This window comes from Dipteris shenzhenensis, chromosome 25, assembly GCF_047967505.1.
Source record: "Dipteris shenzhenensis isolate YYH24624 ecotype China chromosome 25, Dip_SZ_1.0, whole genome shotgun sequence".
NCBI lineage: Eukaryota > Viridiplantae > Streptophyta > Polypodiopsida > Gleicheniales > Dipteridaceae > Dipteris > Dipteris shenzhenensis.
In genome coordinates, this window is record NC_141620.1 from 11,610,645 (window position 1) to 11,754,823 (window position 144,179).

The following is a 144,179-nucleotide window of genomic DNA, read 5'->3' on the forward strand; positions in this document are numbered from 1 at the left end:
CACCAAATTTTTCGTTTAATTCTAGGTTTTCAAGATGTTATTCAAAGTTAGAAAATCAAAGTTTGAGAACAAAAAAGGTCAATTGTCTCAATTACAATGAGCTTTGATACCAACGGAAAAGATAACTATAGCACGCTTCTTACTTGCACTTTCTCTTAGATTAATAAATTATGATGATGCAATTTGTAATTGCGTCAACATATTTGTTATCATAAACTATTCCAAGGGTAAACAAATAACATATCACATACATAACTATACAAAACAATTTGATGTACACATTGTTAATGAATCCTTCATACCAATGGTTGGATGAAAATATCTAGCTATGTAGGAATGAGAGAAATCCAAATTTTATATAAAAAGTAAATATTAAATACTCTTTCAATATCCCAAAAATATAAAATTTTAGAAATATAAATTTAACTATTTAATAGATATAAACAAAAATGTTTCAAGTTTAGAATAATTTTATTAATGATCTTTTATGTATTCAGTGACACAAATATATGGTGCAAATTCTAACTTGCATAAGGTGAATTGATTAGCAATTTAAGAATGCATGTGCCAAAAGGAGCCTCTCTCTCTCTCTCTCTCTCTCTCTCTCTCTCTCTCTCTCTCTCTCTCTCTCTCTCTCTCTCTCTCTCTCTCTCTCTTTGTGTATGTGTGTGTGTGTGTGTGGTGTTCGCGAGGGGGGGGGGACTTGCTATATGCATATGAATATCTTTAACCTAATAACCGTGGATACTAGAAAAAAAAAAGAGGACATCTTTAACCTATTAACCATGGACACTAGAAAAGAAAAGAGAGGACATGTGGCAACTTGGAGGAGAAGATCTTGCCCTCAGCTTGCCATGTATCACAAAGAAGAAGCTCTTGGATGGAGGCTTGGAGAGGAAGGGAGATGGAAAGACAAGCGGCATGCTTTGAGTAACTTTGGGAGGAAGAAGGAGACAGAAGGTCAATGGAATGGAGGAGATAAAAGTGGAGGAAGGAGGAGATGGAAGGTCAATAGAATGAAAAGAGGAGACGGAAGGTCTCAGAGCCATGGGTTAAAATTAAGCCAACATTTCAAAAGCCAATCCAAGTATGCAAGGTGAATTGATAAGCAATTTAAGAATGCATGTGCCGAAGGAGCCTCTCTCTCTCTCTCTCTCTCTCTCTCTCTCTCTCTCTCTCTCTATGTGTGTATGTGTGTGTGTTCGTGAGGGGGGTGAAATCACCAGCAACTATGATCTCTTTCTCTTTTCATTATTGGAAAAATTTGCATGTTCTTCATAGTATAATGAATGATGTGTTGATTGTAATGTGCATCCAGGAAAAACTTATTGAATAACACTAGCTCAATTGAATATTCTCAGCATGATCGAACACACAACATTACCAGGTAAGCTTCTTTGAATAATAGTATGCATCATATGATCAAGTCTAAATTTTTTGCACCATATGGAAAAAATAACATTGATTTTTCATGCGTAATGATTATAATCAACTCTACATCTTATGCACAATATGGAAGAAGAAATTGTAAAATCTACATATGAAGAAGACATTAAGCCCATTGAAGTAGAAAATCTCTTGTCTAAAGATCTACCAAAAAATGAAGTTGAACCTAAAAACAACAAAAGAGAAAGTGGAGCTGGGATTGTTAAGGCTTTTCTCCAATGTAGAAGGAAAGCAAGAAGCCTAGTTAGTCACAAATTGGCTTCTTTGGGACAAACAAAAAAAAACCCAATCTTTTTTTAAAAATCTTAAAACGTTGAATGCAACAAACTCTCATATCATGCAAGTTCAAACTATTGTAAGCGATTTAGCATGTCATCAGACTAAGGACACTGGGAATGTCATTCAATGTAACAACATTGAAGTCAAAAGCAACCAAGGGCAAGAGAAAGTAAATTGGAAGAGTTGGAGTTGTGAGAATACAATGACTGCCCTTTAAATAAATTTAATGCACTCCTTTTAGAATGGGGAAAGCTCTATGAGAGGACAAAACAAGAAAAGATGTTATCACAATGTTTGTACCTTTTGATATTTTGCATTCTAAAGAGTATTCATCATTCTCTTTAAGTTTTCTCACATGTTGATACCTTGAGCAATAAATTACAATCATGCTCTCTTTTAAATTATCTTGATTCGTATTCCTAAATATAGGTGACAGAAATAAAAAATGTATTCAATGCATCCTTCAAGGAGGATTCCATCTCAGATAGTTGATCTTGAAACTCGAAAGAGAAGAAGACGAGTTCAACATTTGCTATCATGGCTAGATAACACCCGATCCTTACGTTGTGATCATGCTAGAAGAAGAACAAGTTTGAAAAGACAAAAAGCTATGCTTGCTTTGGAAATGTGTAATTCAATGCAAGGAGAAATTGAACCTCAATATATAATCCATTCATTTATGACATTGGGTGATAAGTTGAGGGCCAGTAGAAGATATCGACGTTTCCATGCTAGGAAAAGAGTCATGGCTAGAGCAAAGGTTCTTCAAACACAAAATACAACAGCAAGGAATGTCTGTTCCAATACATATGTTGATCAAACTTATGTACATGTTGAGGCTGATCATGCTGTGCATACAAAAATGCAAGATAATCAACATGGTCATCAAGTTGGTATGAGTATTGACATCAAAGATGTTCTACATTATGTTTTCGATCACAATAAAGAAGGATTATTATCAATTCTACACGAACTACCTCCTTTGGAAGGCATGCATCCTTCAATGTGTCCTCTCATATATTCCAATGTCTCCATACATTTTTTGGGTTCTATGTCTTATCAGTGTCACTTTTGCCATGCTTACATCTGGAAGTGTGAGAAAAAAGATAGAACTCATGCCCAAGATATTGACATTAGCAAAAAATTCCGTAGCCATATCCATGCCTATAACAATGCCTTGGCTTTTACATCATTGGGTGCAAAGATTGACCATTCCTTTGTTGAAAATAGTGGAGTTTACAATTTCAAAGTTCATGGCTCTATGTATCAAAGGATTGGATCCTTACTACCATATGCAACACACAATCACAGGCCTCAATTTGCTCAACTATATGTATTAGACTCTGAGCATGAGTTACAAAATCATTTGGCCGTAATGAATGACTTCGATCAAGCAATACTTGAATCTCTACAACATATGATGCACGAATTCAATCCCTTTGCACAAGGTTTAAAGTGTGTCAGGCAAATGCCTAATGAGAATCGAGGTGTCGAGTTGAAAATGACAATATATGAGAGAAAGATACCATCAAAGCAGTACTCAACTCCCTCAGCAACAATTGAGATTGTAGGAATCATGATTGGCCAGGGTGATAAACAAAACATTGGTTGTCGTGATATTTTACTATGTACTACACAAGGGAGTTACAAAAGAATATCCAATTTGCATAGATCTTACATGCCTTTGCTATATGTTTTTCTATTTCCAACAGGCTATGATGGATGGCATTTGAGGATTCCCTATACAAATGTTCAGAAGGACCAGCAGGGCAGAGGACCAGAGTTTACAAGTATAGCTCAGGCAGAGCAGTCTGACAGGAGGTAGGGACAACTGGAGAGACCCGTCCTTCCGCCGATGGCACGAGAGCTCGGACTTCTCATGGGGTTTCCGCAGGGAAGGGGGCAGACTCCTGGAGAGATTGGACAGATTCTATGTCAGTGATTGGGCCATCAGCAGAGGTGGTCAGGTGGGTGTAGTGCCAAGGACGACGCTCTCTGACCTCTCTGACCACACGCCACTGCTCTTGTCACTAGACTCGGCATCTCAGTCCCTTCCTACCTGTTCGTGCAGGATTCCTGATTCCATCTTCTCTAGGGAGGAGGTGCGCAATAGTATCAATAGCCTTTGGGACAGAGATTGGGTCGAGTGCGTGGATCTGGTAGAGTCGATGGCGTAGGCTCTACAGGAGTCCAGCCAAATTTGCCAGCTCGCAGCCCTTCAGGTTCGCCAGGAGTGGTGGGGCGGAGAGAGAGCTCTTCGTAGGGACCTCGCCTCCATTCAGCGGCTCCAGCAGGCAACTCCGGGTTCGGAGGAGCTTCGGATCCAGGCCCTTCGAGCCAGAGCCCTTCTTGAGGAGACTCTCCGGCGTCGCTCAGAGTTTTCTTATCACGCCTCCCTCTCCTACTGGGCTCGGAAGGGCGACCGGATGAGCAAAGAGTTCTTCAGGACGCATGGCCAGAGGGCAGTAGGTGACCAACTCCAGAGTCTTAGGACAGCGGAGGGTCACATCATTACCGATCAGGAGGAGGTCTTGGGGTTGGCTACCGACTTCTACAGGACTCTTTTCCAGCAGGAGCAGCTTGCCCCCCGCACTAGATGTTCCCGTGAGGTGTGGAGGCACATCCCGGCCCTTGTTCAGCCCAGCATGCAGACGACGCTGATGGCACCGTTCACCACTGTCGAGATGCAGGAGGCCTTGATGACCATCGATGGGTAGAAATGTCCTGGTGAGGATGGGCTTTCCAGAGCTTTCTTCACCACTTTCTGGGATCAGATTCATCAGCCCCTCCTAGCAGCCCTCCAGAGGATTTTTAGCAGCGGACATATGCTAGAGAGCCTCTCTTCGGGATTGATCTCCCGAAGGGGGGGGATCAACAGGAGATCCGTCAGTGGCGCCCGATCACTCTCCTCACCACTACCTATAAAATCCTTGGCAAGATGATCAGCGCCAGAGTTCGGCCACTACTCCCTAACCTCATTCATGACACTCAGACAGGCTGTCTTCACCTTCTTAGAGGCGACGGAGTGGGCTCAGCACAGCGGGTCGCATTTAGCCATCCTACTTCTCGACTTTGAGAAGGCCTACGATTGAGTGGACTGGTCCTTCCTGGAGGGTACTTTGGAGAGACTTGGATTCCCAGTGGGATGGATTCAGGGTATCTCAGTGTTATACAGGACAGCTTCCAGCAGGGTCATCATCGGCGGCAGGATGGGAGAGCAATTTCGATTGGAGAGATCAGTGCGTCAGGGTTGCCCACTCGCTCCCTACCTGTTTCTCTTTTTTGCCGAGGCGATGACACACTATCTTCGGGCGAGATCGACAGGGATCCGGGGTGTTCGCCTTCCCATCAGGGAGGACACGGAGCTCCTCGACTCGGAGTATGCAGATGACACAGCGCTGTATGTTCAGGATGATGAGATGATGTTGGAGAGGGTGAGGCTGGCCTTAGAGGTCTTCTGTTCGACAGCCGGTGCAAAAATCAACTGGAACAAATCAGTTGGTTTTCTCACAAACCCTGGGGCATGCTCACAGTGGGGGAGGTTTTTGGGTTTCAGATGGATCCCGCAGGGGCAGACTACTAGATATCTTGGCTTTCAGGTCGGCCTGGACATCACGCCAGCTCAGCAGTTTCTCCCGGTGCTAGATTCCATACGATGGAAGCTGGCTTTTTGGAGTACTACTAAGCTCTCTCTTGCAGGTCATGCTCTTGTAGTTAACCAGGTTCTCCTGGCCACGGCCTGGTATGTGGCCTCTTGTTGGTGCTTCTCAAGATCCTGCGTGGCACAGCTCAGGAGGATGGTCCGGAATTTCCTATGGTCTGGGGGGATGGTCTCAGAAATACCAGAGCCAGGGTAGCCTGGCAGACAATCATTCTTCCGCAGGCTGAGGGTGGCTTGGGGGTCATTGATCCTGAGCTTTAGAGTCAGGCCCTGCTGGGCAAGTTAGTTATACGCGGTTTGACCCCGGGGGGGCAAACGTGGAAGATGTTATTTCAGCAGGGGATCAGTTCTTGCACCCCGCGTCGAGGAGGAGAGTGGCTACCGTCCTTCAGATGGATCTTCACCTCTACACCGCTTACCCGCCCCTGATCCCCGCTCATTCATAGCCTACTCACGGTATGGAGGCGACTCTGTCTCAGTCTCCTCCAGTCGCCTCCCAGCAGTCAGGAGGAAATCGACCGCCAGCCGCTCATCTGGAACGATCAAGTCAGAGATGCCTTGGGCCTTCAGCTGGGGGAGAGGTCGCATATCTTGTGGGACGGCTGGACGCGGGGGCCGGCCCGATCCCTTCGAGTTTGGAGGGACACTTACAGACACTTGGAGACCGCTGCTCTAGCAGCTACAGCCGAAGGTGTCCGTGGAGCTCAGGCAAGGCGCACAGAGATAGATGGAGCGATTCCTACCGGTTGGTTGGTTGGTTCCACCCGAGATTCAGATCCTCATGCCTGGTGATGCCCGTTGGCTTGGACAGTTCACCCCTCGTGGCATCCACTGGTTCTTGCAGGCCGGCTGGATGACACCTCTGTTTCCTTCTTCGCCGTTTCGGGGGATGGCCGTCTCAGGAGAGAGGGTGCGCTCATCGACCCCCTTCTCTCGTGGTAGAGGGTTCGTGTCGTAGGCCTCATGGGGAAGGTTTGGTGGATCGATCCTAGTATAGAGCAGGATCAGCTGCAGTTATGGCGCCTCTGGCTTTGGGAGGGGCGGGCCCTGCCAGAGCTCGATTGGGACCCAGGAGAGTGGAGATGGCCAGAGGTTGTGGCAGACCAGGGGCTGACCCCTTTCTTCGCTTACAGCATGAAACTGGGCAAGAGCGTTTTTCGGAAGGATGCAGAGCAGACCACCCACCCAACGGCCCAGTTGGTATTCTCAAGGTATTTCCAGGCTATTTTTGTAGGCCTTCTGGAAGGCCTTGTGGGAGAGCTGGCAGCCGCGGAAGATTTCCTACTTCCTTTGGCTACTCGCCCACAAGGGTCTTCCAGTGGGGAGCTGGTTGCAGCAGATTGGTCAGGATGGTCTCTGTCAGATTTGTCATGAGGACGAGGAGTCACCAAAGCACTGCCTGTGGAGCTGCACTCGCGCCCAGGACGTGTGGAGGTGGGCCTTCGGGATCCTTACTCGCGCAGCACCAGAGTTAGGTTTGATCACCTGGGGTGCGTTCTGCTGGTGCAGCACCACACCTGGCTATCATCAGTTATTCGAGGCAGAGCCGCAGGACCCTATGTTCCTTATCACACACGGGACTTGGGGGCCGCTTGAGGGCATCCCGCAGCACTTGGCAGAGGTAGACACAAGATCTTAGGTGTGGCAGCCAGTCTGGGAGATTATTAGCAGCATCGTCGGATGGCACATTTGGACCTCGCGCTGCGCACAGATCCTCGGAGGTACCTCTCTCTCGACTGCCCAGGTCATGGCCGACATCTGGAGCGAGATTATCCACATGCTCAGAGGCCAGTGGGACCAGATCCAGGGGGATTCTCGGGCTGGCCGGGAGAAGCGGAGACGTTTCCTCCGAGATTGGGATACGCAGGGCCTCTTCTTCGAGCATACTTCTCAGGGCCTTCAGTGGCGCTACTCACCGCCTCTGTGGCTGTTTATTCACACCCGCCTGATCCCTCCGTGAGAGAGAGCTTTTGTTTCCTCTTAGGGCTGCGTCCAATTTGTGAATGCAGACCCGTCAGCTGCAAAACTGACCCCTTGTATCTTGTTTTTTCGAAGTAATATAATCAGCACTGTTTTTTCGGGGGGGGAAGGTGTTAACATTTTACGGTTAACATTGAAAATTATAAGCTTTTAGGTGTTCTCTCTCTGCATTCACAACAGGTTAACGCGTTCCCTCTTTTGGCCCAAAAGATGAGAATTTTGAAGTCTTGTACCTTCTGATTTACAAATCCAAATGGGGTCATGCTACATATCAAAACGAATGGCAAGGCATGATTTAGATGATTATCATGACCTTTTGCACCATTTAGTAAAACTTCATTCATCAAATGTGAATTTTGTAAACAAAACTTCATTTAGTAAAATTGCATGCATCAAATGTGAATTTAATAAACAATTAGCCAATTTCTTGCATCAGATCTAGACGAAAGTTTACCTAATAGGGACCATGTCAATATGTTGTCTATTTTGGCTTCTCGCATTGATTTCTATAAGCAAAGATTGATTTGTTTTGGAATTTAATTCATTTTAAAGAAAGGGGTGTACTTGGGATGTAAAAGTGATTCATTAGGGAGGGAAAAACATGGGTTTTAGCATTTGCACATGCATGCAATGTGGACTATTCCATTCAAGAAGTCCTATGAAACTTTTGACTTGTGTGGAAGATTTCATTGGTGATCTCACTTATGTTGGTGGAGAGAGAGAACTTGATTATGGAGGATTATAAAAAATTGAATGAGTAAAAGTGAGCAAAGATAGGGTGTGTCCTTACTAATGATGCCTTGGCAATGACATAGGTCCAACTCTCTCATGGACTTCTGAAGAACTTAAAAAGTTGCTAAAATAAGGATTTGTCAGTCTATTATTGTTTTGTTTTGATTGCTTTTTTTGGCTCGCTCACTTTTTCTTGCTCGCTTTTTTTGGTTCGCTCACTTTTCCTCGCTCACTTTTTGGTAATCCTCTCACAATAGCGATTGCCATGGGAGGAACCACGAAAAGAAAATGCAACCAAGTCTAGAGCGAAAAGTGGATTAGATGATGCTAGATCCAAAGTTCTTGGAACGAGCTAGGAGGATGGGACTTAGTTATCAGTGTAGAGAGCAGGGTCATAGGATGTTTGAGTATACTAACAAAACAATTCATCCCAAGGTTCAAGCGAAGGCTAAGATGATCGAAGAGTATGTGGAAGATACATCTCCATATTTTTCTATGTATATTTTTGCTACGATAGATTCAGGTAAAAGCCCATACTCAAGCTTCCATGATAAGGGTAAAAAGGGTAATCTTTGGGAAAGATTACAATTTTTTTAATTTATCGAGAAGTAGCCATTGTTTCCAGTTCCCTCGAGTAGTGAAAGTTTTGAATTTGACTTGTAGAGATAGTGTGGCAATAGAAAGTTCACAAGTGGCGTGATAGAAAATCTTGGTTTCCAATTGGGAGGAGTCATGAGTGAAAACACATTTTAAACTTTGGACATAGGTAAGTACGATGTCATTTTTGGCATGGATGGAATTACCAAAATTCGGGCCATAATTAATTGTGGAAACCACGTCATTAAAGTCAAGAATAGGAGGAGAGATGGAGAGACATATGCGGGAAAGAAATTACTTGCACTGTACAAGAGATTACAACCATCCAACTTAAGAAGGCAGATCACAATTGTATATGGTGATTTCCAAGAATTTAGAAGACATGTCCCTAGAAGTAGATGACAAACTTGATTATGTCAAGAAGCTTCTAGAGGAATATGCAGATGTCTTTCCAGATGCTCTTCCTGGCATGCCTCCCCCTCAACTCTTGATCATGCCATAGAGTTGGTTCCAGGGGTAGTTCCTTATGTCAGGGTTCCATGTAGATTCACACAACAAGAATATGCTGAGCTGAAGCTTCAACGGAATCTGGCTTGTCCTGTTGCTCTGAGTCCTCAACACTCTACAAGTCTGCTAACCTTAGAGTCAAGTACTGATGCATAAATCTTGGACATGACATGTCCAATCATAATGGTCCTGTAGTTCTCAGGCTCATGGGATCCCCAGCCTTGTGGATGGGTGAGATAGTGTTAATGGTCCAAGTGTGTGGAAATCCCAAACAAACCGCTTCATTAAAAAGCTTTGCTAAGATCGGGGCTAGGAGGTTAATCCCATATGCAATGAACTCAGTGCATAGTCCCTCATGCTCAAGAAAGATTTTATCAGATCTAGTTTATCTCCTTGGGGTGCTCCTATATTGTTTCAAAAGAAGAAAGATGAAACTAATCGTCTATGTGTCGGTCGTAGAGGCTTGAATAAGAAAACCATAAAGCACAAATATCTTCTTCCCCAGATAGATAAGCTCTTAGAGAAATTATATGAAGCTACGGTCTTTTCTAAAATAGATCTTAGGTCTGGTTATCACCAAATCCACATAAAAGAAGAGGATATATTTAAGATTGCTTTCAAGACTCATTATGGGCATTATGAGTGCACGGTCTTGCCTTTTGGTTTGACCAATTCTCCTGCCACAGTTATGTGCTTAATGAATAACATTTTTCATGAGTATTTAGATGATTTTGTTCTTGTCTTTCTTGATGATGTCTTGATCTACTCCAAGAATGAGGCAGAACATGAAATTTAGAAAAGTCTTAATGAAGCTTTGTTGAGAATTCACTATATGGAAAAATAAGTAAATGCTTCTTTGCAAGGGAGTCCGTCAATTATTTGGATCGTATTATCTCTAAGGATGGAGTGCATATTGATCCCAAGAAAGCAAAAGTGATTGTTGAGTGGCTAGTCCCAAAGAATGTAAAATAAGTTTGAAGCTTTCTTGGCTTAGCAAGTTATGAAAGATGCCATATTAGAACTTCGCCAAGATTGCTTCCCCTTTTATGAATTTAACCAAGAAGAAAACTACATTTCTTTGGGATGACACATGTCATCATGCTTTTGAATGCCTAAGAATTATATTTGAAAATTCCAAAAATTGGAAAACCTTTCACAGTCACTTATGATGCCAGTGGAGATCAGATAGGTTATGTTTTATGCCACGATGGGGGGGCCGTAGAGTATGAGTCACGTCAATTTAAGCCCTAAGAAAAAAAATATCATACCCATGATCTTGAGTTAGCAGTCGTGGTTCATGCATTGAAACATTGGCAACAATTTCCACTAGGTCTAAGTTTGAACTAAGGACTGATCATGCCACTTTGAAATATTTATTTACTTAACCACAATTGAATAATAGACCGCAAATGGATGGAGCTTCTTTTTGAATATGATTATGATATTACAATAATTGTGGGAAAGGAAAATAAAGTCATTGATGCTCTTAGAGTCCTAGGCCCTATTACAACTCCATATCTATGGTTGGCTTTGACTGGATTGATGATATCCGAGATGCTTTGCCTCATGACTCTTATTTCAACCAATTTTACAAAAACTTGAGGGTGTGCTTTGCTTGCTGAAAATTATGGGAACGTGAATGGGAATTTGTTTTATAAGAAACGACTTTGTGTCCCTGACCTCTTGCAAATTAAGAAGAGAATATTGCTTGACTATCATGATCTTATAGTGGGCATGGTTTCAATAAAACATATTGGAAACTAAGGAAATCATTCTTTTGGCTTAGTTTAAACAAATATGTGATTAACTACGTAAATTAATGCTTGTCCTATCAAAGAGTAAAAGCAAAGTAGAGAAGAACTCCAAATGAGATGGAGCCATTAGATATACTTGAGAAAAAAGGGAATCCATTTATATGGATTTCATTTGGCATCGAAGCATTGATATGACCATTTTTGTGAAAGAAATATGTATGGGAAGATGATTTATTTGGGAAAAGGTTGGGTGCGAGATTTGTAGACTTTCTGATAGGCTACAGTTTTTATACCTTGCATTTTTGGTGATTCAGTCATTTGGATGAGGAAATAGTGACCCAAAGATAAGGAAAAAGCAATTTCGACTGCGTTTTGTGCTCTGATGTACGTGCACGTTTTAAAATGTAGATTTGAGGCCCAAGATGCTGGAATTTGGCAAAAAGTGATGATGACCAAAGTGATAGGAAATCGAAAAATGGTTCAAAATCTTACCGTTGATTATTTCTAGATTCGGCGCCATTTGGGAGATATGAGCCTCCGAACAGGGCTAATTTTCTTGTTTGGAGAGAATAAAATTTGCCAAATCACACGTGGCCTATTTTGGAAGGAGGGGGGATCCATTTTCGAAAAAGTAGGTTTGCGGCTCAAAAAGATAGATTTTTATGAAGGCGGGGATCATTAAGAATGCACGGGATTTTGATATAGCTCCTTGTGCATGGATTTTGAGGCAAGTTTTGGAGGAGAACCAAATTCTTGAGGACGATGAATAGAGTTCGAGATCTAGGTTGAGATTGAGATTGAGATATCTACCTCCAATTGAGATTGAGATACCTACCTTCGACTGAGATTGAGATACTAGAGGTAGGGCACACGGGTGGTGGGGTGGTACATCCTTCTTCTTGCGGGCATGAAGATTTTCCTTGTAAACAAATTCTCTTGAATAAAGATATTATTCTTCTCCAATTCCTAATTGCTATTTTGTGTGAAATCTCAACTTCTGTGACCTTCCGCCTCACACCAATACTCAACGAAAAGTCGTTTTGGAGGTTTTCCAAGCACCATAACATTGTATAGCACATATGTCTAAGTACTTTTACATTGTGAATCAATTCTATTTATTGTGAGTCAAGCTTAAAGCACAATAGGATCTTAAAAAAAAAAGGATCTTTCATTTGCATGCATTGTGTAGCACTTATGTTTGAATACTTTTGCATTATGAATCGTTTCATTTTATTGTGAGGAAAGCTTATAGCACAATAGAAGCTTCCTTTCGCATGCATGTGACAAAGTCAATTTGGACTTTTGTTTTGGTGCTACTTGAAGGGCAAAAAATAAATGCATAATCGCCCTGTTATTGCATCGAATTCATGCATAGAGGTTGCACTGACATTACTTACAGCTCGAAGTCTTCCTCCTCCTACCCCACTACCCCTAGCCCTTTGTGTTGTAATAGTTGGTGTAGTAGCTCCACTGGGGTTTCCTATAGCCCATGGAACCAATAAATATTTGTATTGGCTTTCTAAAGGAAGAGTTTGTTGCCTCAACATGCTCTTGCGCTTCTTTGTTTAAAGATGCTTTGATACTGAATATGCTGCATATGATTTGTGGAGCATTGCGTAGGTCGCGTCCATGTGACATTGAAAGCGAATCCCCTTCTGTTGCCCTAGTAGGCCTTGCCTAGTTGAAACCCATTGTGAACCACAATATGTAGGTAGGGAATTGATAGAGGAGCCAACACATGACAAATATTTTGGTCCTTCTCTATAGTGTGCTTGTCCAACAACCAGATCTCGCTTGTCCTTAATCCAACCTTGATATTTTAATTAGTCCATATACTCCACAAGTTCTAGTACCTAATCCTTACAGTTGGTAAATTTACACCCGTTCTTTGCTTTGTTTATTATCATCTAGATTATTGTTTAAATAGGTCTTGAATGGTTTTTACATCAAGCAGTTGCAATTTGTGGTTCGTGCGAGATGGCGTAGCATCATGTGTTGAGCCCTTTCAAATGTAGCTAGAATTGAACGCAATGAATGTGTGAGTGAACCAAACCGAAGCACACGATGATGATTAGAGAACCTCACATCTAAACCATGGCGAGCATGGAGGCCGTGAGGGAGGTGGCGGGATGGTGATGATGGACATGAGGCCACACGCAAGGAGACAACTAAGGCAAAGGTTCGGCGAGTGAAGGACGGATGACAACGATGAGCAGAGGGTGAAAATCAAAAGGCAGAGTAGGAGAGGGGCAACCCCATTGGCTGGCAAAATGAGTCGATGGGTTTCTTTTTTTTTTTTTCGAAGAGATGTTAATTTTGGAAATAACACAACACACACCAACATATTGCCGGAAGGTTAGCTGGGGGATTGAACCCTTGACCTGGGTTTCATAACGATCCGCCTCAACCACTAGGACACTCTGTTGGATGGGTTTCTATTGGACTCAGCTGCTGGAAAGACGAGCGCACGTGCAATCATGGGAAGCTAGCACGTGCCAGAGGGGTTCTATAAAGTGATTAAACAAGGATTATGGATTAGAGGCTAAAAGCCAGCATTTGTGCTGCATCGTCTTCTTCACTGTCTTGTCCTTCGCGCAGCTTGCAATCTGTTTGGCGATGGAAGGTGTGGCAGAGGGTCTGTGGTCTTTGGCAGAGCAGTTCGAGGAGTCTGGTCTCATCGCTCAAGCTGTGAAATGCCTCGAGGCAATCTGCCAGAGTCATGTCTCCTTCTTGCCCATCTTGGAAATCAAAACTCGCCTTCGTATCGCCACCCTGCTTTTGGATCACACTGACAATGTCACCCACGCTAAAAGCCACTTGGAGCGTGCCGTAAGTTCTCGCTTGTGAGTTTTGGAAGTCTCGTGGATTACTCCAGGTTCGCAATTCGGTAACGTGCATTTGAAATCTTGTTTTCCCTGCTTCGTGCAGCAACTGTTATTGAAGCAAATCCCGTCCTGCTTCGAACTGAAATGTAGAGCCTACAGCTTGCTCAGTCGATGCTATCATCTCGTGGGAACTATCCCGCCCCAAAAGCAAACGCTGAAAAAAGGCCTCGAGCTTGCAACGGCAGCCGGAGAAGGGTACAAACTCTACATAAAATGCTCTTGTGAAGCTAACTTTGCTTGCGCTCGATGATTACAATGATCGTTCGTTTGATTTGCGAAACAAGCGATAAGGTTCCGTTCATGGAATTACTAGAGTTCTGCAGATCAGCGCGTCACAAATCTTATTCTGCACGAGTCATAGAATTCCTGCTCTTAAGTGCCCATGGGCTTCTCGACTATAGCCTCCTTGCTGTCGACCATCTACCACACTCTTCAAAACTTGTAAGACACCAACTTGAGATTCGTAAGGGTCGGCCAAGCAATGTCTCCAACTGCCCAGCGTGCGGGTGTGGTGTCTCCTCAGAATACAGAGGCGATCAACTAGGTTCATACCTCCAAACCAGCATACAGAGGAGAGCAACCAGCTTCTAGTTCTTTCTTGGCCATGGTTCCACCACCGACCGCCAAGGTACTTTAAAAACAAAAAAATAAAGCAAAGAAAGGAAACTTCTATTAATACTTGAAAAACCCATACAAATCAGCTGCCAAAAAGGGCTGATGATGGTAAATACAAGGGAAAGAAGTCTGGCAATCCCAGCTCACTGCCTAGGAAATATCAGCGAACAGGGGCTAACAGCCAGGACGGAGGCCTATACATCCAGTGGATATCTCCCGCCCCGAAAATGTGTAAAATATGCCTGCAGGCCAAGCCCAAGGCACTTTTTCTAGAAGAGGATAGATCTCCGTTTGGCACCTACTCATTCACTGGCCTTACTACACATTGCTGGCAGCAGATGTAGGTTTTCTTGAGTCATGCATGCTTTCTTCGACTGGACAGGCTACCCCCCACCTTTGTTTCAATACGACCTAGATGCATCTCACCAGCTTGAGAGGAACAATATCTTTTGTCAAAACTCCAGTAAAGCTTCCCACGAAGCTTCATTCTATAGATGTTCTTTCCACAGTTTTGATGAGGGATTATATATCGACCTAGATATATGCGAATACACCTGCTGCATGCACTTGCAAGAGCTACAATGCAGTTTAAAGGCCCATCCCATTGCTTCCAGGTAGAGATAAGCCATGCAGCCCACACTCCTTGAGCGGAGGATTGGTCAGCATTGTTATACGCTTTGAGGTGGTGAAGGAGGGATGCCTTGCCTATTTCGACATTCAAGGATGGTTCCACTGCCTGTTCAGAGAGTGTGGATCCCTTTCTAGCATCATCTGACACCAGGTTGTAGCTTGAATGAAGAGATTTGGACTACTTTTTGATTAGCCTTCTCCTTTAGTGCTAGCCTTTGTCATGGCTGAGTTTGCCCTTCACCTTCGGAGTGCCAATAGAAACTCAGTACGAAGACTTTGTATAAATGGATGCTCAAGTATGTGTGGGTGTGTGGATTCGTATGTGTGAGAGCATACTTTTATACTATGGTCTACACCCACTGTTGGGCGCTGATGACGTCAGTGGGGATGTCAGTAGCTAGTCCCTGCTATGCGTGATGGAGTTTATGGTTTTCAATCTTATGAGTGACTATCGTGAAATTGAAACTGCACTATGTTGTGTTTTTAGAGGATGAGTTTGGGAATGTTCTTGGATTCATCTAGGTATATGCTTCTGCCGTATTAGCGGACATGCAAAATTGACCTTGTGAAGTTTTCGTCCAAGTTGCGGCTTGCTGGTATTGCGATAATTCTTTCTATCTTAAATGGTGCGTTGCCCTATCAGCTAGATTTAGATTAAGATGCTCGCTTGGGAGAGACTAAAATGAAATCGTTTAGACTTCACAAGCAGTTGTAGCTTGAATGAAGAGATTTGGACTACTTTTTGATTAGCCTTCTCCTTTAGTGCTAGCCTTCGTCATGGCTGAGTTTGCCCTTCACCTCCGGAGTGCCTACAGAAACTCAGTACGAAGACTTTGTATAAATGGATGCTCAAGTATGTGTGGGTGTGTGGATTTGTATGTGTTAGAGCATACTTTTATACTATGTTCTACACCCATTGTTGGGCGCTGATGACGTCAACGGGGATGTCATAGTAGCTAGTCCCTGCTATGCGTGATGGAGTTTATGGTTTTCAATCTTATGAGTGACTATCGTGAGATTGAAACTGCACTATGTTGTGTTTTTAGAGGATGAGTTTGGGAATGTTCCTGGATTCATCTAGGTATATCATTTGACACTAGGAGTGACATCAAAGAGGCTCCCTGATCAGAGCTCATGATCCAGAAGGCCTCAACTAAAAGTAGGGACCCTTCTCACACATGAGGAGGGTCTCAGCTGAGGTCAAGAGGGGGAGGAGAGGGGATCGAGATAACACCATCAAACTAACCTTGCAGATTTCTTGGAGTTGGACCTGCATGAACAGCTAGAGATGACGTGTTACTCTAGTGCTCACATTGGCTCTTATGAACTGATATGCAAGCCTTTTTTCTCCCTTTTTTTGGGGGGCGGTGCGGAGATTTGGCCCTTTTGACAATTCACAACTGCAACAGGAGCCTCCTCAACTTAAATTCTGCTGCTGCTACCCCACAGGTGTGAAAAATGGGCTGCATGCCTGTGTGGTATCACATTTTTCGGCTGTCTTGTAAAAAGTGATTCCTCACATGATTAACTTGGTCTAAAAAGTTGAGGAATGCTGCAGCTAGGGCCTCTAGGTTTTCTATGGATTCCTTCTCACAAAACTTTGTTGCAATGCTTCTACCCGTCTTGTTGCAGGACAGCCTGTTGAGGGCTCAGCCTTGTTAGGCTTTAAAACAGGAAACTTTGAAAACGTGGACATAGGCGTTACACTTTTTGAAGCAAAACCTGAATCTAGGATGCATCACATGATGACATGTGGTACTAGATGCCATGTCAGACCTAATTAGAAAAACACTTGGATATGAGGTCATAGCTTCCTTCATTATCCGTTGATAGCTAGGCATGACAACTGAATGAATGAGGAGTCACATGGTCAATGCAGGCTATCCTAGAATGACAATGCAATAAATGTTATCATTATCCTTAAAATACTAATAATAGACGTCTACAGGTGTGTATAAGGTCTGCATGGATTAGTTAATGCACTATCATGAGATTAGATTGCTTGCATGGGCCGCCTCCACAATTATGATAAGTCCAAACAATTTGATAAAAATACCCCACCACGGCAATCCAAAGCCCAAGGGTAAGGGCAATTTTAGCATTGAGCCCTTCCATTTTCCTTTTTGCTCAACTCTTTATGGACAGCACCTTTTAACCATCATCAAAATTCTCAAACAATTGACTGCCTTCATGGTAGCTGCCATGTTGCACCTGAGGGTTGGGGAGCTTGCTAGCCTGTGTCTCTGGAAAGATAGTTGTGTACCCTTGTGAATGGTTTGGGTCAGTTTCTGCATATTTTCTCAAGTGATGAGAGATGCTGCAAGCTCCAGAGGCTGACTGTTACAACGGTTACCTAGGTCATTGTGAAAATGGATATGGAGGTTTTTTTGGGTGGTGTGTCTTCCATGGTGAAGAGTTTCATGTGAAGTTAAGTAAACGTGGTAAATGACTAAAGTCCTTAATTTCTGAGCCCCAGGGCATTCCATCTATCCTCTTATTTGGTTGTGACAAATCTTTCATTTAAGTAGATATGGATGAAGCTAGATGCTTTTCGACTGTTCCTTTGAAATTAAATGAAATAATATTTGATGTTTACAGGGAATCTGCTCTGCTATGGGCTTGCAATTTCAACTTGCAGCTGGCTAATGCATTGACAACAGAGGGTGATTTTCCAAGCTCTATACGGGTTTTGGAGTCTGGTTTGAATTCTGCCTCAAAAACTGGAGGACATGATCTTGAGGTTCATTTCTTTCAGGAAATGCAATTTTAAAAATTTCAGAAACGGTCTTAAAAATATTGATGGCCTTGATAGGTATTTATGTTAATATATCATGCAGATGGTATTTGCAACATCTATACTTCATGTACGTCTCATGCAATGGGAGGATCCAGTTGCTGTAAAGCAAGCAGTAGCCAAATGTGATGAAGTTTGGGATTCACTTCTGCCAGGGCAGGTACTTATTCTGTTGTATAAGTGAGTGGGTTTTACGCCAGCAAAGCTTTACATTTTCTGCCTTGTAGTTTGGCTTTTAGGGGCAGATTACAGTTTAAGAAAATATATTTGAGGCAGAAATATGCAGAATAATGATTCTAAAGAGAGAGATCCTCACAACATGGATGGTCTCCTAGCCTGTTCAGTACATTCCAATAGTTGCCTTTGTTGTGATTGGGATTATAGTGCTCGTATCTTCTCTGTCTGTGCCAAGAATTGATTTTGGGACTCCCCTTTTTAACACAGGCAGATTCATCTTCTGACAAGATCCCGTTTTCTTAGATTTTTGTACTGTAAAGAATCGCTGTGAGAGATTCCTAATCTTTGTCAATCCATTTTGAGAAATCTCATTTCCTTGTGCCATTTAAGTAAGGAATTACCTTGGATAACCACTTGAGTGAATCTGAATCGCTGTAAGCATGTAAGTGAAAGTCACCTCCCTTGGGAAAGATTAAACCAAGAGTTTGGGTGGCCCGTAGATGACGGAACACACGCTTCACAGCTTGCCAATGTGAAGTCTTTGGCTGTGCATAAACCTGTTCAACTGTGACAGTGCATAATGAATGTCAGGACGTGCGTTGCGTAAATAAATAAGGCATCCCACAGCCTGGCTGTAAATAGAGACATCAAAAGGTTTACTGGCATCGTGAACGGACAGCTTATGCCCCAGCTCCATAGGAGTAGAGATGGGCTTGCAATTCTGAAATCTGAACTGTTCCAGGAGCTTACCGATATACTTGGACTGTAACAGTCCGATATCATCCTGTATAAACTGGATGCCCAAATGGTAGTGAAGCAACCCCAAATCTGACATCTCAAACATCTGCTGTAATTCAGCCTTAAAATCTGCAAATTTTGCAGCATTAGTACCAGTGTCATCGACATAGAGAACAACGATGAGCAAATCCCCCCCTTCCTGACATAGAGGGTGCTCTCATGTGGACTAATCTGCATTCCTTGGCTGGTAAAAGAGGCATCTATCTTTGCATATCAAGCTCGAGGAGCTTGCTTCAAGCCATACAAGGCCTTTCTTAGCTTGCATACTTTGTCTTCTTTGCTTGGTTCCACAAATCCAATGGGCTGAAAAACATAGAACTCCTCCTGAAGGTCTCCATTCAAGAATGCAGTTTTGATGTCCAGCTGATGGATCTTCCATCCATGAAATGCGGCCAATGCAACCACATCCCTAACGGTGGTCATACGAGAATTGGGAGCAAAGGTTTCATCATAATCTATACCTTTCTGTTGTGCATAGCCCTTTGCTACAAGGTGAGCCTTGTACCTGTCATTGGACCCATTTGAATTTCTTTTGAGCTTGTACACCCACTTTGTGCCAATTGCCTTCTTGGTGGCAGGCAAGTCCACCAACTCCCAAGTGTGGTTTTTCTTAATGGACTCAATCTCTGCTTGCATTGCCTACATCCAATGCACATTGTCTCGTGCATCATCAAAAAAATATCAGGCTCATCTGCCTCAAGTATGCTGCTGACCCACGCAGACTCATGGTAATGGGCCACTCCGTTTATGGCTAGGAAGTGGTGCTGAAAGTTTGCTGTCCTCAAGAGTGCGGAGCAGCCAATGAGGTACTGATTCTACATCCTGCACTGCTGTACTTTCAGGCGCTACGGCAGAATCAATCTCTTCTAGAGAAACAGGCTCAGCCATAGGCTGAACTGAGGCATCACCCACTGGAGTATCGTACTGCAAATTCTGATTTTCCACTGGCATGTCTCAAAGGAAATGGGCAGCAGCCCATCAGAGTGTTCAAAGGGACCCCGATTTCTGTCAAAACCAGCAAAGGGCAGATCTGCATTTTCAGCAAAGGTATAACATCCCGACTTGTGATTATAAAGTCTATACCCCTTGCTTTAACTGCTGTAGCCAATAACGATGCACTTCTCTGCCTTCTCATCAATTTTGCCACGCAACTATCGAGGCACATGTGCATATGCTACACAACCAAATGTACGGAAATAGCGCACATCGGGCTTACGACCAAACCATGCTTGATAAGGTGTCATGACCTTAAGAGCCGTCGTGGGACACCTGTTTAGAATATGATTCGAGAACATGATGACTTCCATCCAAAATTTTTGTGGCAACCCTTTAGCTTTGCATCTCCCCATCTCCCCATCTGCGTAAGTGACTGGTTTTTCCTTTCACCCTTCCCATTTTGTTGAGGAGAATACCTTGCCGTAAACTGATGTGTAATGCCGTTCTCAACAAAAAAATGTTGCAATGCCTTGGATAGATATCCCCCCCTCAATTTGAACAGAGGGTCTATAGTTGGCATTTAGATCGATTTTCAACCAAGGTGACAAAGTGTTTATCCGCATTGCAACCTTCGGACTTTTTGCTTAAGAGGAAAGACCCAAGCGAAACATGTGAATTCATCTATGAAGGTAACATAATAAAGATGACCTCCAAGAGACGGAGTGCGCATGGGTCCACAAACATCAGTATGGACGAGCTGTAATTTACATGTAGCCCGAACTGCACCGTCCTTGGGAAAGGAAAAACATTGCATTAGGTTCTTTGCCCCCATCGTACTTCTCGCCACTCTGTATTTGCCACACCATTTTGTTGGGGATTGAGAGCAACTGTCATCTATCTCTCGACCCCCCCTGCTTGCAGAAAACTATGAACTCCACTTCTGTTAGTTTGAAGAGTCTTCGATGTGTGCCTGCTCTCATGCTCCACCTTAGCTAACCACTCTTTCAACTTTCCAAAAGCATAAGACTTATATTTTAGAAAGTACAACCACACCTTCTGGCTATAGTCGTATATACATCCACACCTTCGAGAAGATGTGGGTGTACTTTCTATTTTACAAAGTACACCCGCACCTTCCAGTATAGCCGTCTATAACCCCACCAAAGATCTTCTGGACATGTGCAAGGGTGTGGTGCTCCTCTTTTGGCTATGTGGAAAGGGCTACTGACCTTGCTTACACAAAGGAAGCTGTGCAAATAGATTATAGAACAATGTGGGTGAAGCTTTTGGAAGTCCTATCGCCACATTCGTCTCATATATCTCCGCCAGTGTGGTGAGTGGTACATTTCCAAAGCATTTTCATCTACAAACACTAGAGTCCTAAAAGCTCTTCATATCCCTACCAATCCTACCTCATGGGTTGTAAGAAAGTAACCCAAGGCCTTAGCAAGAAAGAGGGGTCATTGTCTTCCCGTGTGCAAGGTTGTTCCTGAGAATCAGTGAAGCAAAATCGTCCAGGGCTCCAAACCTGGGGTGAGGCCAGACACTACAAGCTTGCCCATCAAGGCTCCGCTTAACATCTATGGATCTATGATGCTAAGTTCTCCCTTTGCGTGGGGCAAGATCACCGTCTGCCCAATGACCTTGGCTCTAGTGTTCCGGGTACCATCTAGTGTGGCAGGTACAATAAAGGACATGCAAGACACATCCCAAATGAGACAAAGATAGTAGAAGGAGTTACTTACAAAGCTAACCCATGAGCTATGTTGACCAAGTACTATTGTCAACATCCTATTTAGGCTATTAGTGCCATTCATGTACTTGTAGAACCAAAGATTGTGACTCTTGAATATTGAATCTCTCACCCAACCGTACCTCTTATAGAGCACATCATCATTACGTTAGCATGCTTGCTTTGCAAACTTGCAACGTAATTCCTTTGCAAAAATAGTTGGGTGTGCAAACACAATTTAGGAGAGAGAGTGTATCAACCCAACCAGATTTAAACACCACTCTACTGCAATATCCATAATTTAAGTCATAAGATCCTTACTCTGGTACCTCATATTTATGGCCTGGGTATTTGTGTGAATCAGGTGAAAGAAAGTCTATTAACGTCCACTAGAGACCGAAAGGTCTATGGGACCGCAAGAAACTCTCTAGTACATCTGCTTTAGGGAGGGCACATGGCAGCTCCCAAGGAGTGCGAAAAGAAACCCTAATTATTTAGAGTACCTACAGGATATTCTGGAAGAGTAAACAGCCATACATCAGTTTAAGACTGAGAGTCTTTTGGTTTTGATTTAAACTCTCTGATTAGTGCTACGCCTTCACGATAAACTGCCCATTTTCCATCTTTTCTGGCAGCCCTGACTTTAGCTAATTCAGTTGCCTTAATCTTGAGTTGAGTTTGTGTAAGCTCTTCTGCTATCCATACTTTGGTGCCCTTCAGCTTGTAAGATTGTGGAAGAAGCTTGATCCGCATATCTTTTGACTTCAGCGTAAGGATTGCATGACCTCTATAGTGCAAAATAGAAGCTGGCCTGGAGTCGTCATCATCCTGCTCATCATCATTCACCCATTCAATGTTGGGCAAGCTTGATTTGATCTTTGTCAATATTTCACTATATGTGTCCTCCTCTTTGTATTAATCTTCTGGGAGCCCCCCTATTCTAATCTTCAGCGCATTATCACATCTAGCTTCGTGTTCTTTAATCTCTGCTTGGATATCAGACTTACTTGCTTTGTTGTCCACTTCCACAATCACTTCCTTCTTAGCAGTTTGTACTTCAGTGTGAACAAGATCTTTGACTTTAGAGACTAGCTACGGGGTAGGGGGGGAATCCTTACAAGATTTTACAGCCTCATCAATTACTGCCTGCTTACTAGGCCTTCCAGGATGTGAAGTCGGGCCTTTACTTCTGCTAGCTCCAATCGTAACCCTCTCACTGCCTGCTGCAGATAAAAATATGATCTTACTGCCCGAGGATGGGTTGTTTTGAGCCTTCTTGTTGGTAATTCTGTGCATATGGAGAGGGTGTCATGGCTGCAACTGTAGAGTACCGAGTCTTGATGGCTGTTGAAGGAGTTGAGGGAGTTGAGGGGGACTTGGAGGAGCAGGTAGGCCAGTCCATAGTTGGCTGTATGATGAACCCCCCTAGCTTAACCTAACCCCCGGGTTGGGTTGGGGGTTTAGCCCAACTCAAGGTTAGGGAGGATTAGAACTAGACTAGGTACGGACGGGAGGTATGGACAGGTATGGAGGTATGGACGGGAGGGGCTGTACGGACGGAGAGGCTGTACGGATGTGGTACGAACGGGAGAGGTTGTACAGACGGAGAAGCTGTATGGACGCTGTGGTGCGGGAGAAGCTGTATGGAGGTACGGCTGTGGTACGGGAGACTGTACGGAGGCTAGCGGGAGGGAGAGGGGGGAGAGAGAAAGAGAGAGTAGCGGGAGAAGCTGTACGGCTGGACGGATGTTGCGGTACGGGAGAAGATGTACGGAGGCTAGCTAGCTAGCTAGCTAGAGAGAGAGAGAGAGAGAGAGAGAGAGAGAGAGAGAGAGAGAGAGAGAGAGAGAGAGAGAGGAGGGGCTTGAGGCGGAGAGGCTGAGCGACGGAGGTGGAGAGGCTAAGCGACGGGAGAGGGAGGCTGAGTGACGGAGGGAGGGTTGTCATGTGCACGGATTGGTATCTGACGTGTACTAGGTACACAGAACTAGCTCAGGTTAGCCTGGGGAGGCTTGGAGCTAGGTAGGCTTGATTCTCGGGTTGAGTGGCAAGGGTACGAACTATTTATAGGTCTTCGCTATTTTTGGCGCTCGGGGTCCGAGTCTATAAAAGAGGCCCAGGGGGTTCAGTTCTTAGTGTGCAATTGGGAGCAAGTCTCGTTCCCAGGTGCCAGGTCTGATCCTGGATTGAGTCACGGACGCGCGCCTGCATCTTAGCGTAGCCCAAGACCCAGTGGCAGATCCAGGGCTTCACAGCGCCACCTGGTGGTATGGGACACTAGGCTGGTTTGGATCTGATTGGGAGTTCGTGCCAGTAGCTCAGCTCGTGGCTCGGAGGGGACATCTTCTGATTCGGGATCACATCCCGTAGATGTCATGGTTGGGTGGTGAGCAGCCTGCTCAGATCTGACGATGTGTGTGGTTTGCTTGCAGATCAGGGGTTTCAGGAGTGCTGGGACGTGTCAGTTGGTATCAGAGCCAACTCCTGAGGTAGGAACTTCTGATGCGGGAATTTTTGACGAATTTTTCCTCCAGGTATGCCCAAAATTCGAAATCTGTTGCTGCGTTTTCTGCTGGGTACCTGGGTTAGCAAGAGTGGACAGATGTGAGGGAAAAGGTAGAAGAAAGGAGGGAGAGATTTCGAGATTCCTGAAGGAGCCTGTGAGAGAAGGCTGTAGGAAGCTGGAGAGAGAGCAGAGAAGTAGGAGAGAGAGGCGAAAAGGCTGCTAGGGAGGCGGAGAGGTGACGCCTAGGCTGTACGGAATCAGGCGGGTGCAGGAAGAGGCGCTGTAGGGCAGCGAACAGGCTGTGAACAGCCTGCGTAGAGGGTGCTTTTTTCGAAAAAAGCACCCCCTTCAAAGCTGGGGGAGGTTGGCCTTTTTTGGAAGCAGGGCTTCCTAATAAGGCTGCCCTGCTCCCTATATAGATGGGGCAGGGTACCAGCCCACCCACAGCCTCGCCTAGTGCCTTATAGCTGCCCCTCGAGTCGCGTGCCTGCCTGCACCAGCCTGCTTCAGCCTGTCCGTACCTGCGCCAGCCCTGCAACAGCACCGTACAGTTGCGCCAGCCTGCGTCAGCCATCGCCATCCGTACAGTACCTGCTGCTGCGAACTCTGCCTGCGTCAGCACCTCCTGCATCGCGCCTGTACCTGCAGACTGTACGGACGCCGTACAGCCACGTCAGCACCTGTACGGCCTCCATCAGCACCTGTACGGCCTGCGTCAGCAGACCGTACAGCCACGTCAGCAGCTGTTCACCGCAGGATTTCGCACGTGTATCGGGTGGCGGGATCAATGAAATTCGGGGATTCGTGGGCTTCCGGTTCGCGTTTCCAGCATCTCTTTCCGTCGGCATCTCTTGGGACGGTTTCCCTCTGCTCCATTCTCCTTTTGCGCTTCGGTTCAGTCAGTTATTTCTCTCAGTTTATATTCAAATCAGATTTCAGTTATGTCTGATTCTGCAAATCCCGAGTTCACCATGGGAGAGCAGGATTTGGATTACACTCCTGTGGGAGAGGAGGATCAGGGTCTTTATGATGACCTGATTACGAAAAAGGCCTTCAGTGAATTTACGACTGCTCTAGATGGAAAATTTGAGCAGGTCAATGCAAATCAAACGGGGTTGACACAGCAACTCCAGGGGATTCAAGCAACTCTCACCCTTCTGGCTAGCACTGTGCAGGCACTCACGCATGTGGATGCCATGGCTTCAGTGCTAGGCCCGAATATAACTCCAGACCCTTTTCCGGGCGACCAAAAGTCTAGAACGAAGGAAGTAGTTGACACTTGGTTACACAAGTGGCAGGTACACTTCCAGTTCCACCCATACCCAGATGAGAAGAAGATCCAGCTTGCAGCGGGGTTCATGTCAGGTAAAGCATTGCTATGGTGGAAGGAACTCCAGCCTAAGCCCGATACCTGGACAGATTTTGAAGGGGTCTTCAGGAAGGAGTTCCTGAAGAAGGAGGATGATTACGATATCGTTGGCAAGCTCAAAGCCCTCGATATGTCAAAATTAAACTTGACCTTTGAAGTTTATCTTCAAAGATTTCGGGATCTGCAAACCAGGGCCACTAAGATGGATCCAGTGACCTTGTTAGATTTCTTCGTGGATGGTTTGCCAGACTCCTACAAGTTGCAGATAAAGAACAACAAATGCACAACGTTGCAGGAGGCCATGACTTATGCGCGCATATACGATGATACCATGGCCGGTACCAAAGCAACCGCAGTTTCCGATACGAGTGGAAAGAACAAACGCAAGTTCTTTCAGCATACGACTGGTATTGGGGAGACGAAGTCTACGGACAACGCCTCCAAGAAAAACTTGACTCCAGCCAAGAATGGTAAAGCCCGTTTCCTTCGCACTCTGAGGCTCAAGAAAGAAGGACGATGCTTCTATTGCGAGGAGCGGGGCCACACAAAGAATGAGTGTCCCAAGCGTAAGAACCAAAAGTTGGTGCTTGGACCGAAGCTCCAGGCGGGTCCACGTACCGCAGCCAAGGGAGCGAACCAAGTCGCGATGACAGGTATTTCAGTAAATGTCATTACCTGCCCACTCTCTTGTAATTGTACTTTCAATACTTCGTTGTTTGGTTCCCATGATCTTTTCCGAGTTTATGGAGAAGTTATGGACCAACAGGTTAACATTCTCTTTGATCCGGGCAGCTCTCACAATTTTGTTAATTACAAATTTGTGCAGAAGATGGGGCTGTCCACAGTACCTAGCGACCACACCTATGAGGTGCAGCTTCTAGCTGGGAAGCAGTTTTGGGATCGCAAGGTTGAAGCGCTTCCTATCCGGATTCAGGCCTACACGGGAGCTCTTACATGTTATGTTATGCATCTGGAGCATGTAGACTTGTTGATCGGGATAGAGTGGTTTAAAACCCACAATATTTAGATCGGATGGACGGAGCATACGCTTTCTTTTGTAGATAAGGACACCCAATTTTGTATTCAGTGTGATAAAATTCCCTCTTCTCAGGGGCCTATTGTATCTGCGATGCAGCTTCGGAATATATTAAACAATTCTCATTATGATGTCTATCAGTGTGTTTTGATTCCACTTTCTTCATTTGTTATTTCTGTAATTAACAAAAATGAATTAAGTGTGTTTGAACACCGTGAATTGAGAATGTTGTTAGATAATTTTAAGGACGTATTCCCAGCTCAACTGCCGGAAGGTTTACCTCCAGAACGGGCAGTAGATCATCGCATAGACTTAGTCCCAGGGGCTCAACCTATCAGTGTACCACCTTATAGGATGAGCCAGGTAGAGGAGGATGAGTTAGCTAGCTAGCTGCAGGATTACCTGAATATGGGCTATATCCGCCCAAGTAAATCACCTTGGGGTGCACCTGTCCTCTTAAGAAAGAAGAAAGATTCTTCCTGGAGAATGTGTATAGATTATAAACGATTAAATAAAGTCACAATTAAGAACCGCTATCCTTTACCTCGTTCCGATGATTTGATAGACCGTTTGGCCGGAGCGAAGTATTTCACTAAGATTGATTTGCGGACGGGTTATCATCAAATCCGTATCTATGCTAAACACATAGATAGGACCGCATTCCGGACTAGGTATGGTCATTACGAGTTCCTCGTATTACCTTTTGGTTTGACCAATGCTCCTGCTACTTTTCAGCAGATGATGAACGATTTGTTCAGGGATTTTCTGGGCAAATTTGTTGTAGTGTTCTTAGGTGACATCTTGGTATATAGTAAAACGCTTGAGGATCACATAGGACACCTCCGGGTTGTCTTAGTTGTTCTAAGACAGCATAAGCTTTATGCCAAGATGAGTAAATGTGACTTCTTTATGAAGGAGATCATTTACTTAGGACACAAGATTTCTTCTGAAGGTATTAGCATTGATCTGGATCGTATCCAGAAGGTTTTAGAATGGCCTATCCCTCAGACTGTGAAACAACTTCGTTCTTTCCTAGGATTTACGATATTTCTTCGGAAGTCTGTGCGTGATTATTCACGTATCACGGCACCCTTGACCAACATATTGAAAGGTCGTGGACGCAGGTCTATCCAGCCGATCTCTTGGAATGATGCAATGAACAAGGCTTTTGAAACCTTGAAGTTTTCTATCAAGGAAGCATCCGTTCTTGCATTACCCGATCCTACCCGGCCTTATGTTTTAGAGGCCGATGCGAGTGATTATGCGATTGGGGCAGCTCTATTCCAAGAGGGCCGACCTGTAGCTTTCGAGAGTAAGAAGCTAGACGACACTCAATATCGTTGGCCCACACTTGAGAAGGAACTTTATGCTGTAGTGTATGCTCTTAAGGTTTGGAGACACTACTTGTATGGTTCAAAGTTCCTTGTATTGACTGATCATCAGTCAATTAAGTATGTGTGTGATGGATCAGAATTGAGGGGAAGGAAAGCTAGATGGGCAGAATTAATGCAGGATTTTGATTTCGAAATACGTTATCGTAAGGGTTCCCTGAATAGTGTGGCCGATGCCTTAAGTCGAGTTAAGTTTGTAAATGCTTTGTCATTTACGGAAATATCCTCAGACCTATTTCAATCCTTGAGAGGGCTATACGCAACTGATAGTCATTTCAGTTCTTATTGGCAGAGAGTCCAGTATGGGAGCTCCATGGTTGACCAGGACTCAGGGATTGTGCCACCTATGGTACAGGCGGCGGGAGGTCAGTGGATGATTAGGAACGGCTTGCTGTTCCGGAATGAAAAGATTTGTGTGCCTGATGTTCTGGACCTTAAATCCAAGATTCTCTGGGAGTGTCATGATGCTCCTAGTGCTGGACATCCGGGTATACATAGGACTCTGTCTCTTGTGAAGCATACCTTTTATTGGCCTAAGATGCGTGTATTTATAGAGAACTATGTAGTAGGTTGCCGGGTTTGTCAGGTTACTAAGGCAGAACGCCTTAGAAGCGCGGGCTTATTACAGCCATTACAGATTCCAGGTAGTAAATGGGAAAGTATTTCCATGGATTTTATTACTGGTTTGCCTCGAACGCGCAAGGGTCATGACTCCATTTGGGTCATAGTCGACCGTTTGACAAAAATGGCTAGGTTCTTACCTACTAGAACAACTATTTCAGCTGTTCAGCTGGCTCACGAGTTTGTGGACCACTTGTTTAAGCTGTATGGTTTGCCATCTGACATAGTCAATGACAGGGACTCAAAGTTTACAAGTAACTTTTGGACACTTGTATTTGAGAAGTTGGAAACTACTCTAAGTATGAGTTCCTCGGATCATGCACAATCCGATGGCAGTATAGAGAAGGTCAATTAGTTGGTTGAAGACATGCTTCGGGCATATGTATCCAAGAGACAGTCTTCATGGGAAGATTATTTACCTATGATTGAATTTGCTTACAACAGTGCAAAGCATTCTAGTACGGGTTACAGTCCTTTTATGCTTATGTACGGGTTTCAACCTAAGTCACCAGTTATGGTTGGATTAAAAGGGATTCAAAATGATGCTGCTAAGAACTTCTTGCTAGATATGCAGGAAATGTTGCAGTTTGCCAAGGAGTCTATTAGAAGTGCCCAAGATCGGGACAGATTTTATGCTAATAGACATCGTTCACCTAGAGAGTTCTCTGAAGGAACGATGGTATATTTGCGAATTTCGAAGGAATCCAAGAGCCTAAGTACTGGTTTGGTTCCGAAATTATCCCCCAGATACTGTGGTCCTTTCAAGGTCATTAAAAGAATTGGACCAGTTGCATATCGACTAGAATTGCCTCCTACATCCAGTCTTTCATGTCAGTAGACTGAAAGAAGTCTTGGGTGCAGATGATCAACTTGTTTCTCCTCATGAGATTATAGAAGTTACAGATTTGACTTTTATTCCTCACGAACCTGAGTGTATTCTTGAATTTCGTGAAAGACAGACTCGTAATCGTACTATCACGGAATACAAGATTAAGTGGAAGGATCGTGTTGAGGAGGATGCAACATGGGAGACATTACAAAACCTCCAAAGAACATTTCCAGGTTTCTTAGCGAACTCAAGAGTGAGTTCTTAGAGGAGGGGGAGTATGTCATGTGCACGGATTGGTATCTGACGTGTACTAGGTACACAGAACTAGCTCAGGTTAGCCTGGGGAGGCTTAGAGCTAGGCAGGCTTGATTCTCGGGTTGAGTGGCAAGGGTACGAACTATTTATAGGTCTTCGCTATTTTTGGCGCTCGGGGCCCGAGTCTATAAAAGAGGCCAAGGGGGTTCAGTTCTCAGTGTGCAGTTGGGAGCAAGTCTCGTTCCCAGGTGCCAGGTCTGATCCTGGATTGAGTCGCGGACGTGCGCCTGCATCTTAGCGTAGCCCAAGGCCCAGTGGTAGATCCAGGGCTTCACAGCGCCACCTGGTGGTATGGGACACCAGGCTGGTTTGGATCTGATTGGGAGTTCGTGCCAGTGGCTCAGCTCGTGGCTCGGAGGGGACATCTTCTGATTCGGGATCACATCCCGTAGATGTCATGGTTGGGTGGTGAGCAGCCTACTCAGATCTGACGATGTGTGTGGTTTGCTTGCAGATCAGGGGTTTCAGGAGTGCTGGGACGTGTCAAGGGGCTAGCGATGGGGGAAGGGCTAGCGATGGGAGGGGCTAGCGACAGGAGAGGGAGGCTGAGCGACGGAGGGAGGGGCTAGCGATAGGCGGAGAGACTGAGCGACAGAGGTGGAGAGGCTGAGCGATGGGAGAGGGAGGCTGAGCGACGGAGGGAGGGGCTAGCGACGGGGGAGGTATGGAGAGAGAGAGAGAGAGAGAGAGAGAGAGAGAGAGAGAGAGAACAGAGCTAAGTAGAGAAGGAGAGAACAACACAACAAAGAGAAGCAGTATGAGAGAGGGAACAGAGCTAAGTAGAGAAGGAGAGAACAACACAACAAAGAGAAGCAGTATTGTATGTATGAAAATGTAAACTACTCGGTGCTTTCTATCAATTCAGACAACGGATTTTGCAGAGGCGTTTGAATGAGATGATTGCGAGTTGCCAAACACATATACTTGAACTTAAGAGTTTGCAATTAAGCTGGAATTAAGACTTATACAGCTTAAACACAAAGTGACATCATTGGAAAATGCAATATGATTGAGGGGCCAAGATGGGCCCCCCTCCCCTTATCGAGGCTCACTTTATTCTTAAAAATGGAGATACAAGACCAAGGTGGAATGCACCTTCCAAACTAATGAACTCAGTGAAAACCTAGGACCTAGATACAAGACTCAAGAGCAGATGTGCAAGGTAGACAACAAAAAGGTGGACTTCAAGCTCAGGTTTCAACTCTTGGCTTGCCCAATCCACAAGGAAGCCTGCAACAATCACCACTTACATCCAACATTAGAGACAAGCACTAGTTTCTAGAAAGATAGTAGAAACAACATGAAATAGTGCTGTAAATGAGATAAACTTGACAATACAGGCTCCCTTCGTGACTTGACCCTTTTGTAGATGAAGTCCTTAATGCCTCTGAAGCTACCTTGGGTGAGGAGAGTGTGGAAATGGGGCTGGAATGAGAACAGCTTAGAAAAACAGCTTGTAGGCTAGAGAGATAAAGCTTTTATGGAGTGATAGCTGTAGAGAGAGAGTGCCAATGCTGATCCCAAGGGAGGGGATGTAAGAGAGGAGCTGCTGCTGTTCCAGAGGTGCACAGAAAGGTAGATTTCTGCAAGGGAAATGGGCTGGAACAGTAGAGAGAGAAATTCTGCAGTAGAGAGAGAAAGACTGCAGCAGGAGAGAGAAAGGGGCTGTGGCTGCTCCAGGCTAGGAGAAGGAGAGAGGATGCTGCTGCTGTTCCAGAAGATCTGAGAGGTGGCAGATTTCTGGAGAGGAGGGGTTGGAACTGTAGAGAGAGAATGTGCTGCTGTAGAGAGAGAAAGTGCTGCTGAGGTGAGAGAATGGCCTAGGGAGAAGCTGGCTGCACCCAAGGAGCTGGAGAGGTTCTGCTGCATCAACCAAAAGGAGAGAGAAGAAAAGTGACAAATTTTTCATGTGAGGGGCTCAGCCCTCCCTCCAGGCCTAGAGTGGAAGGTGGACACTTGTCCCAGATTTTTGGTGGGCTGCAGTCCCAAAGAGGACAGCCCCACAACCTGCCCCAAATCTACCAGATTTGGGGCCAAACACTTGGTCTGCATGCCCTGCCACTTGCCATGCATGTTGCCACATGTGTGGGACAGGTGGACTGACCTGCCAGCTCAGATTCCATGTGGCAGTCTGCCACGTGTCAGCTGCCACGTGTCACTCCCAAAAACCCTAAAATTTCAAAGTTGTCAGAATTCAATTCTGATCGCACCCACGGGTTCCTAAGAGCTTAGACTATCTATTGACGTACTCTAAGGTCATAATTGAGCCATACTGAGCTCATTTGTTTGTCGTCTTATCTTGTATCTCCATTACTCTTGGCATGCTGCCAGGCCCACACCCAAAGCTCATGGAACATTCTCTTGAATGGTTCCTAGGTCGGTATGCAATCTGTGCATTTGATTGGTCCCATGTTTGGGTACTCAGGTGGGGTGTGGTTTCCAGATGTCCCTCTCAAAGAGAGGCCATCACTCTTGTGGGTCACTAATGCCCATAACCCCAAGCAAGGGGGTCCACCCTCAAATGCTAGACCTAGTCCCCATTGTCCGTAACTAAACAGTAGGAAAACATTTCATTTCTTAATAAGCATACTATTGAAAAACAAAAAGAAATAGTACCAAGCAAGTGGATACATGTTGAAGCAGGATGACATTCCCTCTGTCTCATTCGGTTGTCCACAACTGAAATGCTTCCTCATAAGCATCCAGGATTTCAGGACACTCCTGAAATGTAGCTGTGTTCATCCATTGGGCATCGGTGGATGGGAGCCCTCTGAACTTCAAAAGGTACATTTTGCAAGTCGTGCCTCGACGTGCCGTAGTGAAGTTATGCAAAATAATTTGCTCTGGGATCAACAAGATCTCAGTGTCCTCTACTTCAGGTGCATCGTCCAGTGTGGGCTCTTGAAGTGGTTCCCCAATGAAGGGTTTCACCAAGCTTACGTGGAAGACATTGTGGATCTTCCAATGCTCTGGAAGTCTCAATCGGACTGAGACATCATTAATTACCTGCAACACCTGAAAAGGACCATAATATCGAAAGGATAGCTTGAAGTAGATGCACTTTTTGCCCACTTTGGTTTTTAACCGGGCTTTCTCAAATTTCAAGAAGACCCATTGGCCTTCTTTCAGTGCAAACGCCCTTCGTCTTTTATTTGCAGCTGCTCTTTGTTTCGCCTGTGCCTTTTGAATGGCTGCTCGAACCGTGGCATAAGCAGAGTCATAATCCTCCCAAAAACGATCAACATACTCACTGACTTTCTCTTCTTGGCGTTGGCGGAGGATGTCCCACTGGACCATTGTATCTCTCTTAAACTCCTTAGGCAGGAAGTGCCTCATCAAGTTCTTTTTGAAGTGCTTCCAGGTGTGGGCTTGCTGTCCAGTGTTGACCATAGCTGCCCACCAGAGTGAAGCACGGTCTTGCATGTGCAGGACGGCAAACCGGATCTTCGCCTTGTCTTCGTACTCGTCCCCCTCAAAGACATACTCGAGGTCTCGGATCCAGGCGAGCAAGACCTCGGGCTTGTCCTGACTCCTCTCCCTTGTACTTGGTAAACTTGAAGAGCTTATCTCCAAGAGGTACCTTATGCTTTGCATACCTTCATCTCCGTGTACGTCTCAAAGGAGATGGACTCCGATGACGCTGTCTACCTCGAGGAGGGGAAGAAGAGGATGATCTTCCCTCCTTGTTGGAGTTGGTGTTGTCCGCACGGCCTCTTCCTTGGGATTGGGGCCCTATGTCATGAGTTTCTGCTTGGCTGCTTTCCAGCACTTGAACCTGTTGAGCAATGTTTGCCAAGAGAGCACTCAACTCATGCAGGTTAGGAGGAGGGTCAGGTCCATTGGCTGCCATGATGACAAGATGACTCAATGAAGGAGAGACTCAACAAGAGAAAGCACAGAGTACAGGACCACTGCCTAAGCTCTGATACCAATGTAAACTACTCGGTGCTTTCTATCAATTCAGACAACGGATTTTGCAGAGGCGTTTGAATGAGGTGATTGCGAGTTGCCAAACACATATACTTGAACTTAAGAGTTTGCAATTAAGCTGGAATTAAGACTTATACAGCTTAAACACAAAGTGACATCATTGGAAAATGCAATATGATTGAGGGGCCAGGACGGGCCTCCCCCCTTATCCAGGCTCACTTTATTCTTGAAAATGGAGATACAAGACCAAGGTGCAATGCACCTTCCAAACTAATGAACTCAGTGAAAACCTAGGACCTAGATACAAGACTAAAGAGCATATGTGCAAGGTAGACAACAAAAAGGTGGACTTCAAGCTCAGGTTTCAACTCTTGGCTTGCCCAATCCACAAGGAAGAAGCCTGCAACAATCACCACTTACATCCAACATTAGAGACAAGCACTAGTTTCTAGAAAGATAGTAGAAACAACATGAAATAGTGCTGTAAATGAGATAAACTTGACAATACAGGCTCCCTTCGTGACTTGACCCTTTTGTAGATGAAGTCCTTAATGCCTCTGAAGCTACCTTGGGTGAGGAGAGTGTGGAAATGGGACTGGAATGAGAATAGCTTAGAAAAACAGCCTGTAGGCTAGAGAGATAAAGCTTTTATGGAGTGATAGCTGTAGAGAGAGAGTGCCAATGCTGATCCCAAGGGAGGGGATGTAAGAGAGGAGCTGCTGCTGTTCCAGAGGTGCACAGAAAGGTAGATTTCTGCAAGGGAAATGGGCTGGAACAGTAGAGAGAGAAATTCTGCAGTAGAGAGAGAAAGACTGCAGCAGGAGAGAGAAAGGGGCTGTGGCTGCTCCAGGCTAGGAGAAGGAGAGAGGATGATGCTGCTGCTGTTCCAGAAGATCTGAGAGGTGGCAGATTTCTGGAGAGGAGGGGCTGGAACTGTAGAGAGAGAATGTGCTGCTGTAGAGAGAGAAAGTGCTGCTGAGGTGAGAGAATGGCCTAGGGAGAAGCTGGCTGCACCCAAGGAGCTGGAGAGGTTCTGCTGCATCAACCAAAAGGAGAGAGAAGAAAAGTGACGAATTTTTCATGTGAGGAATGAAGGGGAGAGGCCTTCTTTTATAGGCTCAGCCCCCCCCCCAGGCCTAGAGTGGAAGGTGGACACTTGTCCCAGATTTTTGGTGGGCTGCAGTCCCAAAGAGGACAGCCCCACAACCTGCCCCAAATCTACCAGATTTGGGGCCAAACACTTGGCCTGCATGCCCTGCCACTTGCCATGCATGTTGCCACATGTGTGGGACAGGTGGACTGACCTGCCAGCTCAGATTCCATGTGGCAGTCTGCCACGTGTCACTCCCAAAAACCCTAAAATTTCAAAGTTGTCAGAATTCAATTCTGATCGCATCCATGGGTTCCTAATAGCTTAGACTATCTATTGACGTACTCTAAGGTCATAATTGAGCCATACTAAGCTCATTTGTTTGTCGTCTTATCTTGTATCTCCATTACTCTTGGCATGCTGCCAGGCCCACCCCCAAAGCTCAGGGAACATTCTCTTGTATGGTTCCTAGGTCGGTATGCAATCTGTGCATTTGATTGGTCCCATGTTTGGGTACTCAGGTGGGGTGTGGTTTCCAGATGTCCCTCTCAAAGAGAGGCCATCACTCTTGTGGGTCACTAATGCCCATAACCCCAAGCAAGGGGGTCCACCCTCAAATGCTAGACCTAGTCTCCATTGTCCGTAACTGAACAGTACGAAAACATTTCATTTCTTAATAAGCATACTATTGAAAAACAAAAAGAAATAGTACCAAGCAAGTGGATACATGTTGAAGCAGGATGACAGAAAAAGCTATTTGTGTATTTGAGGATTCACTGCAAACCATAAGTAGAGAGCATTTTTGTTCAATGGAATACTAGTACGCTTGTGGAATAGGATGACAATACAATTTATACCTATTATTGTCATCCATTTGAGCATACCTTTACTTTTTTTGCCGTGCTCTCATATACCTATTTCCGCTATGCGTCGGTCCCGTTTCTGTTATTTTGTATGTTAATATGCGTCGATGGCGTAGGAGAAACAAAGATGTATTTGTTTTAATCTTTGCAAGGTTGACTTTGTTCTTAAAACTGTCCTTTATACATGACATGTGTCAAAATCCAAAGCATACGTTTTTTCTTCTGTGAAGTTGGATAACCTATAGTCTTGTATGCTAACAGTTGTACCCTTGAGAAAAACAAATTAGGTCTTGAATGATGGTGAACTTGTTTTTTCTTGTGCAGAAGAAGTCATGCCTTGGACTGCATTTATACAATGAGCTACTCCATACCTTTTACCTGCTTCGAACATGTGACTATAAGGAAGCCTTAGGCCATATTGATATCTTGGATGCGGCTTTGAAAGAAGAAACACAGCAAAAAATCACTGATGGTGTAGATGGTGACTCTGTGCTTCCTGAGCATAAGGAACAGCTTAAGAGAAGAGGAAATGAAACAACGTTAGGTGAGAATGAAGGCTACTCAGATACCATGAATAAGAAGTCAACCGCAAGCTTGATGGGGAAGCTAGAGCTAGGACCAGCACCGCTTGATGGAGAGTGGCTGCCTAAAAGTGCAGTGGCTGTTCTGATTGATCTGATGGCTGTTGTGTGTGCTCGTCCAAAAGGCATGTTCAAAGAATGTGACAAGCGACTTCTTTCTGGAATGAGTTGTGCACAAGGTATTTAGTGGATTAATCCATTGTTTTTTTTTTCATGAAGGATTAATTCATTGTGATTAAGGGCTATGTATGAAATCCGTTGCGCATAGCCTTTGAAATATATAATTGTTTACATGTGGTCTGGCATAAGATTTGTAAATTGATACTTTTTTGGGGAATTGCTTCCTATATGTTTGTTTATGTACTAAAAGGTTTTTTCTTTGCAGAGGAGCTGCAAAAACTTGGGATCACAAAAGATGTCACTGGTTAGTTATATGTTTGAAGTGTTCCTCTTATTTGTTCTTCAGAGAAGATAGTGGCTGGAGTAATTATATTTATACATATGTCTGGTAATGGGAACATTTTAAATATTTACACTTCCCATGTAAATTGGCGATAAAAGCTTATCATTAAATCCAAATTAAGTATAGTCTGGTTCCTAGTCTGGAAGTCTTAATTCAGATCATGCATACCGAAGACCTTGGTAGGTGTGTATCTTTTGCTATTGTCCAAGCTGCGATAATGCTTGAATGGCCTTGGATGTGGTGACAATGCACTCGTCTAAATTGCCTGGAAAATAAAACCCTCTTGCTTGGTTGTCCCCTTGTTCTTTTGTGGGATGAATCCTCTGGCGGGGAAGATCTTGTGGAGCTTTGAGGCTGGGATATGTGACCAGTCGGAGCACTTCAGATAACAAGACGAGAATTGAGAGCGTTCCCAAGGGGGTGGTGGTATGGAAGAGTAATACTTTTGCTGGACTTGAGGGTAGTAAGGAGAGGAGCCAAAGAAGAGGCCAATTACACTCGGATGGATGTATTAACTATGTATACTCTTCCTGTTTGGGCACTGATGACGACATAAGTGTTGCTTTGCTTGCTAAGTATGTCTTCCTTTTGTTTTTCATAAAGTTTTTGTTTACCTCTTTTTTTTCTCTTTCATTTTCTCTTTTATTTTCTGTGTAGATTTTTGATCTTTAGAACAACAAAAAATCTAAATTTGTATGATTGGACTTATTCTAGTCTTACAAAGGTATATGGTAATGCCCTCTGCTAGATTTTAGTTGTGTCTTCCAGATGCATGTGGTGTGTTCTGTTGGTAATTGTTTCGGTCCATGAAGCCCTTCAACTTCAATCTTGTTTTCACAATTAAGAGTTCTTGTATGTCCTGGAAAGGTGGTGGATTTCTGTATAGGTGTGCTGTGAACTGTTATAATGATTAATGTTCAACATCCAGTATTGTTTTCAAAACAGATGTAACATTTTTGTGTAGTTTGCAATTCTTGCAGCCAAGAGCTTGTGTCTTTTGTTATTTTGGGAATGCAGGAGACATGGGAACAAACCTCATGAATCTTGGTCCAATTAGCACTGCACGGATATATTTTGTGAAAGTGAGACTTCCTGAACTGCTATCTTTGTTTCCAGTAACATGAATGCTAAGTGCACAAGGATGAAATCTCAAGGCTGGAAATAAAAATTGCAGATGGTACAGCCAAAATCTCTCATATAAGACCTCCAGGAACTGGGAAAGGATGGCTACAGTCTTCCAGCCAAGTCCTGGGAAAAATACAGCCAAAGAAGAGGTTGAAAAGTGGAGAGAAACTGAAGGCTAGATCTTGCTCTCCTCTGCACTTACGTGATGGGGTGACCTTTATATAGGCAAGGGAAGCTGGGCTATCCCCTGCTCGAACTGATTGGATTCGAGTCCGAAACTGAGCCAGCAAAAGGACGACCTGCCTGCCAGCGTTCTACTAATGTCGGCGGTCTAGGATCAGCCGACCCCAGATCTGGCCTGCAAGGCCCTGCTTAAAACTGCTACAGAATTTCATCACTACCCAGTGCCTCCTGCCCCTATGTCTTCCTCATATCAGGGCTTACAGGCGGGGCAATGACCTTCAAAATAAGAGATAATTTTGAACCACCCTATAGACACGCAATTTGTTGCGGATTTCATTTATTCGTCTAAAACACAAAAGGAACGCCTGGAAAAAATGGTTGAGGACCAAGCTTCAAGCCGCAAAGTCCTTCTGCTTGAAGGACAGATTACATGCACGCCACGAATGGATAGCATGGAGGAGAATATGGAAGCAATTAGAACAGAAAATGAGGATATTTGAGGGCCAAGCTTCAAGTCTAAAGGCCCTTCAGCTTGAAGGACAGGATTTATGGGCAGATCCAATTACACTGAACCACGAAACAGTGGAGTTGCTTAAAGATGAGAATACAGCGCGTAAAGTTTGCTTGGAAGAGCTCAGACCCAACCATGAAGCCCTGGAGGAATCCAAGAAAATGGAGGCCAAAATGACAGCAAAGCTAGAGGATCATACCAAGACGACCCAATCATGGGGTCCCAAGTGTTTAAAGGGAAACAGTCCATGAAAGTGATTCAAGAAACACTGGAGGAGGATACAAGGAGACAAAGCACTAAATCTCAAAATAGTTGGGAAGGTGAGGACACGGTCAGCCCACTGGAAATAGCCAGGAACTTCATGCACATCACTTTGGGGTGTAGAACATCCAATCAGGAATGCATGGAGAGTGGGGAAGGATGAGATGAGACAAACATGTCAAGGATGCATCTCCTGGACAGCAAGTTTTGCTTGGTACTAAGGTCGTGTGCGATGGCGAGCAAGGCTAATGGGAACCTTAAGCATATGCAGGTAGAGAGTGCAAATGACTGTTAGAAAATGAAATCCCACTAGAGTATATCCCGCAGCGGAAGACTGATAGATGGGCCCAGGAATTACATGCGGAAGTGTTTCACTATGGAATCAAGCTTCATTAACATGTGTATACTTCACAACCATCGCACCTCTGCCAGTCACTCTGTGGTGGACTGAACTGCTCCACAAGATGCACAACAGGGCTGGCTCTGCTCCTCGGCCAGGCCCTCCAATGTGATGAAATGTTGAGTGGAGGGGGACCTAAAAATAGCCTCCAGCTCCCTAGTTGACCAGCAAGGGGCCCGACCGACCAGCAGCCTACAGGGCCGACCCAACAGCCTCATATATAGGGCTGTACAAGGCCCTAAAGTGTGGACCTGCCAGACGACAAGCAGGGCCCTAGGGCCGCTGCCCCTGGCCCTCCATGTGGAGCTGCACCAGCCAAACGCCCTCTACCCTCCTGCTCATAAGGGACCTGCACCAGCCGACTCCCTAGGCGCCTCAATAGGGGCTGCCACGCGGCAACAAAGCAGGCCTCATGAAGGCCCTGAACGGCCTCCACATGGCCGGCACGCTCTCTCGCATTGAGCATCCTGCCAAACCTACTGTACATGTGCCTCACAAGGGGGGCGGGCACACCCACAACACTGGCCCTCACTCCTCTACCCTAACCTCACACTTCCATCACCTTTTTAATGCCATCTTTGTTGGAATAGGATTGATCACCTCCCCACCTGTGAGCTCCCATATGAGGAGTGCACCGGGGTGGGGTGGACCATAGAGTAGTAAAAGGCATGGGGCTGCCACATGGGCAGCACATGGGCATTCTTGTGGGCAGCAGAGAGAGTGTGGAAGTACCTGGCAGAGAGATCCTCCATGGAGGGAAGATCTGGATCCAGATGCTGTCCATACATGAAGAGGACAGAAATACACAAGAAAACCAGGTTAGGAAGCTTTGGAGGACCCTAGGGGCTTGGAAATGAGGCTGATTATGGGCAGGCCTGCCTGGGCCAGTGGCAACCAGCCACGTGGCCAGGCAGGGCCAGCAAAAGGTCTGCAAGTGAGCCCCCAGAGGGGAGGTTTACAGGCTGAGTCGGCTGGTTGAGTCAGCTACAAGGCCTGTTCCTGTCGGTTTTTTGGTAGGGGCAAACAGCCCTATAAAAGGGGCCATTTGGAACCCCATTTCTCATCAATTGGAGCGGCCCTCAGGACAGCAGATAGGAGCAGCAGTCAGGGCCCAGGCAACCTTGGGCCTATACTCAGGAGGTGAAGGAGACCCAGAAGAAGCTGCAGCCTAAGCTAGAGTGGCAGCCCACCTAGACTGGTTTACCAGACAGCAAGGTGGAAGGGATCATTTGGACAGAGAGTCTACATAAGCTCAGTGGCACGCGGGCTCAGAGATCTAGAGGTGCCAAGCATATAGTAGGAGAACATTTTGGTATTGTATTATGTCCAGTTTGTGGACGCGCGGAAATATATAAGTTTTGCTTCTATATTTGTCTTGGTGCACAGTCTATTTGCTGGCTTGCACTCACATCATACATGAAGCCAGCCCACAGCATCACTTGAGGAGCAGGGTAGTGGAGCAGGTCATCCACTCCCTCGTGCTCCCATTCTTCTGGTTGTTGAGCTGTGTGTTATGAGCTCTCGAGCAGCCCGTTGTTTCCGTGGTTTTCCCCCAGTTGTAGCGGGGTTTTCTGCAGTTCTCTTGTGCCTCTCTCTCCTCTCTCTTCTTCTCAATGTGTGTGTGTGAGGCGTGCTCTCTCTCTCTCTCTCTCTCTCCCTCTCTCTCTCCCGGTTATTTCCACTGCACTTCTCACTGATCCTACTCATTGGGGACTTCAATGCTAGGACCAGATAGACATAGCCAAAGATCTTGGATTTTCAAGGAGGTGCCATAGCACTACGAGACCTCTAGCTTGGAAAGTTCAGGCACACATTAGAGGACAACCATTGGATTCTCCATCATGCATTAAGGGAGACACTTGTGAGATATGTTGTACTAGTAATGAGCTTTTCTATTAAATGGGCTATAGAGGTGGCCAGGTTCAGAGATATTTTCATGTTGCCTACACGGAGATGGTCACAATTTGTTGACGTCTACATCATGGGATCTCTTGCTTTCACATCAGAGATATCAGAGTTCAGAGTACACCCCCTTTATGCTAGGAGCTGATACATCCCCACTAGTATCTAACCCCAAACATAGTCGAAACACAATCATCAACCATAAATAAAGATAAGTGGGTGGCTCACCTCCAAGGCACCCTCAAGGATGTGGGCCAGAGATTAGACTTTCACAAGGCTATGCCCATAGCTTTGGCGTCCCATACCAGTGGAACCATCGTCCACAAGAAACCTTGAGCATAGTATCTCGTGATTTGCCGTGTAGAAGGCAGGAGTCTAGGCTCATGATCCAGACCAAACCATCCAGTGGTATCACTGAATACCAACACAATAGCCTTCGCAAGTCTTATATAGAAGAGCATCCCGCTTTCCAAAAACTGTCCTAGCTAAATATAGGTATTTGAGCCTTTTCTAATGATCTAAGTTCTCTAGCCCCATGCTAGCCTACTTCTCTTAATCCTAGGGTCTCCTAACTTTGCTGGTTAAGTCCACAATCCAAGTGTCTTTTCTCAGTAAAAGATTTTGAAAAATATAATGTCAAAGTTCTTTTCAAACTTCAATACATCTTGGAAAACTTCTCTTTTGAGGATTTGAATCTAAATAAGCTCCATTATATACAACTCAAAACTTCGTTCAATCGCTTCTTAAAATTAAAAGCTTCCTTTCAAAGCAAAGAACTCTATCTAAATAAGGAACTCTTGATTTCTATTTTTATTTCTCCTTCTCTTGACAAGGTAGGCTTGAACTTAATTTTGAAGTGTCCTAAAGTAATGGATTCTCTCTCTCATTATGTGAGAAGAATTTGGAAGCATCCAGTAGTAGCTTAGAAGTATGTAATACTTTAGGACAAAAGGCTTTCAACTATGGAGAGGTAGGTAAAAGGCTTTCAGAGCATTCAAAATCTTCTCTCCTTAGAGAACCTTGTTGTTGTAAAAGTAAGAGATTCCAAAGCTTTATTGGTGCTGATTTGGGATATGTAGTCACAGTTGATACTTCAATTTTGCTTTCTAGTAACTTAAGATCTTTTCATGAAAGGCATAAAATTTTGATTGTACTATTTTAAAGAGTCTTTCCTTTTAAAAGCTTAAGAGACTCCGCAGGTCTTTAGAAACCCAGTATAGTTGCTTATGCTTGTGTTGCTTTGCTTGCTAATTATGTCTTCCTTTTGTTTTTCATTAAAGTTTTTGTTTACCTCTTTTTTCTTCTCTTTCATTTTCTCTTTTATTTTTTGTGTAGATTTTTGGTCTTTAGAAAAACAACAAAATCTAAATTTGTATGATTGGACATATTCTAGTCTTACAAAGGTATATAGTCTTGCCTTTTAAAAGCTATTGATAAGGGAATCTTAAAGTTTGCTTTGCAAGTTTAGGAGTTCAAAATATCTTATCAGAATGGAAAGGGAAGATTTTGAAGAAAGTTGCTTTGAAACTAGAAGAAGTCCCTTCAATTAATTGCTCAAAGCAAAGTAACCATCTTTCTAAAGAAGATGAAACGCTTCTTCGAAAACCCATAGGAAATTTGTCGTTTCTTACATGGGCAAATGTTCCAATAACTTTGTTTTTATTTGCAGAAAGTTTTACTTAGAATGTCTTTAGCGAGAAGTAAACTTGTTTGGATTTTAAATGACTCTGTAGGAGTGATTCCTTTTGTAAAATTTTTTAATTCCTCTTAAAGCATTCAAGAAAAAGAGTCTCCTATTCTCCTTGAACCTATGATTTTACTACGCTTTATACAAAAATCGAGTTGGAAGATCTGAAGTTTAGAATCAAAGCTAATGGCTGAAGTTTTTAAGCTGAGATTTGACAAAGATAGATGCAAAGTTGAGAAAACAACTTTATGTTTGACTTTTTGTGGATAATAAGGGTCATGACATCGATTCTAAAAAGGAAAGATACACAAAGGTAGTTAGGGTTGAAGATGTTTACTCTTGGATAGATTTTCTTTTAGATAATCTTTACATCACAATAGCTGATTCTTTGTTTCAACAAATTATAGGAATCCGTATGGGCACTTATTCTGCTGTCTTTTTAGCAAACTTTTATCTTTTCACTTATGAATTTGAGTTTATGCAACGTCTTATTTCTATCAATACTTGCCCTATCATTTTGCATAAGCTTAGCCAAGTTAGGAGTTTTATAGATGATTTATTTGTACTAGATATTCCCAACTTTCAAGACTTTATGTGCAAAGACAATTGTGCTTTTGGAGAAGGAATCTAACCTCGTGACTCTTGTGAACTAAACATAGATTCTTGTGTTTTCTTAGATCTTAGACTTTCAATACCGTATGAGTAGAGGTTGATATATATGATAAACGTGAACAACCTAAATATAGTGGTTTACACATTATAAAAGTGCCTCACATTGACTCAAACATTTCTAATTTGGCAAAATATGGAGTCTTCTCTTCCCAATTCCATAGATTTTCCCGCTTTTGTACAACTAACGATCACTCAATGTAGCAATTTGATCTTTTTACTAATACATAAGAGGTATAATCAAGTACACACAATCTTAGATATGAAGTCTTTTATCTATGGTGTATCGGCTTTAGGCATGTTTAGAATGATTGAACATAAGCTGAAAACATAAAGCGAGAGCTGAATAGCCCGATTTTCTTTTAGTTTCAAAAGAGAGTTTGATTGAGTATGCATGTTCTTTCTAAGTTAAGAATGTAATTTTGCATTTTCGTAGGAAGTGTTACATAAGTGTAAGAGATTCATTTAGTTTCGCATGTTTTAAATAATTCATTCATTCTGTAAATTCTTTCTTTCATTCCTACACATGAGAGAGAGAGAGAGAGAGAGAGAGAGAGAGAGAGAGAGAGAGAGAGAGAGTTTATTAAAGTCTTCAGAAGATCGATGGGTCTCTGAGACCGTGTCTTTGGAAGACCGTTGGTTCTATGAGACTGTGAAAATCCTGGTACAAACGAGCTGTGAGGGTGGAGCTACTAAACGAGTATCCACACCAATGCAGAATGGTAGTACTAAGTACTAAGTACAACATAGTCATGTCAGTGGTCGACTACATATCAATATCATCTTCATCATCATCATCATCATCATCATTGTCACGATCTGTGACGTATTCCTTTCTCTATGTCTTCGACTTATGGATGGTTTGATGAATGGACACTTGTGGAAGGGTATGTCCTTTCGACGGGACACTTCCTATGAGGCACAACCCTTCACAAGAGACATTCTATTGAAGAGACACTCCCATTGTAATGTACCCTCTCATCAAGGGTCACATCCTTCACAAGGGGTACACACCTCTTCATGCACATACACTTTGGAGTACACACCTTTTCATGTGTGACTCTTCACTCTCTATATAAGAGAGGCCCAACTGTATGGATGACACACTACAGACACTCAAGCAATACAAATATTCCTTGTTCTCTGCTATTTCAGTCTCCTTTGTGTTCCTTAGCACACTTCTAAATATAGTAAATCTAGGATTTCTTGCAGTGGTATCAGAGCAAATTTCGCTCCTGCCTGTAGGAAATGCCCCCCACCTTCTAGCGCCTATCTGATACATCTCTTTCCGCTAGAAGGATATCCGCGCACATTGTGCATGGAAGAGATGGAGAGAATGAGCGTAAAAATTTTTAGCGCCAACCCCACCTAAAGTCATCAATGGCCTCTCCATCTCCCCCACATCACGAGTTGATGTGAATGGACACGACAAAAATCGTGTCTTTTGATGTGCTTGGGCTGTCCCAAAACCAAGGGACGCACCTTTTTCACCATCAGACGTATCTTTTGATGAAAAGTTTTGACTCCTCACCCAAGGGACACACCCCATCGTGGAAAAAAGGACACCTTTTCGTGTGGGGACACCCCTTTTTAAAATAGGGTCACACCCTTTCATAAAAAGGTACACCTATTCCAAGGGTCACACCCCTTAGAATAAGCACACCCTTTGGCACCAAGCACCAACTTACAAAAGGGTACCTAGAGGGCCTAAAAAGGGCAAGCAGCCCTACACCCAAGGCCTAACCCTAGACTACCCAAGGGTTCTCCGAACCCACGTTTTAATTTTTTGGTAACCACCACCCAGCAAGAGGCGCACGAATCAAAACGTGAATTCCTGAAATATGTTTCGCCTTTTTCTGCCGTACGTGATTGCGCCATATCCTTGCAGCAAGCGGTGCCCTTCGTCAGGCCTCCATCTTGCGTAGTACTCGATTGCCTGCATCAGCCGGCTCTTTTGCATACCTGCCTACAAGACCTTTTGATCGAACAGATCCCCTTTTGCAGCCTCTATCGTCATCTTTCCTGGCCCAGATCATCAGCCCTTGCTGCCCGCAAATCAGCCTTGGAAGCAAGCAACAAGCAGCGCCAGATGCAAGCAGCCTCTGCCAGCGAATTAAATCAGCCTGGTCCCTGCTGCGCATAGCCTGTGAACAGTGACTCTTGGCAGCCCTCTCTTTCCGTCTAGCCAGGCTCGGTCCTCTTCTAGTACCCCACAGGTTTCAACGCAGGCCATCTTCGCCAGGCTACGAACTTCCACGCAGGAAAAGTGCGCCAGATCTCATGCGATCTGCAAAATGCCTCTGCCAACGTCCCTTCTGCCTCGAAAGTCTCGCCAGGTACTTGTTGCTTGTTCACACATCCGCGTGGACTTGCAAAGACAGCAACATGGACCTCCGGACAGAGATCTGCAGGCCTTTTCTATGCAGCTAATTGGCAGATCTAATCTATGCCAGGTGGATTCTTTCCATTCTATTTCAGGATTCTCTTTCATATTGTTATTTGACGCTCATTATCAAATTACAGCAAATGAAAGCCTCCTCCTTAAAGCATGGAAACCCCTGCTAATTCTCGAGTCCCTTCAAGGACACCTCAGGCATCATCTACCACACAATATCGTGTTCAGATTGCACAACCAGCCCATTTCGGAGCTTTTGCATTGTGGGTCTTCTGTGTCATGTGCCCTTCCAGTGACTTGGACCACATCCTATACCTTATGCGTGAGGCACCTCAATTACATTACTTCCTCAGCACAGTCCAGGTTGTGTTCCACGAGACACGTAGATACCCAGAACCCGATATTCCTCACGAGTTTGCTGTCCATCGTTGGAGAGACTTTTACCCCTCAGCTTCAACATCTCCAGGGTGCTCTCCACCTCTTTCAGCTCCCAGATATCCTCCTGCACAGGTTTTACCTTCCCCAAGACCGTATTTACATCTGAAGGTACTCCTTCTCCTGGATATTCTCCACTCCCGACAGCAGCTCCTTATCCCTTCTCAGATCCGTGGACTCTACCACCTACTCCTGTACTCTCACGAGCAGTAACACCCACTTCGGCATCACCAGTGTTACCTCAGACAGGACCTCCTTTACCAGATTTCCACGGGTGGTACCATCCTGCCTCGCCTGCCCCCTCCAACATGAGCAACCTCAGGGAGCAGCCCGGATCTTCTTCTAGGAATGGTACAAACTAGAGCGCAGGTTCGTGCTTTTCTCACAGGGATCTCATATATGTCGCAACGCTCGCGTGCAGCTCTCCGGAGATCAGCGACTCAAGTCCAAAAAAGACCCCTGAAGTCAACTCACAAGGCGAAGCACTACTTCAACTTCAAATTTCCTAGCTTCAGGACAGCATCTCTGACTTGGTCCAGAAAGTCCAACAACTCCAAGATTCTCGCAGTACCACACATACAGAGGATGACGTGACGCCACCGGACGACTATGTGGACTCGTTCCCACCTGAGGTAGAAAACACTGAACTTGGTGCCCTCTACCGTTTACTCCAAGCTTCCAAAACTAAAAGACTTGACATTAAACTTTCGGAAGCCTACACTGGTCAACGAAATCGTCGAACAGTTGACCAATGGCTCGCAAAATTGCGCATGTACTTTGATACTGTTGACCTCACTGAAGGCAAAAAGATTGCCTTGGCAGCCTCACTCCTCAAGGATACAGCTTTCCTATGGTGGCAACGACGATTAAAGGATGACAAAAGTGTGTTAACTTGGGAACGTCTTGAACACGTGCTCCGTAAGCAGTTCATACCTGCCAATGCGGACTTCCAAGCACGTTCAAAACTCAGACAATTGGAGCAAACAAGCTCCCTGTCTTCCTACATCTCTCAGTTCACCACACTGGTGCTGGAGATTGATGGTTTAACTGATGATGATTGCCTTCATGCTTTCATCTCATGCCTAAACCCCTCGTTACGCATTGATGTCCTCAAAGAAAACATCACCACCACAGCTGGTGCTATTGCTTACGCAGAGCGCATTACAGATTTTCAAAACACAGGGAAGCAGAGTGCTAATAGAACACAGAACTCTACTATGGCCAAAGGTGCTCGCCCTCAAGATAACCCCAAGTTTAGAAAAAACTCGGGTAATCAAGGTCAGCGACAGTCTCAAGATCCCCACAAGTCTCAGAAATCGTATGCTGGATTCCAACAAAAGCACTCCTCCAAGGATCGCGCCTCTTCTTCTTCAGCAACCACTGACAAGAAGAACAACTCTAGCACATAGTTACCAGCCGAAACGGAAACGGAAGAAACGGAAACGGAAGAAACGGAGTTTCCGGGCCCCGCCGAAACGGAAACGGAAGAAACGGCAATATGATACAATTTATGTATAAAAATTTATTTTTTATACATAATATAATTATCAATAGAGTGCAAATCATACATAATACAAATTACAATTATCTATACTTGAAGGCTGAAGCTTCAGGCTTCAGCCTTCAAGCATCAATGCATCATTCATGATTCATGCCTCTATGATTCTAAATTCTTGAATGATGCTTCAATAATCTGAAATCAACATGTATCATGAGTCATGACTAACAAGTTTGGCATTACAAGAATCTGAAATTTAGAAGTTTGAAGTACTTAAAAGTTTAAACTTAGCACACAAGTTGAAACTTGAAACTTGAAACTTGAAACTTGAAAGTATTCAATGTCCAGACTCCATAGATGATCATGATTCATGGTCCACAAATTTCATGATCATGATTCATGACTCATGACTCATGAGTCATGCAAGACTCAAAATAAAAGCACTCATGGATGATATAAAAAAACAGCAGGACTACTGATCATCTGCATCATCCATGGCCTCCTCGTCATCGTCATCTTCTGCGTCCTCAGATAAGTTCGAGGCATCTGTGTCACTGTCTGAAGAAGAATCATCAACATCAGGATCAGGACCATCGGGTGCAACTGAAGTACTAGCACCATCTCCAGATGGTTGAGTGTATGATCGTGTGTGGTGTGCTGGTACTGACAGCTCCTCATACAACATGGTGTATATGTCCAGCTCCTCCCGTGGGATATCTGGTATGACCTCCATCTTCTCCACGTCCACCTTGTCTACATTCACTTGGCGAGGTTCGGGGCAGCCGGCGGTGAACTCAAGGAGACGGAGGTTGCAATGACAAAACACCAACCGCTCCAATTGAGCCGTGCTCAATCTGTTCCTCTTCTTTGTGTGAAAGAGGGCCCAAGTGCTCCAGTTCCTCTCACAAGGACCGGAACTGCAGTCCTGTGAGAGAACACGTATAGCAAGGCGTTTCTGCCATAAGCCAATTAATCCGAGATAAGTATCAAGAACTTGATAACTTTAAACATATTTGTAGTAGATAAAACTTCAAATTACTTAACGACTAAGCTCCAACTAGTGGCGTTGGAACTTGTCTCTTAGACTCTTACCAAAGTAGGAGTACAGTTGCCATATTTCTCCCACCAGGAGACAGGTTGCAACTGTGTCTCTCGGAGCCTAGCTGTAGGTCGACCAAAGGAGAGGCTATGATTGCGGAACAATAGAAGTTCATCCTCCAGTCTTCGTTGCATCTCCAAGTCACCACCCGTCCAATTTTGTAGATACTGTTGCATCCCCTCCTCCAACTCGTCATTCTCATATTGCTCTTGACTGCGCCAGAGCGGATGCAATACATGTGCCACCGCATGGATTGGGCGGTGGAACCAATTCCACCGCTTATTCCATATAGCACGGATGGACTCAACCCTAAATCATGCCACAAGAAATTAGAATGCATTATGCATGCAAAATTCATAGACTATAGATAATAGTACATACATAATATATATCTGAAAATTCTAGGCTTCATGATAACAAATTGCCATTTAGTAACTGCAATAATTATACATATTACAAAAGTAAAAAGTCTTACTTATCAGGCGATAGGGAAGTGTTTCTGTTGAGGGCCTCTCCAATCTTGTCCATAAACTCGTACAAGAGCCCTAATGTGCTTCCCTCCATGTCTGTGATGCGAAGCACCGTGTAGATAGGATTAATCGATTTGATTAATGCCTCCGCCTCATTCCACCAAGACTCATCCATGATCATGCGAAAAAATTTGATAGACTTTGCTTGGCCTCTATCATCCCAATCTCCCCACTCCCGAGACACAACCGTGCGCAACAAGCCCTGGCGCACTCGCACAAGCCTCTCCACCACTATGAACATGTAAGCAAACCTTGTGGTTGGAGGTTTCAATAGCTCAAGGTCACTGTAAGCCCGATAGATGCTGAGGACTTTGGGTCTCTTCGTGACAAACTTCACGATACTGCGGGCTGTGGAGAAGATGGCATCAATCCAAGGTATCTTCCCTAGGTCCTCGATCAAAAGATCAAGGCAATGTGAGGCACAGGGTGTCCACACAATCTTAGGGAACTCATCTTCTAACATGGCACCCATTGACACACAATTGCTGCCATTATCTGTCACCACCTGCACCACATACTCAACACCTATCTCCATAATGGCTGCCCGTAAATGCTCCCAAATATACAGCCCTGTAATCACTGTACCTGCAGTGGAAGCGTCTATGGCTCTCAAGAACATGGTTCCCTTGCAAGAAGATACTAAAATATTGTACACATTCCTCTTGCGTGCATCTGACCATCCATCGCATAAGAGTGTGCATCCATATTTTTTCCAAGTCTCTTTCAAGGGCTTCATTTGGTCTTCCACACATTCCCTCTCTCTTCTTAGCTCTCTTGTCCGCAAGGCCTCATATGTAGGCCCTTCCCATTCATACCCAATGCGGCTTACGGCTCTCATGGCCTTCCTCCATCGTGTAGTCTTCGCCACATGAAAGGGTATTGCACATTGTATGAAGAGCTTTGTGAGCTCACTAGTGGCCTCCTTCACTGCTTGCTTTTGCAAGCGTGCTTGAATGCTAGACCTTTGCAGTGATCCTCTTTTCCCCGCACTAGCATCCACACTAATTGATCCATGTGGCAAGGGTGTTCTTGTGGCACTAGGACTTGCGCTCGATGTAGTTGATGCCCCTCTACTTCTCTTTGCAGAACCCAATGTGCTGGCATCATCCAATGGCTCAGTGTCAGCAGCCTCTTCTTCATCTTGCAGCCCTTGTCCTCCACTTTTTGCAGCCAAGGCTGCCATACGCGCACGCTTCCATTCTGCTAGGCCACCTTTCACTGCAGTAGGCACGAACTCACAAGGTCCTACATCCTTGCAGGGAACACGTGCTAGATGGTCTTTCACCCGTGTGACAGACCCCGTCTTGCTTATGCCGCAATAGTTGCATCTCCACTTCTTGGAGCCACCACCTCCTTTATAACTATCCAGGAGGGAGACATGGACCCAATAAGCATCTCTCGGCATTGAGGAGGATGGAGAGGTGAGAAGGAGGATGGAGAGGTCACAAGTGACTCGTGAGAAAGGATGGGAGGTAGACTGTAGAAGGAGGATGGAGAGATAGAGGTAATTTGTAAAAGAGGATGGAGAGGATGGAGAGGTAGAAGTGAAGGAGAATGGAGAGGAGGAGGATGGAGAGGTAGAAGGTAAGATTAAAGAGAGGATGGAGAGAAGAAGGATGGAGGGATGGAGTCAGGAGAGCAGGCTGCTAAGGATGGAGAAGATGGAGCAAAGGATGAAGAGGATGGAGAGAGCTCAGAGAAGGATGGAGGTGAGGGCAGGTCCAAGAGCAAAGGATGGGATGGAGAGAGCTTGAAGGATGCTGAAAGGATGTTGGAAGGAGGCTGGATTTAGGAAGGAGGCTGAAAGAAAGCGGGAGGCGGCGAAAAACGGAGCAGGCCGCGGCGAATTTCTGAAAGAAAACAGGGAAAACCCGTTTTTAGGGTTTCTGGGAAAAACAGCAAAAACGAAATGCCGTTTCTTGACGAAACGGCGTTTCCGTTTCGCCGTTTCCGTTTCCTGTCACGAAACGTGCGTTTCGTGCAACTATGCTCTAGCACAAAAGGACTACCATCTGTACATAGATGGTTCGATTGTCCCAAGTGACCAAAGCAAAATTCCAATATGGAACCTAGCACTTCCCAAACAGAAGATGCTACCCCAGCACAAGACAAGAAAGGCAAAGCTGTTCGAATGGCAAATACCATCCACATGAGCCTTGCCAGCAACCCCGAACCTTCCCTGGCCACTCAAATACTTTGTGTTCAAGGATCAATTTGTGGAACAACGGTCACTATCCTCATTGACAGTGGCTGCTCTCATAACTTCCTAGCTAGTTCTATGGTCAACAAACTTTGGTTGACCACCCATCCTAGTCCCATGGACTATCAGATTGAACTCGCAAATGGAACTACCTTCTTGTGCAACACCAGGATCAAAAACTTGTCTTTTTGCATCCAACATTATACGGACAAGTTGAACTTCGACATCATGCCTCTTTCGCGGTACGATGTCATACTCGAACAACAGTGGCTCTACGACTATGATCCATCAATCAGTTTTCGCAGCCATACTATCCAGTTTGTCCACCAGGGAAAACTTATTGAGCTAACTGGTTCTAGGGACTCTCCTTCAACCCCAGTTGCCTTTGTCCTACAAGTAAAGAAGTGGGTTCGTAAACGTCAAGTGAAGACTTCACTTCTGTTGGTTACGGCAGTAGAGGAGACACCAACAAAGGATCCTCCTGAATACCTCAACCAACCTTTTTTCCAGCCCTACCTGGATATTTTTCCACAGGGATTGCCAAAGCAGTTACCACCTCGACGACCAGTGGATCACCCAATCGAACTTATTCCCGGCAGTAATCCACCGTCAAAACCTCCTTATCGGGTTTCTTACACTCAAAATGAAGAAATCCAAAGACAAGTGACCGAACTACTCGACAAAGGTCACATTCGGCCCAGTCGCAGCCCTTTCGGATCTCCTGTACTACTTGTGGAAAAAAAGAATAAGTCAATGCGCCTTTGCATCGATTCCGAGCCCTCAACAAGCTCACTATAAAAAACAAGCATCCATTGCCTCGCATCGATGATCTCTTTGATTAACTTCTACACGCAACACAATTCTCAAAGATTGATCTTCGTTCAGGTTATCATCAAATTCGCATACGAGAAGGCGATGACGCAAGACAGCTTTTCGAACAAAGTATGGACACTATGAATGTTTGGTCATGCCTTTTGGGTTAAACAATGCCCCGGCCACATTCATGACACTAATGAACGACATCTTCAGGCCTTTCCTCGATAAGTTCGTCGTCGTTTACCTCGATGACATTCTCGTTTTCAGCAGATCCCTACATGAGCACAAACAACATCTTCACCAAGTTTTTGAAGTTCTCCGCACAAATTCTCTCTACATCAATGTTGAGAAGAGTGAGTTCTTCAAGACCCAACTCGAATATTTGGGACATGTTATTTCAGCTCAAGGCATCTGTGTGGATCCCAAGAAGGTCGAGGTAATCCGAAACTGGCCTACTCCTAAGAATGTTCATGATGGCCGCTCTTTTCTCGGATTGGCAAACTTCTACCATACAAAGGTCTATCAGTTTTTTGAAATCGCGGCTCGTATGTCCGAATTATTGAAAAGCATATCAGTTTTTCAGTGGCTTCCCAAAACAGAGTATAGTTTGCAACAACTCAAGCAAGCACTCACTACCACACCAGTTATGGCTATTGCTGACCCAAACCTTCCATTTGAGGTCATGACCGGCGCTTCCGACATCGCTACAGGAGCAGTCTTGATGCAAGAAGGTAGAGTTATTGCTTTTGATAGCCATAAACATTCCGATATCCAAACCCGATACCCGGTTTATGATAAGGAGTTTCTTGCCGTTGTACATGCTTATCGCTCTTGGAAACATTATCTCATGGGAGCCGACTCGGTGGTCAAGACAGACCATCACTCTCTAAAGTATATCTTTACTCAGCCAGTCATGAACGCTCGACAAGCACGCTGGGTTGAGTTTCTGGCCAACTTTCACATCACCATTGAATACATTCCAGGACTACGCAATGTAGTTGCAGATGCTCTCAGCAGGTTAACTCTAGCATCACCATTGAATACATTCCAGGACTACGCATTGTAGTTGCAGATGCTCTCAGCTATGGTAATCTCTACATTATCTGTGGATGTTCCGAATTCATTCAAAGGGAAGTATTTCAATGATAAAGACTTCGGCACAGCAGTACAAGTTCTTTCAAAAGATCAACCTTCGACTTCCGAACAGAAGATTTTCTCATCCTATTCTTATACGGACGACCTTCTGTATTATCAAGATTGCGTTTGTGTACCACATGACAAGGATGTTCGACGTCTTTTGTTAAAAGAGCATCATGTAGTTCCTTATGCTGCCCATCTAGGCATCAACAAAACTTATAGTTTACTCAATGCAACATACTACTGGCCTCAGATGAAAAGCGACGTCATCAAAATGGTTACATCTTGCTTATCTTGTCAACAAATGAAAGCAAGCCGATGACTTCCAGCAGGACTTCTTCAGCCTCTTCCAGTTCCAACTGAAAGGTGGGAAAGTATTTCCATGGATTTCATTACAACACTACCACGATCCTCCCGAGGTAACACTCAGATTATGGTAATTGTTGATCGATTGTCCAAAATAGCACACTTTGTTGCTTGCAAAAGAAGTGCACAGGCTCCGGACATCGCCAAACTCTTCATACAACACATCTTCTGACACCATGGATTGCCCAAGAATATCGTATCCGACAGAAATCCTAAGTTTACCAGTCACTTTTGGATTTCACTGTTCGAATCTTTGGGTACAACTCTACTGTTCAGTTCAGCCTACCACTCAGAATCAGATGGCCAGACTGAAAGAGTCAACCAAGTTCTGGAAGAAATGCTTCGACATTATATTCAGTCATGCCTAGCAGCTTGGGAAGAGTATCTACCACTCCTTGAGTTTGCTTATAATAACTCTTTCCATAGTGCCATCAGCATGACTCCATTCCAAGCAGCTTATGGGCACATTCCGATCGTACCAATGAATTTTGTACTTCAACATCGAGTGGCTCTAGCTGATCAACTGGTTCAAGAAATGCAAGACATTCTACTCCAAGTTAGGGATCATATGGGAAAAGCGCAAGAGCGGTATCAACGGTCTACCAACAAACATAGACGTCACCTGGAATTTGACACTGGTGACATGGTGCTATTATTTGTAGCCCCACATTGCTATAAGATGGTTAAGTCTGTGTTTCCTAAGTTGTGACCAAGATACTATGGACCTTTTTGGATTGTCAAGAAAAATTCACCTTTAAGTTACAAATTGGAATTACCACCATCATGGGGTAAAATCCATCCGACATTTCATATTTCTTGGCTAAAGACGTACATTCCAGGCGATGAAGCAGTTCCTCCTGCAGGTGATTATGTCCCAGAAATTGAAGACGATTATGTTCTCCTTATTTCTGAGCGTATTCTGGACCATCGACAGCGAGAGACTCGACATCGACTTATCACGGAATCCTTGTTCTTTGGCGAGATCTAGATGACTCCGACGCTACTAGGCAATCTGATGAAGACTTACAGCAGTATTTTCAGAATTTACCGTGATATTTCTACATCAGTTCATTATCTCCACCAGGGTCTTATTCTGAGTGGGAGGGGATGTCATGATCTATGACGTATTTCTTTCTCTATATCTTCGACTTATGGATGGTTTGATGAATGGACACTTGTGGAAGGGTATGCCCTTTCGACGGGACACTTCCTATGAGGCACAACCCTTCACAAGAGACATTCTATTGAAGAGACACTCCCATTGTAATGTACCCTCTCATCAAGGGTCACACCCTTCACAAGGGGTACACACCTCTTCATGCACATACACTTTGGAGTACACACCTTTTCATGTGTGACTCTTCACTCTCTATATAAGAGAGGCCTAACTGTATGGATGACACACTACAGACACTCAAGCAATAAAAATATTCCTTGTTCTCTGCTATTTCAGTCTCCTTTGTGTTCCTTAGCACACTTCTAAATATAGTAAATCTAGGATTTCTTACAATCATCATCATCATCACTAGGACATTAGGGTAGATGAGGCAATGGAAGCATGAAATTGGCGATAGAGTGATATTGGCCACTCATGGGTGCGGCCCTGTGACGTCTCCTGCTTATAGCTCTGCGCCTAACAAGGGCTACAGTAACCCCTGTCTGCCGGGCTCCGACTCTAAACAGGGAGGGGATATCCCCAAGTGTAATCTATGCGTCAACCCTTCGTCTGAGTTATCGAGTCATCGGCTTTGGGTCACGATCATGTTGAGGCCTCGTCTTGTGGGGGTCCATGTGATCTGGCTAGAAGAACTTCGTGATAGAGCTCTGAGAGGGATTTGCCAAGGAAGAAGTCTGCTCCCGTCTCCTTGATCGGGGTGCCTGACAACCTCATGAATGAAGCCTGCCAAGCATCTCTGGTTTGGATGGGAGAGGAATCGGAACAAAACCCCATAGCTATCTCTAAAGAGGGAGTAGAAATGCCCTCGGATCTCATAGTAAACAGGACACCTGAAGATGAAGTGCTCCTCCGTCTGAACCTCCTGCATGCCACATAATGTGCATATGCGTCTCTCCTTGGGTAGGTGCTCTGCTCTGTTGCTCTCGATACGAAGTCTATGTGAAGAGACCTGGAACTGCCCAATAGAGATCCTCAGTGAGGAGTAAGTGGATTTGCGTGTATCCTGGTGGGTGAATGAACCCTCCTTTGTGATATGTAAGCAGTGATCTCTGTAGAAGCTAAGCTTCATTGGAAGTTCGCTCGGTCCCAACCAGGTCCGGAATGTGTGTAGCTGTAAGAGATCCTCACAGATTACTTGGTTGACCTCGTGTGACAAGAGGGGAGAAAACGGGGCACTTTGATGAATCACATTATGCTTTGAAGTTTACAGAGGTTTCAAAATATATGTTTGTAAGATATGTTCATTTCATTTGGAGCGTCTATACGGTATTGGAAGGGAGGGAGTCTATTCGTGTGGAGCCCCAATCACTCAAACCATCTCTCTGTGCGTGCATACCAGCATCTCTGGTCACCTCCTGCTGAAAGTGCCATAGAGGAGAACAATGCTAGCCATGGCATCCTGCTGCGCCCAAAAAAGTAATCCCCATACTCTCTGACTTGGTATAGTTACATGATGACCTGAAATGTAGCATCTAGCTGTAATGGGGATGACCCAAACTCAGCCTAAATGATCTGGCTAGGAACGGATGGCTTACTGCGAATCATCCGTGATAGCATGAGAACCTGTAGCCGCTCCTCATGAGCCCACTCTATATCCGACAAGTCTGGCCCCCAGCAAGGGCTGCCATACATCCCCGTTGGGCGGACCAAGGAGTCAAAAAGCAGCCCCTTGGTCCGTGGATTGTGAAAGCGCGAGCTGAAGCATTGCCTCTCTGGTATGGCCAATGAAGCGTATCCTTTGCCCAAGCGGGCCTGCATCGTGGTCTCGTAGTGAAGATGGGTCTGGAGAAGACAATCCCAAGATACGTGTACGATGAAACTATCTCAACAGGTGACCCATCAAACGTTAACTGCTCCTGGCGCATCACGGCTTGAGATGTATTAGAGATCGTAACCTTGTTTTACCAAAGTTGACTTTCAAAAATTGAGACTCACAAAAGGACTGTAGTGTGTCAAGGTGTCTCTGGAGCCCCTCTACTGAGGAAGATAAAAGAGCTACTTCATCTGCATACAGCAATATCCGGATCAGCGTGCCAGTAAGAGAGCATCCATCCCCCCCTTGTGTCCGCATCACTGTCTCCAGCTCGTCTATGTAGAGGCCAAACATGGTAAGTGATAAAGGACACCCTTGTTTGACCCCAATAGTGCTCATGATCTCATCTGTCCACCGAGACCCTGCCCGGACTCTGCCTGAGACTATCTTGTAAAGTGCCATGACAGCCCAAATGATCTCTTGGTCATAACCCAAATCTTGTAGGCGCCATAGGAGGCGGGCTCTCGGAACCATATCAAATGCCTTGCAGAAATCCACAAAGTAACAGTAAACCCTCTGCTTCTGTGCCCTCGTCTCCTTGATGATACACCTGAGCGTGAATGTGATCCATGGTTCCATGATCACGCCGAAATCCAGTCTGTCATGTTGCTCTAAGTCCTCGACACTCCATAAATCTATTGACCTCGGAATCAAGCACTGATGCATAAATCTTGGACATGACATGTCCAATCATAACGGTCTTGTAATTCTTCGGGCTCATGGGATCCCCTGCCTTGTGGATGGGTGAAATAGTGTTAATAGTCTAGGTGCGTGGTAACCCCAAATAAATAGCTTCATGAAAGAGCTTTGCTAAGATCGGGGCTAGGAGGTTAATCCTCCGCTCGGCCATTATGAAGTTTCATTACGGCATCCTTCACTCCCCGTTAGTGAAGAGGGTGTAGGATGTGGGGCATGGCATAATTGAGAGGTCAGGGATTGGCTGATTTGGGATGTCATATAGTGTGCGTGCATAATTTTACTAGACCTGAGCATCAGTGAGTGGTGAGGGGGACCGTCCCTCTAGAAATCTATTCCAAAAGTCCTTAGAGTTGTTACTAAACAAAATGTTCTGGAGTTCCTCCTCGTTTCGTCGAAGGAAATCTAGTTTCTTTCTACGTATTAGTTGACGATACTCACGTAGCATCTCAAAGCAAGCCAGTGGTGCAACGGATTAGACGGTTAGGAGTGGTACAAGCAGAAGTGCTCAGGAAGGAGGTAACTAACTTGCTCCAAGCTGGATTTATTTTTCCAGTTGAGAATTGAGAGTGGGTTTCTCCAGTGGTGGTTACTCCTAAGAAAGGAAAGAAATGGCGTGTTTGTGTGGACTTTCGCCCTCTGAATGCATGTACAAAGAGGGATTATTTTCCTCTACCATTTCAGGATGAGATATTGGATCAAGTTGCAAGCCATGAAATATATTTAGTATGTGATGGGTACTCCGGATACTTCCAAATTCGGATTTGTGAGGAAGATCAAAGGAAGAATTTATTTGTTACACCATGGGGGGTGTATGCATATAGGGTGATGCCATTTGGTTTAACTAATGCACCAGCAAGTTTCCAACATTTCATGAGCCAGGTATTTGCACCCTACTTGGGAAAGTTCACAAGAGTGTTTTTGGATGATTTTTGCATTTATTCTATTCAAGCCGTGTGGATCACTTGGAAAAGTTGAGGATTGCATTGAAAAGTATTGATGATGCAAAAGGTTGCCTTAATCCTGCAAAATGCCGTTTGGTCAGGAAGGTGGCTTTGTTAGGACATGTTATCTCAGAGGAAGGTATAGAAATGGATCTTGAGAAGATACAAGCAATCATGGCCCTTCCGCCACCTAGTAATGTCAGAGAGGTGAGGGGCATTTTGGGTAAAACAAAGTATTACCAGTGCTTTGTTGATATGTTTTCTGAAAAGATGTATCCTATAAATTTATTGACAAAGAAAAATGTATCTTTCCAATGGGGACTAGAGCAAGATAAGGCATTTTGTTTGCTTAAGGAATACATGAGCCAAAGGCAATTATGCAGCCTCCTAGGTGGGAGGATGATTTCTATGTGAATCCAAGTGTGTCAACTCATTCAGTGGGAGCTATACTACTTCAGAAGGGTGAGCAAGGATGCATGCAACCAGTGCATTATGCAAGTCGGCAACTCACGGAGGCTGAGGAGAGGTACGGTGAAATGGAAAAAGAAGGTTTATCTTCGGTCTTTGCAGTGAAGAAGTTTAGGTCATACTTGCTACCCCGTCCTTTTTTCTTCCTTACATCTCAACCTGCTTTACAATTTTTGGTTCGCAAACCCAATCCTGCTGGAAAGTTTGCTAAGTGGATTTGTGAGCTTCAAGAGTTCTCTTTCACTTTTATTACAGAAAGCACCACTAGAGCTTCTCTTGTAGATTTGCTTACAGGTAAGGAAGAAGAAGAAGTAACGAAGGCAAAGAAAGACTTAGATGAAGAGTTGGAGACCCTGCCAACAGCTTTCAAGCTGCATTTTGATGGAGCCTTTAGCCCTTCTAGGAAATGTGGGGCTGGGGGGATAATTCTATTTGATCCAGAAGGAAAAGAGGTATGGGCCAAGGGTAGGCAATTTCCTGAAGCAATATCAAATAATGTGGCTGAGTACAATGCATTGATCTGTGGATTAGAAGATTGCCTCAAGGAAGGAGTGAAAGAGGTAGAGGTGAAAGGGGACTCTCAACTGGTCATTAGGCAAATGAAAGGTGTTTATAAGGCATGGAGTCCTAATCTACAAGATCTTTATAAGAGAGCGATGGAGTCAAAGAAAGCTTTTGAGTTTTGCAAGTTTGTGCATTTTCAAAGAAAAGATAATCATCAAGCCGATGAGATGGCTACTAAAGCTATGGCTTCTTTCACTGAAGCTACTCTTGCATTGATAGATACAGGTTGGTCAGAGCTCCAAGATGTTCAATATTACTTGGATGGAGGACATTTTCCTCATGGATTGACCCCTCAACAAAAGCAGAGGCTCACAAGGAAGGCTCGTCCTTATACAATCCTTGGGGATGTTCTATACAAGCAAGGTAAAGATAAGGTTATTAGGAGGGTAGTGAGCTTGGAATAATCTAAAAGGATTATGGAGCTATGTCATGAATGTTCAGGTCACTTTGCTTCAGCTAGCACTACTCGAAAGATCCTTAACACAGGGTATTATTGGCCCCGACTCAACAAAGATGTCCATGTGTGGTGCCGAAGTTGTGAGGTATGCCAAGCATATGGACGCAAGTAATTGGTTCCTGGGCCCTTGAATCCCATTACAGCATATGGTCCATTTGAGAGGTGGGGTTTGGATTTTGTTGGCCTCCTTCCTCGTTCTTCACAAGGAAAGTATTATATATTAGTTACAACTGATTATGCAACTAGATGGGCAGAAGCAAAAGCTACTGTCAGCAACAAAGCAACAACGGTGGCATCATTTCTCAAGGAGTTTATATGTGCCCGTTTTGGTTGCCCTTTGGAAATCCTTACAGATGGAGGGAGGTCTTTTAGAAATGACTTGATTGAATCTTTGGTGCACAAATTGAAAATAAATCATGTCATATCAACTCCATATTATCCCCAATGCAATGGTCTTGTGGAAAAAACTAATGGTTTGCTTTGTGGGTTCTTGTCTAAGCTAGTAGACACCATGAAAAGGAAGTGGGATGTGCATATATCAGAGGTTTTGTGGGCTTACAGAACCACTCATAAGCTCTCCCTTGGTTTCACACCTTTTCAGCTAGTTTATGGAGTGGAGGCCATCTTGCCAATAGAATTGGAAATCTCAAGCCTTCGCACGTCTTTTTCTCGATTGTGCAACGAAGAAGAAACATATGCCCAATGTTTAGTACAGCTGGAGACCTTGGATGAGAAGCGGCTTCAAGCATTTCAACATTTGGAGGCAGTACAACAATGTCGCAAAGCAAGGTATGATGCTCTTATCAAGAAGAAGAAGAAGCTAGAACTCAAAGAAAGAAGCTTGGTCATGAAGTTTGATGGTCGTGTGGAGAAGTGGCTAGACAAGAAACTCCTTAGGCGCTGGGAAGGTCCCTTCAGGGTGAAGAAAAAGTTCAAAAATAACACTTATCTTTTGAAAGATGCAAATGGTCAAGAGGTCCCTGGACGTGCCAATGAGTACCGGTTAAAAGTGTTTTATCCGCGGATACCATGGCCAGCAGACCCCCATGCCAAGCACGGGGAGCTGTTGGGGTTGGAAAGATGTGACAACAAAAAATGATATTTTGTTTTGAAACTTGTGGGAGGATTTGTGGGGCCTGCAAGGTGACAAAAGCTAGCCATGGAGACAAAGAAGCAAGAAGCGTGATGGAGAAGTTGGTGGCGGGAGACGGCTCTTTGTGGCTACTCTCGTTGCGGCTTGTCAATCTTTTGATGTCGACTACTTTATTTCATATAATCATTATGTGGATTTGACACTAGTTAGACTAATTAGTGAAAATGATTACAAATGTGATTATGAGTGGAGTACATCATTGTAAATACCACGGGTATGAATACCTTGGTATAGGGATAGACTGGTTTGGGAGATATATTATTTGCTTTGTAATTGGAAAAATAGAAACGAGTCATGTATTTTGAGTGGGCCAGATGATTGCATGGCCTCCATAATGTACTAAAATAATATGGAGATCACATGCCAAGCATATAGAGGGCATGTGGAGGAGTGTGAAAGAGTGTAAAGTCAAAAGGAATCCTTCTAGAATTCCAAGGTGGTATATGGAGGATGTTGACATATGGAAAAGAGAGGGTCCCTATGGGCTCTAAGGGGAAAGACTCTTGACTTTCTCAATTTTTAAACGAGTCATGAGGATCTTGTGATGGGACACTTGTCAAAATGTGCCCAAATGGACATTTGATGGTGACCCATGTTCTTATGTCACCAGGGGGTGAAGAAATCTACTGGCTGAAAATGTAACAAGGTGAAGGAGGGTGAGAATTGCTCTATAAAAGAGACCTCTCTCCTCCCTCTCCAGCATCTGGTTCTTCTCATTGTAGTTATGCCATCACTTGTATCTAGCTTTGCCTATCTCTTCCCTTCTCCTTAGAGCATTAGGCTGTCACTTTGTATCCCTCTTCTTGCTTCTGATGTTTTGAATAAAGTTCATGCTTCTCTTTCCTCATCCTTCTTCCATCTCCTCTCTCCTCGCTCTAAAGCTTAGTGTACCCACATGAGTGAGTCATTTCTAGATCTGTATTAAGGGTATTCTCTACTCCCCTAGGTGTCCTCAATTTGCCATGTATCTTGGAAGCTACTTCTCTACTGAAGGAGATTGTTGCCCTTTCCATAACTGCAGTCGGGTATGGACAGTTTTGACAGTCTTTCGTAAAATGGTCATAACTTTCTACTTCGAGCTCCGTTTTGAATGAAACTTATATCAGAATCTTCGTATTTTCAAGATCTATCTACTGATGTATTCAGATATTTGTTCCATTTAGTAGAACAAAAGTTATTGTTGTCTGAGTGGTCAGGTCTGTTGTTTGGAGCAGTTTTGAGAACCTTTCGCAAAACCATCATAACTTTCTGTTCCAAGCTCCATTTTGAATGAAACTTATATTAGAATCTTTGTCTTTTCAAGATCTATCTATTGATGTATTCAGATATTTGTATCATTTAGTAGAATATAAGTTATTGTTGTTTAAGTGGTCGGGTCTGTTGTTTGGAGCAGTTTTGAGAACCTTTCGTAAAACCATCATAACTTTCTGTTTCAAGCTCCGTTTTGAATGAAACTGATATCAGAATCTTCGTCTTTTCGAGATCTATGTTTCGTCCCAACCGTCCCATTCAGCCAAATCAGCCCTATCAATTCACGCCTTTCACATCAGTTCACATTGTGTTGAGTCAAAAGATGTTCTTCCAACAACGACTCACCCTTACTTTTAGGGCTGACCGATTAGCTCAAATCAATGCTTCCCCTCAGCCTTTTTTATTTCCAATGCTAGAGTACAACCTCACCTTTGATGTCTATATCTTTGTTTTGATCTGAGAAAATAGAGAGTGAGTGTCTCTTTAAGCTTCATCTAGTGCCCAAATCTCTTCTCTCTTCTTCAATTTGTGGGTTGAGACGTGACCAAAACCAAACCCCCAGTTTTGTGTCACAGTGCTGTGCGACGAGGAGTGGAAATGCTAAAGAATAGGTAGGTATGACCAGCCCCTGGAGGAAGAGGTGCTACAGTAAAAGCAGTGATGCGAGATGTGAAGGTAGGGGATCCCATGATGTAATCAACAACGCTAGAATCTCCCCCATGTGGAAAGCATGTGAGACCACCTTAGGCAGGCCATGTGTCAAGACCATTATAAATAATGAGATCATTCATCTTGTCGAGGTCTAATAGGGCCTGCCGATAAGATGTGAGAAGGCCTCTTCTATCAGCCGAAACTTGTAGCATACCTGCACCCTCAAGGTCAATGTCTGACAGTAGAACGAAATCATCCCTGAACACGGAGGCTTGCCCATCGGACCGTGGTTGGAGTAGATGAGAGTAGAGGGGCAGTGCCATTGTTACTCCGATGGTGTCCTGGAGACTATCCCACATTGCCCGTGGAGCTGTCGTAGCGTAGTGAGGATCTGGATGGGAGCCCTCAGGATCATGACACGTATGCAGAGTCTTCATAGAGACTACACCTGGGGGATGGTGGCTTGGTTGACAGAGGGGGGACACGCGTTTCAGATTGATAAGATCTCCCCAGCCTACCGGATACAGGGTCAGAGCATCCAGAGGATTGCACTCCACGAGGTAGTCTCCCCTGACAGTCTAGCTCCTTCTTCTCCTAAGAAGAACAGTGTTTGGGAGGTGGTAGCCAGTATCACAGCTTGGAACATTTGGGTGCCTCGCTGCAGTCTTGTGATGGGTGAGCACCTGGTTCCACCCGTGGCTACCCTAGTTGCCATATGGCAGGATATCATTTACACTCTATGGTCCACTTGGGAGCGCGGGACTCCAGGCTCCAAGGCGACTATCGAGAGGTGTGCTCGTTTCTGCAAGGCTTGGCCTGCAGGTGTTTTCTACATCTTCACTCCGCGAGGGATTCACTGGCTGCATAGTCCCCCCACCTGGTTGTTAGCCCCAGTTCCAGAGATCCCCTAGGCAGTGAGCTGGGTTTCTTTGGAACAGGCCGGTTTTCTTTCAGCCTTTTTCGGTTTTCTCCATACTTAGCACCTTAGGGCTGCTGTCTTGTATGAAATCTTTCAAGCATTAATAGAAGGTTGCTTTCTTTGGGAAAAAAAAAAATCATTCCTGAAGTCGAGGAGTGGTACCTGACGTGCCCCTGTCCTTGCGTTGAAGTCCCTAACCAGGAGGACTTCTCCGCGGCTCGAGAAGTCAACAATGGACTGATAAAGGGCTGCAAATGGAGATGTCTCAACCTCATCTTGAATATCTCTAGCAAAGTGGGAGGTCTCGAGAGGGTAGTAGCATACTGTAACAAACAGATCCCGACTGTCTATGTGTCGGATCCGGATCCAAAGAAACCTAAAATGTGTATCTCTCTGCTCTACTGAAATGGTCCTAAAAGGGTGGATCTGTAGAGAACTGCTACTCCTCCTGATCCTCGTACTCCCCCTGTGTCCCTAGTCTCATCTCTGTAAGCATACTCCCATGTGTACCCGTTGACTACTGGTAGTGGGCGCTATGGACTTTGATGTGTCTCCATGTAAAAGACTATGTCGTGACGTGTATAGGATTATGAGAAGTTCCCTGGTTCATACCATAAGGTACCATTACAGTTCCAAATGGTGCAGGATAGGGTCTCGGAGGTCTGAGTCTCATAGACCTTGCCTCCCTATGTAGGAGGGGGGGTTGATGCTCGAGGGGGACCTGTAAGAAGTCGTCCATCTCGTACTATTTTTCACTTCACCTCCTTGTGGGGCGTGATCCCGCTATTGCAACTGGGAGCACCTCTCCTCAATCTGTAGTGGGGTGAGGTCCTCATCCATGGAGATCGCTGGCTAATCTCGTAGGATTGACCTGCGCTGTAAAGCCGAAAGTCGTACCTGAGCATCATGGAACCGTATGATCAGGGGCTGCTCTCGGTTGGGGTCTCTCCCCACTCGCCATGCCCTCTCGATCTTGTGCTCAGCTACACCTAGGGTAGTGGCCACGAAGGCCATCGCATCTATAATTGGTGTAGCCTCAGTGCGCGGGATCCCACGGACTTTGATGTTCAGAGCCTTACTGGCTCTCTGCTCTGCTGCTCCATGAGGGTAGCCAAAACGGTTGTCCTTGCATGTTCCCGTTTGGCCACGTTGACCCATCTAGAAGTCTCCTCAATTGCAGATTGCATGCTTGCAATCTGTGCCTCAATAACTGGAGTGCTCCCTGGGATTGTGCGTATGGCGGTGACCACCTCTCGGAGCTGTGAGATATCCTGTCTGAGTCCTTGAATGAGATCAGCCCGGTCTCGAATAGCACGAGCCTGCTCTTGTATGATGCACCCCTGCTCCTGTTAGAAATGACCCAATAGAGGGTACACATAGCGGAAGACTTATAGTAATGCCCACGAGCTCACACAGTGTGCGTGTGGGGTGTGGAATCACAAACTTCTTTACTTAATGTGCGTCACATAGATTAGATGTGCAGACTCATCAATAGACAATGAACCAGCCAGATAGAGAAACCACCAAAATATATTTCCGTCCAAAACTATGGACACAATACAAAAGATATAGATCCAGAGGCCCACCAATGGTGTGGTCTTTTGATCTTACCACAAGGTCCTCCTCCTATCAGCCAGTTATCTCTAGACTCGAGCCCGCGTGCTCCACCTTGAGCGTAAGTAGACTTTCCGTCCAATGTGTTCTTCTCCACCTTATGGCTTGTGAATCAGCCTAGGTGGGCAGCCCCTGCCAAGCTTTGTCTGCAGCACACAGGTCCCCTTGGTCCTCGTGCAGGGTTATATTCTCAACACAAAATCTACATTTGTACGATTGGATATATTCTAGTCTTACAAAGGTTTATATTCTCAAACTTAAATGCATCTTAAACAAGGTGTGATGGTGTTCTAAACAAAAGTGTCTTCATGATGTGGAGCTTGCATCAAGCATCTAAATAATTGCTTAATGAACTCATTTCCTATCCCCTCACAGTTTTGTAAATGTTTAACTCTTGATTCTTTCTGCAAAATTTTTCCCCTCGTTCATATATATTTGACTTTATAACTTCAGTTCTTGGTAAATGCATGCACTGCAACATGTATATGCACTTTTATAGAATTGTTTTTCCTTCATTAGTACATTAACTTAGACAAACCAATGGGATCTGGGTCTCCAGATTTGGATCATCATGCCTTCTTAATGTATTTTGGCAAACACAAATAGAGTTTGGTTGAATAAATGCTACATCGCGTCTACTAATGTACTAATGTAAGGTTGCATTTTTCATGCAGAGGTTGATCTTCAACATTGGGCAATTTGGGTGTCGGGTGTTTACTTGATCTTGTTGCTGCAATTGCTTGAGAATAAGGTCATCATCGATTTGACTAGGACAGAATTCTTGGAAGCACAAGAGGTGGGGAACTACATGTGTGCACTGTTTCATTCTAAATTTTGACCTTGTTTGTTGTTGATTTGTTAATTTCATTGATTAGAACACCAAACCATGTATGTGACAGAGATCTTTTCAATGCTTAGCTAGAGGTCCTTCCTCTTTGTGTCTATGTAGGTCTTTTTCTTCTATAAAGTTCAGTTTTTGATAAGAGTACATAAAAATACACTTGGCACGTGCATGCATGTGTGTATGTTTGTGTCTTGCCCTCAGGCAATGCTGCAACACTACCATGCGTCTGCTGCAGCTGGTCTTCCACACAGGCGCAGACATGTGCACTGTTTGCTGATGCTGTACAAGCCCATACCGCAGTTCTAGGAAAGCCTAAAACCTAACCTGTTCTACTAGCCCTTTATCCTCCTCATTTGGGGGACCCACAGTTGGTGAAGTGACCTTGTTTCTAACACCCCCCTCAATGACTCAACTGTGGGCCAATACCCATGCGTCGAATTTGCTCTTGGGAAGAGCCTTTGTGAAAATGTTGGAGGTGTCATCTGTCGGACAATAAAGCAGCTCCACCATCTCATCTAGAGTCATCTCTCGGATGAAGTGGTACTAAACCTTGATATACTTCGTACAAGCATGAAATACGGGGCTCTTTGCTATCGCGATGCAACTCTTGTTGTCACACATAATCACAGTCACATCCTCCCAAAGAACACCATGTGAACTGCCACATTGATTGCCTCACCCCAAAAAGATTTGGGAAGCTTCTTCCCCTCGGCAATACATAGCCTCATCTTCGTAATTATTCGGTTCTTTCTGTCTTTGCCACCCCATTTTACTTGGATGTGTGTGCAGTAGTGATCTGGCTAACCGAAAGAAGATTCTTGCATAGAACAGGAAGATAGAGAACATTTGTAGGTATCTTTTTCTCATTTGAATCCATGGTGAATGGATTGCTTCCAATCCCTTCTACTGTACTACTTGCTCACTGATGAATCTGGATGTGCGGGTTGCAGTACCTTACCAGTTCTTGTTGTTGGACACGAGTCGAGAGGCACCACTATAAACATACCGGCCATTACTAACCTCCCTCCCTGCATGAGCTGAGCAATGCTCTATGACTAGAAAAAGCTCCTCTTTTGCAACATGTGCTGAATGATGAATCTGACTTCGACTCTTCTTTGGATTTGTCATCTTCCTTCCCTTTGGTCTACCTTCTTGTTTCTGCAGTCTTTAGTTGTGTGACCTGGCCTGTCGCAGTAGAAACACTTTCGATCCCGATTCCTCTTTTTCTTGTGTCCATTGTCTTCTGATTTGTTTCCTTTAGAGTTGCTGTCATCCTCGGGCTTGCCATTTCCAAGCGTACCCCTTCTGCCTTTCCCTTTTGCAAGGAAGGCCTTGTCGCCACCATCTGCATCTTATTGCTTCTCTCGGGCTGCTTCTTGGAGTAGTTAAGGACCAAGCTCCTCAAATATCATCATAGTAGACCGTTGCCCTGCCCACTGTCACGACAAACCTTTTGAAGCTTTTGGGAAGATAGCAACTACAAGCATGGCTAACTGACTGGTGTCCAGCTTGTAACCAATTTCAGCCAACTGGTCCCTCACAACCTTCACCTTAGTGACTTGGTCATGGATCTGTTGTCCATTCTTCATCCTCATAGTGATCAGCTGATTCTGGAGGGAAAGGATGAGTGGTGTGTTACTTGTTTTGTAAAGATCTTTCAGGATCTTCCAACCCTCCATTGCCGTATCGGCATGCTGGATGTGTGGTATGACTGAATTTGCTTTATCATGTAGAGGGCCTTGGCATCTCTGTGTCCAATCTCACACTGCTACTGGATCTGCTGGTGTTACAACTCTTGCTGTTGGATCCATTGTGTCCTTGGGGTTCACCTTTGTTGCTTCGGTGATCTCCCATATCAGCCTTGCAACCAAATGACTGTGTAGCTTTGCCTTCTTGATGCCAAGCAGAAAGTTTTTTATAAAGCTCAAAAGCCAAGATCTTTCTAAAAAGGAGTTTGTGAATCCTTCATCTCTTTGTAATGCCAACGTTGCCTTTTGATCCTCATCCTTTGATCTTCTCCTCCTCCTTTAGTGATGTCAGTTTTTTTCTTGCTAACTTGTATAACTGTTTGCAGGCATGTAGAGGTTTCTTTTGCCCATATTTTACTGAATATTATTGTGAATGCAGTCTTTAATGCAGGTGGTGGATTGGTTTAGTCGCTTTCCAACAATTCTGCAGGGATGTGAGACAACTATTCAAATGCTGCTAGGCCAATATGCACACTCGGTTGGATGTTTCAATGAGGCCGCCTTGCATTTCATTGAAGCAGCAAGAGTAAGAGGTCCAAACCTGTTCTCAGTGGCTAAGAGGTTTGCTGTGAAGCACTTTATATGACACGTAATGATTTTCATGAACTAGTGAGCCATACACAATCTGAGCTAACCTTTTGTACAGATTTTGTTTCATGATTATTTTTTGCTTCTCTTACTTGGAGAGTGCAATTTATTTGAACTGTGGAGCGAGATCCAAATTTTGCGTGATCATATTTTTCAATGGCTCATCACCATTGCTGGTCTTTCAGGAAAATCTGATTGACTCCTGAGTACTTAATGTTGCAGTATTTGATTGACTCCTGAGTACTTGATATTGCAGTTGACTGAAAGCAAAGGAACCCAAGCAATGTGTCATATATATGCAGCTGTTTCTTACATATGCATTGGTGATGCTGATTCATCTTCCCAGGTCAGTATAATTATAAATCTTCTCTGATTCATATGCATTTTTGTGACTCTCAAATTATACTGAAACAGGGATGTGAATGGCAGGGAGAGAGTGTATGCGTGCAAGGGGGGAGTAGAGACATACATACATACATATATATTTATAGAGAGAGAGAGAGAGAGAGAGAGAGAGAGAGAGAGTATTAACGTCCATGGGAGACCAAGAGGTCTATGGGACAACGTGAAAACCAACTAGTACATCACTTAGGGAGGGAACAGGGCAGCTCCCAAGGAGTGCAAAGGCAGCTCCATTTTATTTAAAGTATCTACAAGATAGAGAGAGAGAGAGAGAGAGAGAGAGAGAGATTTGACCAAGGAACACATCAAAATTAGGATTCGCATCAACATGGAGACCTTTCAGTATTGGAGGTGCTCCATGTACTGCATCAGTCATGAGTAGTCGAAACTCTGTGTCGGCCAGACTAGGGTCCCATTGGGAGTCCTGGTGTCTGTGGAACATTTCCGAGATATGTCACTGGCATCCTCGGATCCTCTTTGTGGGATGTACTCCTGGGCACTGCGAGGCAATTGCAGATTCTATTTCCCAATTCGTTTCTAAGTCCTTGGTCCTTGGTTGGTCTCAAAGCTCCAGTGTTTCCTAAGTGCTTTGCATTCATCATCATAGCAACTGTTTTGAGGTAGAGATCCTTCTTGTGACTTCCGTGTGTTTAAAATTGTGTATGGGAAGAAGTGTTGTGGTGTGATGTGGATCATGTTTGTGACAAAAAGAGTCTTTACATCTATGTCTGGTTGATACAACAAGATGAAAGGGTGGAGCTACTAAAATGAGCATGATCATCCATGTTAGATTCTAAACGCTACACAGTCCTAGAAAGCATCAGCGCGACATAGTCATAACAGCAACATCATCTAGATCATCATCATCATGTCACATCAAGTCCTGTGCCAAGTCTGGCCCGATACAACAGGTAGTAGAGCTCTAGAAGAGAGCTCATGGTGGACTCAAAGGCTGGTGAGACTGTGGCTGTATAAGTTCAGAGATAGAGCAGTGGCAGCTGTGGTCCAGTGTGGCCTCCTGGCTGCAGCTCCGCATCTAACTAGGGCCACAATAACTCTTGTAGGTCGTTAGGTCGCGCCGTGGGTTTGAACATAGAAGGGATGTCTCTGATTGTGATTTGTGTGTCCTCCCTCTGCCGGGTCGCTGGCTTTGGATGCTCTGGATCTCTGCCTCGTCGACTACCTGAGGAACGACGGTTTTTGTGAGCTGGCTGAAAGGGTTCCGTGATCATGCTCTGAGATGAGTCTGCCTGTGTGCTTCACCCTTGCCTCTGTAATCTGAGCAAGCGCTCTCCGTGCTTAACTGTCTCGTGAGAGTGAAGGCAGCCAAGCATCTTTGATGCAGATAGGAAAGGAAGTGGTACAGCAGTCTGGAGCTGTCTTTGAAGAGATAGTAGTAGCAACCTTGGATCTTGTAATATACTGTGCATGGGAAGATGAAATGCTCCTTGGACAAAGAAAGATATATTAACGTTTGCAAGAGGCCTCGCGGGCCTATGAGACAAAGTGTGAATCCAAGAAGTACCTCATGCAAGCCACTGAGGGCTGAAGCAAAGGGTTCACTAAGACCCTTGCTGAGAACTAAAAGCTGAAAAACTGAAAGCAAAAGCTACAACGCTAACATGCTCAGCTAGTGAACAAAATACTAGAGTAGCAAAGTAACAGAAGCGTGTCAGGCGCTCAGGGCTAGCACTCCTAGTACATGCTCAGGGTCCATATATCCAGGTAACCTGGTGGCACTCTGATGAGATGTGAGAAGCTCTAGTATCTGTGTCTGTCAAGCTGTCTTGCGACGTGGGGGAGGGCGTGGTCTCCTTGATCTTTGGATCCGGTGGGCTACGTCAAGGGCGATGCCTCATCTTTGGTGGTTGCCTCTGAGAAGGGATGAGAGAGACCGGACCTCGATCATGCGTACTCTGGGCTCTCTTTGTGTCGCACGTGGAGTGTGTGTCCCTCCTCTGGCCGCATCGTGGTGGACACTCCTACCGCTGATCCATGGTGCTCTCATCTCATCAAGCTTCTTTCCCTTGGCTACACTAGCAGCTGACTCAGATGCGTAAAAGTCTGTGATCTGTCGATGGTGACCTGTGGCATCAGTCCATGCTGTTCTCTGGCCCGTCGCATCAGTGTGTCTCTCTGTGGGTGCATCTCAAGCATGTAGAGCCCAACACAGACATGATCGTTAAAATGTATCAGCTGTGTGAGTGGGCCAAAGCCATGTCCCTCCTGAAAGAGGCAATGATATCGTCCTCGGATCTCATAGTAGACTGGGCAGACACATAGAAAATGCTCCTCTGTCTCGATCTCCCCCATTTGGCAGTGTGCAAGTCCTCTGCTCTTTGGGTATGCCTGCAACTCTCCCTGCCTCAATCCACAGCGGATGTGATGAGACTTGTAACTAACCAATGGCGATCCTCAGTGCATGTGAAACTTACGTGTCCTCAAGATACTGAGCTCTGATGACAAGACCGTGCTCTGAGATCCTCAGGAAGTGATCATGGTAGAACTGGATCCTGGTGGAGAGCTCCTCTCCTTCCCAAGCCCTAGATGTATGGAGTTGGAGGAGGTCCAACTGACCAATGGCGATCCTCAGTGCATGTGAAACTTACGTGTCCTCAAGATACTGAGCTCTGATGACAAGATTGTGCTATGAGATCCTCAGGAAGTGATCATGGTAGAATTGGATCTTGGTGGAGAGCTCCTCTCCCCCCCAAGCCCTAGATGTATGGAGTTGGAGGAGGTTCAACCGTATGATACGGTTGATCTCATCTCGTGGGATCATCTCGGGTGGTGCATCCAGACTGTATTGAAAGGAAGGAAGTCTGTCCATTTGAATGCCGTGACTACCAAACCATGTGGATATCTGTGCGTACCATGCCGTATCAACACCACTCTCTGCTAGTTGCCTGAAGGACTCTAATGCTAACCTCTGTAGTCTCCACTGGGGTAAGGACCAAACTCTGTGGAGGAACGCCACCGTCTGAAAGATGGCATCAACCTGGAGGGGGGTCATGGCGAACTTTGCCTGTATAATTTGATGAGGGATTGAGGGTTTACTCTGAATCATCCTAGATCCCATGGTCACCTGTAGTCTCTCAAATCTCTTCCACTTCGTCTCGCTGAAATATCACTCCCCCAAAAAGATGCTGCGTACATGGCAGTCGGTCTCACCAGTGTTTCAAAGAGCCAGCCCTTCATCGGGGGAACTTGGAAGTGTGTCTGGAAGCATCACCTCTCTAGTCGGGCAAGAGCATCCCGTCCTTGTGTGAGTCGTGCCTTACCCGCATGGATCATCGTGAAACCTGGTCCAGTGAACACTATCCCCAAATATGTGTAGGACTGCACTATCTCCACAGGCTCGCCCCGGTATGTGAAACTATGGTGACGGGACACTGTTGCTCGTGAGGTGTTGAAGATCATAACCTTGGTCTTCTCGAATCCCAAGGTTAATTGTCAAGTCTCTCTCCCTGCAGAACATCTCCAGAGCCTCTAAATGTTTCTGCAGCCCCTCTGCTGAGGATGATATGAGGACTATGCCATCGGCATACAACAGTATCTGCACCATCAAGTCAGCCGAGAGAGAGAGAGAGAGAGAGAGAGAGAGAGCTGTATTAAAGTCTTCAAGAGGCCTTGCGAGCCTATGAGACAAAAGTACAATAAGCAAACTAGCTCATACAAGCCGCTGTGGGCTAAAGCAAAGGGCTCACTAAGGCTGTTGCTGAGTGCCAAAGGGTCTATGTGACTAAAAGAATATGATACAATGAGCTGAGGGTGGACCCACTAAGCTGGCATCATCACCCATGACGAATACAAAAGAAATCCCATAATCATGATCATAACGGTATCGATACATAGAGAGAAAACTCTCCGAGCTCACGGAGAGGATAGGGAGCTGGCGGGGGCATAAACCCTAAGAGGGGGCCATCGACGTGCAAAACTACTATGGTGGCATAAAACTCTCCGAGCTCATGGAGAGGATAGGGAGCTGGCGGGGCCATCAACCCTAAGAGGGGGCCATCGACGTGCAAGACTACTATGGTGGCATAAAACCTGTGATAGAGCGTTGGCGGCTGTCGACATGTGTGGTCCGCTGTGGTCTTCTAGCTATGGCCTTGCGGCGGACAAGTGCCACTGTCACTCTTGTAGGTCGTGTCTCTGGTCTGGTGAGCATGGAGGAAGGTTCCCTAATGTGATCTATGCCTCAGTGCACTTGCGAGTCTGACTATCTTTGGCTTGGGTCCTCGTAGCGGCCGTCTCCGTGAGTCTTGTTGATCGATCATGCTCTCGAGTGGAGTCTGGCGGTAAATCCTGATCTTGCATACGTGCCCTAAGCAACTGCTCCGTATGTTGGAGAGCCTTATGGATGAAAGCTGCCAAGCATCTCAGATCTGGGCAGGATAGGAGACTAGATAGGGGTCCGAAACCATCCCTGAAGAGATAGTGATAACGACCTCGGATCTTATAGTACATAGGGCATCTGAAAGCGAAGTGTCTCTGACTCAATCTTTTGGTGATCGCATAGGGTGAAGAAACAACCCTCTTTAGGTATGCCCTTCGTCCGACCACTCTCAATACAGAGTCGGTGTTATAAGACATGGAACTGGCCCATTACTGTGCTGAAATCGGTGGGTAGTGGTCTCTGTAAAAGATGAGCTTCACACTCACGAAGTTCTGAATGTGTGTAATTGTAAAAGATCATCTTGGATGGCCTAGTTCACCTCGTGATATGTGAGCGGGATGGAGGGGGCCTTAATGCTGTACTGGAAGGGAGGTAACCTAACTATGTGAAGCCCCAGGCTCTCAAACCATCTGTATGTATGTGTGCATAACAGGACCTCTTGTCGTCCTTTGCCGCCAATGCCATAGATGAGGATGAAGCCAACAAAGGAAGCCTACGTTGCCCTTGCCCTGTGGTGCAAGAGCCGTACTGTCTAATGTGATAGAGATACATGATAATTGTGTAGGATGCTCCGAACTCAGCCAGGACTATCTGATGCGGTACTGAAGGCTTACTACGAATCATCCATGAAAGCATGAGAACGTGAAGCCTCTCAACTCGAGCCCAATCTATCTATGATAGGGTCTGGCCCCTAACAAGGGCTGCCATACATGCTCGCTAGTCGAACCAAAGAGTCAAAGAGAAGAGTCTTGGTCTGAGGGTCCTAGAAGTGAGAGTAAAAGCACTGCCGCTCGAGTCTGGCCAGTGCGGCGTACCCCTTGCTTAGTCGGGCCTGTAAGGCTGGTCACATTGTGAAGATCAGGCTGGAGAAAAGGACCCCCAAGTATATGTAGGATGTAAACACCTCCACTGGTAACCCATACAAGGTCAAATTCTCTCTGTGCATGCTTCGCGGGACATGTTGAAGATCATGACCTTGGTTTTACCAAGGTTGACCTTCAAGTCGTGTGTCTCATAGAAGTATGAAGTGCCTCCATGTGTCATTGGAGACCCTCTTCTAAGGAAGAGAGTAAGACCATGTCATTTGCGTACAAAAGAATCTGCAGCAAGGATCCAACTAGAGAGCAACTAGCCTCTCCTAGGGTTCCAATAAAGGTCTCAAGCTCATCCATGCAGGGGCCGAACAAGGTTGGTGATAACTAACAACCTTGTTCGATCCCAATGTTGCTCATGATCTCCTCTATCCACCCTGTACTCGTCAGAAGTCTACCCGATAAGTGCCATGACTGCCCAAGTGATCTCCTGATCATATCCCAACTCCTATAGATGTCTAATGAGTTAGGCGCTTGGCAATGTGTCAAAAGCCTTGCGAAAATCCACAAAGTAGCAATAGGCCCTCTCTGTCTCCGTGCCTTGGCCTCTTCAATGACCCCCCTGAGTGTAAGTTTATGATCCATGGTCCTGTGATCTATGTGGAAGCCCGCCTGTCCCACGGCTTTGAGTCCTTGAAGCTCTGCAACCAGGCTAACCTCTGTCACATACTGATGCATAGAACTTAGGCATGACATGTCCAATCATAATAGTCTTGTATTTTTCCAGCTTCATGCCTTGTGAATGGGAGTGATGGGGTTAAGGTTCTATTTATGTGGTAAGCTTGTGCAAACTGCTTTGTTGAAGAGCTTCTCTAAGATTTGGCCAAGGTGTTTATTCCGTATTCAGTGAATTCAATGCATAGGCCCTCATGATCTTTTGCTCGGCCGTTGGGAAGCTTCAAGGCTGCGTGTTTGACATTGCCGGATGTGAAAAGTATGCATGAAGTAGGGCGTAGTACATTTGAGAGATCGGGCATGGTGCTGGTTGGTTAGGGACATCGTATAGCGTGTGTGCAGAGGATTGCTAGGATGTTGTTCATAACTTGGGATGTGGCTCGTCACTAGAGATCTAACATTAAGAGTCATAATGGAAATATGCTTACTTACCATTCTTTTTTTGACCCTTCTTAGCCCTGAGATTAGGGCTATTCACCTAAGGGACACACCCTTCATTTTCGACTTTCTTTACTTATTTTGCACAAGGAACCTCCCCCAGGAGTCTTTAAAGTTACTAAATAAAATATTTATTAGCTCCTCCTCGTTCCAGCAAAAGAAAGCATGCTTCTTTCGGTGAACCAGACGGCATTACTCACGTATCTTCTTTGTCTCACTCCGGAGATGATACTTAGTTTCGAGTCGGAGTTGTTGGCGTAAAGCCTTACATTCATCATCATACCAACTATTGTAGAGTATTGAGCCGAGAGATGGGGGCACGTGGATCGAGTGGTTTGTAAGAAAGTATGTAACGCGGCCTCATGCAGAGAGCGTGTCATGAGGGCGGCTGGATCCTCTAAGAGCTATATGCGGTCAATGTCTTTGAGTAAATCAAAGAGGCATGGGGAGTCCTCAGGTTTTAATTTGTGATCAAAGTGTATGCCATGGTAAGTAGTGTGTGTGAGTTTTGTTGTAGTGTGTGGTGTAGGCAGTGGTGTGGATATACTTAAAAATAGATAAGTGTGGTTTGCTCCTGGAGATGGTGGTGAGACGGAGAAGTTAGAAATTTGTGAAGTAAAGGCAGGAGATCCCATGAGATAGTCAACTATGCCTCCGGTGTGGGAAACAAGTGAACCCGCCTGAGGAGGGCTAGTGATCTAGGCCATTATAGATGACAAGATCATGTATATTGCCCATGAGTAGTAGTGGATGCCCATAGGATGTGAGTGGGGCCCATGTGTTTGCACAGACTTAGACATCCCAACGTCTTCTATATCAACATGTGGTAAAAAGATACAATCATCACAAAAATCTAGAAGTGATAGCTGGCATGTGCCTGCCCTTCCCAACAAGGAGAACTTCCTTGCGGCTCGAAGAATCCATGATGTCCTGATGGAGGGCTGCATAGGGTGAGGTCTCAACCTCCTCACGTAGGTCTCTGGAAAAATGTGAGGTCTCAGAAGGGAAGTAGCAGATTGTGATGAAGAGGTCTTCTCGGCGATGCCAAGAGGATCCGATCCATAGGAATGTGGAGAGTGTATCTCGTCTCTCGATGGAGATCGCCCCGGTAAGGGATGATCAATATAGTAATGCCACTCCTCCTGTCTTTCGGGTCTCATCCCGTTAAACGGCCTCCCATATGTATCCACTGACTACCGATAAAGGGCGCGTTGGACTCTGGTGTCTCTCTGTGTAAGAAGCTATGTCTTGACCTAAAGTAATTTCTTGGATTTGACCATAAAGTATCGTCGTTGTTCCAAACACTGCAGGTTAGGGTCTTGGAGCTTTGAATCTCATAGATCCCACCCTCCTGGGGAGGCCACCATATGCCTTTTGGGGACCTATCAAGAGCTGCCCCTCGCAAACTACTACCCACTTTCCCTCCTTGCAGGCGACATCCCGTTGTTGTATGACTCATGAGGGTACACCTCTCCTCCACGTGTAGGGGTGTAAGGTCCTCATCTAAGTAGATCTCTATTTGGGCACGCAAGGCTGATCGTCTATGCACTAGGTGTGAGTGTCTCTGAAGCAAATGATGAGAGGCTGCCTTTGGTTGGGGTCCCATCCTATGCACTAGCCCCCTCGATCCCGTGCTTCTGAACTCCCAAGGTGGAAGTTACAAAGCCGACGACATAATCCATGGGGTGGTAGTTGTGCAAGGAATGCCACGTACTCTGAAATTGAGAGCCTTACTGGCTCTCTGCTGCTGTTGCAAAATCGTGGCTGAAACGATGGCCTTCGCAGGCTCCAGTTTCATGACATCGACCCATTTGGAAGTCTCTGCAATGGTTGGCTGCATAGTTTCTAATTGTGCCTCGAATGCTGGCCTACTGCTCGGGGCTGTCACCACGGCTGCCACCTCCTTACAGAGCTGTGATATTTTCTGGCTCAGGCAATGGATGAGACGGTCATGCTCTGCCTCTCGCGTACGAAGGCGGTGTATCTCCATGAGAAGATGATCCCAGGAGTCCGATGGGATTGTGTAACCATGAAGCGGGGATGGATTTGGTTTGAATGGGGAGCCTCTGCAATGGTTGACTGCATAGTTTCTAATTGTGCCTCGATTGCTGGCCTACTGCTCGGGGCTGTCACCATGGCTGCCACCTCCTTACGGAGCTGTGATATTTTCTGGCTCAGGCAATGGATGAGACGGTCATGCTCTGCCTGTGACGTACGAAGGCGGTGTATCTCCATGAGAAGGTGATCCCGGGAGTCCGATGGGATTGTATAACCATGAAGCCGGGATGGATTTGGTTTGAATGGGGGCTGGATGATTTGGGTGGGTGTGTGGGGGGATGCTTGGGTGTAGGCTTTTTTGCCTGCCTTCTCTATGGTAGTGCTATCAATCTGTAGGCCACTGTGGTTGCTGTGTTTGTTCACATCCTCGATTGCGAGTTGTTTCTGTCGCTTCTCTTCCTTCTTGAGTTTCTCTTTCTCCTTATCCCCATTGCCCCTTCTCCTACTCCCCTTTCCCTTTTTTTTCTTTGCATACAATATTTCCTTGCTGAAATTTATGGAGTGGGGGAGGTCGTACAGCCCTTCCTGCCTTCCATTGACTGAGAGAGAATGACATGATGACCTGATGGATCGAAGGGGGCTCCTGCCCACAGTAACTAATCCCTGCAGGTCTCCTTTTGAATTCTTTGGTGTTTTTTGCAGAGGCTGGAGAGGCATTTGCTAGGCGCAGGGCTTCAAGGCTCCCAGTGAGGGTTCAAGCAGGTCCGGGGAGTCGGGGAACTGGCCCACAGTTTGGGACTTGCTTTGCAACAGCAGGTGGCGCACCAGTCTATGGGCTAGGTGCAGGCTCGGAGCAGGTCCTGGGGTGTCATGTGCACGGATTGGTATCTGACGTGTACTGGGTACACAAGACTAGCTCAGGTAGCCTGGGGAGGCTTAGAGCTAGGCAGGCTTGATTCTCGGGTTGAGTGGCAAGGGTACGAACCATTTATAGGTCATCGCTATTTTTGGCGCTGGGGCCCAAGTCTATAAAAGAGGCCCAGGGGGTTCAGTTCTCAGTGTGCTGATGGGAGCAAGTTTCGTTCCCAGGTGCTAGGTCTGATCCTGGATTGAGTCGCGGACGCGCGCCTGCATCTTAGCATAGCCCAAGGCCCAGTGGCAGATCCCAGGCTTCACAGCGCCACCTGGTGGTATGGGACACCAGGCTGGTTTGGATCTGATTGGGAGTTCGTGCCAGTAGCTCAGCTCGTGGCTCGGAGGGGACATCTCTTGATTTGGGATCACATCCCGTAGATGTCATGGTTGGGTGGTGAGCAGCCTGCTCAGTTCTCACGTTGTGCGTGTTTGTTTTGCAGATCAGGGGTTTCAGGAGTGCTGGGACGTGTCAGTTGGTATCAGAGCCAGCTCCTGAGGTAGGAATTTCTGATGCGAGTACTTTGAACGATTTCTTCCTCCAGGTATGCCCTAAAATTCGAAATTTGCTGCTGCAAATTCTGGTTGGTTCATGGGTTATCTGGGGTGGTCAGGATGTAGGGAAAAAGGTAGGAGAAAGAGAGAGAGTGATTCGAATTTGCTGAAGGGTTTAGGTGAGAGAGGGATGAGCGTAGCTGGGAGAGAGCGGAGGTGCAGGTAGGAGAGGCGATAGAGGAGCTGAGTGGCAGGCGTGCAGATCAGGGCTGGTCAGGGCTGCGTAGGGGTAGAGAACGCAGAGGCGTGAGGCTGTGTGGTGTGCTAGGGCTGGAAAGAGTTTCGGCCAAAGCAGAGTGATGCGCAAGGGGCTGGAACAGGGTGCGGCCACCCTGTGGGAGGTGCTGCTTTTTTCGAAAAAGCACCACCCTCCAAAGTTGGGAGGGTGAGCTTTTTCGGGAAGCAGGGCTTCCTAAATTAGCTGCTCTATTCCCTATATCAGCTTGGCAAGGTCCCAAGCTCAGCCATAGCCTTGTGCAAGAAGCCCTCCTTGCCCATCGTCGTTGATTGCGCCATCAGGATTCGGGACAGACTGCGACAGGCTGTCGTACAGCCCACGTCATCTGCTGTACACCCGCGTCAGCATCCGTACACCTGCATCAGCATCCGTACTCCCGCGTCAGCTGCCGTACACTTGCGTCAGCAACCGTACGGATTGCGTCAGCATCCGTACAGACTGCGTCAGCATCCGTACAGACTGCGTCAGCATCCGTACAGATTGCGTCAGCAACCGTACAGCCACGTCAGCAATCTGTATTGTTTGTGTCACCTGTACGATCAGCAGGAGAATTCCGTACAGTACGGTTTGCCGCAAAATTTCGTACACTGTAGCCTGCAGCGAATTCAGCAAGAGGGAGACTCCGGGATTATTCGCGCCCGCTGTTCGTTAGTTTTCAGCATCTTCTTCCGTCAGCATCTCTTGGGACGGTTCTTCTCTGCTCCACTCTCCTTTCAGCTTCGATTCCCTCAGTTATTTCTCTCAGTTTATATTCGTTCAAATCAGATTTCAGATATGTCTGATTCTGCAAATCCCGAGTTCACCATGGGAGATCAGGATTTGGATTACACTCCTGTGGGAGAGGAAGACCAGGGTCTTTATGACGATCTGATTACGAAGAAGGCCTTCAGTGAATTCACCACTGCTCTGGATGGAAAATTCGAGCAGGTTAATGCGAATCAAACGGGGTTGACACAGCAACTCCAAGGGATTCAGGCGACTCTCACCCTTCTGGCTAGCACTGTGCAGGCACTCACGCATGTGGATGCCATGGCTTCAGTGCTAGGCCCGAACATAACTCCAGATCCTTTTGCGGGAGATCAAAAGTCTCGAACTAAGGAGGTTGTTGACACTTGGTTATACAAGTGGCAGGTACACTTCCAGTTCCACCCGTACCCAGATGAAAAGAAAATACAGCTTGCAGCGGGTTTCATGTCAGGAAAGGCGTTGCTATGGTGGAAGGAACTCCAACCTAAGCCGGATACATGGATAGATTTCGAAGGGGTCTTCAGGAAGGAATTCCTGAAGAAGGAGGACAATTATGATATCGTTGGCAAGCTTAAAGCCCTCGATATGTCAAAGCTCAACTTGTCATTTGAAGTTTATCTTCAAAGGTTTCGGGATCTGCAGGCTAGGGCCACAAAGATGGATCCAGTGACCTTGTTAGGTTTCTTTGTGGATGGTTTGCCAGATTCATACAAGTTACAAATTAAGAACAACAAATGTACAACGTTGCAAGAGGCCATGAATTACGCGCGTATTTATGATGATACCATGGCCGGTGCAAAAGCAACTACAGTTTCTGACACGAGTGGAAAGAACAAACGCAAGTTCTTTTAGCCTACGACTGGTACCGGGGAGACGAAGTCTACGGACAACGCCTCTAAGAAAAACTTGACTCACGCAAAGAATGGTCGAACCCGTTTCCTTCACACATTGAAGCTTAAGAAAGAAGGACGTTGCTTCTATTGCAAGGAGCGGGGCCACACCAAGAATGAATGTCCAAAGCACAAGAATCAAAAGTTAGTGCTTGGACCGAAGCTCCAGGCGGGTCCAGGTACCAAAGCCAAGGGAGCGAACCAAGTTTCGATGACAGGTATTTCTGTAAATGTCATTACCTGCCCACTTTCTTGTAATTGCACTTTCAATACTTCGTTGTTTGGTTCCCATGATCTTTTCCGAGTTTATGGAGAACTTATGGACCAACAGGTTCACATTCTTTTTGATCCGGGCAGCTCTCACAACTTTGTTAATTACAAATTTGTGCAGAAGATGGGGCTGTCCACAGTACCTAGCGATCACACCTATGAGGTGCAGCTTCCAGCTGGGAAGCAGTTTTGGGATCGCAAGGTTGAAGCACTTCCTATCCGGATTCAAGCTTACATAGGGGCTCTTACGTGTTATGTTATGCACCTGGAGCATGTAGACTTGTTAATCGGAATAGAGTGGTTTAAAACCCACAATATTCAGATTGGATGGACGGAGCATACCCTTTCTTTTGTAGATAAGGACACCCAATTTTGTATTCAGTGTGATAAAATTCCCTCTTCTCAGGGACCTATTGTATTTGCGATGCAGCTTCGGAATATATTAAACACTTCTCATTATGATGTCTATCAGTGTGTTTTGATTCCACTTTCTACATTTGTTGTCTCTGTAATTAACAAGAATGATTTAAGTGTGTTTGAACACCGTGAATTAAGAATGTTGTTAGATAATTTTAAGGATGTATTTCCTGCTCAACTGCCGGAAGGTTTACCTCCAGAACGCGCAGTAGATCATCGCATAGACTTAGTCCCAGGGGCTCAACCTATTAGTGTACCACCTTATAGGATGAGCCAGATAGAGGAGGATGAGTTAGCTTCACAGCTACAGGATTACCTGAATATGGGCTATATACGCCCAAGTAAATCACCTTGGGAGAAAGACTCTACATGGAGAATGTGTATAGATTATAAACGATTAAATAAAGTGACAATTAAGAATCGATACCCTCTACCTCGTTCCGATGATCTGATAGACCGTTTGGCCGGAGCGAAGTATTTCACTAAGATTGATTTGCGTACGTGTTATCACCAAATCCGTATCTATGCTAAACACATAGATAGAACCGCATTTCGAACTAGGTATGGTCATTACGAGTTTCTTGTATTACCTTTTGGTTTGACCAATGCTCCTGCTACTTTTCAGCAGATGATGAACGATTTGTTTCAGGATTATCTGGGCAAATTTGTTGTAGTGTTCTTAGATGACATCTTGGTATATAGTCGAATGCTTGAGGATCACATAGGACACCTCCGGATTGTCTTAGTTATTCTAAGACAGCATAAGCTCTATGCCAAGATGAGTAAATGTGACTTCTTTATGAAGGAGATCATTTACTTAGGACACAAGATTTCTTCTGAAGATATTAGCATTGATCTGGAATAATCCAGAAGGTTTTAAAATGGCCTATCCCTCAGACTGTGAAACAACTTCGTTCTTTCCTAGGATTTACGGTATTTCTTCGGAAGTCTGTGCGTGATTATTCACGTATCACGGCACCCTTGACCAACATATTGAAAGGTCGTGGACGCCTCTTGGAATGATGCAATGAACAAGGCTTTTGAAACCTTGAAGTTTTCTATCAAGGAAGCACCCGTTCTTGCATTACCCGATCCTACCCGGCCTTATGTTTTAGAGGCCGATGCGAGTGATTATGCGATTGGGGCAGCTCTATTCCAAGAGGGCCGACCTGTAGCTTTCGAGAGTAAGAAGCTAGACGACACCCAATATCGTTGGCCCACACTAGAAAAGGAACTTTATGCTGTAGTGTATGCCCTTAAGGTTTGGAGACACTACTTGTATGGTTCAAAGTTCTTTGTATTGACTGATCATCAGTCAATTAAGTATGTGTGTGATGGATCTGAATTGAGGGGACGGAAAGCTAGATGGGCAGAATTAATGCAAGATTTTGATTTTGAAATACATTATCGTAAGGGTTCGTTGAATAGTGTGGCGGATGCCTTAAGTCGAGTTAAGTTTGTAAATGCTCTGTCATTTACGGAAATATCCTCAGACCTATTTCAATCCTTGAGAGAGCTATACGCAACTGATAGTCATTTCAGTTCTTATTGGCAGAGAGTCCAGGATGGGAGCTCCATGGTTGACCAGGACTCAGGGATTGTGCCAGCTACGGTACAGGCGGTGGGAGGTCAGTGGATGATTAGGAACGGCTTGCTGTTCCGGAATGAAAAGATTTGTGTGCCAGATGTTCTGGACCTTAAATCCAAGATTCTCTGGGAGTGTCATGATGCTCCTAGTGCTGGACATCCAGGTATACATCAGACTCTGTCTCTTGTGAAGCATACCTTTTATTGGCCTAAGATGCGTGCATTTATTGAGAACTATGTAGTAGGTTGCCGGGTTTGTCAGGTTACTAAGGCCGAACGCCTTAGAAGCACGGGGTTATTACAGCCATTACAGATTCCGGGTAATAAATGGGAAAGTATTTCCATGGATTTTATTGCTGGTTTGCCTCATACGCGCAAGGGTCATGACTCCATTTGGGTCATAGTCGACCGTTTGACAAAAATGGCTAGATTCTTACCTACTAGAACAACTATTTCAGCTGTTCAGCTGGCTCACGAGTTTGTGGACCACTTGTTTAAGCTGTATGGTTTGCCATCTGACATAGTCAGTGACAGGGACTCAAAGTTTACGAGTAATTTTTGGACACTTGTTTTTGAGAAGTTAGAAACTACTCTAAGTATGAGTTCCTCGGATCATGCACAATCCGATGGCAGTACAGAGAAGGTTAATCAGTTGGTTGAAGACATGCTTCGGGCATATGTATCTAAGAGACAGTCTTCATGGGAAGATAATCTACCTATGATAGAATTTGCTTACAACAGTGCAAAGCATTCTAGTACTGGTTACAGTCCTTTTATGCTTATGTACGGGTTTCAACCTAAGTCACCAGTTATGGTTGGGTTAAAAGGGATTCAAAATGATGTTGCTAAGAACTTCTTGCTAGACATGCAGGAAATGTTGCAGTTTGCCAAGGAGTCTATTAGAAGTGCCCAAGATCGGGACAGATTTTATGCTAATAGACATCGTTCACCTAGAGAGTTCTCTGAAGGAACGATGGTATATTTGCGAATTCCTAAGGAATCCAAGAGCTTAAGTACTGGTTTGGTTCCGAAATTATCCCCCAGATACTGTGGCCCATTCAAGGTCATTAAAAGAATTGGACCAGTTGCATATCGACTAGAATTGCCTCCTGATGTTAAAGTCCATCCAGTCTTTCATGTCAGTAGACTGAAAGAAGTCTTGGGTGCGGATGATCAACTTGTTTCTTCTCACGAGATAATAGAAGTTACAGATTTGACTTTTATTCCACACGAACCTGAGTGTATTCTTGAATTTCGTGACAGACAGATTCGTAATCGATCTATCACGGAATACAAGATCAAGTGGAAGGATCATGTTGAGGAGGATGCAACATGGGAGACATTACAAAACCTCTAGACAACATTTCCGAGTTTTTTTAGCGAACTCAGGAGTGAGTTCTTAGAGGAGGGGGAGTATGTCATGTGCACGGATTGGTATCTGACGTGTACTGGGTATACAAGACTAGCTCAGGTAGCCTGGGGAGGCTTAGAGCTAGGCAGGCTTGATTCTCGGATTGAGTGGCAAGGGTACGAATCATTTATAGGTCATCGCTATTTTTGGCGCTGGGGCCCAAGTCTATAAAAGGGGCCCAGGGGGTTCAGTTCTCAGTGTGCTGATGGGAGCAAGTTTCGTTCCCAGGTGCTAGGTCTGATCCTGGATTGAGTCGCGGACGCGCGCCTGCATCTTAGTGTAGCCCAAGGCCCAGTGGCAGATCCCAGGCTTCACAGCACCGGTATGGGATACCAGGCTGGTTTGGATCTGATTGGGAGTTCGTGCCGGTAGCTCAGCTCGTGGCTCGGAGGGGACATGTCCTGATTCGGGATCCCATCCCGTAGATGTCATGGTTGGGTGGTGAGCAGCCTGCTCAGTTCTCACGTTGTGCATGTTTGTTTTGCAGATCAGGGGTTTCAGGAGTGCTGGGACGTGTCATGGGGGGATGATTGGAGTGAGTCCTGGAGGGCTTGTTTGCTTTGGAGAGTAGGTGCTGAAAACCTCCGAGCTAATGTGGCGTGAATATAGGAGCTGACAAGGCCAAAAGCTTGGGCTAGTGGCTGGCTGGAATGCCATGATCAGAGCAGCCTAATAGAGCTGCTGGCTTGGACTGTCATGATCAGAGCAGCCTAATGGGTGTTTCAACTAGGGCGCCAAGGTGAAGCACAATAGTTGGAGCACAATGGTGCACTCTTTGTATACGGACTGGAGCTGCAGGGATCTCAGGATCAGTGTGGGCGCATGGGGTTGCAGTGGGTGCTGCGACCTTAAACTGTAGTAAAGGTTTGGTGCCTTGAATCGGTTGGAGCTGGAGGGACACCATGACCATGACAAGCAAAGATCCTTTAACCACAGAGAGAGAAGAAAGAAAGACAGAAAGATGTATTAACGTCCACAGGAGGCCTTGCGGGCCTATGGTACAAAGTGCATAAAAAGAAAACTCATCCAAGCCTCAATGGGCTGGAGCAAAGGGTGCGCTAGGGCCCTTGCTGAGTACTAATCTATGCTGATCTAATGAGCTTAAGAATCAAAATCACATAGAAACTGAAGCAAACTGAGAGCTAGGACTCGAAAGCCGAAGATCGGCACCGTGGTGACTCTCCGGTAAGCTGGGAAGATATCTTGGATCTGCATCTGTGGAATTGTCTCACGTTGTAGTGGGGGCCCGGTCTCCTCTATCTTTGAACCCGCTGAGTTATGTCCAGAGTGACCCCTCGTCTCTGTCGGTCTCCCCTGAGGAAAGCTGTGATAGGCTAGAACTCAATAGTGTGTGCTTTGGTTGCTCTTCATCTCACACGTGGTCTTTGCGTTCCTCTCTCGGTGGCACTGTGTCGGCTCTCTGTGCTGATTCAGGCTGCTCTAATATCAGCTAGCTCCTCCTCCTTTACTCTGCTGTGTCCTGGAGCTGGCTCAACTGCATAGATGTCTGTGATACGTCATCGTGCTCGGTCAGCTTGTGTCTCTTGTGGTTTGGTCTCCTTGTGCTGCCCTATGATCAGTCATGGTAGTGTCTCCCTGTATTGGCGCATCTCCATCAGATAGAGCCCAATGCAGACTTGATCATGGAATTGGATCAGTCATGAGAGTGGACCGAAGCCGTCCCCTCCAGGTCGAGACATTGGTAGCATCCCCAGATCTCATAGTAGGTTGGGTAGACACAAAGAAACTGCTCCTCTGTCAACCAACCCCAATGTGCATAACATGCAAATCCCCTGATCTTTAGGTATACGTGCGGCTCTCCCCGCTTCAAGCCTTAGCTTATGGGACAAAGGCCGCATCTGTCCAATGGCCATTCTCAGTGCATGTGAAACTCCTCTGTCCTTTAGATACTGGGGTTTGATGATGAATCCCTCCTCCGATACTCTCAAGAAGTTGTCGCGATAGAACTAGATCTTGGTGGGGAGCTCCTAGTCCCCCCCCCCCCCCCCTCGGTCCAAGATGTATGGAGCTAGAGGAGATCTAATAGTATAATATGGTTCATCTCACCTTGTGGGATCCACTTAAGTGATGCGTCCATGCTGTACTCAAAGGGGGGAAGTTTGTCCATTTGGATGTCGTGCGTGGCAAACCATGTGGATATACGTGCATACCATGTGTTTGCTCCGCTCTCTGCTAGTCGTCTGGATGACCCTAGGGCCAGCCTCGGTAGTCTCCAGTGAGGTAAGTCCCAAATTCTGTGGATGAATGTCAGTGTCTGAAAGATGGTGTCAACCTGGGGAGGTGTCATGGTGAACTCTATCTACACTATCTCATGTGGGAATGAGGGCTTACTTAGATCCCATAGTCACCTGTAGTTGCTCAAATCTCCTCCACTCTGTCATCGGGAGATTGCTCCTCCAGAAGGGTGCTGCATACATGGTAGTTTGCCGCACTAAAGTGTTGAAGAGCCAGCCCTTTGTTGGTGGATCTTGAAAATGTGTGTAGAAGCACTGGCTCTCTAGTCGGACCAAAGCACTTTGCCCCCCTGTAAGTCGTGCCCTAGTTGCCCGAGTCATTGTGAAGTGAAGACTACTCCGAAGTATGTGTAGAGCTGCACTATCTCCACTGGCTCACCTTGGTAAGTGAAGCGATGTCCGTGAAGCACTGCGCGTGAGGTGTAACCTTGGTCTTCCCAAGGTTGACTATTAGGTCTCTCTCTTTGCAGAACACCTCTAGGGCCTCCAGATGTCAGCCCCTCCGCTGAAAATTTTGGTGAAAAGAGAAATCCCTAATCCGTGATTAGTAGACATTAAAACATTATTATATATATTATACGCCAATGGTTTAACATGTATTTGTATTTATGATGGACACCCACCAATTTGTTATGGCGGTGGATCATCTTAGTAGATAGGACTAGTCGAGCTGGAGACAGTGCTTCAAACGGCATCGAATTTGGACATGTGATACTTATTCTATTAATAAAACTGTGCACACACGTGTCTAGGTCCTAGGGGTAATAGGAAGGGAAGGGTGCATTAAGGTGCATTGAATGGTAGATGCATGGGTCATAGGCTAGTGCATTTAGGTGCATTGAATGGTAGATGCATGGGTCATAGGCTAAGGGTAGGTGTAAATGGGAAGATGGAACTTGAGTGATCTCAAGGGAAATTAATGAAAGGGTATCACCCTTCATTGTGAAGCTCACGTAGCATTCTTCATTCACTTTGCATTCATCCGCCATCTCTCACACACACCTTGCATGTAGTTCGAAATAGAAACAAGTACTCTCACGAGGGCGCTCTTTCCCATTGGAGGGCCAATTGGCATTCAAATTCTGCATGCATTGCACACATTTGCATTCTTGAGAAGGTCGGTTCTTCACAAAGATGATATGAGGACTATGTCATCAGCGTATAGCAATATCTATATCATGAGGTCAGCCACTAGTGATGCCTCGCCCCCTAGGCGGCCTATGAAGGATGTGATCCCATCAATGTAGAGTCTGAAAACAGTCCGTGAGAGGGGGCAGCCTTGCTTCACCCCTATCGACCAATTTGAAAACCTCTTGGGGCACGAACTCTCCCTCTGATGGACTCGCATAGCTTCATCACACCCCAAATCCAAGTCTCTGGAATCTGCATCTTCTGTAGTCTCCTGATGATGCGGGGCCGTGGGATGATGTCGAAGGCCTTCCGAAAGGGTACAAATCAAATGTAGACTTTTTGGTGTTTGGCCTTAATGATAGCCCTCTGCTTTATATAAAGTGCTTTTGCCTCCACCGTGGGTTTCTCAGAAGGCGAATCAGCTCTGGCGAATGAATCACACTGAAAAGTGGTGGTGGAAGAGATTGAGACAGATTTGGAATTCAAAAATTCCACTCCGACAACATGCCTTCTTGTGGCAAATCTTGTTGGGAGTTCTTCCATCTGGGCAACTTTTGGCACGCAGGAACATTGCTCCGGCTGTTAGTCGTAAATGTTTGGCTCCACGGGAGTCTGTGCCTCATCTTCTTTGGCATTGCTCCCATACTCGTGATTTTTAAAGCTTCCTGGGGCAGCGTTTGTGAACTCTATCTTTTTTTTTTTTTTCAAAAAGATTAATTCATTAAGTTTGTGAACTCGATTTCCAACTGCTACTTTTGGAAAATTCTTCGGGGTCTTTGGGATACACCCACCTAGATAAGATCTTGATTTATTTTTTATTTGGGTTCGCTACTGTGGTCACTCTGGACTCTATGGAAGGATAGAAATCATAGAGTCTTTGGTGATCCTACTTTTTCACTTTTCTCTTTCTTTAGGCACTCTCTGCAGCAATCTTTCTACGATTGCTTGCAAACAAAGTACACAGATCATGATGTTTATCTGTCTTATCTTGAGATCTTCTTGTGATGTATTTTCCCAGATAGTGATTCTGTAATATAAAGCAGCAAAATTTTCACCCCAAAAGAAAAAAGTGTGTCCCCCCGATTGTACTCGTACCATTTGATTGTATGAGCACTATTCAGTGAATGCCTTCCCATACTTTTGAGCTTCTTTTCTTCGGTCCTCAGACCCAGTGGGAAGTTTTTAATTACTGTTTTTAGTTAAGGGTAATAGCTGTCCCACTCTTGGACAGCTATGAATGTAAATGCTTTCTTAAGGGGAAAAAATGTGTGTGTGTGTGTGTGTGTGTAAAAATAAGAAGGGGTTACTGAAAGAGTACAGAAAAGGGGAAATAGGTGCTTAAGTACATTGCAGTGCTGCCACCCACATCCTAATGTAATGGTCCAGCATGATAGCAGTCATATTCGGAAAAATTGAAAAGCTGTAACGGGAGAAGGGGGGGGGGGGGGGGCGGGGTTGAGGAAGAGAATTTTGAGAGTACCACATCCCTCTTTAAACCCTTTATATAGGATTACAGAATTACATGTGTGTACATGTCTAGGTAAATGTGTGTGTGCTTGGAGATGTGAACCAGCAATCGTTTATAAAAAAAGTAATTTGTCAGATTGTGTATATTCTAGTTTATGAAGGACCAGACTCGCACAGCTGTACTAATGTGCCATTCAATTACTGCATCATTTATATGTTTGTATATACACCTCTCAAATGGGGCATTCTTGATTTTTGGTTGTACTGTTAAATACACACAAGTATCTACAGTTTTTGGGTTGAATGTGTGCACATGCATCATAGACACTTACATAAACTAGATTATCAATATATTACACAATCCAGCTTACTACCAAACAAGGAACACGCTCATGCAAATAAGTGCATGCTTGTATGCACACACAGACTCATACGTGTACGCAGGATACATGATGCATGATGCATGCACCTGATATAGCTACATGATTTGTGTATGTTCACAGAAGTTAATGGATATGCATGAGCCAAATTGTGTGCTTCTACTTTTTCTACAGTTGCCTTCATTGAAAGAGAGAAGATCTTCTAAATTCATTACAGACTGAAGTTTGCTATTTCAAAACCATTGTGGCTGAAGCACCTCTGTTGTTTTAGGCATTGGATTTGATAGGGCCCATCTATAGGACCATGGACTCTTATGTGGGGGTGCGCGAGAAAACAGGGGTTTGGTTTGCTTCTGGTTTGCTGCAGATGAAACAGCACAACTTACAGGAAGCAAGGTTAGCCATTTCTTCTAGTGAATAAACAATCTGGTATAAAGTACAAGGCTTTTTTTTGGGGGGGAGCATTACAAGGCTTCTTTTAGTGGAGAAATGATCTGATGTAAGTCTTTTAATGAAATAAATATCAGGTTACAGATAGGGGCTCTATCAATAATTTTCTGGTGGTGTTTGTACCAGGGATAAAACAACAGATCTTTTGTGCATACACAATTATGCATGGGAAATACTGGAAGGCTTAGGGAAAAAGTTGCGCGAAATTCAGTTGTATTGATGTAGAGAACATGCACAGTAGAAACGTGTGGTACCTATAATAGCACGTAGGTTAGCCTAGAAGGTAACTTAAGTCACATTTGGCGATAACAGAGAGAAGGTTACAAAAGGAGAGAGCTTTCCCAATCTCAAATAGTATGCAGGGTGAATGAAACAAATTGAGTGGATTTCTACCTTGAGACATCTTAGACTTGTATTGCCATTTCTTTTGAGACACCATGTGCACTTACAAGCACAGTTTCAGACACTGCACATGCATGAGACATTAAATCTCAAAGAATAAAGCACGTCAGATAACAGTGGATTCAAAAGAGAGTTTATTGAGTATGCTTGTGCTTTCTAAGTTAGGAATGTAATTTTGCCTCTTTGTAGGAAGCGAGACATAAGTGTAAAGGGTCCATTTAGCCTTTTATGTTTAAAATAAGAGAGAGAGAGAGAGAGAGAGAATTTCAGTTTTTCGGAAGATTTTGTTCCTTGACATGCTTGTTTATTTTTGCTTAGTCACCTTCTTCCTTTCTTCTTTATTTCTTGTTTTCTTTCTCTTTTGTTTATTTGACGTATTTTTGTAAGCACTGGATTTGCCCAAGAGACTCCGCGGGTCTTTAGAAACCCAGTATAGCTGCTTATGCTTGGGCACTGATGACGACATAAGTGTTGCTTTGCTTGCTAAGTATGTCTTCCTTTTGTTTTTCATAAAAGTCTTTGTTTATCTCTTTTTTCTTCTCTTTCATTTTCTCTTTTATTTTCTGTGTAGATTTTTGGTCTTTAGAACAACAAAAAATCTAAATTTGTATGATTGAACTTATTCTAGTCTTACAAAGGTATATAATGATTATTGGAACTCGGCTAGCCGCTAACTTGAACCTGCATGTCCCTCTCGAGCAGCTTGAAAGCATGAGTATATGAAAGGAGGCAAGCAAAACTTAGTAAGTAGCGATTAATATGCTGACCCTGGTATGTTGTTTTTGGATGACAATGCACATTATTGTTGGAAAGGTCGCCTCCCCATCTGTAAGCCCCCATATGAGGAGACCATGGGGGGGGTGGACCTGTTGGGAACTGATGGAAGGCCACATGGGCAGCACTATGGCTGCCATGGGGGTAGAGATTAGAGAAAGAAAGGAGTCACTGATGTGACAACGACGTCAGCAAAGGAGAGGCCCTGGGCCTCATAATTCATCCAACAGTTCAGCAGAAAGAGGAGCTGACAGGAGAAATTTGAAGGCATTCCCTTGGGCCTCATCTGGAGGTGAAGGAGAGTTGAAGATGTGCTGTAGACTGAGCTCCCTAGGGGCTGGACCTTGGCTGTCTTCTAGGGCAGCAAGGTGTTGTGATCTGGACGGAGAGTTTACATACGCTCGAGGTGGAGTACGCGGGTTCAAATCTCCAACATGGTATCAGAGCCCAAGTAGGAGGCTCACAGGTGCGGGAGCCTAGAGGCAGGGACCTTGTCGAAGGGCGACCCTGATTCAAAAGCTCTTGGGAATCGACTTCCACGACTGGAGGATAGTGCCCTTGCGAGAAGAAGGGTGACTCTGGTTCAGTCAGGTGCGTAAGGAGTTTTGGTCTATAGAAGGTTGAGTTTGTTCGATTTTGCTAGCAGCAGAGATGTCGATGTCAGAAGCCTCTTCAGCCCCTTCTCTCCTTTCCTCCTCCCCCAGATTTCTTTGTTTCACCATCCCTAACTTTGGAGAGTCTGGGAAACTGGATGGGACAAATTATCCTATTTGGAAGGTGAAGATCTGGAGTCATCTAGTAGCTTAAAAATTGTGGAAACTAACAACGGGATTAGAGGCAAAGCCGGAGGATATGGTAGACAACAAGGGGGAGATACTCATACCAGTAGATGGAGAGGAGCTCGAAGGTTGGGAAGATAGAGATGCCCATGCCCTGGCATTGATCATAGGGACTACAGTGGACTCTGAGCTTCCTCTCACATCGAGATGACCGACACGTCAGTAGAGGCGTGGCTCATTCTGAAGGATTTGTACGAGACGGATAAACATCCGGATCTTGCTTCTTCAGTATCAGCTCTACAACTTGAATATAGATGAGAGAGATTCGGTACATGACCATGTGACGAAGGTCAAGGTGGTGAGGGATCAACTAGCATCGGTTGGTCAGAAGGTGGACTCGTCCCAGCTGGCCTTGATGGTACTAAGGAGGCTACCTTGGAGTTTCAAAGCTTCGTTACGACTGTGATTGCAGGACAAAGGACCAAACTTTTGACTTTTGAGGAGTTGGGTTTATTATTACTCCAAGAAGAAGCTAGGGAGAAGCTCTACAACGACGACAAAGATGAGTGGCAAAGGATTACACTGGCAAAGGGATGGGCAAGCCTAATGGTGGCAAGTCCAAGAAGGATGACTCTAGAGATGATGAGGACACTTTCAAGAGGAAGCAGAAGAAGTGCTTCTATTGTGACACGCCAAGCCATTTTGTGAAGGATTGCAGAAAGAAGAAGGCGGATCAGATAAACAAGGAGGAGTCCGACTCAGATTTAGCGGGTGACACAAAAGCCAAAGCTAATAAGGTAATCAAAGAACTTTTCTTGGTGACATCTCCGTGTGTTATTGAGGCCAAATATGCCGACCTAGAAGCCACAATGATGATGTCTGACATTGAGATGTGGGTCGACGAGGAGTCAGAAACCTTTGTGAAGGTGAAGGACAGCATGGAGTGCTTGGAATCTTCGAGGTGCGTGGCTGTTGATACTAACACGAGGATGGATTCCATGGAGTGCCCTAGGGTTTCATGTTCAGATGGTTGCTGTAATTCAGAAGGGAATAGTACAAGATTGCACATGCTATTGGTATGTGCCTCGATGAGGCGCATGATTTGCTTTCAGAGCAAGCACACATGCCGTACGACGATCTGGTATGTACTTGATGTTCTTAATTTAAGCCTTTATAGCATGCTGTGGAGATAATCTTCTCTTCATATGTCTCAGGTAATGCAAGATAGGAAGGAATGGGCCTTCTTCGAAGGCAGAAGGGGAAGTGTGGGTGCTTCTTCAAATCTCGGACATAGATTGCTGGAAGGTGATGGACAAGGTGTACTGAAGCCAGAAGAGTACTTGCTTGAGGGCTCAGTGAGAGTTATATCTCCATGGGATTTCATTTCTCGAGATGGTTCTTTTGTTGCGGACCTTGCCAAAGGAAGAACGGGTTGAGACAGACCCTCCGAGCATGGTGCCTAGAAGACTCCAGGTTGTTCACTCATTATGAGGGGGACAACTGGAAGATCGTGGCGTTTGGATTGCTCAAGCTCGAAGGCGGGAACGTGATTGAAGGTGGTGGTGCCAGGAGGTGCTACCAGAGATGGACCTGTGTACCATGATGGTGTGCGGAAGCGGAAGCGGAAGCGGAGCTGGTGGAGGAGGAGCCACTAAATGAAAAGCTAGTAAAAGATTTCGACATCGAAATGTTCTAGAGGACTACGACCAGGGAGTTATTGGAGCATCATCATCGACGTGTTGGCATTGGGCCGAGATGTGCCCGGTGAGAGGGGGTGTTGGAAAGGTCACGTCCCCAACTGTAAGCCCCTATATGAGGAGAACATGGGGGGGGTGGACCTGGGAACTGATGGAAGGCCACATGGGCAGCATGGCTGCCATGGGGGTAGAGATCAGAGAAAGAAAGGAGCCACTGATGTGGCAACGATGTCAGCAACAGTACGGGGATGCCATGTGGCTGTACGGGGCTGGAAGGAGCCTTACAAGAGGCAGAACCAGCAGGGAAGCATATGCGCGTGCATATGGCTGAAGGAGGGGGGCCAGGAAACCTAGTCGGCCAGATGGAGGGCTGGGAGGGCTGGTTCCAGCCAGCCTACTATGCCTGGAAGAAGGCAGGACAGGAGGGGCTGGACCCTGCAATGAATGGAGGGCTTTATGCCTTGGAACAAAGGCATGGAAAGGGCTAGTAAAGACTCTTATAAAGGGCCCTGGTTGGGCTGGTAGGGGCAGCCAACCAGGTCGGTTTTTGGGGTGGAGAAAGTCGGCCAGAAAGGAGTATGCCAGTTGGCTATTTTGAGAGCTCTTGGAGCCTAGAAAAGGAGAGGCCCCGGGCCTCATAATTCATCCAACAGTTCAGCAGAAAGAGGAGCAGACAGGAGCAGCCTGAAGGCATTCCCTTGGGCCTCATCTTGGAGGTGAAGGAGAGTTGAAGGTGTGCGGCAGACTGAGCTCCCTAGGGGCTGGACCTTGGCTGTCTTCTAGGGCAGCAAGGTGTTGTGATCTGGACGGAGAGTCTACATACGCTCGAGGTGGAGCACACGGACTCAAGTCTAGAGATATCCGGTAGATAGTAGAAGTACCTTGTGGTAAGATCAAAGGACCTTGCTCTGGTGGGACTTTGGATCTATCTTTCTTTTGTTGTGTCTATAGTTTTGGATAGAAATATATTGTTTTGGTAGCTTCTATAACTGGCTGGTTCATTGTTTGTTGACGAGTCTGCACATTTATGTGATGCACATAAGTTAAAGAAGTTTGTGATTCCACTCCCCACACACATTGTGTGAGCTCCTGGGCTATTCTATCAGTTGGTCGATTTCTAACAATTATATCAAAGCATGTTGTCAATTCTTTATAGGAACACAATATATAGCACATGATATGTTGTACAGTTCTTTATAGGTACACAATATATAGCACATGATGTGTCCATCAGTAGGGTGCATTATTATGAATATATCATGTAGAGGCATGTGTCTTTAACATAACTACATGTCCACTTATGTGGCCTTGAGTTCATCATGCTGTATGGCCCTAGGTTAGTGCAAGTCGATAAGCAGTATATTGCTCTTAGTCCTAGACCGCAATGCAAAGCACAAGTATCTATGTCCAAACCTTAAGTATCACATGTTACAATCCTTTCCTCTTGATAACAATCTAAAACCAAAGAAGAAGCTCCTTGCATAGATGACATCATAGAAACAACCCCCTACCACAAGTTCACAGAACCACCACGTGATCACATATGCCAAGCACCAACCTTGTGGTATCCACGCCCCCTATGGACTCACCACTCCGTATGGTCTTGCAGCACGGATCAACCTGGCAAACTTCTTTCTCAAATAAGCTATCAAGACTATATAATGCATTGTCATCAAGAATCTCCGACACTCATCTGTAGGCCATCCTCTGGTGGTTCTAGTGATGCCCTATAGACCATGGTATGAGCCTTGTAGGCATAAATAGTTAGTGTCTTTTAGGCCACATAGGACACTTAGTCCTAGGTCTAGGTACTTGTACCTAGTACTCCTTTGTTTTTGATTATCCAACTTTGAGGTGATGGCTAAGGCGTTTATCATTGACTCTTTTGCTACCTGCACTCTCTCTCTCCTAAGCGATCCTACAGTGGTATCAGAGCCCATCTTTGCTTCCTGTGCCTCTTGTCCGTACTGTCACGTACGGATATCGTATGTTTCTTGCAGCTACCCGTACATCTGTCGTAACTGAGTCTGTACCTGCGTCATCGTACAAATCTGTACCTCCGTACATGCACTCCGTACAAATCTGTACTTGCACTACGTCCGTACTTGCACTCAGTACTGCGTCGTACTGTACTTCATTGCGCTGTGTTCCGTACTAGAACCACCGTACTTGCGCTGCCGTACGGATAAATACCTGCATCGTCGTAATGTCTGTACTGATCGTACTGCACTACGTACATCTTTCGTACATGCACGTGGGAGCCTCCGTACAACTGAAGCACTTCAGATCTCCGTACAACGCACGGCCGTACAGTCGTACACCGTACATGGTACGGTGTACTTGATCTGGTACTTGAGATGTCCGTACAGCTAGTACTTCTCTCGAGATCTCTTTGGGGCTTTCAGTTCATTTCACCTTCTTTGGTTGCAATTTCTTGCAAGAACATTGGGGCTTTGGAATTTGGTCTACAATCTCTTGTTGTTTGCAATACATTGGGACAGATTGGAGAACATTGAGTCACATTTGCAAGACATTGAGTTAGATTTTCAGACATTGAGTCTTTTCTGCAAGACATTGAGTCAGATTCGCATACATTGGGTCACATTTGCAAAATTTCAGCAAAATTTGGGGCTTTTCTGTATTTGCCCTCTTTTTGGCCTATTCGCCCTCAATAAATTTGGGGCTTTTGCAAGATTTGCTGTTTTTGCAGTGAACATTGCTTGCCACAGTCACATTTGGGTCAGATCTGCATTTGCCCTTTGATTTGGGTCAGAAATTTGTAGATATTTGCTGTCATTTTTGGACAGCCAGCTTTTTGCAGTGATAGCCTTGAGGCGTTTGGGTTTTCAGGTCTTTTTCAGGGTATCACATTTGCTATGGCTGGGAACAATCAAGTTTTATTTGGAGTTCTTCGTGAAGATGATAAGTTGGATGGCACCAACTATCCAATGTGGTCTTATCTCATGAAACATATTCTAGTTGCAAAGCATTTGTGGAATATTGTTTTTGGGGCTGATCTGAGGCCAGCCAATGCTACAGTCGTTGCCTCTACTGCTGGTCCCTTTGCAGGGGGTACTCCTCCTGATGCCTCTTCGTCTAGCACTCTTGTTGCTGCTCTTCCAACTCAAGAACAGTCAAGATGGGATGCAAGAGATGCAAATGCACATTCATGCATTGCTTTATCATGCAAGAGAATCATTATTCCACACATCCGGTCTTGCAGGACAGCAAAGGATGCTTGGGATAAATTGGCTTCTCTCTATCAGATTCGCAATAAAGCTCGTGTTGCATATTTGAGAAGGCAATTACAGGAAGTCAGTATGAATGAAGGTGACTCTATGGATGCATACCTGACAAAGGGCAAGGACCTCATGGAACAGCTTGCCAACATTGACGAGGTGGTGCCAAATTTACAGCTTGTTAGTACCGCATTGAATGGACTGCCAGATACATATCAAGGGTTTGCTACAACCCTTCGATTAGTGGCCATGGGTAATCCAGACCACTATCCTTTTGATCAGCTAGTTACTTTGCTTTTGCAAGAAGAGCAAAGTAGAGCTAATAGACAAGCCATTATTCCTGATCCCTCCAAAGCTGATGCATTCTTTACTGCTAATGATGCTCAGTCGTGGTACTTCGATAGTGGTGCTTCTAAGCATGTCACATCTTGCAGACAGTTGTTTCATTCTTTAGCTGATGCACCTCGAGGGGGGACTGTTACATGTGCTAATAATGCTTCATATGCTATAAAAGGAGTTGGAGATGTGCAGCTCACATCCATTTCAAGCCATCCTGTCACTCTGACAAATGTTCTTTTTGTGCCTGGAATTGAAGTCAACTTGATTTCAATTTCAGCAATTGCCACTTCGGATTTCAGAGTTATTTTTGATGGCTACAGATGCCTAGTTTATGATCTTCGTGATGACAATGCCATAGTTCTCACTGGCGCTTTGCAAAAGGGGCTTTATCACCTTGATCATCACTCAGCTGCACTTTCTATTGAGACATTGGCTATTTCAGATTCACAGCTTGTTGAAACTCATCTTTGGTATGAGAGAATGGGCCTTGCAAAGCTACATTCACAGCAGATGGCAAATGATGTACCTCAAACTCACACAGTTTCCAAACATGTGTGTGAGGGTTGTCTTTTGGGTAAGATGCATCGATTTCCTTTTCAAAAGAATTGTCCAAAACTCTCACAAAGGAAATTGCAGCTAGTGCACAGTGATGTCTGTGGCCCAATGAGGACAAATGCCATTGGGGGGTACAAGTATTTCATGACTCTCATTGATGATTTCACAAGATATTGCTGGATATATCCTTTAAAAGCCAAATCTGAAGTTTTCTTATGCTTTCAGAGATGGTTGAATATGGTTGAGAATGAATCAGGATGCAAGCTTGTCACCCTCAACACAAATAGGGGGGGAGAGTATATGTCAAAGGAGTTTGATGCCTTTCTGTCTTCACGGGGCATTATTCACTCATGTACTACTCCTTACACTCCTCAGCAAAATCCTATTTCTGAAAGGAAAAAAAGGTCCACAATGGAGATGGCCAGATGCATGCTTAAGGCCAAGTCTTTGCCCAATAAATTTTGGCTTGATGCAGTGTGTGTGCCAACTATGTGCTGAATAGATCACCTACACGGGCATTGCAGACTATTACACCTTTGAAGCATGGAAAGGCAGGAAGCCTTCACTTTCACACATGAGAGTTTTTGGGTCTCTTGCATATGTTCATGTACCATCTCAGTTGAGACATAAGCTTGATGACAAGGCAATCAAATGCATATTTGTTGGTTACAGCCAGGAGAGCAGAGGGTATCGGTTATACCAACCAAATATTGGGAAGATTATTGTCAGTAGAGATGTAATCTTTGCTGAACATTCAGCTTCTCCTCTTGTGGACTGCAAAGCTAAGCCAGATGTTGACATGTTTGATGCCTTTGAATCTTGGTAACGTCTGCCATCCTTAGAAGAGGACTTTGACCAGCAACATGAGCCTCTTGCAGGCCCTCCACCAAGCAATAATCAGCCACTACCTCATGCTGATTTGCAAGTTTCTCTTCCGGCACAAAATGATCCCACTATTCATGATGCAGTCATTGAAGAAAGAGCTGTCAATAGACAGCAAAGGCAAGTTCCCAGATGGCTTCTTGATACATTGAGGGACAGCAAACAAGATCAGCCTTTTGCTGCCCGGACAAGATCAGGGAATAGACAGCATGGTCACTTTCTTGAGTTTGCACTCTTGCTACAGCTTGCAATGAAGAGCCTCTGTGCCATAAAGATGCTTTTGACAGCAAAGAGTAGATGGATGCAATGAGAGCTGAGTTACATTCCATTGCTAAAAATGACTCATGGGAATTAGTAGATCTCCCTCCAGGGCCATTGGAACCAGGTGGGTCTATAAATTAAAAAGGAAATCTGATGGCAGCATAGATCGATACAAAGCCCGTCTTGTTGCAAAAGGGTATGCCCAACAACAAGGCATTGACTTTGAGGAGACATTTGCTCCCACATCCAGGATTACTACCATTAGATGTGTCATTGCCATTGCAGCCTATCATCATTGGCAAGTGCACCAACTTGACATCAAGACTGCTTTTCTTCATGGGGATCTGCAGGAAGAAGTCTATGTCACACAACCTCCTGGCTTTGAGGTTGTTAATTCTGAAAATAAGGTATGCCGGCTTAGAAAAGCCCTTTATGGTTTGAAGCAGGCACCTAGGGCATAGTATGCCGAAATTCATGCACACTTACTATCCCTTGGTTTTCAGAATAGTCCCTCAGAACCCACTCTTTATGTCCGCAGGAGTGGATCTGATTTTTTAGTGCTGATTTTATATGTGGATGATATGCTCATCACGGGCCTAGATACTCAGCAAATTGCAGCTTTCAAGGCTGATTTGCAGCAGATTTTTGACATGTCAGACATGGGACAGGTCCATTATTATTTGGGCATTCAGTTTGCTCATGTTGAGGGGGGTATCATGATGTCTCAGTCCAAGTATATTGGACAGCTCTTTGATCGTTTTCAGTTTGAGGATTGCAAGCCAATCTCTACTCCAATGGACCCTGGCTTCAAATTCTCAGCTCATGATGGGAGCCCACCATCTGATATCACTCTTTATCAGCAGGCTGTTGGATGCCTTATTTATTTATGTCACACCAGACCTGACTTGCAGTATGCAGTATCTCAGCTCAGCAGATTCATGCACATGCCCAGTTCACAGCATTGGCAAGTAGTGAAGAGAGTTTTCAGATATCTCAGAGGCACTCGGGATTTAGCCCTCTTCTATGGTGATCAGGGTTCACTTACCATGCATGCTTACACGGATAGTGACTGGGCTGGATGTTTCGACACCAGAGTGTCACATACTGGCAATTGTTTTTTGCTTGGCAATTCATGTCTCTCTTGGCTCAGCAAGAAGCAATCAACAGTTGCCACATCTAGCTGTGAGGCTGAGTACAGGGCAGCTTTCACCGCTACAGTAGAGTGTGTTTGGCTTCGACAGTTACTTACAGATCTTGATATTCGCCATACATCCTCCACTATTGTCTACACTGACAGCCAGAGTGCTTTGGCCATTGCGCGTAACCCAGTGTTTCATGCGCGTACCAAGCATATTGAAGTTCACTATCATTATGTTTGGGAGCGGTTGTCAATAGGAGACATAGAGTTATCCTATCTTTCCACAGAGGACAACATAGCAGATATGTTTACAAAGGCACTTCCTCGTCCCAAGTTTAAAGTCTTTTGACAGGCTTTACACTTGGTTCCCTTTGTTACATGATCTGACATCCCTTGTACATTCATAGGTGGCTATATCCTTTTGGATGAACATGTGCCACCATGACCAGAAAATACCAGGTAATTTGAGACGTTTCCAGAGTACTTAAGCCCATCCCATGGAGGGGGGTTTGTAGGCCATCCTATGGTGGTTCTAGTGATGCCCTATAGACCATGGTATGAGCCTTGTAGGCATAAATAAAGACACTTATAGTGTTAGTGTCTTTAAGGCCACATAGGACACTTAGTCCTATGTGACACCTAGGACACTTAGTCCTAGGTCTAGGTACTTGTACCTAGTACTCCTTTGTTTTTGATTATCCAAATTTGACGTGACGGCTAAGGCATTTATCATCGTCTCTTTTGCTACCTGCACTCTCTCTCTCCTAAGTGATCCTACATCATCCTACTCATCAAGTAGACCCAAAGGAAACACATAATTGGGAATCTGAAAATCGTTACCTACATAAACTTATGCTCTTACCATCGTACCCTCAAGGATGTCTTCCGCATTTGTAACATGCAATGGTACTTTGATCGTGTAATCACAGCAAGACCTTCTTTAAACCTTAAGCGAGGAATTAGCATCATGCACCATAGAGAGAGAAAGGAGATAAGGATAGAGAGAGAATGGAGTCAACAACTGATTGGGTCCCTGTACCCACTGAAGGGCCCCTCCCCCAATCAGGCGAGACTTTGCTTTATATTTGGAGAACTGAGAAATATAAATAACACTCTTCGAGAGAGCACAACAACACACTTTTGAAGAGTACACTGTGCACACGTATTGCAGACCCAAAGACCTTAAGGGCAACGCCGACTAATACCGAGACCTTGATGCTGTCCACACTGACAATGTAGGGCACTTTTGCAAGGCAAGGAAGAGGCTTGCGCTGTCCACCGGGATTTAGGGTTACTGCGTGAGTGAGAGAGTGAAAGCTAGGAGTAATAGATTCTAAAGAGAGCTGAGAGATGACTGAAATATAGAGCTGAGAAGCGAGCTGTGCAAAACTTTAAAGAAAGCTCTAAAGAGCTGCTGAAACAGTACCCTAACCTTACTCTGTTTGCTGGTTTGAATCCTCAACTGTGGTGCTGCGTATACACCTTCCGAACAGGCTGAACTGAAGGCCAAAGTCTGAGGCTGATCAGGGCCAACTCCGGAGGTGTTTAGGGCTGCACACGAGGCTGGAGGGGAGCTATTGGAGTGCTGAAGGCTTGGGAAGCTGAATGAGGAATGAGGGCAAGGATGGCTCCTATGTATAGGGCTGGAGGGCTGAGCCAAGCAGCCCAAAATGGCCGACTTCTTAGTCGGTTATTTTGGCTGGTTGGCTGGTCCGTTGGCCCCATAAAAGGCAGCCCTCGGCCCCATAAAAGGTGGCCTAGGGAGGGGTGCATGGTAGCCTATAAAGGCAGCCCTTCCCCTGCCATTCCCTTTCACTTGTTCCCAGCCCTGAGGGGGCCCAAAAGGGCTCCTATCCTAGGCTGGACGTAAACCTCTATCTAAACCTTAGACGGAAACACTACCCTACTATTCTTCAGTGGGTACCAATGAACAAGGACTGATCTATCTAACTTGACCTAAGGTTGAGAGAGTTACCTATGTAGCTTGTGCCTGACTGTCCCTGGACAAGGGCTTACAAAGGGGTCACAGCATACGACAAAATCTCCTATTAGGGCACTATTACGGACTTGTCGATGTAGCCAGTGTGTCACATTGCACCCAAGTGCAGGAGTGCATGTGACATCACTATTTATAAGATTCTGATCATTAGAATCTTCACCTAAAAGAGATGAAAAAGAGTCATGTTGCTCCATGCCCTCCAGCTCTTCCATGCTCTCGTTTCATGCTCGTTCAGCTTGCTCCTCACCAAAGCCTTTGTGAGGAGTTTCCAACGTGGTTGAACTTCAAAGGGAGGTGCATTGTACCTCGTTTGTGCGCATTTGTCAAAGACCTTGACCCAAGTACATCCCTTTGTAATAGTCACCGTGAATATGCTATTTAATGTATTTCCTCTTCACACTGTCAATAAAATCCTCCACGTTTTCAGAGCAATCACGATGGAAGTACCTGTTCTTATTGTACCCAGCAGAAGTTAGAACATGCTTCTCCCACAAAATCTCCATGGGGGAAATATGACATTGTCCTATCTGGATCTTTCTGCCTGCAACATTCAGTTGTGGCCTTATACCTCGCCGTTCTCATTGCCTCTTCAAAGCACTGACCACACCATTGCCGTTTCACTTAACTGGTGCTCAATAGCATGTGACACGCATTCAATATGCTTCTCAGACTGTGTAATAGATTGCACCAGTGCCTTTGACTGTTTCTTCCAACAGTGCTCCCATAAGGCATAGGAATAAGCATAAAACTGCACTGAAATCTCTGACAATGCCCTCAAAACTTTACTTCAAAACACACAAAAACAGCCCTCTAAAGAGAGATCTTCTGCAATTTCTTGTCATTTATCCAACCTACAATTCTTATATATTGCATTCTCCCATCAAATTCTTACAAAAGTTCCATAAGACATTCACAACTCTTTCGTTAATCACCCACAGGTGCATTCCCTTCTTGTTCATATATCCTTCCCATCCAGCAATTAATGTTCATCACTTCTTTATGCATTTGCAAGAATTGGCCATGTTGGGATAATCCTAAGGTTTGAAGGGGGGTTAATTCCGTGATTATCATGACTGGCTCTTGGTGGGATAATTCTGCCATGCAACGTGGCTACTGCATGAAATAACACTGCGAACACGTGCAATCACATGTGGCTGGCCAGTCATGGAGAGGTTGTGAGATTTATGAAGACCGGACGGTGATTGAGGTCCTTTTCCCCGTGCGTAGTGGCTTGTCCTTTTCCCTGTGCGCAGTGACTTGTTCGTAATCTTGGTTGTTTCTCATGAGAGTTGGCTCATTGTTTCCTGGTTTTGCAGTAGCTTATAATCGAGCATTATCAGCTAGCTGGTCTGTAGAGTCCCTTAGCGATTGAGTCGGTTTTGTGAACAGCTACGAGCTGCGCTGTGAGTCCTTCAATATAAAAGTTTTTTGCTCTCTCTACTGTGTCACGGAATCTTCTTGCAAGTGTTTCAATGTCATGGTGATTTGGGAGAGAGTGTAATAAGTGAAACGCTCAATTAATCTCTGAATTACTAAATTTTGTTAGCAACGATTTGCACTTCATGCTGACCACCTCACGTTGCTTGTACATTGCGGTTTCTGCTTTCCTTTTGTTTTCCTCTATTGTCTTTTCTAATTAGCTTTTGCATCCCTTTTGCCAATTACTTCGTTATCTTTTTAAGAACTTTTGCTACTCATAGACTATTAATAGCGTTGCCTGCATCGCCATCCCAAGCAGGTTACAGAGGGTGGGACGGGGTTGGATTGGTGAGACTTGGAGGGGATGTAGGATATTGATGTTGTTAAATTGTATTTCTGAGTTATAAGAACACAGGTCAAAGCATTTGATACCTTGCATAGTCAAGACTTCCAATCTTTCTGAACATGCACACTGACCATATGTTGATATGCTTATGCTCTTAGTCTCTCAGATCTCCCTTCTCCCTCCATGGCTCTCCACTGCAAGTTGCGTAAGACTGTGATCTCATGCTTGATGCTCATCCATGTTCAGCCTCTCATGCTCATCTGCACTCAGGTTCTCAATTTATGAGATGAATTATGAGTCTTATCACATGTGATATAGCAGCTCTCAATTGCAATGATTTGTAAATGCTAAACTTGTCTGGCCTTAGTTCTCATGGATCAAGGCAATTTTATCTCTATAACACAGGCTGATCAATGAGGGTTACGTTTCTTGTTGAGTACTATGATAGTTTTCAAGTCCCCGCCCCCCTCCACCGGCCCAAAAAAAAAAAAAAACACCAAAACAAACCAAAACAAAAAAAAGTCTGAAAACATAACTAACTTCTCTTACGCCTCTGAAGTTTAAGAGGTTTTAGAGTCTTGCACCTTATGTGACTCTTATGGCACGCCTCTTACCACTATGAATCAGCTTTCGTTGCATTCATCCCTTTCTCTGAATTTTTTACTCCTCCTCCATGCCCTTTCTTTATCAATGCATTCATCCTCATAAAAAACAACCTTGTATTGTTGCCTTGACAAGTTTTGACTGAAAGTACATCTAACATCTTCAATGGAGCATTTGATACTATTGGCTATTCGGGTTTCAACGGTTCCACATGGAGCCTCGTCCAATGTGGAAAACGAATCTTTCCTTCCTATTATATGTCATCAGTATTTGTATATGCTCCTCAAGTCTAGGCATCTCTATAGGCAGAGTTGCACACAGTTTATCATTCTCTTGCCTTACAAGCGACCTTTTGTTCGGAAAGTTGACCTCACTAAGCGCTTGTACCTGACCTTGGTTAGCAGAAGGGAAACTAAGGAAATCAATAAAAGCCAGAGGTTACATGCTCTAGATGTGGAAAAGAAGGGTACATTGCACGTCAAAACCATCAGCGAATTCATACAAAAGCAGTATGCACATGTTGGAAACATTGAGGACAGAAGTTTAGCTCAGCAAAAGCAAGGTGTATTGCAAGCATGCATGGCACTATAATTATTTTCAGCAATGGCAATTGATGCCCATCAAACTCAAGAAGAGTTGATGTAACAGATAACTCAACTTTACTCAAGGAGAGGAGTTTTTCTCAGATATGGCAAAGTCAAAGGACACTTTTTGACATTATTGCATATGGAGATGCTAATCTTGGAATGAAAATGCACTACATAGCTCAAAATTTATGCTTGACTACCACGCAGTCTTATTCACACACATGGGATTTAGGAGCATTTGTACTGCGCGCATATGAGCCTCAGAAAAGATTGGTTCAAGTTATTAAAGGCATGTGAACGTATAGCATCTATCTTGGTGATGATAGTAGTTTTAAACCATGTATCACTTCACAAAAATATCTTTGTGATCCATCAATAAGATTATTTGTATCCCAAATGCTCTCATCAATGACTAGCAAAGAATTTGATATCTGTGTCATTGATCGTAGATGAAGATGCCTACGTTCTCTTTGATAGGAAGAAATGCGTCATGTTCAATCTTGATGGAATTTTCGCTTATAGGGCGAAAGATGGTACACCTTAGGCCAACATAAAGCAACTTGGTACATGTGTGTGCACATTTTCTTGCAGTGAAGCAAATTTGTGGCATCAAAACCTCATGCGTATGAAATTTCAATAATTACAATTCATGAAGAAGAGACTTTTGGTTCATGGTTTACCCACGATCAATGAGTGGGAATTCTGTGAAGGATGAATGTGCGAAAAAAAGCACAGGGAACCGTTTGTTAAAATACCATTGTACTTATGTTGATGGCTATATCAGAAAAGTAGTTATGTATTATGTAGAAAAGGTCAGATACCTTTGAAATATTTAAAGCCCTAAAAGCAATGGTAGGAGTTAAGACCGGAAGAGAGCTAGAATGCATGAGAAGTGACAATACATGTCATAGGAGTTTGTAGAGTTATGCAAGAGCAATGGTTTCTTAGGCAAACTAGTTTTGCAGACACTTTTGAATAAAAAGGTATTGTAGAGAGAATGAAAGGGAAATTTGTGAGAATGTTCTATGTGTGTTGCAAACAGTAAGTTTGGCAAACTCATTTTGGGACGAAGCAGTAAACATTGTTGTGTATTTGATGAATCGCTCATTGATATTATGAGGGAAAGTGAGAGGGAGTGGAACGATGGAGACAGAGAGAGAGAGACACAAGAAGTGTGGGTGTGTAAAAGTATTGAGCCACACCACAAACTCATAGGTTTTATTAGGATTAGGCTTTCACCCTATGACTGTCTTAAGACAGTCATAGGTGTCATAACATTTTAAAGGGTGGCAATGTGCCTTTACCCCAACAATCTCCCACCTAAAGGCCAATGTGCCTAAAGGGGAGAAAAGAATAAAAAATTACAGCAATATACAGTTACTGTATACAAGACCATAAAATAAGAATGGTCTCATCCTAATCCCATGATGTGGCGACAATGTGCAAACCGCTCTGTAGGCAAGCTCTTAGTGAGCAAATCTGCAGGATTATCATCAGTATGCACCTTCACAAGCTCAAGCCGCTTGTCTTCTAGTACCTCCCTGATGAAATGGTATTTCACATCTATGTGCTTGGTCTTCTGATGAAAGACCGGATTCTTTGCCAACATGATAGCACTCTGACTATCACAATGCAAAACTGGCATATCTCCTGTAATGCCCAAATCTCCCACCAGCCGAGTAAGCCATATTGCTTCCTTGCAAGCCTCAGTGGCTGCAACATATTCAGCTTCAGTGGTTGACAGTGCAATGCATTTCTGCAACCGAGACACCCATGATATAGCACCTCCTGCAAATGTGAAAATATAACCGGTAGTAGACTTCCGGTTATCTGCATTCCCTGCATAGTCTGAATCTGTAAAACCATGCACCAATGCATCCTGCCTACCATAGCATATGCACAAGTCTTTGGTACCCTTGAGATACCTCAAGACGCCTTTCACTGCTTCCCAGTGCCGCTTGCCTGGATTTGCCATATACCTACTGATGACTCCCACCGCAAAAGCAATATTCGGACGAGTGGCAACCATGGCATACATCAAAGAACCAACTGCAGATGCATACGGAACCTTGGCCATCTCAGCCTTATCATCATCTGATCTGGGGCTGTCCTTACTGCTGAGTTTTAAATGTGGAGGCAACGGGGTACTAATAGACTTCCCCCCCTCCATTTTAAACCTCTGCAGTACTTTGTCAATGTACTCCTTCTGTGACAGAAACAAAAGTCCCTTGGACCTGTCACGAATAATCCGCATACCAAGAATGTGGTTTGCATCACCCAAGTCTTTCATATCAAAAGACTTATACAGTTGTTTCTTCAAAGCACTAATCTCCTGCTGAGATTTGCTGGCAATCAGCATGTCATCTACATATAGAATGAGTAGCATCAAACTGCCATCCTTTGCCCGTTTGGTGTACAAGCAGTGATCGGTCTCACACCTATGATACCCTTGGGACTGCATGAAGGCATCAAACTTCTTGTACCATTCTCTTGGCGCCTGCTTGAGTCCATACAAGCTCCTCTTGAGCTTACACACAAGCTGCTCTTTCCCTTTAACAGCATATCCCTCTGGCTGACTCATGTAGATCTCATCATGGAGATCTCCGTGAAGAAAAGCAGTCTTCACATCCATCTGACATAAATCCATGTCCTCATGAGCAACAAGAGCTAACACTGCTCTCAAAGTAGTCATCTTGACTACAGGAGAAAAGATCTCATCAAAGTCAATGCCCTTCTCTTGCTTAAATCCTTTGGCAACCAATCTGGCCTTATACCTCGGTAGAGCATTTGAATCCACTTTGACTTTGTAAACCCACTTGCACGGCAAAACCTTTCTGCCTGCAGGTAGCTGCACCAAGTCCCATGTATCATTTTGAAGTAGGGAGTCCATTTCTGACTGCATGGCTTTCTCCCACTTCCTTTTCTCTGTTCTTCCCATAGCTTTCTTGAAGCTGGAAGGCTCACCACAATCTGTCAGCATGATAAAATCAGCCACATTATTGGCTCCTGGAACAAACCTGTCAGGAGGCCGTTGTACACGGGTGCTCCTCCTAACAAAATGTTCCGGATTAGGCTGCTGTCTAGCCTGTTCGTCATGCATGACGGGTGGCTGTACCACCATATTTGGCTGTTCTACAGCGCCATTTGCTGGCATATCCAGTGGTGCATCATTGGCAAAATTTTCTGGCTGATTTTCAGCCTGTATACCCTCTTGAACAGGGTTATTTACAGCAGCCTGCTGCTGCATATTAATGGGCATTCTTTGCTGTCCGACATCATCATAAACAACCCTCCTGTATTCCACAGGTTGCACGGGTTCTTTGTGTACACTATCCTCTTTAAAGATGACGTCATTGCTGCGTATAATCTTCCGTTTGACGGGATCCCATAACCTGTACCCCATTTCACCTTCGTCACCGTAACCCATGAAGATGCATCTGAAAGATTTTGGCTCCAGTTTGGTGCGCAGTTCTTTGCGTATATGAGCAAAGCACTCGCAACCAAACACACGTAAGTGCTTATATGAAGGTGGCTTGCCAGACCACACCTCCTCTGGCACTTTCAGCTCCAAAGCCTTGTTCGGTGACCTGTTAATTAGGTGAACTGCTGTTTGCACGGCTTCTGCCCAAAAGCCATGGGGCAATGCAGCATAAGACAACATACATCGAACTTTTTCCTGAATAGTTCGATTCATCCGCTCACTCACACCATTTTGAGATGCATTATGAGGGGCTGTGAGTTCCTGTTTAATGCCCTTAGCTTCGCAAAACTGTACAAAAGCATGTGACACATACTCACCCCCATTATCAGATCTGAGGCATTTCAGCCTGCGTCCTGTCCGATTCTCAACCTGAGCGACAAACTTCTTGAAAGCATCTAAGGCATCGCTCTTATGCTTCAAGAAATAGACCCACACTTTGCGTGTGGCATCATCAATAAAAGTAATGAAATACTTTGCACCCCCTAGTGATAGCTGTGGCATCTCACACAAATCAGTGTGCACTAGATCAAGCGGTGCTCTATTCTGGGGAGTTCTCCTCTAATGAGGAGTCATAGAATGCTTTCCAAAAATGCAATGATCACAAGTAGGCAAATCTGAAAATGAAAGAGACGGCAGATAACCCAAACGTGACAGTTCTTGCATTCCTTTAACGGACATGTGTCCCAACCGGCTATGCCACAATGAAACCTTTGGCAGCTCGGTTATGGCAACAACATGATTACCTACACTGGAAACATAAAGAGGGTACAAGGTATCACTCTTATAACCCTCAGCCACTACAACTTGGCCATCAGTAATCACCCATTTGGAATCCCCAAATGTGGTGTGGTAACCACTGTCATCCAACAAGCCAGTGCTAATCAGATTTTTCTTGATTTGCGGCACATGGCGAACACCATCAAGCATAAATATGCGTCCATCAGGGAATACTATCTGTATACTGCCAATCCTTGCAATCTGACATGCATAGTTGTTCCCAAGGTGAACAACTCCATGAGTACCTGTGTAGGAAGTAAACCACTCCCTATGAGGCGTAACATGAAAAGAAGCACCTGAATCCAAGAGCCAGGTGTGCATGTCATGGCCATCAACAACCAATGTATGTGCAATTACAGCAGAAGAACATAATACATCATGTCTGCCACTGTCACTGTCCTCTGCTGCAACATTCACTGCATCCAAATCATCTGCCTTGGCCTTGCCTTTGCCTTTGCTTCCACTGCCTGCATCCTTTGTCTCAGCCTTCTTGGCTTTCTGATCCTGTATAAACTTGAAGCACTTAGACTTCACATGTCCCTTCTTGCCACAGTAAAAGCATTCAATATCCTTTTTGCCACGGGACTGACTGTGGGATTTGGGCTTGCCAGCAGATCTCCCCTTCTGCTGAGTCCTACCTCTTTCCTGTAGCTGCAAAGCATTGGAAGACTTGCTGCCCATATTATTCTTCCTGCTCATCTCCTCCATAAGGAGAGAGCTCTCCACATCAGCATACATAAGAGTGACATTTGAATTTGACAGAGTGGTCTTGAAAGTGTCCCAACTCTCAGGGAGGGTACACAACAAGAAAGTAGCCTTGAACTCCTCATCAAGGTTCAATCCCTGTGCAATAAGCTGTGTAAAAATGGCATTGAACTCACTCAAGTGTGAGGTCATAGCTGTACCTTCCTTCATGCGAAGGTCGACAAGCTTCTTCAACCAATAAACCTTACTGGCTGAACTCTTTTGGGCATACAACTCTTCTAGCCTCTGCCATAGGCCATAAGAGGTCTTTTCAGCCTGAACATTGAACACAAGAGAATCAGTGAGAGTAAGCATGATAGCAGCCCTTGCGGACAAATCAAGCTCCTCCCACTCATCATCTGCCATCCCAGATGGCTTGACACCCTTCACCCTTATGGGCTTAGAAATCTTCTTTAGCAGAAGTACATTCAAACACTGTTCTGCCCATAATGCATAATTGTGTGCCCCTTCCAATTTCTTTATGTTCAGTATTGAAGATTCACTTCCCCCTGATGCCATATCAGATAAGGAAAGTACCTGACTCCCTGTAAGTCAAAAAATGACTAAATAAAATTCTGATTTCTCAGAAAACCTGCTCTATCAAGAGCCAGGAGCACTCACAATAGTGCTGTTTTTACTGTCAAAAAAAATTCTGCAGCAAAACAGAAAATTTTCCCTCCAGTCACTGTACCTTCTGACACACTGTACCGTGCTCAAATAGGCATAAAACAGTAACTTCTGAATGCTGCAGCTGTTCCACAAGTGCTTTATCAGTGCATCATCATCTGACGAAGCACAAGGCACTGCTGTCCTGGACACTTCTCCCACCTCAGATGAGGTATTACACTGATTTTATATGCATAAACCACTTGTCATACACTGTTTTGTCCACTGAAAAAGGCTCCAAACACCTCAGCCTGTCACAAACCTGCAACAAAGTATGGGACAAATCCCAAACAATCACCCTTCTGCCAAGGGGATAAAAGGCATATGAAGTTCTCAAGGAGTAACTCAAGTGCTCACAAGCAAAATCTGGGCAAAAGCCCCTTGATTTGACACCTGTACCAAGTGAAAAACACCTCAACACTGAGGTAGCATACAAAATACAGCGCTCTCCTGGCACTTTCACCTGACAATGTAATGCATAAACGGCCCTGTGTACACAGTAACAACACAGATCCCAACGTACAAACACTGAAGAGAAAATCTTTTGAGCACTGTCAACGATGGACAGTTAGGGACCGAGTAAACTCGATGAGCCCTGGCCAAGCGTGGCTCAACTGAGATTTTCAAAGTGTCGTACACAGAATGTGACCTGCAAGAAATGTCACTGAATACACTGCGGAAACAAGACCAATGTGGGCACCCTGGCTCCACACTGCCTCAAGGCATACACTGCATACACTTCCAGGCAAAAGCCCTATGAAATTGTCACCCGAAAACTGAGATTTGCACTCAGCAAAAGCATAAAAGCCCTCTGCAAATTAAGGCATCTGACCTTCCCGAAACAAAATAACTGTGCAACCACCACACACTGTGGCACTAGTCACCTCAAGCACGAGGGACACGAGTGTACTTGCTGTACTTCAAACACACAGTTTTAGAACTGAACAAAAAATTCCGGGAATGCAGAGCAGAGTGCGCTCTCTTTTCCTTCTTCCCCCCAAAAAAAATCTGTCTGCTGTACCTTCTGTACCTACGCAAGGTACCTGCTGTACCCTGTACCTGCGAAGGGCACGAATCCCAAAAAAAAAAATTTCACCCTGTACCTGCTTGTCGCGGCGTCCGTACGGCCACGTCCGTACGGTACGGTTGCCTGTACGGCGTCCGTACAGCCGCGTACGGATGGCCGTACCTGTCGCGGCTGCTGCCTTGCAGCCGGTCGACGGGCTGCACGCAGCTGGTGCTGCGCGCTGGCTGCGGCCGCCGGTGCTGTGCGGTGCGCAGCTAGCTGCTGCTACAGCTGTGGCTGCGTGCGCGCCTGCTGCGCGCGGCGGGTCGTGCACCTGCTGCGCGTGGCGGCGCCCTGGCCTAGCTGTTGCTGCCCTGCTCGCGCGCCGCATCCTGCTCACTGCTGAGGGCACGAGGCCCGAGGGGAGAGGGAGAGGTAGAGTGAGGGGTAGACCGGAGTGAGAGGGAGAGCAAGGCTCTGATACCACTTGTGAGGGAAAGTGAGAGGGAGTGGAACGATGGAGACAGAGAGAGAGAGACACAAGAAGTGTGGGTGTGTAAAAGTATTGAGCCACACCACAAACTCATAGGTTTTATTAGGATTAGGCTTTCACCCTATGACTGTCTTAAGACAGTCATAGGTGTCATAACATTTTAAAGGGTGGCAATGTGCCTTTACCCCAACAGATATGTGTACTCAAAGGCATGATATCAGAAGAGGCATGGATATGACTCAAACAAATGGTATCTTTGATTACTTGATTCACCAGCATATACCCATATCTACAAGGATAAAACATACAATTGGCATTGACAATGAAAAGTGCATAATTATTAAATACACAGATGAGAAAAAGGCATATAAGGTGTATAAACCAGTGACTAGGATGATGTTTCAGTTTGCATGTCATCTTTGAAAAACACCCAAGGATAGCACATCATGATCATGATCCTGTAGATGAAATGCATGCGAAAGACGCTCCAAATACAGTGTCAGGACAGTTGTATGATGTAGTTGAACAAATAAGAGAGGCAATGATTGAGATGTACAAGGAACGTACAACCTTAGATGTATCTTCAGATCACTAAGAACTCCAGGCATCAATATTGAATGACGGAACAAGTTTCAACTTTTCCTTGACAAAGAGAATTCAATGAGCCTGCATCAACATCAAAAACTTAGTACATAAGCAAAAGGATTTTGTCAAGGACAAGAGAACTAGACATCAAGGTCTGATTGACTCTTGCCTAATGTCAAAGAATGAACACCTTTTGAAGATGCAACCATGTTAAAACATTGGGTTCGAGCCTCGAGGAAGAACATGATGCAATCATGAAGAATAAAGTCATAGGAGCTAGTTCGCAACCAGACCAGAGTATTTATGGTAGCATATATTTGAGTCTTCGAACGAGGCATGCTGCACATTGGATTCTTCACTGAAATTAAGTTTGTAAAGTTACAAGGATTTGTCATGAGTCCTACCATAAGCAATGTGGTAAAATAGTAAAGGAACAGTTACGTGTAGCAGTGGCACACTTTGTAATGTATTAGGATTTGAGCTTATTATGTGCTGCACGGTGCATTGAACTAACACCCATCTCGTATTTTGTCTTTCACTTTCACGCCACTGGTTTCTGCTCTAGTTTCGACTATCTGCCTTTTCAGGGTGAATATGTGTGCCATTTCTAATAAATATTTCTAGCTTTTCAACATGTTTCCTTTCAGCTCTGTTGCCCCAGCTGGGATGCATGCTTTGATGAGAAAATGTTGGCATGTCATTATGTCCTTTACATTATTTACATTTTCTTGCTTCTGTACTAGTAATGAAGCATAGTAACACTGTTAACTTGCAGGACAAGGCTAGCAAACGGTCTAAAATTGACTCATAAGCAACTAGGAAATCATCAACTTGTATCACAGTATCTAACAGTCCTTGGGAGCTTGGCCCTTGCACTGCATGACACGGGGCAAGCTTGTGATATATTGAAGTCTTCACTGACACTAGCAAAAGCTTTACATGATATTCCAACACAGATTGGAGTACTTTCTGAGCTGACAGGTATATATTGTCATTACGTTTCTCTTTCTGTCAGTAGCATATTGAATTTATTGATCATATTGCTTCTGTCATATTTTGCAAATGACTGTGCTCTGCTATGCAGCATTATATAGAGAATTGGGTGAAGCGTCAAAGGAAATTGAAAATTCTGAATACGAGGCAAAAAAAATGGATGAGTATAAAAGGCGTATTGATGCTGCCCAAAACTCAATTCAACATCTGTCTCTTTTGAAGGTCAGCATATTTCAACCCCCCCCAAGCTTGATTCATCATCTGTTTCTTTTAAAGGTAATCATGTCTGCATGTCTCCCCCTCTCCCTGCCCCCCGCCCCCCCCCCCTCCCTTCCCCTTCCTCTCTTCTTCCCTCCCCCCTCCTGGCCAACAAAAGAAGGTATCTTCTAACTTGCATTGAATGCATCTAATGTCCACTTGCAGGGTATAGTTTCCCTGAAATTATTACAGCTATTCCTTAGACTTGGCTTTCTAAAGCATACATAAAGTCACTTCTCTCAGGAGAGACTAAAAGATCGCTTCTTTATCTATTATCAAATATGCCCACAGACGGAATATGTTAGTTTCTTACTTCTCATTGCCACGGTGTGAGCTTATGTGTCTGGTGTTGAATTGCTCTTTTGAAGAATTTGCCAAAATGCCGTATGCAGCATTTATCACATGCACAAACCTTTCCTCTATAATCCTTTGCTTGAGGAACTACGATCAGAGCCCATAACCTAGATTTGGATTTTAGAGGGTCCCTAAAGCACAGTTGGGCACAATGGACAGCGGAGGCCATGCAAAGGAGCAGTGCAGCTTGCTAGAAAGTGATAGAAAAGATGAAGTGGGAGAGGTTGCTTGCTTAGGCCAACGCTCCCCTCACGTAATGGAAGCTCAAACACAGAAAGAGAGGCTGGGAACTCACACAGTAGTATATTTAAATTCCGTGATGTGTGCTATAGAAGTCTATGACATGTGTTTGTGCTCGGTCGTTCTCGGTGACCTGTGGCATCATCCCTGCTGCTCTCTGGTCTGTTGCATCAGTATATCTCTGTCCTCGCATATCAATCAGATAGAGCCCAACACAAACCTGGTTGGGAAAATGGATCAGCCGTGTAAGCCAACCAAAGCCATGCCCCTCTTGAAAGAGGCAGTGATACTGTCCCCGGATCTCATAATAGACTGGGAAGACACATAGAAAGTGCTCCTCAGTCTCAACCACCCCCATCATGCATAGTATGCAGATCCTTTGCCCTCTAGGTATGCCTGCAGCTCTCCCTATCTCAATCCTCAGCTGATGTGACGAAACTCGCAACTGTCTGATGGCAATCCTCAATGCATGTGAGACTCTCCTCAAGATACTGAGGTTTGAGGACGAGACCATACTCCTAGACCCTCAAGAAGTGGTCATGATAGAAGTGGATCTTGGTGGGGAACTTCTGGTCTCCGCCCCAAGCTCGGGACGTATGAAGCTAGAGGAGGTCCAACCGTATGATACAATTGATCTCATCTCGTGGGATTAGCTCGGGCAGTGCATCCATGCTATATCAAAAGGGGGAAAGTGTGTCCATCTGAATGCCGTGGCTATCAAACCATGTGGACACCCGTACATACCATGTTGTATCAACACCGCTCTCCACCAGTCGTTTGGATGACTCTAGTGCTAGCCTTGGTAATCTCCACTGGGGTAGGGCCCAAACTCTGTGAAAGAACGTCACTGTCCGAAAAATGGCATCAAGTTGGAGAGGGATCATGGCAAACTATGCCTATATGATCTGATGTGGGACCGAGGGCCTACTTCGGATGATCCATGATCCCATGGTCACTTGTAGCCTCTCAAATCTTTTCCACTTTGTCGTTGAAATGTCACACCTCCAGAAAGGTGCTGCATACACGGCAGTCGGTCTCACCATGGTGTCCAAAATCCAACCCTTTGTCGGGGGGTCCTGTGTTCCTGGAAGCAATGCCTCTCTAATCAGGCCACAGAGCACCCCGCCCTCGTGTGAGTCGTGTTGTAGATGCATGGGTCATCGTGAAGATTGGTCCTGTGAACACTGCCCCCAAATACATGTAGGACTGCACTATCTCCACCGGCTCACCTCGGTATGTGAAGCTATGTTGATGGAGCATTGCTCGTGAGGTGTTGAAGATCATAAGCTTGGTTTTCCCAAGAGTTGTCAAGTGTCTCTCTCTCTCTCTGCAGCACCTCCAGAGCCTCTAGATGTTTTGGCAATCCCTTTGTTGAGGATGACATGAAGACTATGTCATCTGCGTACAGCAGTATCTGCACCATCAGGTCAGCCAAAAGTGAACCCTCTCCACCTAGGTGGTCTACAAAGGATGTGATCTCATCAATATAGAGCCCGAAGATAGTCGGTGAGAGGGGGAAGCTAGAGTTTTGGGGCTTTGTGGTGAACTCAAGAGTGAGTTCTTAGAGGAAGGGAAGTATGTCATGTGCATGGTGTACCTAGGGTTGGATAGCAGGTGAACGTGGGTTACCGGGGGTTAGCATAGGGCTGGATGGCTATTTTTACCTGCGATTGCTATATATAGAGATTGATTCATATATAGTGCTCGCTTTATATGGAGGGAGCTATTCATAGCATCATGCTATCTATAGCGGGTTTCCTTCTATATAGAGGGAGGGCCGGTTCTATTGTGGAGTCAGTTGAGCGCTCCTCAATTGATGGATGAGACTTGGACCCATGCCAGGACTCTGGCCATCTACATGGTGGATCATAGGTGGTGTATCGAGGGTCCTCTGGACTGGCTTAGGTGGTATGGCACGCCTGGGTTAAATACGGGTCTATGGATGAGTCGAGCTGTAGCCCATGTGCTCTGGGGTGGTCGGAGGATCGAGGCACTTGCGCTTTGATTCTGGTTGGATTGAGGAGAAGTTTCCGGGTCAATGTTAGGGTCAGATCTTGCGGGGTTGTGTCACTATCCATGTAGGGTGGAATATAATCATATTTTGTCAGATCATTTCCCTTAGGTATTGGAGATGCATAGCCATTCTGTGGATGCTTTTAGGCAATTATTGGGAAGCATCCTCTTAAGGTTAGCCAGACTTTCTTGGAGCATACTTTTTCCATTAGTTTATGTTGCAGGTGTTACAAAACTTTCAAGTCCATGTACTTTGGAGTGTCAGCTTGGGAGTGCTGTATGCTCAATATCCAAAAGCTTGCTCGCTGGTATGGGATTCACAATGCATGAAAAATTGCAGCACATAGAATCGTTGTTGATTGATTTGAACGAGGTGGTTCAAGAGTGTGGTTCTTGTCCAAACACCTAGCTAGCTATGCTTGGTTGTCCCACCAGGTTGCTCATTGCATAAGAATCAATATGTGAGATATAAGCTTGTGGCTCGAATGGATGCCTTAGTGGATTCTAATTGTCAATCACATGCCTTTTTTGCTCGTATGTAGCAAAAGTGTGCACATGAGAAAATTGTTAGGATGTAGCATAGGCAAGGCATATTTATTACTCATCTTGCTTGTACTCACCTACTGGCTCGCTTGACTTCAAAAATCTAAAACTCACAAACTACACGCAATCTTCATGTCGAATCAATCCGAGTACAATTGTAATTTTGCGAAAAAAACTCCAAGCGTACTCAAGCGGGTGAGAGGAGCAGATTGGAGGGAGACAGCAGAGGGCTATGGCAGAACGAAGGCACGGCTATGGTGATTAATTCGTCTCAATTGACCTTTCGGCCACCTTCCCAAGAGCCTCTCTCCTTCCTCTCTCCCCTCTCCCTCTCCCTCTCCCTCTCCCTCTCCAATCCCTCTACCTCTCCCTCTGCCTCCACTGTGTTCTGCCCCTCCCTCTGCTCAACATGCTCCACTCCCTCCCCTCTCTCTTCCCAAGAGCCTCTCTCCTTCCTCTCTCCCCTCTCCCTCTCCCTCTCCCTCTCCCTCTCCCTCTCCAATCCCTCTACCTCTCCCTCTGCCTCCACTGTGTTCTGCCCCTCCCTCTGCTCAACATGCTCCACTCCCTCCCCTTATCCCTCTGGTCTCTCTCCCTCCACTCTCTTCCTCCCACTCACCCTCCCTCTCTGCCTCCCTCTCTTTATTGTTGCTATGGCGCCCTCTAGAACGTTTGTGAGTCTCCAGAATCTTCGTGCATAATTTTTTGACTATGGCTTACCTTAATCGCCTGTCGCGTGTTTGAATGGCAAAAAAACTTAGCTTAATCGCCCATGGATACTCAAGCTACTAATTAATAACACAATTAAAACTCATCGTGGGAACCCACTAGATGTTTGTATGGAAGTTTGTTGCCATTTGTTGGGTCCATCGGATCGTGGAGGTCATCTCCTAATGTCATTGCAGCCAAAGAGTCTTTGTTTCACTTGGCTCGTCACCATGTATTAGATGTTTCTGCGAATGAATTGGAAAAGATATTTCTAAGGATGAGGTGGAATCTGTCTTGAAGCATTTGCATAAAAGGAAAAGCCTAGGATGGGATGGGCTCCCCAATGAGCGTTTCAATGAGCGTTTCATGAAGTATGTTGATGAGTTCGAGGCCCCTCTCATTTCTATTTTCCCAGGAGGCGTGGAATATAGGTACCATGCCTTGCGAGTGGGAAGATTGGGCTTGCACATTTATTCCCTCAAGTTCCATCCCCAGTTAATGTGCATCATTGGAGACTAATCAGATTGATGGGGGTGATGTATAAGATATTTGCAAAGGTCTTGGCCAATAGGTTGCAGCATTTTCTTCCTACTTTGATTCATCAAAAGAAATATTGATTTATTAAACGATGGATTTTTTGCATAATATACTGAATGTATAAATTGGAATTGATTATGCAAGGGTTTCGAGGCAAGAGGTGGTTATGATTCAATTGGATATTGAAAAGGCCTATGATAACTTTACTTGATCTTTTCTTAGGACCAATGCAAACTGCTGCTCAGCCCAGATGTCAATCCCAACCTATCATCCAAAGTACCATGACATGTGTCCCCTGCAGATTCTCGTACCATGACATGTATCCCCTAGAGATCCTCCTGAGAGAGAGCTCCATCTCTGTGAAGAAGCCAACTGACTTAACGACAATTGATCCGAGCACCTAACGCCATGCAATATTCATCCAAAAGGAATATAACCCTCTCCAGACAATCAGCTGATTCGTCCACAAAAATAATGTTGTTTGCAAACTCAAAGGTCAAAACATTGAGAGGAGGTCGGGGGTATGGACGTCTGCAGGCAGCTCTATCTGCCATCTAACCCGCTTCTTGCGAGGTGGGAATTAGAGAGTTTGCTGTAACCTTTTGTATTGGAGCTCTGCCAAGCTTTCTTGTGTACGTAGAACTTTGGTGGTAAACCAGGTCCTGGTTCATTGCATCCTGTTGGTGCTTCCATAGAGGATGCATGGAGAGCTTAGATTATGGGTGTGCAACTTTCTGGGGCGAGGATCGGCACACATGGTGGGCATTTTTCCTCAGTCTGAAGGGGGCCTAGAGATCTAGAGCAGAGCTCTCTCGGGCATATCTTGGAAGTTGCTTCTACAGCATGTTCTCCTCAGAAACGCCCCGAGCAATAGGGGGACATGGTTCTCTGAGGCTCCCGTTTACTAGGAAGGGCTCCCTGATGTTGAGGAGGTTTGGAGACACCTTCGCACAAGTCTCACTCACTCCTGGCCCTAGTGCAACGAGGTAGATGGCAAGGCAACCATTCATTTGGCACCCTGAGATCCAGGGCCTGGTGGATTTCATCCTGGGATTCGAGAATTACATTCCATGTGGGCACAGCGGGACATTGCCCCAACCTTATCCCTGGGGACTTGGAACAGATTAGCATAGCTGCCAGTGCAGCTGAGAAAGCCTGTTAAAGCCTACATGTATTGCCAGCATCTTTTTGACTTTTCGTCATGGTATTTCCACAATTATGTTCATGGTACATGTTCCCAAATGGACACTGGCAAATCTTGTTGTAAAAGTTGCAGTGTGATGCATAATGATATTGTGGTTATAATTGTTATAGACGTTTTTCCATTGATTTCTGCTGAATACTATTGAGTAGTCTAAGTTGAACCTACAGTCATAATGCATGCTGGAAAGAAAGGTACATATGCTGCTTGGTAACTGACTTTCATGTATGACTACTGGCTCTGCTTGGGCATGCCCAGTTTGGCATTGACAGGTAAAACTGTTCTGGTCATGACTGCTGTTTGGCAAGACAGTGGGGACAGAAAAGATTAAAGAGGCATTGAACCTGCACTCTTACCTTGCAAGGTAACCAATGGAGTGCAAACCAGTGATTGCTGTCAGTTGGAAAACCTATTTTAATGTGATGCGCGTCGTTAGCCTCAGTTTTCTGGCCAAGTACTGAACTCTTTACTTAAACGAAGTTTTTGTCTGCTCAAAAGGACAGATTATAAAGCGTGTGGTGCTATTGGAGAATGCCTGAAATTCTCTTGACATCCAGTGGTCAAAGACTCGGTGTCCACAGAACTAGCACTGTGGAGTTCCAAGACAAAATTGTTAATTTGTTTCAATACAGGTCAAGAGTTGCCTGACCAACTACACTTAGAAGTTCAGTTTTCAATCCCTGTAACATGTGAACGTACGTTTGTGTACAGCCTCATGATGTTAGTCACAACATTTCAGCAAAGGCCCTGAAGATCTTGGATTGCACTTGTTTATTTTAATGTTTTGGATTTCCTTGTACATCCGGTGCGTTGTGCCTCTGATTCATACAGGAGTGCCCTTGACAGTGCCTTTGTGTGCAACACAGCTCTGCCTGTGCCCTGTAAATCTCACTAGGACAATTACACTGGTTCCTGTTTCGCATGTGTGCCAGATATTTTAAAAGACAGACATTATCTCCAAATAAACATTGGTGGCAATGGATGCAATCTTAACTGATATAGTCACAGTTTTTGAACAGCTTCAGTACATTTGTAAAGTTGCATAGTCAGGTTGTAGGACTTTTAAGTGTACTAAAAAAAAGCCCATCAATGTAATGACATGTAATTGGTATCGTGGGAATGCAAGGTTATGATTGCTTCTTGACAGATAGCAGATACTTTCCATGAAGTGTTTAATCAAGAGTAACTATTAGTCTGGCTTTGATCAGTTCATTATAACACTAGTAAGTCATTGACAGCCTTGTCAAAGTGCAACAGCTGGATATTGCATAATTATCACTTGCCATTTGTGCTTAGTAGTGACAGCATCTAGAGCAGTAGACCCTTTTTTGTGAATCACTTAAGCTGCTTGTAATGCTTGCTTTGGACGAATTTATGGTGCATGTATGCCTGTAGTTTTCTGAAATGCTCCGGGCCAATTGAAGGGGCCAAAACTGATATTTCATTTTGTGCTGCTTGGAGCTTTGTCCTCAATGTATGTAATGCTGTTAGCAAATTCGCTTGGCATAGCCTGTCTTTCTTGGCCTTATCTATGTGGTTAAGTAATTGCATGAACAGAGTTTTTCATTAAGCCACATCATAGTAAGGTGTGAGTTGAGCTCGACTCTGTAAACCATATGTTGAATGATGTTGGTTTTGCTATTTCCATAACTTTGGCCAGAATGCAAAGTTGCTTTGTATGTCCATCTTTGTGGCTCTTTCTTTTTTTCCAGAGAAATCTTTGTGGCTCTTTCTTGCTCTAGAAGTGCATTGGGAAGATTCTATGCGCTACTTGCCAAAGTGATCATTGTTTTGAGGGTCCTTTGTTCCTTTTGCATCATTTACTTTGTTGAATGGTATCACTTCAACTTGTACCAATGGTCTACGAGGCTATCAAACATTCTACTTGTTGATACTTTTGCAATCCAAGAGTCTTTGCAAAGTCTACTAACGTAGGATGCACTCTATGTCCTTCAATAAGTTTAACTTGTAAGCAAGCTAATTTGTGACGTATTGTGAACGTTCCACAAGAGCTTGAAGACAACTAAGGACATTGTCGACCTTTATGGATTTAGAGGGCTTTGTTTCTGGTAATTTGTTATCTTCTTCAAAACTTTTGTTCTGTGGATTCACATAGCTTTGATCTCTATCTTAAGCCTTTATTCACTATCTTGGGCATCCTTCAATATTTGTTCACATTTACCTTTTCATTTTCAAGCTCTATAGATGGTGGTGCTCTTATATCAACATGAATGGACTATCGCTTATCATTGAATGCTTTTACCTATTATAGGCAATTTTACAATTGGAAGAATTTCTTCTCAATTTGTCATCTTTTACTCACATATGCATGTAGCATATCTTCCAAGATTTAAATGACACTTTGTGTTTGATTGTCCAGTGGTGGATAACAAGGCATGCTCACAATTAACTTTGTTTTCAACTTATGAAGGATAGCTCTCCACAAGTGGCTATTAAGCTTGCTATCTTGATTACTAACAAGTTGGCTAGTAGCCTATAGAACTTGACCTTGATCAATCAATGATTACCCACAGTGTGATGGCTTATGTGTGTATTAGCAAAATTGAAGTTTATAGTGATGATAGTGTATAGAACTTGAAAACACCTTCGATAGGCAGTTTGGCCAAATCATGAGCCACCTTGGTCAATCAATTACAATCCACAGAGTGATGGCTTGTGTGTGTTTTAGCTAAATCAATAATGAAATCCATAGTGATGTTTACAATTTGCCACATGGGATCTCTAGTGCATGAAGGAAGATGCTTGCTCTACTTTATTTATGTATTCTTGGCATTCAATAGAACATATTTATTCATAAGAAGTGTCTCGTTTGAAGGGTCTAAGTGTTCTTGATTCTTGGATTTTGGTACTCAAACTATTGTGGTATTTATGCATTTTGAAAAGTGACCATTGGGCTTAGTGTAGCAATGTTAGAGCATCGTTCTAGTAGTGAGTCTATGGTATGATTGCTATAGCTTGGCAGCAAGACATCTTTTATAACTTAGTACAAGTTGAGCATTGTGAGTGATATAACAATGATCTCAGATTATAACAAGAGAAAATGTGACAATTTGGAGTAGACAAGATTGTTCATCAAAAGTGTTTTCAAGTTGTATGGTAAGTTGGTTTTGTTTGTGACCAATTGGTAGGTTTGATAGCGAGTTTTGGAGGGTTGTCTTGTATAAGTGATGCAAAGTTGAACGTGAGCACACTTGATAACCCACAGTTGGATGGTTAGGTGGAACATGTCAATCAAACCTTGTAGGACATTCTACATGCATGTGTGAGTAAAGATAGATAGATTGGGAAGAGTGTCTTCGGTTAGAGTTTGTATATATAGCTCAAAGCATTCAATGATGGGTTGTAGTCTGATGTATGGATTTCAACCTAGAGTACACTATCTATAGGGCTTGGAAAAGAAAGGATTCAAATTGCTAAAGACGTGCATCAGGAGGTGAAGCATGGCCAAGGTACTTTAAGAAAAGTCCAAAATACGTGAATCCAAACGGAAGAAAAGTTGAGTTCGAAGGAGGTGATTTTATTTGAGAGCACTCGAGTCCTATAAAATCCTAAAGATGAGTGAATGTTATTGGTCATAAGTCCTTAGTCATCCTTGAGGTATTGCAGACCATTCACAACACTTCAAAGGATCGTTTAGCTTGCATATGAGTCTTGCCTTATTATAAATATGTAGAGTGCATCCAATACTTCATGTTAGTCATTTACAGAAATAACTTTGAAGGTGATAGCTCATTGAACCTCAAGTACTTTTATATGAGCAAAGGAAAAATCTTAATGTTAAAAAGAGGCGTTACACGACATAGTCATGCAAGATTATTTAGTAAAATGGAAGGGTGTTTTAGAAGATAATGCTACCTAGAGAAGTGCAAGCAAACTCGTAAATTGGTTATCAAATACTCTCCGCAGAGATGCCAACTCTTCTTAAGAGGGAGGAATTGTTACAACAATAATTGTAGGTGACATTATGACTAGGAGGTTGCCTTGGTTAGGATATAGGATACTGTTAGACTATTTAGGAGGGCTTAAGTGTGCCTAAAGGAACTAGGAGTCTTAGGTGAACTAGTACAGTTTTGGAAAGGTGATTAGTGAGCTTAGGAGTGCAAGTGTGGGTGTACCCAGAGCATCTAGTAGTGAGCTTGTACTATCATTGTCATGGCTTAGTACTGAGACGACCATTTATGTTTGTAGTAGAGTTGAACATTGTGAGTAAGTGTTGTGAGTTAGCCTTGATGAAGTCTATATAGCCACATGATTTGATCAAAATGCTGGATTCATTTCATCATATTAGCCTTGAACTGCGTTTGGTTTACCTATCACACTATTAAAATCATGTGCATTGAATGCTATGTTGCTTCTTGACATAATTGCATAGTAGAAGCTTGCAATTTATGCTAAGTTTTGAATTGCATAAGTATAAAACCATGGACTATATCATTAGAACATCACCATGACATGTTATTGACATAATTTGAAGAAAGGTGGAGAAAGTCCCTCCTATTAGAGATTAACTATTTCTTTGGCATGCACAATCCTAGGAGACAAGGATATCCTTTGAGTCTTGTATTGAACGCACCTTGAGATGGCATGAAATAATATACAATATGGATTTTAAAGTAACTTGTGGAATTGGGTAGAAATAATGTTAAAGTTTTGAGAGTAACATATAGAATCGTGATCTTTTTCAATCCTTTAACCTTGTTTGGTGTAAAAATGATAATAAAAGAGTACCTAGAATCCAAGTTCTTCATTCAATGGAATTAGCATCAGGTTAGTCCAAGTAGGGTGGAACAATGGTCATACATAGCTTCAAGGTTTGATTTTACGATCAATACAAAATTGATCTTTGTAGGGGGTCGTATGGATGCTATTTACATTGTTGTGGATGGCATGTAAGGACAAGGCCATTTGACAAGATTTCAATGCGCGACCTTTGGTGCAAGGGTTAGGATAGAGCCAAGGCATTGAATTGTCCCATGTCTCCAATTTCCTATTACAAGCTACAACTCTTTATAATAATAATCATCACCATGAATCCTAATAAATAGATATATGGTTAGTAAAATGAGAGTACAGAAACACATGATATATCATGTAAATGGTGGAGGAGTGGGTGACAATTTTGATGACAATATTAGCATTGTAAGCCAAATACATCTTGAGCCTTTTATGTATTTGGAGGCTCAGACCAGTCTGAGACAAGTACCTAAAATAGTGGATGACTGCCAAAACATTTTGGTTTTGCTTAGTGCTTCTAAATATTGTCAAAGAAATCGACACCTTTTTATGGCATCTCCTTGTCGTAGACAGTGGTTCCATATGTCACATCTTTCTTCTCATTGTCTTGGGGGTGCAATATGTAGGACTTTACATGTTAACAATGCCATTCCATTTCAGCTAAATCAAAATGTTATAAACGGCTTATTCCAGCTAGTACATTTAATTAATGTTGGTAAGGATGCTAAATCAAAGGTTATAAAGAGAGGTTTTGTACAAGGTGCATCAAATTGGATAACATTACAAACGCTTTCATAAGTCATTTGAGCATATCACTTGTGGAAACAACACAATAACACATGCTTGAAGGTGAAGATAAATCCATTCTTAAGGAACTTTCCTATAATGTTTTACATGTGTAATTAGCTTTGTGATCTATCTGTTTTTACACACTTGGAAATTAGCGGGTGTAATTTGCACATTTTTATAGTTTTGATAGTTTAAAAAATTTTAATTTGTTATTATTAATATTTTTGGGTTTGGGGGTGGTGTGTAGGCATACATTGTCTAAATAGTGGTTAAATTAAACTTTGTATGCATACATACATACATACATACATACATACACACGTATGTGTTTCCATGCACATGTGTGTGTATACGTGCATGCACACGTGCAAGTGCATGTGCATGTGCATGTGCTCACGCGCGCGTGCGCGCGTACACAAACACACACACATTTTTTTGGGGGTGAAATCTTATATTTCTGCGTGGGAAACCTCAAAAAAGATGAAAACCCACCATGAAGTACAAAAGTAAAAAGATTACAAGTAGCCTCTTGGAAAAAGCCAAGAGGTTAAGTGAAAACTGAAAAAGTCACACACACACACACACACACACACACACACACACACACACACACACACACACACACACACACACACACACACACGCACACACCCACACACACATACACACACACACACTTAATCTTTATCTACTACTAGCTCTTACGCTCAGTCAATTATATGAGTTAATATTTATTTATATGGCGGATATGCTGGCACATGAGTACTCATACCTGCTAGCCCTTCTCCCATCCTACATATAACATTGATTGGACTTATAACTTAATTCCTATGTCTGGTCTAAATCAACCAAGTGTAATTCCTTAGTTTCACCTCGTTGTCACCTTAGATGCAGTAAATCTCTCAGGATTTATCCTCAAGTAATATCACCATATCTTGTCTATCTATTAGAATGATTGTTGTTACCTATCCTCCAAAAGAAATAATCTCTTACTTCCCCCATAATTATTCCTTTGCCAGTAAACTCTCGTAAAAAATATCAGCGAGGACCTTTAAGGAGGTGTAGTACTAATTTATATTTTCTCCCCTTGGATTCTCATCAGTTTCTTAGGTAGACTAAGTGCTCTTTTAAATTGGCAGTCAGGAAGGGAGCTTGGACATATGGTACATGGCGGATAACTGACAAATTTAGCTAGCTAGAGGCCATAACTGGCATTTATGGTAATGGCCTCCCTGTAGCTTTTACCTAGCCTATATCTAACCCTATACTCCTCACCCTTTACCTCATAACCTAACGGCTACTTATCTCCACTTAGCATTCACTTGTGGCTGGCTCCTCTAAAGCAATCTCTGAAGGTAGTCTCTTCCCTCCTCCATTTACCTATCTACGCTCGACTCCTTCCATCACCATCTCTGCTCGCACCACTTCCCTTGCTTCTTCCTCTCTATCCTCACATCTTGCAGCTTTACCTTCTACTCCCGCACCTCTCTATTCTCTCTACTGTCCCTCACTTCCTCTCTTTCTCACCCTCCTACTCCACACTCTCTTGACAAATCCTTGATCCTTGCAGCATACAGATCACTGGGAGATGGACGCTGTCGATTCGTTTCCTATCATAGTTCCTGAAGCAGTTGGCGCAGCTGAGGATGCCCCATCCGCTTCTCAAGTCCCGCTCCCTCTATAAACTTTGTGCATGCTGCCATAACCACTCTTAGTTCATGGCAACTGCTATGCAGTATAGCTACGTGATGGTACCATCCTATCTAGCAGCTCGTTTTGGTTCCCTATCTTCATTACAAACGCACACGATTTTTTTTAAAACATGGCAAACAATTGTTGGTTTGCTTCTACTGAGTCTAGGTTGTTAGGTTTGATTCGATCCACAAATATCTTCTGCTGGATGTCGCTTGTCTATAATAAACTGTAACCACTTCTATGGTTTCTTGCCTTATAATCACATGCTATGTCCATTTACGGTGCACACAACAACTAGCTTAAATGTTATTTACATCCTTTGCATTCTCTATGTACCGATCATATCAGGTATAATAGATGCTTTTTATGGGGACTTATTAGGGTTTAGTGGTAACTCTAGTTGAAATAGAACTCCGTGATGCATATGATTAGATGGCTGAGCATTAGCCATATGTTGGATTGCCAACTGTTGTCTGTTATCCAAAGCACCTATTGTTAACCGGTTTTTCTGAAGTCTGATATATCAAAGGCCCCTTATTTTCTTGAATGGCCAAGTTGTATGTCTGTAGCATTTCGAAGGTTCTTTGTAGCTTTATAAAGTATAGATTTAAGAATGTTCTTAATCGATTGGACCATTCAAAAGGATCTTGAAGGATCTCCTTTTGCCAACTATCAACTATGCGTGATCCTATAAGAAAGGGCAACCTTTCAGCTAAGATACATAGAGTGACATCCCTAGAGGATTGCAAGTCTCTTTATCAATAAATCTTAAACCTTGTCTATTTGGTCACTCAGATCCATAATAATGGTCTATTGTGGGTAGTTCCTTAGTCTTATGAAAGTTTGAAGCTTTGATGGTTTGATAGTGTGCTTGCATAAGTAGTCTCATGCATACACCATAGTCCCCAAAAAAAAGGGCTAGGGCCATGTCTATATCTATGCATTATTTATGTCCTAAACCAAATTATGTTTGCTGTTTTTCTATATCTAAGCATACTTTTATTTAATCTGTTACATATAGGTGAATGTCATGTCATGCCTACCACCAATTAATGGTGGCTATGCATACCTTGCCCTAGCCCAACATTCCACACACACACACACACATCTACTCCACTTATATCCATAAATTTCCTCACTTTATTTATGATTAACCATTGCGCCCATAGACTGATTTTGGTAGTTTGCATATATCTTCTAACTTATCTTGGCCTGCAACTCATGTGTTGACTACTAGACGTTTTTCCTTTCTTTTCTTTCCTTTTTTTGAATTTTTAAATGGGTTAACCATAATGATGGGATAGTCCAGAACATTAACCATAGTAATGTAATATTCAAATCTTCACTCCATATGCTATGCTTAAGTGTTCCCTTTGGACCTCCTTGAGATATATATGATTGTGCTTAAAAAGCAAGTTTGCAGGATTATGACAATAGTTTAATATGTATAAATTTTCTTGTGGGTTAGGCCTCGTAACCTAATTTATCTTAGTAGGCTTCTCAGCCTGCTTCAATATTTTTGTTTTTCTCTCAATTAAATTCATATTTCCAAGATGCTGAATCTTTGGGATAACTGCAGTTTGGTGTTCCTGACTACGATAACAAGTAGTCAAGGGTAATGACACCTGCAGTCCCAAGATGTAGTTGTGTCTATACTAACATCTCTTCTCTTGGATGGATGCAAGTAACAATCCTTGACACTGGAACTCTCATCCCAGTCGCCAAGAGATCCATCTTTTTAGAAATGACCTTTTAGAATTGTCCATTTTTTAAAAATTCAGATTTCTATTAACCAGGACAGAACCAATACCTATTCCAGCAGTGAATTCCTAGCCCTAACACACACACACACACACACACACACACACACACACACACACAGAGTTCCCCTTGGGGCCCTTGTGATTCTTGGGTGTGCATACGCATTCCCTTGGGTGCACTTATGCCTAGAGGCATTTTAAATTATGAAGGATCGTCCCCTTGGAGATACTTGCCTAGCATGCATTGGATCTTGTTAGGACTTACATTTCTTGGGTGGATGCTATTGTCCCAAATATTAAAAAGGAGATATATTGACAAACACCAAGCACTTAGGAATATATCAGGAAGAGTATTGTTGACTATTTGTGGAGATTACTCTAATAATGTTGGGATTTATGCAGTTGATTCCTATTGCCCCTTTAAGACCTTATAGAGAATTTCACCGAGACTAATGACTTCCCATACCGCTATATATGAAAATGATGGAATATAAGGAGCCATGGGAGTTATGTGACCATGAGAATTATGCATTGGGCAGAATGTTTTTACTATGGGAGATTAACCGAGATCTACATATGGGCCATGATTTGGTACACTTAGGTATTGATTATGGCATATGTATCAACAATCATTAGTGGATAGTACGTGGTCTATTTTATTTGTACATAGGATATACGTCTACTCAAAAACTATTCTAAATCTATCCCAGATTACGTTTTAACAGCCAACCTCTAATTACTTTTGGAATATTAAAATGCCAAGATGGATTCATTGTTGCTAATCTAGTTAGAGTGACATAGATATTAACTATATGCTGGCATTGAAGCCTGGCTTCCACAACAAAAATACATTGTTCTAACCTTCATTTTTGTTGTGATGGTGTCAGGTGGGCCGACATACCTCTCCCGTGGACTTGCATTATGAAATCTTTGGCGTGATTTAATGGAATCAAAATGCGACGTTGGCAACTTTGAGGAGTACTTTGTGGCAGAATATCTCCATTTATTGCCATATAGGAATGAATTATTTGTTGGAGATTCTTCTTGAATCTTTTTGTATTTCGGGCATTTTACTAGTATGAATGTGAGTATTTATGTTGACTCCCACTTTGATACTCTATTTGAAGGGGTTGAATATTAATGGATTACTCTCACTTGTTATTTGAAAAGGGCAATGGCATATGTTTGCATTTGGTTTACTCTAACACTGGAAACTGGTTTATTAGTGTAGTAGGCTAGATTGTTTGATAGGAAACATACATTGGTATACCCATTGTAAGATAACAAAAAATTTGCGACTAATGGCTATACTTGATTTCGACTTGTTTAAGTTTCAGGCCTGATTGCGACACGGGGACTATGGGACCAGTTCTTTACCTTTGTGGCTAGGCTGTGATGCTTGGACCAGCATCAAGTTATTAGACACATCCATTGCCCATGGTATGTAAAGTCTATGATAGGATCATATCCTTTGCAAATAGTTGATATTTAAGAAAAGTCTCCATTTATTAAGGACAATCTATCTGTAAGCTTGAAGTGTTAATTCTAATATTAAGGACGTACTTTTGATACTTGGTACTGATAACCTCGATGAAGTGGTTGAGCGACTTTTACTTGATACATTCTACGGATGTCCTCGACCAAGTGGTCTAAGGACTCTTCCATGATTATAGAAACTAGGCTACCCTCTACCGATTGGTTGAAATGGGTTGATACTTCTACTTACTTTTCACTTACCGATTCAGATCCATACCAAGGGTAATGGGTAGTGGGATGAAGGTGGGATGGCCCATAAGAGACTATTACACATGTTTTGATTTTATCTAGGGCACTAGTCCAACCCAATCCACTCTGACGGGTGAAATATTACCCTCACTTGGATTGTGTGTTGGACCTATGGGAATGCGGTCGGTGGGAAACACACACACACACACACACATGCACGCACGCATGCACGCACACATCCCCTCAGGGACCCTTGTAGTCCTTGGTTTAGTGTCTTGGATTTTTGGAGTATATGGTTGATCCTCCTTGACCATCGATAAAGGACGTAAGTGTAGGGCATATACTTTTGGATCAATGAGACCATACTAAGGGATTGATTGATCTTGCCTATAGATGACATAAGGTAAGTGAGCTCACACTCTCTTGTGCTTCGACATTTAGAGATTACAAAGCATAAATGAGATCATGCTTGGGTAATAAGGTGAATCCTTTGGATGTTCCACACACAGATCGAGGAGATCAAGGGAGATTTGGCACTTTGGCATGGAATCAAAGGAAAAAAGGGGACAACACTCTTCCCAAAACTCGAGTTCTAAGGTGTCAACAATGGCTGCCTCTCATAATTATATCTCCCACTTTGCCTCCTGCTTGTTAACGGGCTACCTTGAATGCAAGCAAGGAACTATCTTCCTTGATGGGAACGGCTCCAAGATAGGTTGCAAAGAGTACCCATAGACTTGAACACAACGAGATAGATTGAGGCAAGCCAGGTTTCTATTATGTTTAATTGTTTTGATGAATTTTGGCTCTACATGTTTGCTACTGGTTCCACATGTCTACTGGCGGTGTCTGGGACAAATTTCGAGTGTCAACCTCTCCTTTTTTCTGATGCCATGGTTCGTATATTGTGCTGCATCCTTGCAAAATTTACACTCTACCATGGTTTTCTCGATTTGAAATCTTAAAGCTTTCTTAAAATATGAATTCCTACTTATTGGGTGATCCTTTTCTTGTCCTCTTCTTTTCCTTTTTCTTATTCGGTGCATTCCTTCAAGATATTCATGGACTTAGCCATTTAATAACCTTTGATAGGGATGATGGAGGTTGGTATGATCTCAGGTACCCTATGCCTGAGGGGATCACTAGAAAAAGGTTTGGACCCTTGATGATTTACCATGTTGTGATGAGCTAGTTTTTAGGATACACTTGGATATGGTGTTTAGGATACACTTGGATATGGTGTAAAGGTACATATTGAACTTGAAGGGATCCCTTTTGGATGTTTATTAAGAAGGGTTAGGATTGTAGCCCTTTTCCCTAAGGGCCTAAGGGGACACTCTACTAGTGGAATAAGCTTTCACCTAGGTTATAACATGGCAATTTACTTCATGTTTATGGGAATCTCCTTTTAATTAATGTAGCTCACTGAACTTTTTGACTAATGCCAACCTTTGTGTTACAAGAATGCCAAGATTTTTTGCTGATCTAGATAGAGTGACATGGATAACAACTGTGTGCTAGCATTGAAGCCTAGCTTCCACAAATAAAATGGATTGTTCTAACTTTCTTTTGGTTGTGATGGTGCCAAGTGAGTTGGCACACCTCTCCATTGGATTTGCAAGGTAAAATCTTGGGCATGACTTTGCGAAAAAGGATGATGGCAACTTGGGGGAGTATAACTGCATGCCTTGTGATGATGAAAGATATAGTACTCTCGACTTTTCTTTTATACCTTTGCATAAATATGTTGGATTGAAATGAGAATTGTAAGGTGAACTACCAGGATAGCTTGATTAAAGCAGAAGTTATCTTTTGGGTGTTTACCATTTGAAAGATCTTCAAAAAACTACTTCCTTGGATTCTCTCGACTTAGAAATACAGCTAGGGTAATCATTTAGAGTTCTAAACAAGGAACCAAAAGAAGCTTAAGACATGAACCATCCTTCAGGATTCTCGTTTGCTGCACCTTTAAGCATTTATACAACTATGAACATAGTTTGGATGAAGCAATGGCTGTCGAGGGCCTTTCAAAGTTTTGACTAAGAATGTGGAATGGTGGAGATATAGATTTATTGAAATAGTAGGTATAACACACACACACACACACACACACACACACACACACCTCCTACCCCTTCCTCCCTTTTGCTTAAAACTTGGCTCCCTTCTCTTCCCACCTACCCCCCCTCCCCACCCACCCCTATTTTCTATTACTTTCTTTTAATTTCCCATATTTCCTTTTTTCACTCTCATTTTCCTCTAAATTCCCCTATTTCCTTCCTCAATTTATTATTATTGTTAGCTACCCTTAAAAAACCCCCCTTAATCCTTTATATATATATATAATTTTTCTTTTTATCCCTTAGTTTCTCCTTTATATTAATGTTTAATTTTTAATCTTTTAAAAAAATGTATCTCTTTTTTCTCCATTTTTAGATGCCCTTTCTAAACATATTTCTTATTTACGCTTCCTGCTTTCCAATGTTCCCTTTAAAAATTAATTTATTTACTATTTAATAATTGATTTATCACTTTTATCTATTTTTTCCTAAATCTACATTTTTATTAATACTTTTTGCTTTTCTCTTCTAAATTTTTCTATTTTCCAAACCTATTCTAAATTGTCAGTTTTATCCTATTAGCAATGGCCTAACGTATTGTCTTACCTTTAATAAATTCCCCCCTCCTTGCATTTTCTACACACCTACTTTTTTTCACCTATCTTGTATCTTCCACTGGCACGCTTGCACATACTCTAAGCCACTCTACTGACCCGCCTTCCCAAACTTACATGCTCCCTAGTCAGCTACTTTCTCCCGACTACCTACATGCACACGGCCCGACTACCCCTACCTTCTCCTATATATTAAGCCCTCCCAGAGTCCCAGTGCTCCCACTCATAGTCTTCTCTACCCACTAACCCCGCAGTGCCCTCTGCCTACACATTCGAACTTTCTTATCCCGTACTCCGTGCTCATGCACTCAGCCTCCCATGAGTCCCATCCTTTGTAGTATGCCCCGTGCACAAACCTAGTATGCTAGTACTATCCTGCTTCAATCCCCAGCTCTTGCAGTGTATGTGCTTTCTGGCCTAGCTCTGCTATAGCCTACGACTATTCGGCATCCTACCTCCTCCCGCGAGTTTGCACAGTACAAGTCTATCGTACAAGTCTATCATACTCGGAGAAGACAAAGAAATAGTTGGTTGTTTGTTTGGCAACCATGATATGGCACCTTGCCCAAGGAAAAATGCATATCCTTGTGTGGACCTCCTAGTCTCATGATCTCTGGCATAGTCATTGTCATAGTATCCATGCAACCTTGGATGTGACTATGTCACAGTATCCATGCAACCTTGGATGACTTCCTTTGTATTTTATTCCAAACTGTCTTGTACCTCTGATGTATCTCAAGACTCTTTTGGCTGCATTCCAGTGAAACTATTTTGGACTTGCCATAAACTATGCTAGTGAACTTACTGCATAACAAATATATGGCCATGTGATAGTCAGAAATATAAGAGATCCGATGAGCTGCATGTAGTATCTATCATTGATTGTAGGCTTTTCTAAATCTTTTGTAAGTTTCAAACTTTGTTCCATGGGAGTGGCTGCAATCTTGCAATCTGCCATATGAAACTTCTTTTGGAGACTGTCAACATATTTGAGCTGACTCATAAAGGTGCTATTTGAATCTCTCCAGAACTCAATTCCAAAACAATAGTGCATAAGTCCAAGATCTTTCATGTCGAACTCTGCAACAGATAAGTCTTGTTTTAGCTTTCTGATGAGGCTATCCTTGCTTCCAATCACAATCAGATCATCTACATACAAAAGTGCAATAAGAATGTCTTCCCCTTGAACTTTATAGTAGAGAGTATGATTTGCATTGGACTTCATGTATCTAGATTAGCAAACTACTTATCGATTCTACGGTACCAACTTTTAGGTGCTTGCTTTAAGCCATAGAGAATGCCATTCTGGCTTGTCTACTCCGTCTTTGAAGTACACTGGCTCTTCTATAGCCATGATGGTAGTCATAAGAGCATAGTTGGTGGTTTCAACCTGAATTACTTTGCCTTTTTGAGCATATGTCAATTTGGTTGGAGGTCTGCTTTCCCTAGTAGATCATCTGAGCTACTATGGCTCTGCTTGGGGTGTTTCTGGCAATTCTTGCTAGACTTCTTCATTAACCATTTCTGTAGATGACTGTGAAATCGGTGCATCTATCTCCTATGTGTTTGAGGTTTTCCATTCTGATTCCTCATCAAAGATTACATCTCTAGAGATTTTAACCTTACGGTAGATGGGATCATACAACTTGTACGCTTTGCTTTCTTCACTGTAGGCAACCATGATACATTTACGTGACTTCGCATCTAATTTCTTGCAATGGTTGTCATGTATGTGGGTATATGCTATGCAACCAAATATGTGGAGATGCCCAATGTGTGGCATATGTCTAGTGAATGCTTCATAAGGTATCATACCTTGAATCGGTTTGGTAGGAAGTCGATTATTAAGGAAATAGTTTGCAGTGGCTATTGCTTCTACCCAATACTAATTCGGAAGATGCTTCTGACTAAGCATTGCTCTAGCATTGTCTGTTAAAGTACCATTCTTCCTTTCAACTCTTGCATTCTACTGAGGAGTACCTGCACAAGTGAATTATCTTCAAATGTCGTGACTTCTGCAAAAGTTTATGAATGTTGAAGACATGTATTCACCTCCTCTATCTGATCTCATGACTTTGATCTTTCTGCATGTCTAGTTTTCTACCATGGCTTTGAAATCTTGAAATCTGGAAAACACTTCAGATTTCTCTTTTAGAAAGTAGACCCAACAATATCTGCTGTAGTCGTCGATGAAAGTCTAGTAGTTTGCTGTAGGTCTGGGCATCACTCCATAAATTTGTATATATCAAATCAAGAATACCTCATGCTTGAGAGGTGCTTCTGCCAAAGTTGATTTGCTTTTGTTTGCCGAAGTAGCATGCTTTGCAAAATTTTCCAAGAAACTGTAGCTTTGGAATCACAATTACCATGTTCTAATTCTTGAGTTCTAGCAAGCTCCTAAAATTGAAATGACCATATCTCTTGTGCAATTTTGCGGATAGTGGCATATGTTGTGGTTGAGCTGACATGGCATGCGTATCTAGTACTGTAGCTAGCATTCTGCACAAGTTTCCTTCCTTGACTCCTTTTCCTACTAGCTGAAATCTGCTAGATTTGTCTCTGATAGTGCATTCATTTCTGTCGAAGATGACTCAATAGTTGTGTGGAATCACAATTACCATGTTCTAATTCTTGAGTTCTAGCAAGCTCCTAAAATTGAAATGACCATATCTCTTGTGCAATTTTGCGGATAGTGGCATATGTTGTGGTTGAGCTGACATGGCATGCGTATCTAGTACTGTAGCTAGCATTCTGCACAAGTTTCCTTCCTTGACTCCTTTTCCTACTAGCTGAAATCTTCTAGATTTGTCTCTGATAGTGCATTCATTTCTATCGAAGATGACTCAATAGTTGTGTTTCTTCATTTGACCTATTGACAAGAGGTTCTTGTTGAGCTTCGGAACATAGAGTACATCTTTCACCAATCCTTTCGTAGTGCATTCATTTCTATCAAAGATGACTCAATAGTTGTGTTCCTTCATTTGACCTATTGACAAGAGGTTCTTGCTGAGCTTCGGAACATAGAGTACATCTTTCACCAATCCTTGAACTAGATTTGGTATATTATCTATTATGTAGATGACATTCTTTTGACCTTCTTATGGTTTCATCTCTGTGAACCATTCTTGATGATTTGTCATATGAGATGATGCACCACTATCGATGTACTGAGGATCCCGGTCTGCTTGGTCAACTTGGTAGGTGAAATATTCTTTTGAATTGCAATCGGTTTTGTCTAGATACACTGTATTAGTCTTCTGCATTTCCTCGTTTGAAAGAAACATATCCCATGATCATTTGCAAAATGACTGTGACTAGAATGTCCACCACCATGATTTTCTCTTTCGCAGAAATTCCCTCGATTGCTGTTGGATTGAATGTCTTTGTCGTATTGCTTCTTGCGGCGGTAATCTCTTTCATAGTGTCCAAACTTATGACAGTAGTTGCACTGGATGTTAGACACATTGGTGGATGCATTCCCTCATCCTTGGAATCTTCCTCAATTGGAATTATTTCCTCTTTGTTGATTCTGATGTTGCTGAGGATGATGCTGATGCTGATTCTGACTTTGTGACTTTGTTGTTGATGGATGAGCACTTCTCTAGAATGATCTACCTCTGCCTCTGCTTTTGTCTGAAGCTATGAAGGATTGATCATTAGAATGACCTTTGCGTGCATGAATGGCTTGTGTCCTCAGCTCTTCACCAAGTAAGATTGACTACAGTTCTTCCAGTGTCGAAATTTGCCACTGGATGGTAATACTCTAGACTAGATTCTCGTATCCCTCTCCTAGTCCATTTAAGATGACTTGAACCATTTTTGTAGGGTTCATAGTCTGTGCTCCCTCTCACACAATTCATAACGTAGTCATTTGATGACTGGCGCACCCTAAGTGCACAAGAGGTAGATACAACCTCACCCTCGATGCCCCCCTCCTTGCCACGACCGATGCAGATGCCAGTCTACAGCCCAATTGGCAACTCCCATTTTTGAAGCTGGAGAAATTTTGGTGCTATTGCCACAGCGCACCCATCGATCATCGAGTCCACCCACTCTACATGCCCATGGAACGACATTGGACTTGGGTTGCCTTTTGAGCTCTCCAGCAACAGGATCCCAATGTGTTGTATAATTTTCCAAAGTACAACTTCCCAAAGGAAATGACGCAAGAAGGTTTTTGCTTTCACCTCCAGTCATTCAACGACACCTATGGCTATCCTAGATCTAGTTGTCGTCACCGCCGTCCACTTCAATCGCCTCATCCTCTTACCCCTCCATGATCTTCCTGCCCACAACTGTGACCGCATTCACAATCTGACCAACCAGATTGTCTTCAACCTCGATGTTGGTCCATCTTAGTTCCACGACCTCCACCTCTACCTACGCGTTCGCAACCTCCACGGGCATCACCTCCGCACTTACGAGGATATGCATGCCACCTAGTTTTGAAAGTATCGCTCATACCTTGCTCACCTCACGTCTAGGCAACTGGACCGCTATGCCATTCTGCAGTCAATCATTTCCACCACCCTCCTGCAATGCGGTTGCGGATCAACAATAGGAAAGGGGGCATGTTAACATCCACAGAGTACAACTGCCAAATGCAAGGGTAATCAATGAGTAAAGGTGACCAAGCAAAATGATCTACTTCAGTAGGACAAGCTCAAGGGAGTTTGATACCCAAATACACCAAGGTCAAAGATTAGAAGCAATGTGCACACGAAAGGAGTATAGCTCAAACTCAGGGAGTTTGATCTACAAATACCCTAAGCCCACCCAAAAGTCCAAAGATTCCAAGCAACGTGCATAGGTTGTACATTCTAGCTGCCCCCGCCTAGAACAAGGAGGTGTTGGAACAAGGATTGCACACTTCTGAGCCACGAAGAGTGCATGTGCCTTGCACTTTTTAGCTCCACATCCACAAGAAATAGAGACGCCAACAAAAATAGCCATGAAAGAAGACATCTCAAACTCAGGAAGTTTGTTCCCCAAATATCATTCCAGGACAGGGTTACCATTGATTATCCCGACGAAGATGAGTCTCGCCACTTTAAGTTTGAGTCTCATGCATCATGCATTACCACAAACAGGTGAAGGTGTGAGGGCGCCTAGGGAGTTTGAGCCCCAAATCACCTGAGCCTAGGAGTGGCAAGGCTAACACAAGTGCTATTTGGGAACCAGTTAGGATCACCTCCTAATACTAGGTTTGTCCCAAATGCTTTACTATGGTTAACATAAGCGCTATTTCCACTAGTAGGGAGAGTCGGTAAGAATAGCAATATGCCTTGGTGCCCTACGAGCCCAAGAGCCCATGGTTGTAAAGTGAGGGAGAGTGCTAAAAAGGACAAGGGTTGGCCCTCCCTTCAAAAGGTGACTTGTATAAAAGGCCAAAAGTTTGAATTTGGTCTTCATTGTTGTTTGTACAAGTTTGAATGCAAGCTCCCTCTTCTCTTCCAAGAGAGTGTTTTGGGTGTTCTCTTGTTTCCATTGTAGTGCCTTTGTGGTTGTCACTCTACCCCCCTTCACTCCCTTCTCCTTCTTCCCTTCCTCCTCCTACCTGCACCTCTCCCCTCCTCTCTTCCCCTTCCCTCGTTCTTGTGTGAAACCACACTGCAATAATCTCGAGTCAGCTTGAGTGACACTTGCGGATGGCTCGTGCTATGCATTGCTCCCACAAGGAGTAGCCGGGAGTGGAAGCTCCATCGGCATATATTCAACTACCCCACGACATGTGAGTCACCACTAAGACCCACCACAGATCTCTTGGACAAGGAAGGGAGGAAGGAGAGGAGAAGGGAAGAGAGAGGGAGAGAAGGGAGGAGAATGGGAAGAGAGAGGGAGAGAAGAGAGGAGAAAGGGAAGAACATTGTATTCAGAATTTTTGGACTTTTTCTCTTGTTTTGGACTTTTTTCCCAAACCAATCACCTCCACTTGATATTGATCTAATAGACTCAAAAAACGGTGCTTTTGCAACACTATATATATATCTATCTTTGCAAATTATGATCTTTAGAAGAAAAGATGTAGGTATAGTGAGTGGGAAAGAGAATGTGATGGGAGACATGTGACACACCCCTCAATATGTGGCGACATAGGGCTTGATCCTTACATGCCCACCTCATTCTTGAGCCTTCTATTACTAGCTAAATTTTAATTATTTTTTAAAATTTATAATTAATTCTTTAATTATTAATTTCTTAATTATTAATTAATTTTTATTACTAATCCTTTTCTATTACTAAATAGTTTTTTGATTAATTATTAACTTATTGATTTTTATTACTTCTTATCAGTGCTGTAATTATTAATTACTTTTATTACTAACTAGTTTTTTATTTAATTAATAATTAATTTCTTAATTTAAACTTAATTATTAATAGATAGAATTCAAGAGTTCTTCATATCAACATAGAGGTGGTGTAAAGATACGCCATTTTCGAAAATGATGTATAAGATCATCTGCCTCCTAGGGACATATCTTCTCTTATGCTTCGGAATCTCTTTCTGAGTCATTAAACTCTATTACTGCATCTTTATTCGGATCAAGTCTACCTGAACAATGTTTGATATGTGCGAGGCTGCTGTCAGGGATCGTGATACTTTTTTCCACATCATACCCATGATTCTTTTTAAGATTTCGAGTCCTTGATTTCCAACAATGGATGATGCTACTCACCTCCACGTTACCCAAGCCCTCTTTATTTGGAGCCCATTCCCGTTTCTTTTCCAAACAACCCTCATAAAGTTGTTTCATTGTATACCTCTTTGGGAGATTTTTTGATGATTTGGGTTCATATCATAATGCTGTGAATGTGCTATCCGAGCAACCTTTGCGACCCAAATTGGTCCCGCTTGGTCATCCAACTCTGATTCTAGATCTGCTACACAAACGGCAACAAAAAGTCCCTCTTGGATTTCATCAGATGGTACAAAATATGGCAATGGTGGCCTATCACCCTTCCTACCACAAAACTTACGAGGCAAAAGGCATTGCTCAACTTCTTCCATATCTTCAGCTATAGTGCACTCTCTAGCAAATGCAACGTTGAAAGTGACACAAGCTCATGGGATCAAGACTCTATATTTTCCCAAATGCAACCACTTCGTTTTTTCTATATGATACCACATCTAAACCCTCTTCAAGAGTGAAATCCTATATTGGCAACAAAGTTCATTTAATTTAGTAATGAATTCTTTTTAAAAATATTTCTTCTAAAATAATTAAAGGGTATAGGATCTAAACCCTAAACCTAAACTCTAAAGACTAAACTAATATATTTAGTTAATATATATTTATTTAGAAAGTATTTAAATTAAGATTTAAATAATAATATTTATTATAATTCATTAAAATATTATAATATTATAATATATTATGATATATTAGGATCCAAAATATATATTGTAATTTTAAAAAATATTTCATATAAAGTAAGGTTTCAATATATTTATTTAGTATTAAATATGCATATTTATTTTCAAATATATTAAGATTTCAATATATTAGCATAGATTAAGATTTAAAACATTTGGCATTTGAAACTCTGACACTCTGCAACAACTATACATGTTGACCTACAATCTCACACGCGAGGAGACACACACACACACACACACACACACACACACATAGGGAGAGAGAGAGAGAAGAAGAAAGAGAGAGTAAGAGAGAGTAGGAGGGGGAGGAGAGACAAGGAGAGGGGATTATATAACCTATTATATACTATTACATATATTATATAGATATATGCATCTATGTATTATATATATATATATATATATATAATTTCTATATATACATATTTAAAATAATAGATATATACATATTATATATAAAAAAATATTATTAAAAAAAAATATATATCTATACATATAAATATAAATATATATATATGTGTGTGTGTGTGTGCTTTTTGTGTGTGTGTGTGTGCACATGTGTGCGTATGTGTGTGTGTGCACGTGTATATGTGTGTGCACACACATGCATATGTGTGTGTGTGTGTGTGAGTGAGAGAAGTTAGTAAGTGTGGCTTGACATACTATGAGAGAGAAAGAGAGAGAGAGAGAGAGAGAGAGAGAGAGAGAGAGAGGAGGGGGAGAGAGAGAGAGAGAGAGAGAGAGAGAGAGAGAGAGACTCGATGGAGCACGTCTCTAACTCATCATAGACAGATCCTAGTACTCATCTTTCTTTCCATGAATCATGCAAGGGTGTATTTCTAACCTATGTATGTATCTTTGATGACATGAGAGAGAGAGAGACTCAATGGAGCACGTCTCTAACTCATCGTAGATAGATCCTAGTACTCATCTTTCTTTCCATGAATCATGCAAGGGTGTATTTGAAACCTATGTATGTATCTTTGATGACATGATGCTTTGTACAAGCCTAACTTTAGTAAGATTAAGGCCTGTGCAAAGTATCAGATTCTTGTGCAAAGGATTAGACACTTGACACTTGGAATATCATTGACACAGTTGGCCATGCATATTTCCTTGTTCAGTTACTTGAACCATGGATCTTGCATGAGTATTAAAAGCATAAAACATGCTTCTTGTGTTTTGGATGGGCATGATACTTTGCATAGGCCTTAATATAAGTCCTTGCAAAGTATCATACCCTTGGAACATCATTTGCATGGTTGGACACACATATTTCCTTGTTTTCTTATTGAAACCATAAACCCTAAACCCTAATTTAATGGTATAAATTAGAAAAAAAATCAAAATGTACAAGTATCTTTTTAAAACCCTATCTTTCTTAAATTAAATGGAAAAAAAATCAAACTATGAAGAATTGTTTTAGTAAACCCCTATTTTAAGCTGTCAAATTGAAAAAAAAATCAAAATGTGAAATTATTATTTTTTAGTAAAAAATGCAAAAAAGCTCAAAATCTGTAAATGTTTTTTGAAAAAACCTCAATTTTGCTAGTAATTTGGGGGGAAAAATTCTAGAAAACTCCCATTTTGAGATATAAAATTGAAAATATCCTTCAAAGGTGAATTTATGTTTTTTAGAAAGAAATTTATTAGAAAAAAAAAGTAGAAACATTTTTTTAAAAACCCTCATTTTTTGCTATTATTTTGTATTTTTTTCTCAGATTTAGAAATATTTAGATGAAGGTGTGGCTTAAGCCAGACCTTCAAAGAAAGCCTTCTCTAAAACAATATTTTTTGCTATTAATTTTTTTTTTCTCAAATTTAGAAATATTTAGATGAAGGTGTGGCTTAAGCCACACCTTCAAAGAAAGCCTTCTCTAAAACAACATATGACATACGCCATATGTGAATTAATCATTTTGCTCAGTTTTGTATAGTTTCTCTAAATGAGCTACATGCTCAAAAGAAAGAGGAGATGTGGCATACTCCATATGTGAATTTGTATTCTTTCTCTAAATGAGCTACATGTTCAAAAAAAAGAGGAGATGTGGCGTATGCCATTTGTTTCACATTACCTTTATTTTGATTTTGGACATTTTTCTGGAATCTCGCTAGAAGTTGGAAGCCTTCCCACTAGTTCAGACTTATGAAATGACTTGTGAAATGACTGACCCTCTCTCTTTATATATTCCTAGCCCTTTCAAAATCTATTTCCGCCCATCTTTCCCTCTCTTTTACACAAAATTTTTAAAATTAAAATTTTTTTCTTTTAAAATTCAAAAAAGAGAATCCGATTCTCCACTATAGAGAGTGACCTATAAGGAGGGAATACTAACACAAAGAAAGCAAATGCACATGATAAGATCATGAAAAGAGTAGGGTCGAATTTATGGCTTTGATTCTAGTGTTAGGGTTGAATTTATGGCTTTGATTCTAGTGTTAGGGTTGAATTTATGGCTTGATGAGTATCTTTTCACCAATCCTGGGTTACCTTTTTGTTTTGTTAGCAAGAAGGGCGGCTTTTATGTCACTCTCTCTATGTGAAAGAGAGAAGAAAGAAGCAGAAGCTAAGGAGATGAGGGAGAAGGAATCCAAGGCGGATGACACACACACACACACACACACAGAATGCAGGCATGGGACTGTCTAGGTGGAGGGGTGGCACATGGAGGAACCATGCCACCTTAACATTTTATAATATAACTTTCATGGATTATGTACAACACACCTTATGGGTCTCTTACGTGGAAGGGTGGCACATGGTCATGCCCTGCCACCTCAACCCTGGGCCCTATGCACACCATATTTTATTATACTATTGCCACATACAAGCACACACATATATTTATGCCTTTTACCTTGGTCAAATTTATCCATAACAGTTCCCCCTCCAGGCAGGGAATGCATAGCATTTCCATGCCTGGGACCATCACGAACAAAGAAGGGCTTGAGATAACGCTTGTTGATCACCTTCTTGCCATATGGCTCATGCAGCTCTTGTACTTGTATAGACCCATTGCTACGTTCCTTGATGACTTTGTATGGACCGGTCTATAGTGGAAGGAACTTTTTATCCATCTGGTGGTCCAATCTATTATCAAAGCATAGCACAATATCCCCCTCAGCAAAGTGTCTTTCCCATCCCTTGCGAATCTTAGCATCCATGCGGGCCTTTTGTCGGTCCTTTTGGATCTTTGTTTGATGGAGTGCAAGGCGTCGGGTTTCATCTAGCTTCTCAAGTTGTACCAACCTGGCCTCTACATGATCATCTTCTGTCTTCCTTTGTTCTTGTGCTAATCTCAAGGCCGGAATCTCTATCTCTGGTGGTAAAACTGCCTCAGTACCTTACACCAACTCAAAAGGAGTGTGACCTGTAAACGTTTTATGGGTGATGTTGTAAGCCCACACGGCTTCAGTGACCTTTTGATCCCATTGGCTCCTGTTCCACATGGCCATTTTTCCCATGGTTTTACAAAGGAGGCTATTGGTCTGCTCCGTTTGTCTTATGGATGCTGGATAATAGATGCTAGAAGTGTGATGATCAATACCCATGCGATCCATGAGCAACTCCACTGCTTCATTTAAGAATGGACTCCCATGGTCAGATACTATTTCAATGGGTGTCCCAAACCTTGTGCAGATACGTTCAAATATGAAATTTGAAACTGCCTT

General features: G+C 43.9%; 1 protein-coding gene across 3 annotated transcripts; it reads left to right on the plus strand.

The window, feature by feature from the left end:
- The first annotated feature begins 13,494 nt into the window (after window positions 1-13,494).
- On the plus strand, window positions 13,495-120,884 carry LOC147885460 (Tetratricopeptide repeat (TPR)-like superfamily protein). Of its 3 annotated transcripts, XR_015543436.1 has the most exons (14): window positions 13,495-13,785; window positions 13,885-14,036; window positions 17,685-17,826; window positions 17,924-18,040; window positions 35,798-36,233; window positions 36,440-36,478; window positions 66,113-66,234; window positions 68,410-68,556; window positions 68,875-68,964; window positions 89,934-90,058; window positions 113,660-113,865; window positions 113,969-114,099; window positions 119,990-120,095; window positions 120,235-120,881. XR_015543436.1 is itself a non-coding variant. In XM_087396498.1 (13 exons), the coding sequence occupies exons 1-13, from the start codon at window positions 13,573-13,575 to the stop codon at window positions 120,005-120,007; spliced, it is 1,938 nt and encodes a 645-aa protein (XP_087252624.1). In that variant the 5' UTR covers window positions 13,495-13,572; the 3' UTR covers window positions 120,008-120,884. The 3 variants fall into 3 exon arrangements, 2 of the variants coding, with proteins under 2 accessions (XP_087252624.1, XP_087252625.1); XM_087396498.1 differs by having other exon boundaries at window positions 119,990-120,884; XM_087396499.1 differs by lacking the exons at window positions 113,660-113,865; window positions 113,969-114,099; window positions 119,990-120,095; window positions 120,235-120,881 and adding an exon at window positions 104,950-105,159.
- The last annotated feature ends 23,295 nt before the right edge of the window (window positions 120,885-144,179 follow it).

What these genes read in the sequence shown, in the direction of transcription:
- LOC147885460 (XM_087396498.1), top strand. Translation starts at nt 13,573, where the DNA reads ATGGAAGGTGTGGCAGAGGGTCTGTGGTCTTTGGCAGAGCAGTTCGAG. An exon ending in CTGGAGGACATGATCTTGAG is followed by an intron (nt 17,827 to 17,923) that starts GTTCATTTCTTT and finishes TATATCATGCAG; the next exon opens with ATGGTATTTGCAACATCTAT. An exon ending in AATTCTTGGAAGCACAAGAG is followed by an intron (nt 66,235 to 68,409) that starts GTGGGGAACTAC and finishes TTGTGAATGCAG; the next exon opens with TCTTTAATGCAGGTGGTGGA.